Here is a 144,179-nt window from a genome sequence, read left to right on the forward strand (position 1 = left end):
CTCGATCTCTCCAATCACAGATACACACGTATTATCATTCACCAATCGTTAGATACATGCTACGGATTATGATAAAGTGAATCAATAGCAATGACATATGAGATATATCAGTTCAGCATTTTTCACATCTTAGACAGAAAAACACAGAGTTTCGAGGCATAGTTTTAGAAAGAGCAGAATAACAGTTGTATTCCAGTATTCACATTGTGAGCTTTTAGCAATGAAATACGAACCACATTATTTGAATTCCCAACGAGGGGGCCCAGTTGGCATCAGATACAATTCATGAGATGAATAGTTTTTCAAATGTATGGAGGTACTGATTTAAAAAAAAATAGAAGTTTTGCCACTACAGTTAAAATATAATCGTGGCTGATGATGTTGCTGCAGCTGTAATACAGTCATGGTGATGGTTATACGTGAGTATGACAGTATTCGTGATGAGTGCTACTCTGGAGCCCATTGGAACCACAGGACTTTATTAAAAAAAGGGGGAAAGAGCAAATGGAAGAATCGGGTGAAGTGGAGTGTTGTTAACTAGAGCTCGGAGAAAGAGTATATCTCGGGAAAGGTTTCATTATTGGAATGTGGAAGTTGTTTGAAGTTTGACGGGAGATGGGTAACGGGTGGAGGTGTATGGAAGATGGGTACAGATTCAGTGCCACAGCTGCGTACCTGGACTGGTGATCAGTGGGCTTGAAGCTGGGTGCTTGAAGTGGGTTTTCTGATAAGCCCCTTACCCTACAACCACGTGTGACACCCATGGTCGATATTCTGGTCAAATGTGACTATCACGAGACTGGCCGCGGTACGTAGGTTACGACTTGTGATGTGTCCCGCCGGACACATATTCTTGTGATGCCTTTGTATCACACGCAGTTACATGTTATTATTGGTCACGTACACACTTCAAAATATATGTCCTCAAATATCAGGGACCTATCATCACAAAATGTTTTCAAAACACAGATGTTGTGATGAGAACAGTGAGCGTTATGTTGATACGTCTGCTACCGACAGTGATATTGGTGAAATCATACGTACCTGCACAACGAAAATGCTGTTGTTGTTGTTGTTCTGGTCTTCAGTCCTGAGACTGGTCTGATGCAGCTCTCCATGCTACTCTATCCTGTGCAAGTTTCTTCATCTCCCAGTACCTACTGCAACCTACATCCTTCTGAATCTGCTTAGTGTAGTCATATCTTGGTATCCCCCTACGATTTTTACCCTCCACGCTGCCCTCCAATACCAAATTGGTGATCCCTTGATGCCTCAGAACATGTCCTACCAACCGATCCCTTCTTCTGGTCAAGTTGTGCCACAAACTTCTCTTCTCTCCAATCCTATTCAATACTTCCTCATTAGTTACGTGATCTACCCATCTAATCTTCAGCATTCTTCTGTAGCACCACATTTCGAAAGCTTCTATTCTCTTCTTGTCCAAACTATTTACCGTCCATGTTTCGCTTCCATACATGGCTACACTCCATACAAATACTTTCAGAAATGACTTCCTGACACTTAAATCTATACTCGATGTTAACAAATTTATCTTCTTCAGAAACGCTTTCCTTGCCATTGCCAGTCTACATTTTATATCCTCTCTACTACGACCATCATCAGTTATTTTGCTCCCCAAATAGCAAAACTCCTTTACTACTTTAAGTGTCTCATTTCCTAATCTAATACCCTCAACATCACCCGACTTAATTCGACTACATTCCATTATACTGGTTTGGCTTTTGTTGATGTTCCTCTTATACCCTCCTTTCAAGACACTGTCCATTCCGTTCAACTGCTCTTCCAGGTCCTTTGCTGTCTCTGACAGAATTACAATGTCATCGGCGAACCTCAAGGTATTTCTTTCTTCTCCATGGATTTTAATACCTACTCCGAATTTTTCTTTTGTTTCCTTTACTGCTTGCTCAATATACAGATTGAATAACATCGGGGAGAGGCTACAACCCTGTCTCACTCCCTTCCCAACCACTGCTTCCCTTTTATGTCCCTCGACTCTTATAACTGCCATTTGGTTTCTGTACAAATTGTAAATAGCCTTTCTCTCCCTGTATTTTACCCCTGCTACCTTCAGAATTTGAAAGAGAGTATTCCAGTCAACATTGTCAAAAGCTTTCTCTAAGTCTACAAATGCTAGAAACGTAGGTTTGCCTTTCCTTAATCTTTCTTCTAAGATAAGTCGTAAGGTCAGTATTGCCTCACGTGTTCCAGTATTTCTACGGAATCCAAACTGATCTTCCCCGAAAATGCTAGCGCTTATTAACTGAGGACGATACTGCTGATGAAGAGTAACTATGAGTACCTACGAGGTCCATGAATTTAGAAATAAATATGAAATAGTGCAAAAATCTGAAACTATGTAATGACTCCTGGCATAAAATAGGCTACCTTATGTCAGGTACGAGTAACAGAGAAACAGCCCGCCCGGATTGCCACGCGGGCTAACGCGCTGCGCGCCGCTTCCCGATCGGAAAGGCGTGCCGGTCCCCGTCACGAATCCGCCTGGCGGACTAGCCTCGAGGTCCGGTGTGCAGGCCAGTCTGTGGAAGGTTTTTAAGGTGGTTTTCCATGCGCCTTGGCGAAAGCGGGCTGCTTCCCCTTATTCCGCCTCAGTTACACTATGTTGGCGATTGCTGCTCAAACTCTGTCTCCATATATACGTACACCATAATTATTCTACCATGCAAACATTTGGGGTTACACTTGTCTGGTGTGAGACCTTCCCCGGGGGAGGGAGGGGAGGGGTGTGTCCCCTGGGGGCCGAACCGCACAATAACCCTGGGTTCAGTGTGGGGCGGCAGTGAGGTGGGTGGACGGCTGTGACCTGTTGTGGGGCTGCGAACCACCTCTAGTGATAAGATGGCCGCCGAGTAAGTGACGCCAGAAACTATTTCCAGAAAGTTAAGTGATTTGGACAGGAATATAATTTAGTTTGACACCGACAACAAATTAAATATGTGCATTAGTGTATCGTTTAGTCTTGCCGGTAAAGGTTTCACTTTTCTTTGCGTATTTTTTCAGAAAACACGAAAAGATCGTAACTTCGCGAAGTTGCGTTTAGGCTTAAATTTTGTAAACGTGTTTGCTACTTGTTTCACGGTAATTTGACTAGTTTCTCGGTAACAAATAAGTAAACTACCGTAAATAGCGTATAACTTCATTGTTTTAATACAGATTTCAGAAAAACAGCGTAACTTTATATCAGAAACTTGCTTATATACATTTGTTTATAGGCCAAATTCTCGTAACGTTTTTGGAGAATCAAACAAAGTATCTCGTTTAACTGTCCTTTTTTTCATTCCATCGAGTGAAATATCTAATAAATAGCGTATACCTTCATTGTTTTAATACAGATCTAGAAAAACAGCGGAATTTTAAATCAGGAACTTGCTTATATACATTTGTGAATAGGCTTAATTCTTGTAACGCCTTTTTTGATTTTCGGTAATTTAATTGATTTATTCTAGCTAAAGTATTATTTTTGCCATGAGTGAGAAGTGCCTGACTTGCCGTAGAATTGTTAGTTCCGGGGTTTGGTGTGATGGATGCAGTACTTTTTTTTTTTCATTGGGGGGACTGCAGTGGCGTAGGTGTCGGGAAAGTGGATCAGGCTCATCAGTGGTTATGTAGGATTTGCAGCAGAGATAGGAAGATAGTGGAACAGGAGGGGAAAATTGCTGCCCTTCAGGCTGAGCTAGATCAGGCTAGGGAAGATCTGGACAGGTTAAGGAGGGAGAAGGGCAAAGAGAGGTGGGAAGTGGCAACAGGTAACAGAAGGAACAGTCCTAGAACTAAGTCTGACAGTTTTGTGGTGAATGTCAAAAATTAGTTAGATCTGTTGCTTCAGTTAGAAACTGATGAGCCTCAAGCAGAGGTAGGTGTAGACAGGACACAGCAAACTTTCAATAGGAAATTGAAAAAGAATGTAGGAAAGTCATCGAAAAGGAAGAAAGTTTTGTTGTTAGGCAGTTCTCATGGCAGAGGTGTAGGCCAACTTCTGCAGGAGGAATTAGGACCAGAATTTTTTCAAACCAAGTGCTAGTCTGGATCAGGTGACAGAGGATTTAGGTTCACTCTGTAAAGGATTTACCAGGGAAGACACCGTGGTTATTGTGGGAGGGCCAGGGAACAGTATCGACAGAGATCCTGGGTACAGTATAGAGTGTGACCTGGTAAAGATTGCGTCGGCATCGAGACACACCAATGTTGAATTTGTATCTGTCCTGAGACGCCATGACCGGCCTCATTTGAACTCTTCTGTTGGGAGAGATAATTTGGAGTTGGAACGGCTGCTAGGGTCGGGTGTGGGGGCTCATATTGGTGTGGTTCCTGTTGATTCCTGCAGGAAATTTAAGGGGGGGAGGCACTGCCATGAATGGTAAAATACCAGTGGTTACAGGTGTTGGAGCAGCACCTTTTTTAGGATAGGTAAGACAGAAAGATGTCAAGTTCTACGAGAGGTCAGGATTGAAACAAATCTTCAGTTTAGGAAAGAAATTGAACAGCACAATTCTAGCACATTGGATCACCAATCACAGCTGCCAATTATAAATTTTTACCATCACCAGAAATGTTATCTCCACCAAGTTGTATCTCAGTCCTAGGTAATTGCATCGAAGAATTGAAGTCACCCAATCCGGTTGACATAATCTGCCTCTCTGAACACCATGTGATCACTGGTATAGGTACTAGGCCTAAGCACAATGGGAAACTCAGACAGGAGAGTACTGCAAATGTTAGAATAAGGAAAGGTTCTCATAAAAGTATAATTAAAAATAATGTAAGTATATTTATCAAAATATTGGGAGTTTAAAGAATAAAATAGATGAGCTTCTGGTTTGTTTAGAAGATTTAGAAGCTGAGGATGAAATAGATATACTATGCCTGTCTGAGCATCACATTGTTACTGATATGGATAAGGTAAATGTAAGTGGATATAAGCTCTCTGCACATGTAATTAGAGAAAATATGGAGAAAGGAGGAGTTGCCATATATGTCAAAAGTTATCATTGTGCAAAAAGTATAGAAACAAAAAAGTTTTGTGTAGAGAAACATATAGACGCATGTGCCTATGAGCTTAAATTAAATAAAGGCAAATTTATAATTGTAACTGTATATAGGTCCCCATCAGGAAATTTTCAACTATTTCTGAAAAATTTGGACTCCTTGTTGCGCTATATTACCATTTGTGGGGACTTCAATGTAAATTCTCTGAAAGAGGGTAATAGGAAAAATGATGTTGAAGTATTACTCAGTTCTTTCAATTTGACACCCGTTATTGATTTTCCTACTCGGGTGGTAAAGGAAGCAGCTCACTGATAGATAACTTCTTTATAGACCTAGATAAGTTTAACCAAATAAATGCTCAGCCTGTTGAGAATGGTCTTTCTGATCATGGTGCACAGCTAGTTACAATATATGACATAGCTCCATTCAGCAGTACTAAACAGTCCTCCAAAGCAGTATGTTCAGTCAACGATTTAACAACTGCAAATTTCAGGGAAAGCCTACAGCAGTTAGACTGGGATAAGGTATACCATGAACCTGATGCCAATTTAAAATATAATTTATTTCATGACACTTTTGTAAATGCATTTGAAAACTGCTTCCCCAAGAAAATAGTTAAATATACTCGTAAGAAACCATGTAACAAATCATGGCTTACTGAAGGTATAAAAATATCTTGTAACCAGAAAAGGGAAATGTATCTGACAGCAAGAAACAGTAGTGACGCAGAAACTATCAAACATTATAAAAACTACTGTGCTATATTAAGAAAAGTTATTAAAAAATCCAAAAGTATGTGTATCATGTCTTAAATCAGCAACTCTGATAATAAAATTAAAACAATTTGAAATATTATTAGAAGAGAAACAGGTCAACCAAGAGCACAGGAAGACAGTATTACCATCAAGTTGAATGAAAACATTACGAACAAAAAGTCAGAAGTTGAAAATATTTTTAATAATCATTTTCTAAATGTTGTGGATATAGTAGGATCCAGGTGTTCATTAGAAGATGCTAGGCTGTTAATGGAAGAGGCCACACCTATGCAATTTGATACAATTGAACTCTCACCCACTTCTCCCTCTGAAATTAGGAACATAATAAACTTGCTTAAAAGCAAAAACTCACATGGAATTGATGGAATTTCCAGCAAAATACTAAAAGCTTGTTCTCAACAGATAAGTAAGATTCTCAGCCACCTGTGTAATAGCTCTCTGGAACAGGGCATTTTCCCTGATAGACGGAAATATGCTATTGTTATACCTTTGCATAAAAAAGGGGATAGATCTGATGTCAACAATTACTGTCCAATCTCCCTTCTAACAGCTTTATCCAAAATATTTGAGAAAGTAATGTATTCAAGAGTAGCTTCACATATCTGTAAAAATGAAGTACTAACAAAATGTCAGTTTGGTTTCCAGAAAGGTTTTTCAACAGAAAATGCCATATATGCTTTCACCAATCAAATTTGAATGATCTGAATAGCCAAACACCACCCATTGGGATTTTTTGTGATCTCTCAAAAGCTTTTGATTGTGTAAATCATGAAATTATGCTAGACAAGCTCAAGTATTGTGGCATGAGTGGGACAGTGCACAAATGGTTTAATTCGTACCTAACTGGAACAGTGCAGAAAGTTGAAATAAGCAGTTCTCATAATATGCAAAGATCAGCACATTCCTCAAACTGGGGAACTATCAAGAATGGGATTCCACAAGGGTCGGTCTTGGGTCCTTTGCTGTTCTTAACATATATTAATGACTTGCCATTCTATATTCATGAAGAGGCAAAGTTAATTGTCTTTGCTGATGATACAAGTATAGTAATCACACCTGACAAACAAGAATTAACTGATGAAATTGTCAATACTGTCTTTCAGAAAATTACTAAGTGGTTCCTTGTAAATGGACTCTCACTGAATTTTGATAAGACACAGTACATACAGATCTGTACAGTAAATGGTATGACGCCATCAATAAATAAAGACCTTAATCAGAAGCATATAGCTAAAGTAGAATATTCTAAATTTTTATGTGTGTCCATTGATGAGAGATTAAATTGGAAAACATACATTGACGATCTGCTGAAACGTTTGAGTTCAGCTACTTATGCAATAAGGGTCATTGCAAATTTCGGTGATAAACATCTTAGTAAATTAGCTTACTACTCCTATTTTCACTCATTGCTTGCATATGGCGTCATATTTTGCTGTAATTCATCATTGCGGAATAAAGTATTTGTTGCAAAAAAGTGTGTAATCAGTATAATAGCTGGAGTCCACCCAAGATCATCCAGCAGACATTTATTTAAGGATCTAGGGATATTCACAGTAGCTTCTCAGTATATATACTCTCTTATGAAATTTGTTATTAACAACCAAACCCAATTCAAAAGTAGTAGCAGTGTGCATAACTACAATACTAGGAGAAAGGATGATCTTCACTATTCAAGGTTAAATCTAACTTTGGCACAGAAATGGGTGAATTATAGTGCCACTAAAGTCTTTGGTCACTTACCAAATAGTATCAAAAGTCTGACAGATAACCAACAAGTATTTAAGAAGAAATTAAAAGAATTTCTGAGTGACAACTCCTTCTCTCCATAGAGGAATTTTTAGATATAACCTAAGAAAAAAAAAGAAAAAAATTATAAAAAAATTAAAAAACAAAAAATAAAAAAGTTGTTATGTTGTTAAATTAACTTAATTATGTCATGTATTGGAAAATTTAACTCGTTCCACATCATTATGAAATATCGTATTCATGATTCATGGACCTAGTATTAATCTAATCTAATCTAATCTAATCTGAGGGCTATGGCAGGACAAAGCCTCTCCATCGTTTCTAGTCCCTGGTTCAATACACACAATACACAGTAGAGAAACAAATATATTAAACACAATATTTGATAACGTTGTGAGACACTACTATAACCAAGATTAAAACGGTATACAGAACAAATACAAACCATATGGCATATGAAGAATCGACAACTGTTGGTTTCCTGTGGATTTTAATGAAATTAAAATATATTTTGCAGTGTAATAATAATGGCGCAGGTGAAGAAAACCAAGAATTCAGCTAAAATGTTCGAGGAGGCCTGTTACAGAAACGCCCATATTTAGAAAAAGATATCTTCAGATTACAAGATGTTTGATATGCAATGATATGGTTGCCAATACAGACCAATTGAGCAAAATAAGACCTGTAACCAAGTATTTGAATCAAAAATTAAAAGGAGTGTAGACAATAAAACAGGACATTCATTATCGATGAAACTCTAATGGAATTTAAGGGATGAATGTCTCACAAACAATTCAATCCAGCAAAAAGGTCACAACAAATTGTGTGAGTTAGTTTCAAGTTATTTCCATGACTTCAAAATATATACAAGCCATGATAAGATACATTGTGGTGATAGCACCTCCAGAAGTGTTGTCAAAGTGATCTCACAGTCGGTGCTAGGGGAAACACTTTATTTCTAGATAACTGGTACTTTTCAACAAAATTGTTTATGACACTATTGCTCAACTGAAGGGGTGAGAATGATATAGTCCAAAGCCACACTTTTCTTAAAACATGTCTTTTGTGTTAGTTCAACTTATATTCAACAGGGGAAGCTCCTGTAAAAATATTTTAACTTCCACTCACTTGCTGGCAGAGCAGTTCACACATGTTGTTCTCATACATTGAGTAACTAGTCTTTTCCATGTATAGAATAACCAAAAGCCACAGTAAAATGACGCTTGCAAAGATGAGGTTATGTCGATGTGTAACTAAAAAAGATGATTCAGAGAATGAAATGGCTAGGTCTGATGAATATTATTCATCCAGTGGAAGCAGGTATTATCTCTCTGATGAATACTGATCCAAAAAGGAAATTGCAAGTCGAAAATACTTAATTTTTTAAACAATAAAAACATTGAGGCTTAGGATTGTATGGTACTAGTGTTATTGCGTAATTTTAACTATTATTTACATCCTAATTAAAATATGTATGTAAAAACATAAAAATTGTACTTCTCCTATCAATTACTGCGTTATTGGTAATAATTTTAACATTATAAGGTTATTCCTACAACAGATTAATGTTTGTTATATATGTTTTGGCCTTTCTCAGTCTGAATATTTTGTATGAATTAGGATGCTGGCCATTGTTAAAGGTCTCCAGATTTACCACCTTCTAATGCACCCAAAGGCGAAAAAGAAATATGAACTACTGGAAAAGGGCAAAAATGTAAATGTTGCAGTAATTCTGGCAGAGAGCACATATCTGATAAAACAAGGCGAAATATTGGTGCCAAAATTCTTGGTCCTCAATGTACAAGCAAAAACAAATGTTGAAGCAAATTCATGAACGTACAGAGCAGATATTCCATTCTTTTTGTGATACAGGTGAATTCAGCTGTCAAAATAAATACCTTCTGAGTAATATTAAGATGGAACACGTGCAAAGGAGGTAACTATGATTATTGACAATCAGAAATCAGATTTTATATCGTGTACTTTTCACAGATAAAATTATTATTTTGACTGATTAATATATTTTGTGTTTTTCAGGTACGCAAAGAAGAGCAAAATCGCGATTTCGCACCTAATGGTTATTTTTCTGTAGCAGCTTAAGATTAATGATTAATGGCGGCAATATTTTGGTATGCAGAGATGCATTTTTAAGTGTGTATGTGCTTCAGAACAATCTAGGAAGTCTTAAGAACTTACAGAAACGCTTGCATGATGGTCACTGCACTCCTCCAAAAGACGGAAGAGGTACTTACGGTTTGAATTAATATTGCTTCCTGGAAATCTCATAATTACGTTGTATTCTGCTTATTTATTTTGTTTGTTTTTCTTTAAGTATCAAATTCAATCAAAAATACACAAAAACTCTTTGAATTTGGCATTTAACTTTAAAATGAACTTTTCTTTGTTTCCAGGGGCAAAGAGAAACCAAACAAGGAAAATTTCGCCAAAAGCTGTTCAGACAATTCTAAACTTTACAAATAATAACTTCATAAATAATGTACACTAGTATGCCAGTCCTTACAACAGCTCACAGAACCCTAATAAAGTGTACTTCGACCATGTCATGTCGAGCTTATATCAAGAACATTATTTGAAATATTGTGAAAAAAATTGCACCACAAGTAAAAGAGATGTTTCGAGATCTTTTCAATCACAGTTTTACTATTGGTTTTAAGTTGCCTCGTTCTTACAAATGTCATGCATGTGATGAATTTTAAATTCAAATTGAAAGTGCACAATTGACCTACTCTGAAGATATGATTGGAATAAAAATTGAAAGGGATCTAAATCACGCCAAAGGACTTGCAGGACAAAATAGCATTACACAGCTTTCCAAGCTAGCTAGAGAAAACCCTGAGGAACATCGTACTATAGTCTTTGATCTACAACAAACCTTCCCAACGACGCGAGTGACATCCCGGTCTGCATTCTATAACAGGATATTAGAGACGTATAATTTAGGTATTCATGATTGTGGGTCTTAAAAGGAACACATGTTCGTGTAGAATCAAGATGATACAAACTGTGGATCTGATGAGACAGGTACCTGTCTGATAAAATTCCAAGAAACAGAACAGTCTCAAGCAACCATTCTTCACATCATTAATGATAATTGCAGAGCCCAAAGTAAAAGCTGGGTAATTGTGGCACTAGAGAGATCATTAGTGCAATCAGGGAATTTTAAGGCCGTTGAACACTGGTTTCTACAAGTTGCCAGTAAGCAATATTATGGTAGGATTGAAAAGCATGTTAAGAACAGAAACCCCATAGTGTACACCCCTGATGATTGGGTCACAGTCACTAAAAATTGAAGAAAATGACATGGTGGTGATAGATATTGGTTATACTGACTCAAATATTGTAGTCGCTATCATTCTAATTTATTTTATATGTTTATGTTCACAATTTTGTAACCTACTCTTCTTGTATTATGACACAGGCCAATGTTCAGTGTACGTCACCCAGTGATGAAATAATTTGTTTTTATAAATAATGTGTAACTTGCTTCACAAAATAACTACACACACATACAAATGAAGATACTGGAGAAATAAACTACTTGTTCTGGATACCCAGAAAATCTGATTTCTGATTTATGGATTTATTCCAACTTTGAAAGCGCTCTCCTGATAGATTTACATTTTGTGGATTTCATCATTCCCACCCCTTCAATTATAAAACAAATAATACTGACACACTGTGTGCAAACTGAAAGAACATGCCAATATATTTCTGCAAAGTAAAATTAAAGGAGGAGGAGTATGGAATGAGGAGCTGAAATCGAATACTCGCTGTGAAATGGTGGCAGTCTAAAATCCCTCCTGGTGATACTTGTAACACAATTATTACATGAGGTTGTAAGTACTTACTAGATATTTCACAAAATTAAACCAGATGGACATTACACATGTACATACGTTCTATAAGTCGTGCGCTATTGGCGGAACGTCGGGCCAATCTGGCGAACCGTGGAATGGCTCGAAGGCCGGGCGATCATGTTTGCATTTTGGGGCCAGGCTGTCGGTACTTAAATAGTAGTAAGGACAAAAAGATGTAGGATGAGCTGGTAAATGATGCGGGATGGGGAAGAGCGGCAGATCTGGAAAACGAGGCAAAGTGCCTGTCTTTCTAGGATCTAAAGGGATTAATATAACTTAGGAGAGAGGTCCAAGCAACATCGACAAAAATTAGAAGGGGGCACATGAGGGATTTACAGGTGAGGATAACAATAGAAGGATTTAAACAGTAGGCGCGGCTTCTTGTTGGGTGCAAAGAAGTGTGTACTCCATGTCAGTTTTTAGCAAGGGTTAGTCCCAAATTCTTTACCGTTTTAGTCAAAGGAGTGGGCTGCAGTCTACCCACCCCGTGGGCCGACTGTTTATTTGCTGTATACGACCAGTGATAACCTCCACGTGACGTGTTTCCCTTGATCCCTGTTGTCGTGGTAACAAAACGAGAAACTGTGTACCACTCAAATTTTATCGCTGCCACTCTCCGCTCTGTATCATGCGAGTGGCAGGAAGCGATACCCCTCATACCTGGATCGTCCCACTTGCTGTTCACCTCCCTTCTTCTCCTACCCTTATCAATAGTGTCAAACGTTAGTTTGCAGTATTGCTGCATCTGTCTCGGGCAGACCACAACAGCCACCCAAGGCGTGCAGTGTTCTGCAACACAGCAGTCTACAGTAGTGGTGGGGTGTATAGCTACATACTGTAGCATAAATCAACGTTCTGCAGCCAGCTATGTGACGGGATCTGAGCCCCTGCTGTAACACACGTTTCTTTACCTTTGTTGTTATTTCTCCCCTCCTGGCCTCAACTGACGGTCAGGAGGGGGCGGGTGGGGAGGGTTGTGCCGGCCGGTGTGGCCGAGCTGTTCTAGGCGCTAATCTGAAACCGCGCGACCGCTACGGTCTCAGGTTCGAATCCTGCCTCGGGCATGGATGTGTGTGATGTCCTTAGGTTAGTTAGGTTTAAGTAGTTCTAAGTTCTAGGGGACTGATGACCTCAGCCATAGTGCTCAGAGCCATTTTTGAGCCATTTTTGGAGGGGTCTGTCAGCGGTGAGGTCAACCTGCTCTTCAGCCAATCGACAAGAAAATTGAAATGAGATGAAAGAATAATAATGAGAAAGATGAGATGTTTATAATGAATTTAAAACTTTTCAAAGGTAAAAATAAAATGGATGTTTTTTTATACGAAACTTCATTACTCCCTTCGCTTTTACAGTAGTTAAAATAGTTGTTGCAAAAGGTAAAAAACGAAAGACGATAAGATTACATTTAAAAATACTTAAAACATTTTTAAAAACCCTGATGTTAAAAAGTACCAGTTCACTAGCACTAAGGCTGGTAGGACCTGTTCTGGGGTATGTAGTCTGTTGTTGAAGAGGAAAGGTTGGTCAAAAAAATTCAAATGGCTCAGAGCAGGGACTTAACACCTATGGTCATCAGTCCCCTAGAACTCAGAACTACTTAAACCTAACTAACCTAAGGACAGCACACAACACCCAGCCATCACGAGACAGAGAAAATCCCTAACCCCGCCGGGAATCGAACCCGGGAACCCGGGCGTGGGAAGCGAGAACGCTACCACACGACCACGAGATGCGGGCAAAGGTTGGTTGTTGAGGAGGATAGAAGGAGGTGGTGTAAGGATGCAGAACTGGTGCCAATGATGAGGCACGAGTGGCTGTTGGGATACTTGAGGGTTTGTAGTCGAGGGGTATTATCGAGCCTAAAATGTAATGAGGAAAAGGACCTACTAAAAAAAGTGTGGAAGGAGAAAAAGGAGGGCAGGGGAAATACGAGGAAGCGAGGGCGAGGGAGCCCTGACAAGGTGGAATGAGCGGAGTGAGTTTAAAGTTGGTAGGCACAGAGTTCACGATCTGGTATCCAATAACACACAGCCGAGGCATCATTTTATGGAGGCTTTTGAAGAAGAAGCTCTCGAGTCGGCAGTCTAAAATCCCTCCTGCTTTTCTCGATATGTAGACGATACATTCGTAATTTGGCCGCATAGACGACAACGCCTCCAAGACTTTATGCAGCATCTGAACTCGCTGCACCAGAATATCAAGTTCACGATGGATGTAGAAGAAAGCAACCAACTTCCATTTCTGGATGTGCTCGTCAAGCGAAGACCAGATGGCACACTAGGACACAGCGTCTACCGTAACCCAACACATACAGATTTGTACCTGCATGCCTCCAGCTGTGACGCTCCTTCACAGCGAGAGGGTGTTCTGAGTACACTGGTGCACAGAGCACGCGAAATCTCGCACTGTGGCAGCCTAGCAGCTGAATTTCAGCACTTGCAGGCCGTGTTCCGCACGAACGGTTGCAACAACTGGCAGATAGAACGCGCCTTAAGACCGTAGAAGCCGAGACCGCAGCCTTCCGAGGACGAAGACAAACCGGTTGCGAAGGCGATTATACCATATGTCGGGAACACATCGGCAAAGATCGGCAGAACACTCAGAAAATACAAAGTCAAGTGCGTGTTTCGCCTCCATCCAAAACGAAAACATTATAAGGATCAGTTAAGGACGATTTAGGACTCCGGAAACGGGGAGTTTACAGCATCCCTTGCCAGTGCGGGGAAATGTATGTAGGCCAGATCATCCGGACGGTACAGGAGAGATGTAGTGAACATAAACCCCATCTGACAACGCACAGCCGACCAAGTCCGCCATGGCAGAGCACTGCATCTCACATGGACATGACATGAACCACGATGGCACAAAAGTGTTACAGCAATCGAGCACCTTCTGGGACTGTATCCTCAAAGAGGCAGTGGAGATCCGGCTGCATGACAGACTAATAAATAAAGACAGCAGTTTCCAGGTAAGCACGGCCTGGGATCCAGCTTTGAGTGTGATTAAAACACAACGACAGTCTAGACGGAAATCCGCTCCTGTCAGGACACCTGAAGAAGAAGAAGCAGCGTTGTCACCACGACGGCAGAGTTCCATAAGCGGCCGTAGCCGCGGAAAGACTGCGGCCCATGATCTGTCGCGGGGCGCTCCCTTCCCCCACCACCCAGCCCGCCCTTCCCCCACCACCGGCCGCGGATCACTCGGAAGCGCCCAGACGGAGGCTGCGCGAGAGGGGTGGAGATTATATATAAAGTCGGCATCCATCAGAGATCAAGCAACAGTCGCTCGGTGCCAGTCGTACTGTGCAGTGATCGCGTGCGGAGCTGCAGGAGCGCATACGATACTACACCGAGCCATAGGGACCTGCTTGCGGGTTACGTCTCGAGGGTGCGTAAAGCTTTGAAACTTACGCATACCAAGGACGCAGGAGTGGCCAACTGAGTTTTTGTTAAAACACAGATTGGCGCTCAGCATCATCTGAGGGCAAAGCAACCTCAGGAAGTATTTAGAGCAGCATTGTCGTGCTTTTTGCCGCTGCGGAAATGTCTTGTGCAGGTGATGCCTTGGGGTCGAAGCGGTCTCCCGCTGTCGACAAGAGGCGCGTCTTGTTGCCGCGGGCCGCGTCTTCGGCCGTTTCGAGCGCCCCAGCTGCCGCAGAGCCATGCTCTGCCCCCCCCCCCCCAAGGTTAGGGAAAATGTGGGCCAGGACCTGGCAGCCGGCTGCGGAACCGCAGAGAAGGTTTCCGCCGCCGCCGATCAGACCTCCGCGTCCACTAGGAAAGTAGGGCCAGCAATGCAGCCGGGCCACCTAACGGTGTCAACGATGGCTGTAACTGGCACCCCCCTGGCAGCAGCCCCACTTCCCGCTCCGGACATGGCGAGAAACACAGCAAACAATGCAGTTATACACAACACACCGACAACGAAATATATAGTCAGTACTTGCAATCCTGCCCCTCCTAACCTCGTCCTACCTCCGCTCCTGCTTGCCAACGCCACCGACACACTTCCCGAATTCATTACGTCCATGAAGAATGGCAAGCAGATGCCCCGTCTGCCGATCAAAATCCTCCCCAAACCCACCCCCTCGTCTCAGTCTTCCACCCGCTCCAAATACCTTAAATCCCCCCCACTCAAGTCCACCTCATCCAACCAGCGGCGTGTAAGGAAGGACAGGAAGGAGAAGCACTCCAAAGGGAAGAAGACATCCACCACCCCCACCCCAACCACTTCCACACCCTCTGAGGAGCCAGCGCCCCCGACAGCACCTGTCGTCGCTCTGGGAGGGGACCAGGAAACACCGGCACTGGAAGGGAACCGCGTAACCGGGCAGGACTCGGATGGTTTCGTGCTGGCGAAGAAAACGTTTCGCCAGCCGAGGCTTCCACCGGCCCGGGGAGTGGAACCCACCCCAAACAGATTCCAGGCGGTTGCTGATGAGCCAGAGGCAAACACAACACAAACACAGAACCAAGTCGCCCACCACCTCCACCCGATTGTCGCAGAGTTTCCTCGTAACTACGAGGAGCTCTTCGAGTTGCTAAAGACAGAAGTCGGGGGAGGCAGTTTCCAGGCAAAACCCGCCGGTGGAGACAAAATAAAAGTCACAGTACACACACTCGAACACTACAACACAGTCAAAACACTATTCAACACAAGAAACATACCCCACTACACATTCCCAACAACAAAGACACGGAACAGGAACATAGTTATCAGAGACCTACCAAGACGAGTGTCCCCCCAGGCAATCAAAACAGACTTGACTGCCCGAGGGTACGTCGTCAAGGTGGTACAGCAAATGGGCAGCATAGACAGTAAGTGACCGCTGTACCAGGTAACACTCCCTGACATACCCCAAAACAAGAGGGAGATTAAGATGGTCCTGGCAGTGCCTGTCACCACGGAGCCGCTGCGCCGTAAAAACAAGACGGTGCAGTGCTTCAGGTGCCAGGGCCTGAACCACATAGCTGCGCACTGCACCATGCCAGTGAGATGCAGGAAGTGCGCCGAGGCCCACGACACCAGGACATGCACACTCAAGCACACGGACCCACAAATAAGGTGCGCGCTGTGCGGCAAAAACCACACAGCGGGTTACCAAGGTTGTGAGGTCCACAAAAGACACTCACAGCAGGCAAAGGGCGCAAAGGCCGCCCCCCACACACGTAAACAAAACACGACAAACCCAACCAACCACACAAGAAAACAAAATGCAACAACACACACAGACAAGGCCTGGTTAAATCCAAGACCGGACACACCCAGGGCAACATATGCAGAAGTGGTTTCTCCCCCGAGAAACCATGAAAGCGTGGCCCCGTCACCACAACACCAGTCACAGTCACAAGAACAACACCGGGAAACACACAACAACAGCGACCAGGTCCACCAGGTCAGAGGAAGCTCTAGGGAACCCCACACACAGTCCCCCCCCATGGACCAGTTGTTAGGCGTTATGGTGCAGACCATGAACCTCGTCATGGAAATGATGAAGGAATTCAGGGAAGCCCAGAAGCAGAACACACAGATCCTCGTTGCCCTTCAGGCAACAGTCCAGCAGTCGCTCCCCTCTGCGACTTCCTCAGTAGTTTCGAAACCCCATCATGGATAGACGACCAAACATCCATGGCCTGACAATGTGCGTCTTTAACGCAGACGGCATTGTTAACCAAGAGGTCGAGTTCAGAGAACTCATGAAAGAGTTCTCCATCGACATATGCATGATAGGGGAAACCCACCTAAAACCGGGAACAAAAGCGACAGTCCCCAACTATGTTAGCTATCGCAAAGACAGGCCAACCCATGGCGGAGGAGTGGCCATATACATAAAAAGAGGGATCCCCCACCACCAGGTATTCTTACCAGCTACCAATAAAATCTAAGCAGTGGCAGTGGAAGTAGCCACTGCCACTGGACCCCTAACAATCGTTGCAATCTACCGACCCCCACAAGACCAGATAGATGAGGGAGACATAGCTACTCTAGGGCAAATTGAAGGCAAACTCATAATAGGGGGCGACTTCAATGCCAAACATCCTGATTGGAATTCTAGAGTAACCTCCAGAGCAGGCGCCAGATTGCAACAACTAGCGCGCAACCACCATTTCGAAACATGGGGTCCAGTCGAGCCCACACATTTTCCAAAAAATGGAGGCAGGCCCGACGTGTTAGACATAGCTCTCACTAGGAGGATTACGGGTTTTGTGACCGCGAGGACGATCAACAGAATGTCCTCCGACCACAACCCAGTGATCCTAGAGGTAGACGTGGGAGAATGGGTAGCACTCCCACGGTACCAGACGTCTTACAAACGTACAAACTGGGAGCGATACCGAGAAACTGTCGCCTCTGATATCGCTCGCGCTCCGCCACCTACTGCCGAAACAGTAGAACAAGCGCTACAAGACCTAACAGGTACCATCCTGCAGGCAGCAGAAGAGGCAACCCCTCCACAAAGGGATGGCCCGCCGCAGCAAATACAGCTCCCGGAACACCTGCTAGCTCAAATTCGACATAAGAACAGAGTGGCAAAAGAGTGGAAGATAACCAGAAACCAGGCCACAAGGAGGGTGCTCAATCGTCTACAGAGAGAACTGAAGGTAGCGCTCAATGAGCACAGAAACCAGCAATGGCAAAACCGCCTCACAGCTCTCAAAGTAGACGATCATACACTATGGCAAGCGACCAAACAGTTTACAAAAAGACGCGCTAGGATACCGCCACTGCACGGCGAACAGGGTATGGCCTACAGCCATGCTGAAAAGGCCAACGCCCTCGCCGACACTTTCGAGAAGCAGTTCCAAGCGGCTGAACCCCAGGACAATGAGCATGAGAGAGTAGTCCGTCGTCAACTGGCCGTCTTCCTCAATGCTGAGGAGGACCCAGAAGACGAACCCACAGTTTTTGCCCCTGAAGACGTGGCAAAAGTAATTAGGTCCCTCCCCTCCAAAAAGGCGCCAGGACATGACAATGTCACCAACCAGTTGGTCAAAAACCTCCCACCCACGGCGATCGAACACCTCGCGAACGTCTTCAACGAGATTACTCGTACCCGCGAGTTCCCAGCTTGCTGGAAACACGCGGAAGTGGTCGCGATACACAAACCAGGGAAAGACCCTCTATTCCCGCAGCACTACAGGCCGATTAGCCTCTTGCCAACTCTCAGCAAGATCTATGAGCGCCTCCTGCTAAGACCCATACAAGAACATATCACCAGAGAGCAAATTCTGCCGGATTTCCAATTCGGATTCCGGCAGAACCACTCTGCCCCACAACAGATCATGAGAGTGGTTGAAGCAGCCACAGAGGGCTTCAACCACAGAGGCTACTGCGGGATAGTGCTACTAGACGTAGCCAAAGCCTTTGACTCGGTATGGCATAGAGGGCTACTCTACAAGTTGTACACTCAAGGGTTCCCCGGGAGAATAGTTAAGCAGATCAAAAGCTATCTCTCGAACAGAACTTTCTCTGTCAAAGTAGAAACAGCCACCTCCACCAAGAGGCGTATTCGTGCTGGAGTGCCACAGGGATCGGTCCTGGGGCCCGTTTTGTACAGTCTGTACACTGCGGACACTCCAACGGCCCCCCTGGTGCACACCGCTCAGTACGCTGACGATACAGCCTTCTACACAAGAAACGCGAACAAGGACCTGGTCATCCGTAGGTTACAAAGGGTTTTAGATGACACAGAAACTTGGGCCCGTCGCTGGCGAATCACCATCAATTCTGAAAAGACGCAGGCGATGCTGATTACCCGTAGGCTCGGAAGGGGCAAACCTCCTCAACGCCCCCCCCCCCTTCACCTTCACCTAAACGGAACCCGACTCCCCTGGCGCAGAACCGCCAAGTATCTTGGCGTAACCTTGGACTCTCGTCTTACGTGGAAACCCCACATAGACGAAGTCCATAGGAAGGTCTGCGCCAGAATGTCCATCCTGTACCCAATCCTCAACTCAACCAGCTCCCTTTCCTTCTCAGTAGGAGTGAACGTATACCAGGCCCTGATCCGGCCAGTCATGGAATACGCATGTCCTGTCTGGGGATACGCGGCGAAGCAGCACCTGGACACTCTCCAGAGGCTGCAGAACCGCGCCCTCAGGAGGGCACTGCGTTTACCCCTTGGATTCCCTATTGACGACGTACATGCCGCTGCGGAAATCCCACTCCTGAGAGAGCGTTTCCAAGACCTGGCAAGGGCCTTCTATGAAGGTACCTCCAGGTCGTGAAACGCCCTCATCCACTCCCTAGGTCGGTATGACATGTCCCGCGATAAACACAATCGCCCCATGACGATCTTCGACGACTAAGTCGAAGAGAAAAATCCCAATACCCATCCCCAAATCCTACTCCTACCCAAAATACTACAATTATCTCGCCAAACCTCAGGCAAGTACCAGACACACACAGAACAAACATCACATCTCACAGACATCAAAAAAGTACAGAAATAATCACACACACAAGTACACAGGGGAGTAAAAGCCGACAGGCTACAAACTCCCCCTCACACTTCCCCAAAGAGGGGAAAGTATTAGATGTAAGCAGCAGAGATCAAGCATTCCCGCTCAGGCGGCGGAGGTGAGCTGATCGCTGTATGTTAGCTCTAGCTCCCCAGCATGTATGGACGACGCGGAAAGGGAGGCAAAGCTGCTGCCCTGTTGCAGTTGCTGAGCCTCGTGCTCGGCGCATCAGAAGACGGGGAACGCAAGAAGACGGCGGAGCGGAAGGAGCAGTGCTATCGCTGCCAAAAACTTGTTCATGTTGCCAAGTACTGCCGTAATGCAGTGGCGTGCCTTCGTTGTGCGCAAGCACACGATTCGCGCCACTGCGCCAAGAAAGACGCCACACGCTGCTGCGCCAATTGTGGCGGCCCTCATGCGGCGAATTACCGCGGGTGCAGCTACATCAAGAACTGGAGTCGCGGCGACAAAGCTAGACGGAGACACAAGACCACCAAGAACTTGAATACAGCCGAGGCCGTTGCGTCTTCGCCACCCCCGCCTCTGGCGGATCCGTGGTGGCCGATGACGTGGCTGTACCACCGGCCGCAGTCAGCGAGGCGTGCGCCAGGGTTCGCGCCGCCGCCGATGAAGAAATTGCTGCCCTCAAAGCCGCAGTGGTGGAAGAGAGGGCAGCACTCTAAGCCGAACTAGCCGAGGCTCGGCTGCTGGTGCACAGTCTCCGTGATGCATTGGCCAGCCAGCCCCACACAGCACAGAAGAAGGATGCCGACACGCAGACTGCCGCCCCCGTGGAACCTGTAGTAATACAGGAAGCCACGAGGGTGGAAACACAAGACGCAGCCGCAGAGACAATCATCGCGGCGAAGAACATGGCAACCCAAGTCATCATGGAGGAGGCTCCTTGCCCCCTCTCCAAGACGCAGTTGCAGAAGGTAGTGTCCATTCACTTGGGTACTCTCAGGTCCTACAACGCCCGCCCTCCTCTCACGCCTGTCCAGTGGGAAGCTCTCCTCGTCTCAATAGAACAACAAGAACAAGAAGAAGAGAACGCAAGCCAACAACAAGGGGCGAGGACCGCCGAAGACGCCGAAGCTGCCAATTGGGAGGATGTGACACATCCTAAAGTGTCACAAGCAGACACATACTACAACAAGAAGAAGAAGAAGGACAAGAAGAGGTACCCTGACGCCAGGAGGACTTAGAAGACTCTCCTCCTTACTGCGCCCGACACCCATCACCATCATCATCAAATATCCGCTCTGTCAGTCGCTGACTGACAGTCCCAGGCGTCGACAGGGCCAGTCAAGTAAAGGCCCCTAGCCGATGCATACCTGTCAATTCACGTGACCTACCGCCTGTCTCTGACCGGCAATCATATGTACCCAAACACGCACAACCGTCCCAGTTATTCCCAAACGTCCCAGTAAACTTCAACCCATCTAGGTGGAGTAAATGTCTAACGACAACAAACTCCCCCTTAACATCCTCAAGAAGAGGAATTCAAGTGCAAAGCAGCAGAGATCAAGCAGACTCCAAGAACGCCTGAGGATGGCAAGAAGTCGGCTTGCCGAAACATCGCGCCTTTTGGACGACGCTATGCGGCTGAATATGTGAGAATTTTTCAAGATTTCTGTACGCTGGGAAAACCTCGGATCACACAACAAAGACAGTTTTGACGTTACCATTGGTAATGGAGGCAGGACTGAAGGAAAATGAAGGCACTCTCTTAGGATGTGTCGACCTAGAAAAAAAGCGTTCGACTACGTAAAATGGTGCAAGATGTTTGAAATTCGGAGAAAAGTAAGAGTAGAGGGAAAGTCGGGTAATGAGCAATATGTAGAAGAACTCCGAGGAGACAATAAGACCAAGGACGAAGTGTTAGGACTAGGAGGGGTGTAAGGCAGGGATGCAGTCTTCCGCCTGTACTTTTCACTCGCATATACACAAAAGGAGCAGTGACGGAACTAAAACAAAGGTTCAGAAGTAAGATTAAAAGTCAGAGTGAACGGATGTCAATGTTAACACTCGCCGATGAAATTCCTATCCTCATCGATAGTGAAGAATTGTGGGATCTGTAGAATGGAATGAGCAGTTTGTTGAGTCCACAACATGGGCTGAGAATATATTGGAACAGACAAATGTAATGAGAAGTAGCAGAAATGAGCACGGTGAGATACTCAACGTCAGAATTGATCATCAGGAATTAGACGAAGTTAAGGAATTCTGCTACCCTGGAAGCATAAAACCCATGATGAACAAACCAAGGAGCAAATAAAAAGCAGACACGGACAGGCAAAGAGGGAATTCCTGGCCAAGGGAAGTGTACTGATACCTAATTTGAGGAAGAAATTTCTGAGAACGTACGTTCGGAGCACAGCATTTTATGATAGTTAATCGCGGACCGTGGCAAAACCGGAACGGAAGTGGATCGAATAGTTTGATATGTGTGCTACAGAAGAATGTTGAAAATTAGATGGACTGATAAGTTACGGAATTACGAGGTTTTCCACAGAATCGGCGAAGAAATGAATGTATGGAAAACACTAACAAGAAGAAGGGATGGGATTAGGGTACAAGTGTTAAGACATCAGGGAAAAAATTTCATGGTACTAGAGGGAGCTGTAGACGGTACAAATCACAGGGAAAGACAGAGATTGGAATACTCGTACACCAAGCATTTATCTGAGGACGCTGGGTGCAAGTTTTACTCTAAAATGAAGAGGTTAAGTCAGGAGAGGAATTTGTGGTGGGCCGCATGGAAATAGTCACGAGTCACATTTCTCAAAAATGACAATGGTGAATGCGAACTTCGATTTTATATAGAGTAAATTTCCATTTGTTTTTAAGTTTTGGAGGTATCTTGCTATTAGGCTCCTTAAAACAAGTAAACGGCAGAAGTAGGCCTACTTCTCAAATTTTCGGATGAGTGCTTTTCAAATATCGTCTGTCTCCAAATTCCAAACGCGTGGAATCCATACAAAATAGATATACTAATCGATGTCAACATTATATCAATATATTATATTATTAATGTGAGTTGCGTTTTTATTTAAAGTACGTATTGTTTTAAAATTCCGGTCTCGTAAATGGCCGGGAGAGCAGTGTGCTGACCACATGCCCCTCCATGTCCGCATCCAGTGACGCCTGTGGGCTGTGGATGACACGGCGGTCGGTTGGTACCGTTGGGCCTTCATGGCCTGTTCGGGCGGAGTTTAGTTTTAGTTTAAATTTTAGTTTTGTTTTAAAATAAATGAAAAACAAATAATATTATATACAACTTTATTTTTACATGAAACTTTGTATTTAATCTACTTTTCAACATAATTTACTTCTATATTAAGGCACTTACCGTGTCGTAAGACGAGCTACTGAAATTCTGCGGCGTGATCTTTTAATCAGTGCTACACTGACGCGCTGACATCATCATCTTCCTACAGCGCTGACAGGCAAGGTGCTTCTTCAAGTGGAAGAACGTGTTATGGTCATCGGGTACTACGTGAGTGCTACACGGAGGGTGATCAAATTGTTTGCAACCATGCGACGCAGTGAAATCTTAAGTTGTGGTGATGCGATGTGCCACATGGTCAGGCATTGTCGTGCAGCAAAAAGGTCACTCTTCGGAGCATGCCATGTCTTTTGTTTGGGATTGCAAGACGGAGTTTCTTTAGAATATCACAAAACTGTCTGCATTGACTGCGGTATCCCGAGACAATAAATCGGAAGGCCAAACGTCCTACTTATCCAAAACAACAGTGCACACAACCTTACAGACTGAAATTGATTGCTGGAAATTCAGTTTTTCGGGGGATGTTGACTGTCTCCATTTATAGGACTGTTTTGATTATATTAAACAGAAACCAACGCATGTTTAGTCATCAGCGACAGTTTGGCTTAAAAACTTATTGTCTTCGACACAGTACCTCTGGAGAAAAGTCATTTCACTGGCTAAATGATTTCCTTTATGGAACTCAGTCAGCATTTGTGGAACCCAGTCTCCGCACAACATCGGATACTTAAAGCGTTTGGACACACTTTCATACACAATACTTCTTGAATTGCGAGGAGCAGTATGAGATAATGATGAAATCGTGGAGCGTCTGTCTTCTCGAACTTTTATCTCCTTTCATCAGCAGGTTTTTAGTAATGACCGACGGTCACCCACTTCGTTTCTCGTCGTGCACATTCGTGTGGCCATCTTTAATTATTCTACACGATTTACTTACTATCCATTACCGCAGTCACAACGTTTCCTCCAGCCATTTGGTTAATCCGCTGATGAATTTCGGTACCGTTTCTCTCTTGCAATTAAGAAAATAACAACAGCGTTTATTTCTCAAATTGGTTCAAATGGCTCTGAGCACTATGGGACTCAACATCTTAGGTCATAAGTCCCCTAGAACTTAGAACTACTTAAACCTAACTAACCTAAGGACACCACACACACCCATGCCCGAGGCAGGATTCGAACCTGCGACCGTAGCAGTCCCGCGGTTCCGGACTGCAGCGCCAGAACCGCTAGACCACCGCGGCTGGCGTTTATTTCTCAATGTACGGCATTTTCAGTCCAATGAGCTATTTTAAACAACATTTTTAAATAAACGTCCGTGAAATCGGCAGCTAACGTAATGGCGTTTGTGGATGGACGATATTTGTAGGACACAAAGTAGTTATAATTAAACTTTGTAGCTAACCTGTTTCTACGGGTTATTACGTTAAGATTAGGGTCGCCACCGACTCTAACCATACAACTAACCAAAGGTTTGGCCGAGTCGGAAAATAAATTTGATCACAGACCAAAAACTCATAAAAATGCTTACGTCGTGATATTGCTCATAGGAGATGCGATGTAATTAATAGTATTGTCCGTCCGTGCACTGTTCACGAGAATCAAACACTTAAAATAAAACAGAAAATGCATGAACACTGTGCACAAGATCAGCTCCCAGCAACACACCTGAAAATAAGACTTAATCTAAAGCATTTGTTTTAAAATAAAAGGGGAAACTAATCACTGGACCTGTGCGTAAGGAAACGCGTTGAATGTGCTAACTGTAAAGCTACGAGGTGAGTGGCTTAGGTGGAAAAACGTAACCTCGGAACACAAGAGAAAATTGTGGATAAAATCATTTATTCCTAATATATGGATGTGAGGCATGTACACAATTCCTGATAACATTAATTCTTAAAACGTTAAAGAAAAGCATCGATACATTCGCCATTATAATCTACACCTACTGTGGTGTCACCGCCAGACACCACACTTGCTAGGTGGTAGCTTTTAAAACGGCCGCGGTCCGCTAGTATACGACGGACCCGCGTGTCGGCACTGTCAGTAATTGCAGACCGAGCGCCACCACACGGCAGGTCTAGATAGACGTACTAGCACTCGGCCCAGTTGTACAGCCGACGTTGCTAGTCATGGTTCACTGAGAATTACGCTCTCATTTGCCGAGACGTTAGTTAGCATAGCCTTCAGCTACATTAGCTACGACCTAGCAAGGCGCCGTATTCAATTGATATTCTATTAATGTATCATTAAGAGCGATGTTCTACAAATGTGGATTAAAGTTAAGTATTCCAGAAGCTACGTACTTTTCTTTATAGCATTCATTACGTATCCTGTTTCAGACCTCACGCCAGCCTGCGTGAGTTTAAGCGCGTGCCTTTCGGCTTCCTCCCATTGTGTCTAGGCTGTCTTGTCTAGACACAACACCTACAATCATTGGTGTGAATCCTTCATACAACTGCTGTTGCCTGATAACTGATCGCAATAACTCGTGAAACGGTACACGTTTCGCAGTACACCCACGTGCCCACGTGGTTTGTGGAGACGCAATTTCTAGGTATGGTGGCCAAGTTGCAACAGTATCACATCACACAATCACGAACAGTTAACATTCTTTAAAACAAACATGAGACGGGAGAGTTAGTGATGACGGTAGCCCAACAAACTCTACTCTTCTACAACGTGGTTGGCTCCCCAAGGACGAAAGACACATAAAGCAAGGAAAATTTACGAGAAGGCAAAGCTATTAATATTTAGAAAAATAAAAGCGTATACAGGCACAGCTGAAGGCAAATAGACACTCATACAGCACCGAGTTCTCACTTCTTATCGGCACCTTTGTGTGGCGCTCTTCCGACGGGTCCAAGTCTGCTATAGAAATTTACTAAAAGAAAAATCTGCATTCCTTGCTGCGACAAGGCAAAGCAATCTTTCAGAGTTGAAAAGCGAGACCAAAAGCTAACAGCTCTCCTCTCGCCAAATAACAACGCGCCAAGTGGTCAGTCTGACTCACCCTTCTTCGACTGGAGCACAGCTGTCGACTCTTCCCGTACCGGCGGCAGACTGCCTCTCCAGCCTCTTCCACGCTCGGCGTGGCCCGGAAAACCCAAAGATGCAATTTCCGCCACCAACCTAACGCAGGTGGATTTCTCACCTCTTTACCTACTTGACCACTAAGAGAGTTGGCTGTTCTGTACAATTGCTGCTTAATCTGTATCACTATCGCAGACTTTCTGCAGCAGACTACGTCACCGTCTAGCAACGTGACACAACCACATTCATTCAGTCACACCACTATGAGAGTTATGAGAAAAGAGAAACAAGGAAAAGGAAGAGAAATGGTAGTGAAAATGGGCTACCGGGCTAATGAAAGGTGGCTACAGGACCCTTTCAACTTTCGCAAGCCGAGCCAGTGCAGACGCAAAATCACTTGCCGTATTTCTATAGTACTTTTACAGGAATGATGTTCAGACTGTGCACTGCAGGAGTTACGTTGTTAGTAGTGTTAGGATGATGACTAGCCATTAGACGCGGCTACTGGAACGACGACATAGTGTCGAAACATAAGCGTCAGTGTGCATTACAACTGCAAACAGTCAGCATGAGTCTGAACAAGGTGAGCAGGGCTTTACACGCAAAATTGTCGTATCGGTGCCGCTGCTCTTCGCGGCCGGCCGGAGCGGCCGAGCGGTTCTAGGCGCTATAGTCTGGTACCGCGCGACCACTATGGTCGCAGGTTCCAATCCTTCCTCGGGCATCGATGTATGTGATGTCCTTAGGTTAGTTAGGTTTAAGTAGTACTAAGTTCTAGGGAACTGATGACCGCAGCAGTTAAGTCCCATAGTGCTCAGAGCCATTTGAACCATTTTGCTCTTCGCAGGTATCGACGGATTAAATAAATATAGGGAGGTCCACTTTCTGTACTAGGGTTGAAGACCATGGTTCAGAAGTACGAATTAATGTCGATTTGGAACTTCCTCCTGGGAGAGGCTGATGGTCAATTGTGCCACAGATTTTTGAGCAAGTTACTGTTCTCATCGCTGAGAATTATGGATGCCATGTGCGATCTTCAAGTAGTGCAGAGCTGTGTCGTGACAGCTTAACATCCCATCATGGTGCACCGTTGCTTCAGGCAACATAGTAACACTTGTACTCAGCGGATACGGTCGTCCAGAACATCCACGATGCCCTACTCCACCTGCAACGGCAGGGGAAGGAGGTTTCTTTCTGCTGGGTGCCGGGGCACGTGGGTATTAGGGGAAACGAACTGGCGGATGTGGTTGCCAAAGATGCATGTTCCCTCCCTCACGTTGTTGAATGTGCCGTCCCCCTCCATGCTGTTACCTCCCTTTTGCGTTTTCGTGTTATGCGTCAATGGGAAGAGGAGTGGCTGGCAGTCTGTGAAAATAAGCCTCGTCTGGTCAAGGCCACCACGCGGCCATGGCGTACGTCCTACCAGTCGTGCAGGCGGGATGAGGTTCTCCTCACTCGCCTCCGCATCGGGCACAGTCCCTTAACGCACGGTTTTTTACTCCGGCGGGAGGACCCCCCAATCTGCAGTGCTTGTGGCGTCCAGATTACGGTCCGCCACATTTTACTTGACTGTCCTTTATTCTCTGACCAGAGGGCGGTGGTTTCCTTGCCACCGGATTTGCCCTCTATTTTGCAAGACGACGCAATGACTGTGGTTAAGGTCTTACGGTTTTGTGTCCTGTCCAAATTGTTGCCTCGGATTTTAGGGAGAGGATTTTAATGTGTTGCTGGGTGACTGGCTCACCCAGGCTTTAGGTAAGAGGTCCGCTAGTCACGATTACCTACTTGTTTCACTTCGATTTCTGTTCTCTTTTCCTTGTGTTTCCTTTCCTCTTTTAGTGCGTTTCTTCTCCTCTTGTTTTGCCTCTGTATGTGAGGATTTGGAACTGCGTCAGGTCTGTGTCTTTTAGCCGTTCTCTTTGTTCGGTGTCCGTCTTCGTCCCTTCACTGCATGTGTTCCTGTTTCTATGCGTTTGGGCGCTGATGACCACGCCGTTTAGCGCCCGAAAACCTCAAACCACACACACACACACACAGACACACACACGACGGGGTAGAGCCGTGGGCGGAGCTTGTGTAGTACCCATTTCTGCCGCTAGGCGAGTACAGCACGACTCATTGCCAGTTCAGTGCCGCCTGGCCTGTCGACCTGGCTTGTTCTGTTCCTCTGGAGTGATTGTTTCTGCCAGCGTCGCTTTCTCTTGTTTCGTTTTTTATGATAGCAAGTTTAAGGGAACAACGTGCAGTTCTGAAATTTTGTTTTATACTCAGTAAAAATGCTGCTGAAACTGTTTTGATGTTGAAAACAGCTTATCAAAGTGACGCTATGGGAAAAACTCAAGTTAACGGGTAGTTTGCTCAGTTTAAAAATGGCGACGTGTCGACGGATGACAAAACTCGTTCTGGACGCCCATCAGCTTTCCGAACTAAAATATGGAACAAATTCGAGAGATTGTGCTCACAGACTGTCTACAGACAATTGATCAAGTGTCAGAAACTAGTGGGTTGTCTTGGAGCTCGCTTCAGCGGATTTTAACGGAAGTTTTGGGCAGACTGGAGACTGGTTTTTACATCACGACAACGGACCTGCGCCACACTGCCATCTCTGTTACACAGTTTTTTGCTAATAACGACAAGGTTCCACTGCCCCATTCACTTTACTCCCCTGACCTGGCTCCAAGCGATTTTTTCTTATTTCTACACGTGAAAAGGGACAGGAAACGTCACTGACTTGACAACATTGAAGAAGTCAAGAAAAAAATGAGGGAGGAGCTTCCAGACATTTCTAAAGGTGATTGCAAAAAATATTTCGAAGGCATGCGTATTCAAATACAGAGATATGTAAACAGGCAGAATACATCACTGCGACCGGTAACGCCTGTATAAGACAACAACTGCCTGGCGCAGTTGTCAGATCGGTCACTGCTGCTACAATGGCAGGTTATCAAGATTTACGAGAGTTTGAACGTAGTGTAATAGTCGGCGCACGAGCGATGGGGCACAGCATCTCCGAAGAGCGATGAAGTCTGGATTTTCCCGTACGACAATATCACGAGTGTACCGTGAATATCAGGAATCCAGTAAGACATCAAATCTCCAACATCGCTGCCACCGGAAAAAGATCCTGCAAGAACGGGATCGACGACGACTGAAGACAAACGTTCAACATAACAGAAGTGCTACCCTTTCGCAAATTGCTGCAGATTTCAATGCTGGGCCATCAACAAGTGTCAGCGTGCGAACCATTCAACGAAACATCATCGATACGGGTTTTCGGAGTCAAAAGCCCTCTCATATAGCCTTGATGACTGCACGGCACAAAGATTTATGCCTCGCCTGAGCCCGTCAACACTTATATTAGATTGTTCATGACTGAAACAAGTTGCCTGGTCAGATGTCTTGTTTCAAATTGTATCGAGTGGATGGATGTGTATGAGTATGGAGACAACCTCATGAATCCATGGAACCTGCATGTCAGCAGGGGACTGTTCAAGCTGGTGGAGGCTCTGTGATGGTGTGGGCCTTGTGCAAAATTAGTTCAAATGGCTCTGAGCACTATGGGACTTAACATCTGAGATCATCAGTCCCCTAGAACTTAGAACTACTTAAACCTAACTAACCTAAGGACATCACACACATCCATGCCTGAGGCAGGATTCGAACCTGCGACCGTTGCGGTCGCGCGGTTCCAGATTGAAGCACCTAGAACCGCTCGGCCACCCCGGGCGGCAGGGCATGTGTAGTTGAGGTGATATGGGAGTCCTGATACGTCTAGATACGATTCTGACAGGTGACATGTACATAAGCATACTTTCTCACCATCTGCATCCATTCATGTCCATTTTGCATTCCAACGGACATGGGCAATTCCAGCCGGAAAATGCACGCCCCACACGTCCAGAATAGCTACAGACAGCTCCAGGAACACCCAGTTTAAAGACTTTTGCTCACCATCAATCTCCTCAGACATGAACTTTATTGAGTATATCTGGGACGCCTTGGAACACACTGTTCAGAAGATATCTCGGCGCCTCGTACTCTTACAGATTTATGGACAGCTCTGCACCATTCATGGTGTCAGTTCTCTCCAGCACTGCTTCAGTTAGTCAAGTTCATGCAATGTTGTGATGTGGCACGTCTGCAAGCTCACAGGGGTCCTACACGATATTAGGCTGGTGTACCAGATTCTTTGGTTCTTCAGTGTATTAGTTATAATGGAGAGTATTTTGAAGGAGATAAGGTTTTTTGTAAACACTATGAAAAAAAGCATGAGCGATGGGACACAGCATCTCTGAGGAGCGATGAAGTGTGTACCGTGAATATCAGGAATCGAGTAAGACATCAAATCTCCAACATCGCTGCCGCTGGAAATAGATCTTGCAAGAACGGGACCAACAACAACTGAAGACAATCATTCAAATTGTATTAAGTTAATGGATGTGTATGGGTATGGAGACAACCTCGTGAATCCATGAAACCTGCATGTCAGTAGGGGACTGTTCAAGCTCGTTGGCTGCATGGTTGGCTGTGGGGAATGATGTATTAGTATGTGCTGTATGGTTTGCTTCAGCGATGAAGCCACTCTTGTTTTCCAAAAAAAATTCGGGTTTTTTTGGGTACTCTCTCATGCAATCTCTAGTGCGGGTCCAGCTGTTATGGATACAGATGGTCGCCACACTAAGCAACGTTTCTAACCTGAAGCATAAATATGGCACGCAAATAACACGTGTTACCATCTCATGTGTTTCTTTTCTTGGTTATTCGTTATTTGTGTTCCGCATGACCTTACACACGATTCCACAACTTTTCATTTCCTAACATCACTCGTTTGTCATGGGGGCTCTCTAAAATACCGAAATTTCAATAACTACCCTATAGTTGGAGAGTAGAACGCTAACCACTTAGTTCGAACGACCATATTTCAAAGCGGCCACATATTATCGTAGCCATCTGTGGCACATTAAAAATGATGTTTAAGGCAAGTTTAATGTAGGGGAGGGAGGAACACATCTTGCCCGCCGCCCCCCACGTCAGCCGAGAACCGAGCTTTGTATTCATATCTGCAACACCTGTTTTCAGATGTGGGCAGCATTTACTGTAAAAGAATCTGCCACGCGCGGCAAGGGAGAAGAGTGTGTGGTCAGTGTGTGCCCCACCTGCCGCCCGTAAACGTAAACAAAAGCCGCAGAGTGCGGGCCGCACCGCTGGCGGCCGCGCCGCTGGCAGAGCCGCGCGGCACCGCAGCGCCGCCGGGACAAATGGCGGCCGCCGCTGATGGCGATGACGTCAGGCAGAGAGGGCGGGCTGCGGGCTGTGGCGCGGCGCGTGGCCGCGGCCGCAAATGGACGCGGCGGGGCTCGCACCTGAGCGACTCGGCGCGGCTGCGAACGAAAAGCGCACCGGGGTACACTGAAACTACTGGTACAACCAATCCGCCTTGACCTATGGCGTCATCAAAACGGCATACACAGTCATTCGTAGAAAACTTGCATGTACAGTGGCTAATGATCATGTGGTCACCGTATTCGATCGAAATCAGGATGTATAACTGCACGGAGAAAAATTTAAAAGTCGATATTTTGACATTCACGTACTAGTCCCTTAAATGATATCACACTGCCCATCATCCACCAGGACTATATATTGGTTTCCTGTCTTAATGTGGCGACGTTTTTAGCTTACAAACGTTCTGTAGCAAACAGCTGGACACTGAAATTTTATTCCAGTTTTTCTTCAAGCTGATTAAGGACAGTATGATACATACAGGGTGGCAATTATTGAGGCACATGAAAACAAAAAAGCAAATGTTATTCAGTTACAAACTACAGCTTGCACACACTTTATTCAACATATAAACTTCACTAAGATATTCGTATTTAGATTATGACATGTTTGACATGCCTGCCATCATTGCCGATAATGTAGCGCAGATCAATAGCGAAATTCTGCATGATCCGCTGAAGTGTCGGAACATCGATGCTGCCAATGACCTCCAGACTGGCTTTTTTCAGCTCAGCAATGGTTTTGGGTTTATTGCTGTACACCTTGTATTTAATATAGTCCCACAAAAAGCAATCGCATGTGTTCAGATCCAGAGAATATGGCGGCCAATCGAGGCCCATGCCAGCGGTCTCTGGATACCCCAGAGCCAGAATGCGGTCCCCAAAGTGCTCCTCCAGGACATCACTCTCCTGCTCCGTCTTGCATGAACCACATCTTGTCGAAATCGGGGTCACTTTGGATAGTGGTGATGAAATCATATTCCAAAATCTTCACATACCATTCGGTAATCACCGTGCCATCAAGGAATATCGTATCGATTATTCCATGACGACATTGCACACCACACAGTGACCTGTTGAGGGTGAAGAGACTTCTCGATCGCGAAATGTGGATTCTCAGTCCCCCAAATGCGCCAATTTGCTTATTGGTGAACCCATTGAAATGAAAGTGGGCTTCATCGCTGAACCAAACCATACAGTACATACTAATTCCCATCACGCCCCGCAGTCAACCATGCAGTTCGAACATCCTAACGCAAACCGTCCACAAGCTATGACGACTTTACTTCGTACAGTTAATTAATTGGCACCATCTACGTATTGTGTGGCATAGATACAACATAATAATTTAGAGTTCCTTCAAATATTGGGTTCAGGAAGACTGTCCATCGATGGGGAATGAACTAGCATATGCGTGAGATCATCTTTGCTTAGTATATGGTCAACAGTTGGTTCGACAAAACCATATTTTCTTCGTTTAATCTTGAGTCCACTTCACTAAGTCTGTCAACGTACGGCTCCTGGGTAGGTCCTATGACTATGTAATGTTGCCTACCTGCACTTCAGTTTGTGGACACCCCTATGTACGTTGCTGTAATCATTTTTTAAATATTACGACAGCACTACATAACAGCAAATGGTTGCCCGTCACAACAGTAGCACCTGAAAGCCATACTGATTATCATGAAACATTTTGATGCTGCATTGAAGGGTAATTGCTGGAAAGTGTCAGCTATATCTGTCTTAGAATGGAAGTGACAACATAATCAGAAGCACTTCTCCACACGGAATAAGATAGCCATCTACATTACAGTGATCATTGACAGATGCTTTAAAATCGACACGAATGTAAACTTTGTTGTTAGACGTCGCCCACTTGCTATACAGGGTGTTACAAAAAGGTACGACCAAACTTTCAGGAAACATTCCTCACACACAAATAAAGAAAAGATGTTATGTGGACATGAGTTCCGAAACGCTTAATTTCCATGTTAGAGCTCATTTAATTTCTTCAGTATGTACTGTGCTCAATGGAGCACGTTATCATGATTTCATACGGTATACTCTACCTGTCCCCCCCATGAACCATGGACCTTGCCGTTGGTGGGGAGGCTTGCGTGCCTCAGCGATACAGATAGCCGTACCGTAGGTACAACCACAACGGAGGGGTATCTGTTGAGAGGCCAGACAAACATGTGGTTCCTGAAGAGGGGCAGCAGCCTTTTCAGTAGTTGCAGGGGCAACAGTCTGGATGATTGACTGATCTGGCCTTGTAACAATAACCGAAACGGCCTTGCTGTGCTGGTACTGCGAACGGCTGAAAGCAAGGGGAAACTACGGCCGTAATTTTTCCCGAGGGCATTCAGCTTTACTGTATGATTAAATGATGATGGCGTGTTCTTGGGTAAAATATTCCGGAGGTAAAATAGTCCCCCTTTCGGATCTCTGGGCGGGGACTACTCAAGAGGATGTCGTTATCAGGAGAAAGAAAACTGGCGTTCTACGGATCGGAGCGTGGAATGTCAGATCCCTTAATTGGGCAGGTAGGTTAGAAAATTTAAAAAGGGAAATGGATAGGTTAAAGTTAGATATAGTGGGAATTAGTGAAGTTCAGTGGCAGGAGGAACAAGACTTCTGGTCCGGTGATTACAGGGTTATAAACACAAAGTCAAATAGGGGTAATGCAGGAGTAGGTTTAATAATGAATAGGAAAATAGGAATGCGGGTAAGCTACTACAAACAGCATAGTGAACGCATTATTGTGGCCAAGATAGATACGAAGCCCACACCTACTACAGTGGTACAAGTTTATATGCCAACTAGCTCTGCAGATGACGAAGAAAATGAAGAAATGTATGATGAAATAAAAGAAATTATTCAGATAGTGAAGGGAGACGAAAATTTAATAATCATGGGTGACTGGAATTCGAGTGTAGGAAAAGGGAGAGAAGGAAACGTAGTAGGTGATTATGGATTGGGGGTAAGAAATGAAAGAGGAAGCCGGCTGGTAGAATTTTGCACAGAGCACAACTTAATCATAGCTAACACTTGGTTTAAGAATCATGATAGAAGGTTGTATACCTGGAAGAATCCTGGAGATACTATAAGGTATCAGATAGGTTATATAATGGTAAGACAGAGATTTAGGAACCAGGTTTTAAATTGTAAGACATTTCCAGGGGCAGATGTGGACTCTGACCACAATCTATTGGTTGTGACATGTAGATTAAAACTGAAGAAACTGCAAAAAGGTGGGAATTTAAGGAGATGGGACCTGGATAAACTGAAAGAACTAGAGGTTGTAGAGAGTTTCAGGGAGAGCATAAAGGAACAATTGACAGGAATGGGGGAAAGAAATACAGTAGAAGAAGAATGGGTAGCTTTGAGGGATGAAGTAGTGAAGGCAGCAGAGGATCAAGTAGGTAAAAAGACGAGGGCTAGTAGAAATCCTTGGGTAACAGAAGAAATATTGAATTTAATTGATGAAAGGAGAAAATATAAAAATGCAGTAAATGAAGCAGGCAAAAAAGAATACAAACGTCTCAAAAATGAGATCGACAGGAAGTGCAGAATGGCTAAGCAGGGATGGCTAGAGGACAAATGTAAGGATGTAGAGGCTTATCTCACTAGGGGTAAGATAGATACTGCCTACATGAAAATTAAAGAGACCTTTGGAGATAAGAGAACCACTTGTATGAACATCAAGAGCTCAGATGGAAACACAGTTCTAAGCAAAGAAGGGAAAGCAGAAAGGTGGAAGGAGTATATAGAGGGTCTATACAAGGGCGATGTACTTGAGGACAATATTATGGAAATGGAAGAGGATGTAGATGAAGATGAAATCGGAGATACGATACTGCGTGAAGAGTTTGACAGAGCACTGAAAGACCTGAGTCGAAACAAGGCCCCCGGAGTAGACAACATTCCAGTAGAACTACTGACGGCCTTGGGAGAGTCAGTCCTGACAAAACTCTACCATCTGGTGAGCAAGATGTATGAAACAGGCGAAATACCCTCAGACTTCAAGAAGAATGTAATCATTCCAATCCCAAAGAAAGCAGGTGTTGACAGATGTGAAAATTACCGAACAATCAGTTTAATAAGCCACAGCTGCAAAATACTAACACGAATTCTTTACAGACGAATGGAAAAACTAGTAGAAGCCGACCTCGGGGAAGATCAGTTTGGATTCCGTAGAAATACTGGAACACGTGAGGCAATACTGACCTTACGACTTATCTTAGAAGAAAGATTAAGGAAAGGCAAACCTACGTTTCTAGCATTTGTAGACTTAGAGAAAGCTTTTGACAATGTTGATTGGAATACTCTCTTTCAAATTCTAAAGGTGGCAGGGGTAAAATACAGGGAGCGAAAGGCTATTTACAATTTGTACAGAAACCAGATGGCAGTTATAAGAGTCGAGGGGCATGAGAGGGAAGCAGCGGTTGGGAAGGGAGTGAGACAGGGTTGCAACCTCTCCCCAATGTTATTCAATCTGTATATTGAGCAAGCAGTAAAGGAAACAAAAGAAAAATTTGGAGTAGGTATTAAAATCCATGGAGAAGAAATAAAAACTTTGAGGTTCGCCGATGACATTGTATTTCTGTCTGAGACAGCAAATGACTTGGAAGAGCAGTTGAACGGAATGGATGGTGTCTTGAAGGGAGGATATAAGATGAACATCAACAAAAGCAAAACGAGGATAATGGAATGTAGTCGAATTAAGTCGGGTGATGTTGAGGGTATTAGATTAGGAAATGAGACACTTAAAGTAGTAAAGGAGTTTTGCTATTTGGGGAGCAAAATAACTGATGATGGTCGAAGTAGAGAGGACATAAAATGTAGGCTGGCAATGGCAAGGAAATCGTTTCTGAAGAAGAGAAATTTGTTAACATCGAGTATAGATTTAAGTGTCAGGAAGACATTTCTGAAAGTATTTGTATGGAGTGTAGCCATGTATGGAAGTGAAACATGGACGGTAAATAGTTTGGACAAGAAGAGAATAGAAGTTTTTGAAATGTGTTGCTACAGAAGAATGCTGAAGATTAGATGGGTAGATCACATAACTAATGAGGAAGTATTGAATAGGATTGGGGAGAAGAGGAGTTTGTGGCACAACTTGACCAGAAGAAGGGATCGGTTGGTAGGACATGTTCTGAGGCATCAAGGGATCACCAATTTAGTATTGGAAGGCAGTGTGGAGGGTAAAAATCGTAGGGGGAGACCAGGAGATGAATATACTAAGCAGATTCAGAAGGATGTAGGTTGCAGTAGGTACTGGGAGATGAAGAAGCTTGCACAGGATAGAGTAGCATGGAGAGCTGCATCAAACCAGTCTCAGGACTGAAGACAACAACAACACTCTACCTGTGCTGCTAGAACCTGTGGCTCTACAAGTACGATACAACATGTGGTTCATGCACGATGGAGCTCCTGCACATTTCAGTCGAAGTGTTCGTACGCTTCTCAACAACAGATTCGGTGACCGATGGATTGGTAGAGGCGGACCAATTCCATGGCCACCACGCTGTCCTGACCTCAACCCTCTTGACTTTCATTTATGGGGGCATTTGAAAGCTCTTGTCTACGCAACCCCGGTACCAAATGTAGAGACTCTTCGTGCTCGAATAGTGGACGGCTGTGATAGAATACGCCATTTTCCAGGGCTGCATCAGCGCATCAGGGATTCCCTGCGACGGAGGGTGGATGCATGTATCCTGGCTAACGGAGGACATTTTGAACATTTCCTGTAATAAATTGTTTGAAGTCACGCTGGTACGTTCTGTTGCTGTGTTTCCATTCCATGATTAATGTGATTTGAAGAGAAGTAATAAAATGAGCTCTAACATGCAAAGTAAGCGTTTCTGGACACATGTCCACATAACATATTTTCTTTCTTTGTGTGTGAGGAATGTTTCCTGAAAGTTTGGCCATACCTTTTTGTAACACCCTGTATATGACTGCTGTAGCAACACCCAATGCCGCTAAACGATCTAGTTCCTCTTTAATTGCTTTATCTGTAGTAAAAGGCATGGGATTAGCACAAAAGGAAGGAGGAGTAACTGTAAATATAAATGTGTACTTTAAAGGTTTGCCTCATCCGGATTAGATTCAAATAAATGATTATTTTCGTTGCATTAAGTGGCCTCATCACTGAACAAAGATTATACTAATTAAATCTTGTTTTTGAATATCAAAACCGGAAGGGCATATAGACGAAGACTTCGTACACACATTCGTTGGATCTGCAAACTCTGAATCAAACTGTGTGAGGGTACAGATATCGATACTGTTCCGTCGTATCGAATCTGCTGTTACTCATCTCTGCCGGACCAGAGCAGTGAAGTGGCACCCGCTGTCCCGAGATGCAGTGGGCGTGGTTTCGGCGGCTGCGCACGGGAAAGAGTGAGTCTAGTCGGAGAGCGCCTACTGACCATGGAGCAGCGAGAGTCAAGTGAACACTCGGGCGCCGAAACAGAGAAAGTATGCGGTTCGCCTGCGTTTTCGTACGAAATAAGAAAACAGATAACGTTTTGCGGCGACTGTACTGAAGATGAAAGCAACTAGAGAGGAGTTCGCGAAATCGTGCGAATTTTACAGAGGTGCGAATGTCCTTTAGACATCGCAGGGACATTTCTGCATGTACTCGAAACATAACAAATTCAGTTCGTCTAATACAAACTGTAATTTCAAGAAGCCTTTCTCATAATTTTTACAGTTTTACAGAACTACTTATGAGCATGAGTGGGGACAGAAGACTGATAAGGTATGTGTCACATAGTCACATAGTTACGAACTTCGTTAGTGAGATACGTGTATCTAGGGGATAAGGCAAGCCACCAATGCGGTAAAACAATCAATACTCCCGCGCCGTACTAAAATTGAAGTAGCTAAAACAATCCAGTATTCGGAACTAACATTTAACCCAATATAGTAGGTAGAGACCCTTACAGCTGTTAACTCCTGGCCTAAGCTAGACTCTAGGCTAAACCACAGATCATTCTGTCACCAGGTTTCAGAACATAGTGTAGGCGTAAAATATCATATCATTAGTACTCTCTTCTGTGACTGTTCGCGCACATAATGCGTCGCATCCCACAATATTATTACGTCACAGGTGAAAGTCAATGGGTAATATCAGGAGACTCACACCGTGCTCGCTGCACTGTCGTGAGCGGGAAGCGTAGATTGCTAAGGAATAGCGCCGCATCGTGCTCAGGTATAAATCGCGGCCCTGTATTACTAGCGTCCAGGAGTATGACGGCGATCTGGGGGGGAGGGGTCACATTCTTCCAGTGCTTTGGAGAAACCCGGCGTTGTTACTCCCTGCGTCACGGTGTAGAGATGAGTCGCGTATGACTTCACGTCACGGTTGGTAGTGATTCAGAGTACTCTGACAATACGGTAGTACTTCACGGTCATCCTTCAGTCTCACGTGTTACTCTCCATGCTCCAGTATCTTGGTGTCATATGTCAAGAGGACAATGCTCGTCCACACATGGGGTGTGTCTCTATGTATTTTCTGTGCGATGATGAGGTACTTCCATGGCCAACAGCATGCCCATGTCTGCTCTTGATATAACATGTGTGGAAGCAGCTCGTATATCAACTCCCAATGCCAATATCCAAGTTATCAAGGAGCAGTCACCACAGTGGTTGGACAGCATGCCTCTGGAGAGGATACAGCAGCTCTATAACGCTCTTCCCACCAAAATCCGTGCTTTCATCGGTGCCAGAATGGGTGCAACGTCACACTTATAAGTGGGCTAGTACTGCCAAGTTCTTGGTTAATTTTACTCGGTTTTATAATCACTAAAACAATGTCACAAACCCTCTAAACCAGTGAAGTTTCATTCCTTTTCCTCTTCCATCCCGGTTGTCTCACTTTCTTTGTCAGGCAGTGAATACTGGGCAAACAGTGCGCACCATAGGAGATCGCTGTCTGGAACCCCGGCGGTACACTCCTAAAATGTCTGCTGTCTCACAACACTGCTTGTCCGAGACTTACACGACGAAACATAAACCCATCAGGATTTTAACACAAACATCTAAATACTGGTACAGTTTCACTGGAGCGGCCATCGAAATTCAGTCCAGGGACAACCCGCTCCCCTGGGACTGCGATAATAGACTCATCAAGGCTTTTCTGTCAACAGTCTTCTGACAAGTTTGACGCGGCCCACCACCAGCTCCTCTCCTGTGCCAACCTTTTCATCTTACAGTATCGCTTGATCCCTGCGTCCTCAGGTGCTAAGCGTGCTTCTGTTTCTGTCCTCCTCTATAGCTTTTAACCTCTAGTGCCATCGAAATTATTCCCTGATGTTTCCACAGATCTCCTATGATCCTGTCTCTTCTCTTTGTCAGTGTTTTCCACATATTCCTTTCTTCTCTGATTCTGTGCAGAACCTTCTCATTCCTTACCTTATCAGTCCACCTAATTTTCAGCATTCGTCTCTAGCACCACATCTCAAATGCCTCGAGTTTCTTCTGTTTCGGTTTTCCCACAGTCCATGTTTCACTACCATACAAAGCAGTGCTTCAAAATTACATTCTCAGAAATTTCTTCCTCAAATTAAGGCCTATGTTTGATGCTAGGCGACTTCTCTCGGCCAGACATGCCCTTTTTTCCAGTGCTAGTCTGCTTTTGATGTCCCCCTTGCTCCGTCCGTCACTATTTTGCTGCCTAGGTAGCAGAATTCCTCAACTTCATCTACTTCGTGACTATCAATTCTAATGTCACGTTTTTCGCTGTTCTCATTTCTGATACTTCTCATTACTTTCGTCGTTCTTTGATTTACTCTCAGCCCATATTCTGTACTCATTACACTGTCCGTTCCGTTCAGCAAATCATGTAATTCTTCTTCACTTTCACTCAGGATAGCAATGTCATCAGAGAATCGTATCATTGACATCCTTTCACCTTCAGCTATAATTTCTCTCCTGAAGCTTTCTTTTATTTCCATCACTGCATCTTCCATGTACAGATTGAACAGTAGGAGCGAAAGATTACATTTCTCTCTTACACCCTTTTTAATCCGAGCTCTTCGTTCTTGGTCGCCCACTCTTACTATTCCCCCTTGGCTCTTGTACATGTTGTATATTACCCATCTCTCCCAATTTCCTCAGAATTTCGACCTCTTTTTCCGGGTCGACAAATCCTATGAAAGTGTCTTGATTTTTCTGTAGTCAGAACTTTCTCTCTGGTGCCTTTACCTTTCCTAACGCCGAACTAAGCGTCATGTAACACATCCTCAATTTTCTATTCCATTCTTCTGTAAATTACACCTTGTTAACAACTTGGATGCGTGAGCTGCTAACTGATTGTGTGATAACTCATGCACTTGTCAGCTCTTGCAATCTTCGGAATTGTGTAGATGTTTCTCCGAAAGTTGCCAGACTCATAGGTTCTACACGCCAACGTGAATAGTCGTTTTGTTGCCACTGCCGCCAATAATTTTAGAAATTCTGATGGAATTGTGGTGTCACCGCCAGACATCACACTTGCTAGGTGGTAGCTTTAAATTGGCCGCGGTCCATTAGTACATGTCGGACCCGCGTGTCGCCACTGTCAGTGATCGCAGACCGAGCGCCACCACACGGCAGGTCTAGAGAGACGGACTAGCACGCGCCCCAGTTGTACGACGACTTTGCTAGCGACTACACTGACGAAGCCTTTCTCTCATTTGCCGAGAGACAGTTAGAATAGCCTTCAGCTAAGTCCATGGCTACGACCTAGCAAGGCGCCATTAACCATTTCTAGAGAGAGTCTCACTTGTATCATCAAGAAAGCTGTATACAAATGATGGATTAAAGTTAAGTATTCCAGCAGCTACGTACTTTTCTTTATAGCATTCATTACGTATCCTGTTTCAGACCTAAGGAAGCCTGCGTGAATTAAGCGCGTGCCCTTTCGGCTTCCTCGCCTTGTGTCTAGACTGTCTTGTCTAGACACAACAGGAATGTTATCTATTCCGTCTTCCTTATTTGATTTAAATTCTTCCTAACCTCTTTTAAATTCCGATTCTAATACTGGATCTCTGTCTGTTCCTTCTTCTACAATGTCAGACAAACCTTCCCTCATAGAGGCCTTCAATGCACTCTTTCCACCTATCTGCTCTTCCTTCTCCATATCACAGTGGAATTCCCGTTGCACTCTTAATGCTACGACCCTTGCTTTCAATTCCACCGAAGGTTGTTTTGAGTTTCTTATATGCTGACTCAGTGCTTCCGACAATCATTTCGTTTTTGATTTCTTCACATTTTTCGTGCAGCCATTTCGCCTTAGTTTCCCTGCCTAACCTAATTATTTCTTTCCTTAGCCTCTTGTATTTCTATATTTCTAACTTTCCCTAGACATTCTTGTGCGTCTTTCTTTCATCTATCAACTGAAGTATTTCTTCTGTTATCCAATTTCGATGATTGTTCTTTTTGGAGATGTCCATTCCTACTCAACTTTCTGTCTACTGAGCTATTCCTTATTCCAGTATGTATAGGCTTAGAGAACTTCAAGCGTATCTCGTCATTCTTTAGTACTTCCGTATCCCACTCCTTTGGGTTTTGATTCTTCCAGACTAATGTCTTAAACTTCAGCCTTCTCTTCATCACTACTACATTGTAATCTGAGTCTGGGTACGCCTTACAATCGAGTATCCGATTTCGGAATCACTGTCTGACGATGATGTAATGTAACTGAAATCTTCCCATATCTCCTGGCCTTTTACAAGTATGCCCTCCCCTCTTGTGATTCTTGAACGGTATATTCGTTATTACTAGCTGAAATTTATTAAAGAATTCAATTATTCTTTCACCTCTCACGTTCCTTATCTCAAGCCCATTTTCTCCTGTAACCTATTCTTCCACTCCTTCCCATGCAACTGCATTCCGGTCTGCCGCGACTATTAGATTTTCATGTCCCTTTATGTACTGCATTACTCTTCCTCTTCATCGTCAGCTTGCGACGTCAGCATGTATACGTGAACTATAGTTGTCGGTTCTTTTTTTCTGTCGATTCTGATAAGAACAAACCTATCACTGAACTGTTCACAGTAACAACACACTCTCTGCCCTACATTCCTGTTCACAACGAATCCTACTCCCGTTATACCATTTTCTGCTAGTGTTCATATTACCCTACAGTGATCTGACCCGATATCCTTGCCTTCTTTCCATTTCACTTCACTGGCCCCCACTATATCTAGGTTTAGCCTTAAGATTTTCCTTTCCAGATTTTCTAGCTTTCCTACCACGTTCAAGCTTCTACCATTTCACGCCCCGACTCATAGAACATTATCCTTTCGTTGGTTATTCAACCTTTTTCTCATGATCACCTCCCCGTCTACAATCCCCTCCTGGAGATCCGAATGGGCAACTATTCCGCAGACTTTTGCCAACGAAGAGATTATCACGACATTTTTTCAATTACCGGCCACATTTCCTGTGGATACACGTTACGTGTCTTTAATGCAGTGGTTTCCACGGCCTTCTGCATCCTCATGCCGTTGATCATTGCTGGTTCTTCGGCCTTTATGAGTAGTTTCCCACCCTAAGGGCAAGAGAATGCCGTGCATCTCTGTCCTCGTCTCCCCCCTCTTTGACAAGGCTGTTGGTAGAATGACGGTGACGTCTTATGCCGCCAACGCTGATTAATATTATTATTATTATTATTCAAAATAAAAGTAGTGGCTTGGTTCGAATCCGGGACCGCGGTCGTTTTCATTACCAATCAAAGACACTACTCTTCTTTTTATCTCATTCTATTCGTTAATGTTTATTGCATTTGTTCAGGGCGCACGTCCCATGACGCCTGTTCTAGTTCATCGTCCATCCGTCCACCCAGTTTTTTTTTTTTAATTGCAGAGGGCAGATATCCCTCTGACCGAACACGCGGAGCTACCGTGCCGGCACCCTTCGACCTCCACGTAGAACTTCGGAGTTAAGGAGGAGACATTCATAAAACGTAAGAAGCAGTGGCAAAGATGGACGGAGTACCTACATCCGTGCTACTGAAGCCAGGGTGCACCCCTGGACGCCGCTGCCCACAGACGCCGACCCAATTCCCTCTTCGGCTGCTTATGGGACGGCTCCAGGGAGGCGATATAAGCGGCCTGTGTGCCCCAGGAGGTTAGATCGTAAGCGCACCTGACGATGACAACATGTCTGATCGCCAAAATGTTGTCCTGGCTGTATACAACAGCCTGCACTGTTCGATTGGTTCTCAGTTTTTATATCTATTAAATTTCTGCCTCCTCATGCTAGTCAGCCTTGATTCGAGCTTAAACGTCTGCTTCTATGTCATAAATGTTCAAATGTGTGTGAATTCCTAAGGGACCAAACTGCTGAGGTCATCGGTCCCTAGACTTACACACTACTTAAATTAAATTATGCTAATAACAACACACACACATCCATGCCCGAGGGAGAACTCGAACCTCCGGTGGGAGGGGCCGCACAATCCGAGACATGGCGCCTTGAACCGCGCGGCCACTCCGCGCGGGCCGGTGTGGCCGTGCGGTTCTAGGCGCTTCAGTCTGGAACCGCGTGACCGCTCCGGTCGCAGGTTCGAATCCTGCCTCGGGCATGGATGTGTGTGATGTCCTTAGGTTAGTTAGGTTTAAGTAGTTCTAAGTTCTAGGGGACTGATGACCACAGATGTTAAGTCCCATAGTGCTCAGAGCCATTTGAACCACTCCGCGCGGCTCTCTGTCATAAACTTTGATTGTTTGTGTACGGCTGTACTTGACTCAGTTTTAGAATCTCCTATGACAATACTTTATGCGCTTTCTAGCGTAGCCAGTGGTGGCCCTAGTCACTCGCTGGAATCCATCAGGCCGGTATTCTGTGCCCCGTCCTTCAGCGATTGTAATACCAGTTTGTAACTCACTACTGACGAAAATTCGATCGCGACACCATATAACAAACTTTCTGTATTCAAACAAAGATTTGTATAAGTGAATTTAATTTTTTTCTCATGTGTAAGACATATTTACGACGATAGGGCAATATTTTTTATTACTCGCTAATTCCATTGGTACAAATAGTCCTTTCGAAATTGTGTGTTCTAAGAAATCATCGAGTGTTGAAACCAGTTAGTTTCACCTCATATTTGGCTATCATTTATTCAGAATCCATAACAGGTAAAAATAATAGAAGAATAATAAGTTATCATGAGGATGAATTCGCTTGGCTACTTCCAAAATTATATCGCACATGTGAGGAGGGAGCTGTTGCATAATATTCAAAATCAGTTACATAATGGTTTTTCAAAACTAACATTCATTCAGCAGATGCTGCAGGAAAAAGATAGCATTTTACACATAGTATTGTAATCCAGTCTCATCAGCTGAATTAACATTACTAAAATATAAATCAGATTATGAAAACGTCCATAACTTTCGGAATATTACAGGCTCGCGAAATCTAAGAGCAGTTTTGAAACCAGCGAGAAAATTACTTTAACATAAGATATCTGGCACTCCTTTTCAGAGTTTTCTTTATTTTATTTTTCCATGCTGGGAGACAGATTTTAGGATATAATAGGGGTCTCAAAGCATGGTTTCTGCCTAGTTAATATATCTTTAAACAACTTTTATATGCAACAGAAAAAGTCTCTTAATACTAATGTAAATGAAAATAGAGCTAGCCTTCAGGCAAATTAATTCTGTTACATTTTATACTTCATTTTGTGATATCACATCCGTTAAAATGGTGGGGAAAGGGATGTCTGTAAGTGCATTTCGGGTAAAACCCAAGCGTCATTAATTTTCAGAATGAGCTGATATGACACGTCACATAGACATCCGATACTTCTAATTTTTGCGAATGCTATCCACATGTAGGTTGTAAGCAATGATAAAAATACCTGATGTTAATCATGAGCAACTTTTGTAGGATGTTTACCAAATACGAGGCGTGTTTTTTTTACGTGCTAGGATATCTCAATAATTTTATTTTTAAATGAAAGCCTGTACCTTAATCTACTTTTCTTCATAATTTCCATCAATATTGAGGCACTTGTCATAACGTTGAACCAGTTTTTGAATACCCTCCTCATAGACGTCTGCCGCCTGACTTGTTAACCACTGCATCACCACTGTTTTGACTTCGTCATCGTCTTGAAGACGCTGACCGCCCAGGTGTTTCTTCAAGTGCAGGAACAGATGGTAGTCACTGGACGCAATATTGGGGCTGTACGGAGGATGATCTAGAGTTTCTCATCGAAAAGATGTGATGAGATCTTTGGTCTGATTCGCCACATGCGGACGGGCATTGTCTTGCAGCAAAACGATGCCCTTGCTCAACTTCCACGGACTTTTGCTTTGATTTTGGTGTGACGTAGGCCACCCATGTTTCATCGCCTGTAACAGTTTGGCTTAAGAAATCATCACCGTCGTGATACCACTCAAGGGAAGTCAGTGCACTGTCTAAACGTTTAGTTTTGGGCACATCCGTCAACATTTTCGGTACAAAACGTTCGCACAATTTCCGGTAATTCAAGTGCTCGGTCACAATGCCATACAAAACACTACGAGAAACATTAGGACAGTCATCCCCCAAGGAGGAAATCGTAAAGCGTGTGTTTTCTCTCCCCTTATTGTCCACTTCCTGCACCAAACTTTCATTAACGACCGAAGGACGCCCACTCCGTTGTTCATCATGCACATTTGTGCGGCCATCTTTAAACGCTCTCACGCACTTTCTTACCATTCCATCACTCATAATGTTTTCTGCGTAAACTGCACCGATCTCACGACGAATATCGATCGCTTTTAGGCCTTTAGCACTAAGAAATCTTATAACAGCCCGTACTTCACAGTCGGCGGGACTCACTATTTTCGCAGGCGTCTGAAACACTCAGTACACAACGTAAACAGGGAAGAATCAGACTGTAATTGCGTCAGTGCGTAGATTAAGGTGCAGGCTTTCATGTATTGAGATATCTTAGCGCGTCTTTTATTAATTTCAAAACGGTACTTACTTAAAAAAACACGCCTCGTAAATATTGAGCTGAGAATACATGTATTAATTTCAAAAATGCGTTGGATATCGTTTATCGAATCCAAGCACAGATAACTCCATATTGTGCAGCTGTAGGTTTGTCCACCTAGTTGTCGTCCTCCGGCTAAACCAACACCGACAGCGTGATCTGGAAAACAGGCGTTGCCGCAGGTGCAGAAATGTCCTCACTGGCTTGTTCACGCACCTCCTCCTTACTCGCCCAGCCAGCTCCAAAAATGGTTCAAATGTCTCTGAGCACTATGGGACTCAACTGCTGAGGTCATTAGTCCCCTAGAACTAGTAGTCATTAGTCCCCTAGCCAACTAGTTAAGCCTAACTAACCTAAGGACATCACACTCATCCATGCCCGAGGCAGGATTCGAACCTGCGACCGTAGCGGTCTCGCGGTTCCAGACTGCAGCGCCAGAACCGCGCGGCCACGTCGGCCGGCAGCTCCAAACAGTCCCTTCGTCCAGAGTGCTTCGCAGCCAAACATATCGCCGGCAACCCTCTTTCAACGGCAACCACCAGACATCTCTCCCCGCCTGCCGCCGCAGCCTGCTCTGTTTCAACCAACCGAAGAGCGCCTCACATTGGAGAACTACAGACATACTGGCGAGTGGGGCGCGAGGTATCGACCTTCCTACGTGGCTCACAGTGGACAGAGAACCCAGTACACTGACTCCCTGCATCTCTAATTTACTTTTGTACCCCCTGGGAAAGACTGTAGTGTTACAGTGAACGGCGACTGCCCACAGCTGTGTGTCTTTGACAAGCGCTCAGAGCCGTGTCGTCCTTTCCCACATTGGGCCGGTTAAAATTGTTTGTCCTTGCACGAACAAGTTGCACATGTGTCTTCCATTCCCTCTTTGAACTGACCAATGGTTCACTCTCCCACTCATTTTCTCTAGTCTCAGCTGTCCCTTCTGGCTGAAATTTTGTCCAGTTTTCCGAAAGACTTTCAGAGTCTTTCGTAACAGTCTCGTTAATTTTGCTACTCTAACAGACACCACATGTTTTCGGGGATATGTCTGAAAGTTCTCCCATTTGGAGCAGGCATAATGTCACACAGGGACATGATGGACGATATGCAGTTCACGACCGATTTATCTGCTCTTGCACTAAAATACACATACACAGTGTTTCCCGAAATCTTAAGTTCATCAGAACATCTTATAGCCAAAAGTATTGCCCCATTTGCCTTTTACAGCTGGTACGAGGGTAATCCCAAAAGTAAGGTCTCCTATTTTTTTATAAGTACAGAACTCTGTTTGTGTGGCAGTTGGTCACACTCTTATGAAGAGTGCTTCACGCGCTGTGTGTAAACATGGGCACGCCGCGATGGGGCGCTCAGTCTTGTCTTGGCAGCCGTTGAGAAGGGAGCTCCCGTTGGATGTTACCGCCAAGTGCGAATTGCGCGCAGTTATTCGGTTTTTTTAACGCAAAAGGCACTGCGCCTGTAATTTTTTTTTCTTATCTACGTGATTATATAGGTCTTTTTTCGTTCGAGCAATCAATCATTCATGATAGGAAACACAGTCATAGCTCAGTCACTCGAAATGATTCTGAAATTTTACTTGTTAAAATGAAATCAGGCGATGATTCTTCTTCTCTGCAGGCTCGTGCTTTGCGGCAGTCTGCTAATCTGTACAAATAAAATGCCTCGTAATTTTAGGAGCGTTGTATAATCAGTCGGGAAACCTCAGATCAAGCGGATATTTGGCTTTGGTGAAGTTTGACCTTCCGAAGAAGTAATGGAGCTGTTGGATTATTAAATGCAGGTTCGTATCCAGTCTTTCGGAAGTCCCTTCTGATTAACTACGCAATATATCGATAAATATCATTAATTCCCAAATATCACATACACACCTTTTTTTGAAGGAGCAATATATATATTTCCTTTTTAATCGTACAGTTCGTATCAGTTATCTTCTGTGATAAATCTCAATAATCAAATTACAGTTCTTCCAAACCAAGCTCATGCTAATCGGCACGAAGACAATCTCGGAAGCCCCCTTCCTTTTTTTTTCTAACAACCACCAGAGAGAGTACTACAAAGAATACTTATGCGCTCATAGCATAGCTATTGTATGAACTACTTTTCGCATGGATTCTGCGAGTATGAAGATAGAAAATTAGTAAACGTCATTCAAGGGTAGAATTGTATCAGAATAATTCATCGAATATAAAGAGATATTACAATTGCCCCTCGCAGCGAGCGAAGTTAATGATAATACACTTTGCGAGCTAACAGAAAAAAATTGTTGGGTTGTTTATTCAAAAGAGGAATATTTTGAATTAATAGAATTTTACTATAGAGAGTATGGGTATCATGTTAAGACAGTAAGTTACGAGAATACCTAAGCTGTAGCTTTTACATGTACCGGGGTATACCCGCATCCCGAGTACATAACCAGGGAAGATGTAGATTGGTGTAATTACGAAAAAGGTCTACCCATTTGGAAACTGGCCTTCACAGGGAAACCCTGGAAAACCCGGAAGAATAGACCCCAGCTCAGGTATTAAAGAAGATAGGAAAGCCTAAATCCAGTAATTTTGAAATATATAGAAGCTCCATAGATTAGATCGAAGGAAAAGTGCCTCAGAGCCAAAAAAAATTTTACAATATTGCTCAAAAAAATTTTTCAAAATTCTTCTTTCGACGATGTAGCGGGCGATCTCGTTGTGAAGTCGATGGAACAGGAACACTGGGTACGGACACCGGGTAGGCGACGTACAGCGTCTGGTGGAGGCGGCACGGAGGACAGGCGATGGCTTATGGTACAGGATAGAAGCTGGTAATGTGCCGTAGAAACAGGAAGATGATCTCAGGAACATGAAACAGGTTTAAAGTGGAATAAGAAAAGGTTCTGACTGTATAAATCCCTGGAAGAGAGTGGATTAAGGCTACGAAGTCCATATTTCATCATTGAACTCAAAATCGGAGTGGATTCTTATATTCTTCCATCTGTACTAGAGAGGAACATCCATCAGTCCTGACAATTGCGATTTTTTTTTTTTGTAGTCCTCAATACCAAAGTTGTTTCGCATTACAACTGCTGATTGTCCAAAATATTGCCAAATAGACTGTGGGCATTTAAATTTTGTTGTAGCTCATATCGAATGTATTCCTCTCAAAAAAATTTTAAACCTAATCTTCGTTTTGTTATAGTGCAGGTGAAAGTAGAGCATTGAATCTGTCCAAGGTTTGCTTTCAATTACGAAATTATGGATAAAATTTAAGTTTACACCTGATGAAAAATTTTAAACATAGGCATATGACACTGACTCCACAAAAGGAATAATTTGAAAAATTTTCATTATTCTTATAATTAATTGATTTATAGATCCACTTGCAAATAAATATCATTAATGATGACTTATGTTCATTTAACAAATCATCCACTCGCAGAATGTTCTTCATCCTCTCATGAACATTTATGGAAATATATTTCAACAATTATGTCCATAATATGAAACACACAAACTGCTGTTCTTAAAATGTTAATTAATATTCTTAAATTAATTCTCCTGGTAGAGAAGGCATAATAAAAAATCTAAAAATTATAATAATTTTCTCTCGCGCAACCAGAGAGTTTCTTCAATTGTTTGCAACAATGACCTTATCGACTGTTGCTTCATTTCACAGTTCATTTATCTTGCGCGAACAGCGCACATCATACACACAGCGTATTTACCTACATATCCCACACTGTTCAAGTTTCACACGCAATTCTCACATAAGTGCCGTGTCTTGAGGAAATGTAGATGCAGTTTCATTGTATATCACTGTGGCTTCTACTCATAGTCCACACTTACAAACACTAGTAATTAACAAATTCTTCTACCTATCTTAAAAATTTTGTGCTAAACTATCACAGGAGTAATCTCCCTGTCTCTTAACCTATCACAGGAGTAATCTCACTGTCTCTTAACCTATCACAGCAGTAATCTCACTGTCTCTTAACCTATCACAGGAGTAATCTCACTGTCTCTTAACCTCTAGACAACATAAACTTCTTGATATTTATATACACATTCGACTCATAGTCAAATTCCACTCTAAATTCTTCTCCTTATTTGGTATCACAGATCTACGATCCCTCAAAAAATTTCTTAATATCATTATGCGGGAATAATCCCTTTATTCTTTTCGATTCGGGATATGCCAACAAGTATGATCCAGGATTTAGTATATTTACAATAACATATGGTCCGGTATAAATAAGATTCCATTTCTTTATGTTCTTCATCAGTTTCGAGGAATGGATGTGTCGCCTCAATAAAACCTTTTCTCCAAGATGAAACGTCTGAATCCGGTGAATCCGTTTATCATATGTCAATTTCCGTTGTATTGCCTTTTTAGTTAAATTGACAAGTGCGAGTCGAATCTTTTCCTCCCATTTTAAATTCTGGTCTTCATACTTTTCTTCCGTTGCCTCCAGGTTTTGGAACGACTAAGAGCGGAGAACAATATGGACTAGTTGATGGCTCAATCAAGTTCCATTCTAACATTCTATTTATCTCCCTTTGAACAGATTGTTTTAAACGCCAGGGGATCGAATAGTGCGTGTAACGATAAGTTTGATGTGGCTTCACTTGTAGATGACAAATATACCCTTTAATAATTCCTGGTTTCACATAAAAAATCTCTTCATATGCCTCTAACAAATAATGAAGCTGCTGCCTTTGTTCTTCGGTAAGCTGATCTGATTCACTAGCTTTTATCATTGTTGTTTGGATAAAGTCCTCCTGTTGTATCAAATCCTTTGAAAGCTCCTTCCAATGACCGTTTGTAGTGTCAGTTAATTGAATTATGGCACCGCGACAATATTTCTCATGCACCGTTTCCTTTCTATTTAAACCCAGTGCTATCTCTTCTCCATTTAATATAAATTTAACTATTCCTTCCAAAAAATCAATCTGACAATCGTACTCCTGCATACTCCCAATACCAAGAATACAGTCCACTAATAACTTCTCCACTACAAGGAACGTGCATTTTATTGCTACATTTCCCATTTTCATCTCTAATTGTGTTTGTATTTTGACATTGGGAGAGCGTGCTCCAACAGCTCCGATGATTTTGCAGTTCTGTACTGGCAAAATTGGTACCTCCTTCTTCCTAAAAATTCTTCGAAAAAGAGCGCCTGAGATGACATTGGCGGAAGCGGCGGTGTCTAATATCACATTCGTTGGAACTTCCTCTATTTCAACAAATACTTCCGATACCGGAACACTCGATCTGTCATTATGACACGTTATTAAATCCTTTATTAACTCTTCAGTCAACAGCTCACCATCATTATATCTTAACAATTGTAATTTTACTGTTTCGCCCCTAACAGATCCCCTGACCGCTCCTCCGTGGCACGATGCGGTCATGTTTAGTTTGACTGATTGTTGGTCCGATTGGTATTTGTCTCTTCAGCTACTTCAGTGATTATCGGTTGTTGTGGTGAATTCTGTCTATGTTATCTTGCTTGATTCGTGTAATTATTGTTGTTGTTGTGATGGTGTTGGTAGAACTGTCCTGTGTTGCCATACATTGGATTATATCGATTAAAATTCATACTGTTCCTAAAATAGCCCCTCGCTGCACCATTACTAAAGTTTCCATTATGGTAATAATTATTGTTTGCATTTTGTCCATTTCTAAGTCTCCTCGGAGAGTGTAGTTGGTTATGATTATTGTTACTGCTACCATTACTGCCATTCCCATTCGAGTTGCAGCTCGGATTCGCTATTATTACTCTTCTTTGATATGACATTTCTCTTGCCCTTTTATTGTCCTCCTCAATTATATCAATATGATCAAGCGTAGTCATAAATGAGTCTATATCCTTATCATTTATATATATCAGCTGATTCCTTATACTGGTGGGTAGTCTGGACTTGAGTATTCTAAGTATATACGGCAAAGGAATCGGTACATCCCAATACAAAGATTTATTAATGTATTTCTCAAAATATCTCTTTATAGATCCTCTAGAAAATGAGAAAGGCTCAGGATATAATACTTCCTGCCTAAGTCTTTCTTTTATTCCAGCAGACCAATATTTTGCTAGAAAAACCTGCTCAAATTCTTTGTAACATTTACAAGAAGATGTTTGTTCGGATGCCCACAGTGCTCCTGATCCTTGCATATATCCAGATACAAAACTAATCTTTTGCCATTCCGTCCAAGATCGTGGAAATAGACCTCTGAAACTTCGAATAAAGACATTCTTTTTGTCAGGGTTAAAGATTTGAAATTGTCTCTGTTTAATCATCTTTTCCTCAACGTTACTACGATTCCAAAAATCATCCTGTTCGTACTTTTCCCTGGGGCTATCCGTTATATCGAATCTAACTTGTGACGTTCCAGTTCTGTCTACATCGGATCTTGACGTGGACGGAATGTCACGCGCAGATTGAGAGTTTTGTTTCCTACTTCTCGCTGTTTCTAAATCCTGCTGCGAGAGATTTAGTGATCTTTCGATATTTTCTTTCCAACGCGAGAATTCTTCGCCAAGTTGTTCACGAACTTCCTTTAACCCTTTGTTGAAAAAATTCTCCTCGGAACTCTCTGAAATTGACTGTAAAGCTACTTTCACAGTTTCTTCTATGGTTTCCGAAGGAAAATTTTGCCGCTCTAATGTCATTTCTGAAAACTTTCCCGCAAGTACATTCATTCTATGTTCCACTGTCGTCTGTTTTTCCTTCACTTCGTCAAATTGCTTCTTTAGATTATCTTGGGATTCTATAACTTCTGGTACCATAGCTACGGAACACTGTATGTCCTCTTGAGCTTGTATTATCGTGTCAATTTTGACGGATACATATTCGGTTAGTTCCGCTTTTAATTTACTATTGTTTTCTTGGCATTGTTGGCGGACATGCTCAATTTGAGCAATAAGATTCTGTTCGGTCCTTTCTGCCTGTTCTTTTATTTCCTGTGTCTGGGTATTTAATCTCTGATCTAATTCGGTAAAGGTTGCTCTTAACTGATTTTGTAATTGTGTTTGATTTTCGGCTAATTGATTTTGGAGTTCATTTTGTATAACGGATAAGTCTCGTTTTACCTCCACTTGGTCTTCGGCTAATAGAGACAACTGTTGCATAATAACAACTAATGTGTCAACAACAGTCTGATCAGCTGTTGTATGCATGTTTTCTGAACCAGCGTGATTATTTATATTGCTACCGCTAGCCACAACAGTCTCAGAGTTGCTATCCGTGGCCTCTGCTTCTGCGCAAACAGCTGAAGGCTGTTGCACGTCTCGTTGATGATTCAATGACATTTTAAATGCCGCTCTAGTCAATACCATTAAATAACCGTCAATATCAGGTTCTAATCACTAAATGCAGTTTCAAATTTACCGTCGTAGACACACTTAACTTTCAAATTACTTCACAGATGGTATAAAGTTCAATGTCCAGATACGAAAATCACACAATATACAGTGCTACAATCTAACTACTATCTGGAAAAAAGTTCTTTCTAAATTGATTTCAAACTATTTAACTAAAGGATAAAAAAAATTAGATTTCTCTGGCCTTGATCTGTAGTCTCGGTGTTGTCCAATAGTTGAAATCGTTTCTTGGTACCAGCAATCTTTTACTATGGACACCGAATCTCTCTTCAGATTAGTTACCTCTCGTTCTCGTTGGGTTTCATGAAACAAAAAAATACATATATTATATAACAATCCAAGAGAGTCCTGTCACACTGTCGCCACTGTAATTTTTTCTCCTCCTATCTAAGTAATTCTGTAGCTCTCAATTCGTTCGAGCAATCAATCATTCATGATAGGAAACACAGTCATAGCTCAGTCACTCAAAATGATTCTGAAATTTTACTTGTTAAAATGAAATCCGGCGATGATTCTTCTTCTCTGCAGGCTCGTGCTTTGCGGCAGTCTGCTAATCTGTACAAATAAAATGCCTCGTAATTTTAGGAGCGTTGTATAATCAGTCGGGAAACCTCAGATCAAGCGGATATTTGGCTTTGGTGAAGTTTGACCTTCCGAAGAAGTAATGGAGCTGTTGGATTATTAAATGCAGGTTCGTATCCAGTCTTTCGGAAGTCCCTTCTGATTAACTACGCAATATATCGATAAATATCATTAATTCCCAAATATCACATACACACCTTTTTTTGAAGGAGCAATATATATATATATATTTCCTTTTTAATCGTACAGTTCGTATCAGTTATCTTCTGTGATAAATCTCAATAATCAAATTACAGTTCTTCCAAACCAAGCTCATGCTAATCGGCACGAAGACAATCTCGGAAGCCCCCTTCCTTTTTTTTTTTTTCTAACAACCACCAAAGAGAGTACTACAAAGAATACTTATGCGCTCATAGCATAGCTATTGTATGAACTACTTTTCGCATGGATTCTGCGAGTATGAAGATAGAAAATTAGTAAACGTCATTCAAGGGTAGAATTGTATCAGAATAATTCATCGAATATAAAGAGATATTACACGCCGATTGAAATCCATTGCCAATTGACGGAAGAGTATGGTGAGTCGTGCATGGATGTCAAAATGTTCGTAAGTGGATAGAAAGTTTGCAGCTGGTCGGACCGAAATTCACGACGAACAAAGGAGCGGGAGACTACCAATTTATCAGGAGACAGTGTTGAAGGTTGAGCAAAGCATGCGTGAACATCGGCGGAATTCCCTGGTTGATTTCTGCACGTTGGTTCCTGAGGTTTCCCGAAGCACCGCTCACAGAATTTTAACAGAAACATTGAACTACCGGAAGGTGTGCGCAAGATGGGTCCCACGCATGCTGACTGAGGACCAAATGCGGCAAGGAGTTGATGCCGCTGACAGGTACTGTAAAAAAACTCAAACGGGCAATTCAGAACCGGAGAAGAGGGATGTTGAGCAAGGGCGTACACATTCTTCAAGACAACTCTCGCCCACACATCGCTCGGCAAATCGTTGCTCTCCTGCAACAGTTTCAGTTGAACATAATCACCCACCCACCCTATAGTCCTGACTTGGCGCCCTGTAATATCACCTGTTCCCTATGTTAAAAGAACAATTGGCCGGAAAGCGATTCAGCTCCGACGACGAGGTGAAAGAAGAGATTCCTAACTTTCTGAATAGCATGGCGGCGACCTGGTATGACATGGGCATACAAAAACTGCCACAGCGTCTACAAAAATGCACGGACAGAAATGGTGATTATGTCGAAAAATAGCTAAATGTTCAAGCTGTAAACTGATGTAAACCATCGTACAATAAACAGGTCTAGGTACTTATAAGAAAATAGGAGACCTTACTTTTGGGATTACCCTCGAATATGACTGGTGAATTACAATTATTTTTTTTTGTTTTTTTTTGTCATCAATCTCCTGATTGGTTTCATGCAGCCCGCCACAAATACCCGCATTTGCAACCTACGTTCTCAATCATTTTCTGCTTGTTACATACAAGTTGTTTCCGTTAGAGCGTGCAAAAATTTAACACGACATACAGGATGTATGTAGTCCATCAACAAAGGAGGTGGCTTACAAATCACTCGTTCGACCTATACTTGAGTATTGCTCATCAGTGTGGGATCCGTACCAGATCAGGTTGACGGAGGAGATAGAGAAGATCCAAAGAAGAGCGGCGCGTTTCGTCACAGGGTTATGTGGTAACCGTGATAGCGTTACGGAGATGTTTAGCAAACTCAAGTGGCAGACTCTGCAAGAGAGGCGCTCTGCATCGCGGTGTAGCTCGCTCGCCAGGTTTCGAGAGGGTGCGTTTCTGGATGAGGTATCGAATACATTGCTTCCCGCTACTTATACCTTCCGAGCAGATCACGAATGTAAAATTAGAGAGATTCGAGGGCGCACGGAGGCTTTCCGACAGTCGTTCTTGCCGCGAACCATACGCGACTGGAACAGAAAAGGGAGGTAATGACAGTGACACGTAAAGTGCCCTCCGCCACACACCGTTGGGTGGCTTGCGGAGTATAAATGTAGATGTAGATGCTCCACTGAAGAATTTGAGGTAGAGAACTTGGGGTCGGAGAAGCCAGCTTAAGAAGATAATAGGAACAAAATCACGTTACAGTGTACTTTTTATTTACATTAGTTACAGTTAACTGCAAATACCATCATGGACACAATGAACATACCATTTTATTGCATCTTAGAAATTGTGCTGTAACTGATGGCCACCAACCTCAATGCAAGCATTACATCGGCGAACAGGATTCTGACGCACCCTCACAGAAATCTCTGGTGTGTTTCGAAGCGTATCACAGACAGCTACAATTCCGGCAACTAATTCCACATCCGTATCCACTGGGTTCTCAAACACACGTAGCTTTAGACATCCCCACACCTAACAATCAAGGATCCCCTCTTCCAATCCAGCGAACAGGAATTACAGCACTGTAATGGTTGCGGACATCCACACTGAAGCGACGTGTTGCACCATGATATTGTATCCACATCCTCTCACGAACAACCAAGGGTACGTACTCCAACAACTCTGCAGAAATCTTTGCACGAGCCTCAAGTACAGGTGGCCATTAAAACCTCCTAGTAACGAAGATCGTTTCCTTGCAGAAAATAAAGAATGCAGAAGTAAATAAACAACACATTACGTGCAAACTTGTACACGTGTTAGTTCTAAATAAGCTGGAACACAATAATGCTAGACAAAGCAATAGACAAGGTTACTTCCATTTCTCGTTTAGCTGGCTTCTCCGACCCCAGGTTCCACACCACAAACTGTTCAGTGGAGCATTTTCTATGTCTTAAGGAAACACCCTGCATGGCTTCCGTTCAGAGCCTGCGAACTCGCCAGGTAGCCATTGTGTCCGCCAGAATAAGTACATCGGGGGGAGAAGAAGTTCTCCAGTCTGGATGCAATCGGCCAGTCTTTTCCCAATCCTCCTGAAAGGATAATGGCCGCAAAGTATATGGATGTCTCAAAGGTCTGTGATTTTTTATGATGGCCGATGTTTCCCGATCCTGCTGCAGAGAGGTCTAAAGGTCCTGTCAGCTAACAGCATCTCACAGAAACTCTATTAGAAGGAGCAGAAGCTAGCCAACGAAAATGCTACAATCTCATTCTGCTTCTGATTAGCTGAACGGCCTGAATGTTAAGTAATTTCGTAAAGCGCTTTACAGCTCGCTAATTAGCCGAGTTAGTCGGCAGCCCTCGAGTGGTTTGAATGGCAGCATTGGGCCCTGTGGGGTGGAGTTCTTGGGAGTGAATTATTCTCACTTATTAGTATAGTCTGTTGAGAGGACAGAGGTCACATATTAGAACGTGGAGGCATGAGCTACCTGAAGGTAGCGTATGACAACAACGAGGTGGAATTAGCGAGATCCCATAGAAGGAAATAAGTTTCATTTCCCCCGTGGAAACTTGTGGTGGTTTCACATGTGTCCTTCGTCCTTTTATGATGCATAAACCGCCTATCCTTTTTTTAAATTTCTGAGTACATTTGCCCCCTTTTATACAAAAATTTCACCCAAGAAGCAATTTATAACGCAGTCTGACATTTTGCAAACATATCCAGCAGTAGCGAGAGGTTACGTTGCACAACGGAAAGAAATGTGGGGCATAAATGGTTGGGGTGAACCAATGCGGATTCCTTCATGGGAAGTCAATCATAGATCAAATATTCACCTTAAGAAGTTCCTGGAAAAATCAAACGAATACGGAGTTGGCACGCATCACCTCTTCATAGATTTCAAAGCAGCTTATGATAGCATAAATAGGGAGCAGTTATATCAAGCTCTAGATGAACTGGGAAAATCGAGAAAGTTGGTAAATCTGGTGAGAATGAGAATGAGCGAAACACATGGTAGTGTAAGAATAGGAGGAATGATGTCCAACACTTTGAGTATTAAAAATGGAGTGCGACAAGGGGATACATTGTCATGCTTTCTCTTTAATGCCGCTCTGGAGAAGGTGATGAGAAACGCAAACCTTCTGAATAGGGGAACGATCTTTTATAAATCAGTGGAGATACTGGCCTATGCGGATGACATAGATATAGTAGCAAGAACCCAAAAAGCAATGGAAGAGACATTTACAGCTCTTGAACAGGCCAGAAGGAACATGCGGTTAATTATTAATGAACAAAAAATAAAATATATGACAGCTGGAAAAGCACATAAGAGAAAATATGCCAAATGCAAGAACAGTGGGCAATTATACATTTGAGAGAGTTGAACATTTCAAGTACCTGGGTTCGACAGTTACGCAACTAAATGATACCTCCTATAAAATTAAGCAGAGATTAATACTGGCCAACAGAGCCTATTTTGCTCTAACAAGACTTCTGTCCTCAAGGCTCCTGACTCGTACCACGAAATTAACTGTGTATAAATCACTTATACGACCAGTGTTTATTTATGCCTCTGAAGCCTGACATTAACAACTAAAGATATTGAAACACTGGATGCATTTGAAAGAAAGGTACTTAGACGAATTATCGGCCCAATCGGTGAAAGAGGAAGATGGAGAAGGAGATACAACCGTGAGTTGTATGTCATAGATAAAGACCAACCCATCGGAAGGATAGTGAAATCATCCAGACTGAGGTGGGCGGGACATGTGGCTCGCATGAATGGTACAGAAGTACCAAAAAGAATATTACAATGAATGCCAGGAGGGCAGAGAGGACGTGGTCGACCAAGAGCCAGATGGGAAGATGGAGTAATCGTAAGATGGGCTATAGAAACTGGAGAGTATTGGCATAGGAGCGAGAGAAATGGAAGGAAATTGTAGAAGTGGCCAAGGCTCATCATGAGCTGTAGAGCCAAGAAAGAAGAAGAAATTTGAGATCAGAGTTACTTCTAGAAATTTGGTAATCTCATCTCTTCTTTGCGAGTAGAGCAACAGCGAAGGGCATGCCTGTCTCTCTCTGATAGCCCAACAAGTGTTCATACAAAACTTGAAGTATAGAGACATAAAACAGCACGTCGACAGTTATCTGATAAGTGGTAAGTAGTCTTGGGGACTGCACACCACTACTTACAGGGGTTGGACAAAATTAAGGAAACACCGGGAGAAATACGTGCTTGAACACAAATGCAGACACTGGACAAGCCCGCAGGCTGTGGTGTCGTATTTGTGCACGAACGTTACCTACGCAACGCCCTCGATATGTTGCAAGTGCCAGTCGTGGCCAGAACACCGTTCTGTGCAGTTGTGAGTCCATTACGTCAGAGATAAGTGAACTGAAATGTGGCCAAATTGTGGGTGATTGCAGAGTGGGCACATCCGTGACCAAGGTAGCCGAGGTTCTTGGCGTTTCAAGCCGCACCATATGGAAGATTTATACCACATACAGGCTAAGCGGAAAAACATCGTGCGCTAAGTCACAACATGGACGAAAGGTGTGTTGACTAATCGTAACGGACGTTCATTGAAGAGGATTTTGACGAAAAATAAGAGGACGACAGCTGAAAAAGTCGCTGCAGCAAGGAATTCCACCCTGACGCACACTGTCAATAACAAAACAGCAACGAAGGGAGGTCCGTAAGCAGGGATTTGCACGGAGAGCTGAAATTCCAAATCACTCATCAGTGATGCAAATGATCGTAACAGGGGAACGCTTTGCCGAAGTCATAAAACGTGGACGGTGGAGCAATGGAAGAATGCCATTTGATCGAATGAGTCTTTTTTCACGCGGTTTCCAGCCTCTACCTGAGGGTTAACGTATGAATAAGAGACATGGCGGCGTTCGGTGATGATCTAGGTGGTCATATCGCGACATTCCATAGGCCCCTCAGTTACTTTGCGAGGACGCAGTACTTTCAAGGATGATGTGACCATTTTGGCTGATCAGGTACATCCCAGGGTACAATGTTCTTCCTCTGAACACCAGAGGAAGACCTCGGTATTAGTGAGCCTTTGTGGTGTACTTTGGACAGAAGACTACGTGATCACTTTCTACCTCCGTCATCGTTCCATGAACAATGTGCACTGTTTGACAGGAGGAATAGTACAAGATTTTCTTGAAAATCGTAAATGAACTGTATTTATCCGTTCCGAGACGACAGGAAGCTGTTCCGAATGCTAAGAGTTTTCCTAGATCGTATTGGGCGTAGTAATGTATTGTAATTTTGGTATGTCCATTTTTTGTCCACCTTCTTGCCTGTAAACTACGCAAACAGTAGAAAAGGTTCCTGCTGTCTGGGGTTTGGCTTCGCACTGATTAATATTACTGATGAAGGCAGAAACCTGATTAAGGCAGTCACATTTTTGGACATGAATTTAACAAGTGGCAAGGAATTGAAAATAAATCACGGAAGCTTTAGTTAGGTTCACGATTATTAAGATTCATTCACTAGGCGTTAATGCATGGAACGTTACAATGGTTGAGTACGTGCAATACAGGGCCTCCACAAAAGAAAAATTCTAGATACATCATAAAAACCTTAAAACATTTAAATTAACGAAAGTGTCATTTAGTCAAAATGCCTATCTTGTGAATGAACTAATCAAAAACCGACGCTGTATCACGAGCATCGATAGCAAACTACATCTGCATCTACACTCTACAAATCACATTTAAGTGCCTAGCAGAGTGTTCATCGAACCACCTTCATAATTCTCTATTATTCCAATCTCGTATAGCACGCGAAAGTAACGTACACCTATATCTTTCCGTACGAGCTCTGATTTCCCTTATTTTATCATGGAGATCGTTTCTCGCTATGAAGGTCGGCGTCAACAAAATATCTGCGCATTCGGAAGAGAAAGTTGGTGATTGGAACTTCGTGAGAACATTCCTCCGCTACGAAAAACGCCTTTGTTTTAATGATATCCATCCCAAATACTATATCATTTCAGTGACATTCTCTCCCCTATTTTGCCGGCGGGAGTGGCCGAGCGGTTCTAGGCGCTACAGTCTGCAAACGCGCGACCGCTACGGTCGCAGGTTCGAATCCTGCCTCGGGCATGGATCTGTGTGATGTCCTTAGGTTAGTTAGGTTTATGTAGTTCTAAGTTCTAGGTTACTGATGACCTCAGAAGTTAAGTCGCATAGTACTCAGAGCCATTTGAACCATTTTTTTTCTCCCCTATTTCGCGATAATACAAAACCTGCTGCCCTTCTCTGAACTGTCCTATCTGGTAAGGATCCCATACCGCGCAGCAGTATTCTAAAAGAGGGCTGACAAGCTTAGTGCAGGCAGTCTCCTTAGTAGATCTGTTACATTTTCTAAGTGTCCTGCCAATAAAACGCAGTCTTTTTTTAGCCTTCCCTACAACATTTTCTGTGCGTTCCTTCCAATTTAAGTTGTTCGTAATGGTAATTCCTAGGAATTCAGTTGAATTTACAGCCTGTAGATTTGATTGATTTATCGTGTAACCGGATTCATTTTAGCACTCATGTGGATGACCTCACACTTTTCCAAATAAGGATTTTCTCACCATACACATTGTGACTTAGGAAGTCGGGATTAGCATGGAATGTCAAGGACCCTATAATGTCACTCCTTAAACACAACCACTAGCAGGTCAATAAATGAACAATTTATTCAAGACTACATTTATAAAACAGCTAACAAACAATCCACACGTGTACGTCTTAAAGACAACATCAAAAATGACAGATAGATTCCTTCTCAAGCAAGCAAATTAGAATTTCTTAATGAACTATAAATTACAATGTGAAGTAACTTTTTTGAACAATAACACTACCAGCATAATACGTTACACTTAATATAAGTCGTTGGCAAGCAAATTTCATTTTTTGTTGTTGTGAATATACATAAGAGATGTTAAATGTTTACCAAATGGGCAGTGACGGCAGACTGCCCTGGGCAAAAGGTGACTTAACTTAAAATGACGGAAGCAGCAGACCAGCCGTCCAAAACAACACCTAAATGCCGGGGCCCAGCCGGGAGTCACTTCCCATTAGGCGGCACGTCGCAGCTTCTGTGCACCGAAGCGGGACGTGGTGGCGCCGCTCCCACACATCGCAACTCGCAAAAAAAACTGGAACACAAACAGATCGCAGAAAACACGACAAACACCAAGAAAACATCAATTAATATAAGTTAAGAGATCAATAAACAACAATATATGTTAAAAAACCAGTAAGTGGCTTCAATAAAAACGACTTAAATTTTGCAGCAACATCAGTGCTGTAAAACATTTAAACTAAGACTTGTACAGAAATGCAATGCTGTAAAATAGTATCAGACTTTTACACACTCATAGTTTGCCAAACAATATTTACATATATGATTAAGGATGACAGTGTGTACGAAGATGAAATGGAAATAACTTCAATACAATATCACGTTATTCAAATGCACAACTTCACAACTAGGTTTTGTGCACTTTAATTTCGTTGCATAGGTCTGCAATGTAACTGCCAATTGTGTAAGCTTGGTATACAGAAAATTACAACTAGACTATGACATAATATCTTCAATACCTTATGAATCTGCAGACTATTACCTTTTAATAGATATATAATTTATTCAATTCCGAAGACTACAACTATTTTTAAATTTTTTTTGAAATGTGTTCTGCATGGGCGTGACCCACTGTGGCGCTGTTAAACTGCTGTCAAATGGTGTTATTATTAACGTCCGTGTTCATCAGGTACATTTTAGTGATGTGAGATAAAGTATGTGTTGTGGCTAACCTGTGATGGTTCAATATATATCGCTGGTGTGATTGTCGATTGTTTCATGTTTATTTACTCTGTCGTTATCTCGAAAATATTCGTAATTAATTCTGTTTCTTGAGTCTCTGTTTTGTTGAAGTATAATAATGAGTAAAAGTAAAGTTGCTGTTGCGACTTTCAATTATGGCAACATTGTAAGGTGCAAGGTATTTAGAAATATGGGAATGAAGATAGGTTCTAACATGGTACGAGCGATGCTTGCTTTAGACAAGGAATGCCTTCGGGCTGCAGACAGGGCTGTAAAGAGTCTAGAAATACAAGCAAGAGTAAACAGGAGGAGCAACAAGAGGAAGCTGGAGGAGGAGTTTGCAGAGGATGAAGATAATCCATCCTATGGACCTGGAATGCACTAAAAAGTTAATCCAATCTTTGTCGCTCGATTCCCAAAACTTTTATTTTCTCAAACTAATTACATGTTTTCTAAGGATCTTCCAAACATATTTGTTTCAAACTTTCAGTAAATGTTACACAGTACCTTCTGCATAATTTAACACAGCCTTTTTTCCAAAAAACTGTATATTTTTGAATATATAAATAAAAAATTGCAAAAAAATGTTGTGAATTTTCATTACAATTGAAAAAAATCATCTTTAATAACTGAACTAAAATTTTGTAAAATCCCTGTGTTAAGTTGTAGCCCATATTCCAATAAATAATCTGTAAAAAGTTCAGCTTCCTACCTCAAATACTTTGTGAGGAAAGATATAATTTATATGCATTATTTTAACATTGCAAGTAAAGGGCGTTCCGGAGCCCCTTAAAGGACGTAGTGACTGCTGGTCTCCATGCGATCGCACTCCTTGCCGGCTTCTCTTACTTCAACAACGCAAATGGTTCCACGAAACGAAGGCACCAAAACCACTTACACCTTCGATGGAGAGCGTTGTTCGAGATGGTCTCGAGGCATGGGTCTCTCTGAGAAAACAGGCGCCAAAGCAATGCGACGAGCAGCGCTCGGAGTTGACGTCAGGCAGGTGCACCACAAACTCGCGACCGCCCTGCAAGGTAGACCGGCCGCGCCGCTGCTGGCCGAGCACGTGCTATCGCCTTGTAGCGAGTCCGACGACGAACTCGCCGACCGCAAATACCCGCCGCCAGATCACAACAGGGACAAAGATAGTAGTACAGCCGGGTAATCGATAGTCGTGCCAAAGAGCTGATGTGCCAGAAAAGGCGCACCACGGCTCATACATATCTTTCCTAAATCGTTTTGAAATTTGTTTCGAGCTTCTGATGAATTTACTAGTCGAGAAAGTACTTCACTGATCAACGAAAGTTTGGAAACAAGTGAAGGCACATTTGCAGACCAGAAAGGACGCGAGACAGATATTACGCCAAGCTGCAAAATTCATGCAGCAACCAGACCACACTTCTTATACTTCGTCGCGTGAAAATGGCCGTAAGAAAGTAACCTCAAATCAGCCATCACACCAGTCGTCCGTAGCAAAAACGTGGAAGCGAGAACAGCATCAGAACCAGAGAAATTCACGAAAGTCGGCCGAGAGTCAGAAACAGAACGCTTTGTTCCTCGTTCAACGCGGCTCACGAACACACGACACGACCCGCACAGACCTGTGATTGACGCGCACCTACAGCTTCCAAAGTATTTCCTGACTGGCATGCCTTTAATCGACTAGGCAAAGACTGTGATATCTTAAGTAATCGATCATCCGGTACAGAACATCTTTGTAACACGCTTTCGATTCAGGGTTCTCCGAAGAATTACTACGAGGTGCATTCAAGTTCTAAGGCCTCCGATTTTTTTTTTTTCTACTTAACTACTCACCCGAAATCGATGAAACTGGCGTTACTTCTCGACGTAATCGCCCTGCAGACGTACACATTTTTCACAACGCTGACGCCATGATTCCATGGCAGCGGCGAAGGCTTCTTTAGGAGCCTGTTTTGACCACTGGAAAATCGCTGAGGCAATAGCAGCACGGCTGGTGAATGTGCGGCCACGGAGAGTGTCTTTCATTGTTGGAAAAAGCCAAAAGTCACTCGGAGCCAGGTCAGGTGAGTAGGGAGCATGAGGAATCACTTAAAAGTTGCTATCACGAAGGAACTGTTGCGTAACGTTAGCTCGATGTGCGGGTGCGTTGTCTTGGTGAAACAGCACACGCGCAGTCCTTCCCGGACGTTTTTGTTGCAGTGCAGGAAGGAATTTGTTCTTCAAAACATTTTCGTAGGATGCACCTGTTACCGCAGTGCCCTTTGGAACGCAATGGGTAAGGATTACGCCCTCGCTGTTCCAGAACATGAACACCATCATTTTTTCAGCACTGGCGGCTACCCGAAATTTTTTTGGTTGCGGTGAATCTGTGTGCTTCCATTGAGCTGACTGGCGCTTTGTTTCTGGATTGAAAAATGGCATCCACGTCTCATCCATTGTCACAACCGACGAAAAGAAAGTCCCATTCATGCTGTCGTTGCGCGTCAACATTGCTTGGCAACATGCCACACGGGCAGCCATGTGGTCGTCCGTCAGCATTTGTGGCACCCACCTGGATGACACTTTTCGCATTTTCAGGTCGTCATGCAGGATTGTGTGCACAGAACCCACAGAAATGCCAACTCTGGAGGCGATCTGTTCAACAGTCATTCGGCGATCCCCCAAAACAGTTCTCTCCACTTTCTCGATCATGTCGTCAGACCGGCTTGTGCGAGCCCGAGGTTGTTTCGGTTTGTTGTCACACGATGTTCTGCCTTCATTAAACTGTCGCACCCACGAACGCACTTTCGACACATCCATAACTCCATCACCACATGTCTCCTTCAACTGTCGATGAATTTCAATTGGTTTCACACCACACAAATTCAGAAAACGAATGATTGCACGCTGTTCAAGTAAGGAAAACGTCGCCATTTTAAGTATTTCAAACAGTTCTCATTCTCGCCGCTGGCGGTAAAATTCCATCTGCCGTATGGTGCTGCCATCTCTGGGACGAATTGACAATGAACGCGGCCTCATTTTAAAACAATGCGCATGTTTCCAGTCCGGAGAAAAAAAATCGGAGGCCTTAGAACTTGAATGCACCTCATTCTTTGGAAGTTGACATTTTAACAAACAACTTTCAATTTTTGTTCTGTTTAGTGTATCGAGAAGATACAATAGACCGGCTGGCGATGGTGTAGTTTCTGTTTATAGCGCACTTCCTCCAATCCAGTGAACAGATTTCACAAGTCAGTCTTTCCGGAATGGCTCGATTGCTACAGGACGGTGATTAGTGGTACAGAAGAAGTCACTACTTAAACACTGTCTCGCGGGTCAAAGCGATGCTGGCGACCCTTCTTTAGCATAATAGTGTATGCTGTAAAGTTCATAGGCATCATCTGCGCTACCCTCAAAATGATGTTTCGTAGGAAGTTTACGGAGCAGAACTCTCGTCATTCATCTTGTGCTGCAAAGGACACCAAAGTACCATTCTCACTGAGGAGATGAAGTTTGTGTTACGAAATGTGATGCTACTCACGACACGACGCAGAAGCAACCCACGCTGAGGGAGCGAGTGGCCAGCCTTTGTGGCCGAGCGGTTCTAGGCGTTTCAGTCCGGAACCGCGCTGCTGGTACGGTCGCACGTTCGAATCCTGCCTCCGGCATGGATGTTATGTTAGTTAGGTTTAAGTAGTTCTAAGTCTAGGGGGCTGATGACCTCAGATGTTATGTCCCATAGTGCTTAGAGCCATTTGAACCATTTGGAGTGTGGCAACACACACTCCTAGAAATGGAAAAAAGAACACATTGACACCGGTGTGTCAGACCCACCATACTTGCTCCGGACACTGCGAGAGGGCTGTACAAGCAATGATCACACGCACGGCACAGCGCACACACCAGGAACCGCGGTGTTTGCCGTCGAATGGCGCTAGCTGTCCAGCATTTGTGCACCGCCGCCGTCAGTGTCAGCCAGTTTGCCGTGGCATACGGAGCTCCATCGCAGTCTTTAACACTGGTAGCATGCCGCGACAGCGTGGACGTGAACCGTATGTGCAGTTGACGGACTTTGAGCGAGGGCGTATAGTGGGCATGCGGGAGGCCGGGTGGACGTACCGCCGAATTGCTCAACACGTGGGGCGTGAGGTCTCCACAGTACATCGATGTTGTCGCCAGTGGTCGGCGGAAGGTGCACGTGCCCGTCGACCTGGGACCGGACCGCAGCGACGCACGGATGCACGCCAAGACCGTAGGATCCTACGCAGTGCCGTAGGGGACCGCACCGCCACTTCCCAGCAAATTAGGGACACTGTTGCTCCTGGGGTATCGGCGGGGACCATTCGCAACCGTCTCCATGAAGCTGGGCTTCGGTCCCGCACACCGTTAGGCCGTCTTCCGCTCACGCCCCAACATCGTGCAGCCCGCCTCCAGTGGTGTCGCGACAGGCGTGAATGGAGGGACGAATTTAGACGTGTCGTCTTCAGCGATGAGAGTCGCTTCTGCCTTGGTGCCAATGATGGTTGTATGCGTGTTTGGCGCCGTGCAGGTGAGCGCCACAATCAGGACTGCATACGACCGAGGCACACAGGGCCAACACCCGGCATCATGGTGTGGGGAGCGATCTCCTACACTGGCCGTACACCACTGGTGATCGTCGAGGGGACACTGAATAGTGCACGGTACATCCAAACCGTCATCGAACCCATCGTTCTACCATTCCTAGACCGGCAAGGGAACTTGCTGTTCCAACAGGACAATGCACGTCCGCATGTATCCCGTGCCACCCAACGTGCTCTAGAAGGTGTAAGTCAACTACCCTGGCCAGCAAGATCTCCGGATCTGTCCCCCATTGAGCATGTTTGGGACTGGATGAAGCGTCGTCTCACGCGGTCTGCACGTCCAGCACGAACGCTGGTCCAACTGAGGCGCCAGGTGGAAATGGCATGGCAAGCCGTTCCACAGGACTACATCCAGCATCTCTACGATCGTCTCCATGGGAGAATAGCAGCCTGCATTGCTGCGAAAGGTGGATATACACTGTACTAGTGCCGACATTGTGCATGCTCTGTTGCCTGTGTCTATGTGCCTGTGGTTCTGTCAGTGTGATCATGTGATGTATCTGACCCCAGGAATGTGTCAATAAAGTTTCCCCTTCCTGGGACAATGAATTCACGGTGTTCTTATTTCAATTTTCAGGAGTGTAGTTGAAGCGACGCAACACCGATGGGATCCTCTGTCTTATTGCCTGGCGCACGTGGAGAGCTGAATGTGTTGTACCAAGTAGCGATAACGTTTACCTAACCCAAAAGATTGATCGATTCCAGGTATGATTAACTGGACAACATTTTATACTACGACTAAAAAATATTACCTGGTAGCGGATAGTGTAATTACTAAAAATGCTGCGAATTTATACATCGGCTTAGTGGCTCTAGAATCTCAAAATTACTAGCAGGCAGTATTTCTGAGTGTGAATTGTAGTAGCATGTTTCTAACTTGTTGTTCTGATGTAAGTCGAGTATTAATTAATAATCGATCAGTCAGATGACAGACTTTTTGATGACCAACAACAGCCCAGTTTATCCCTAATGCCCCTATCCGTTTCATTTCCGAATCACAGAAAATTTATTCGTGATTTAAGTCATTAACGAAATTTCCGACAGCAGGGACTTCATGATCTAACATAATGAGGAACCAAAATCTGGAGACCGACTTCGCTACCGCCAGTTTGGGAGGAGTTACTATCTTATTGAAAACGGCAACAATTTTTAAAAAATACTGCAGATTTAAGCTATCGTTCTTTTTCTAAGTGGAGACTTAGAAATATTGTGAGAACTATCATTCTGACAGTTGGAACTGAACTATAGTAGCAAAACTCAGGTAGCAAAAATACGCGGTTAGCTGCTATGTCTCAAGAGGTACACCCATGTACACTCATGTTCATAAATTAAGGATACTGCTGATACATGGTGAAACAGCGCTCTGGTAGACGGTTTGCGGGTTTTAATCACCTTGGGTTATGACCATACGGTGCATTTTACCTGCGGTCGTCGCACGTTGGCGCTGGCAGCAGTCCACATACGTGCATGTCAGAGTACAGTGCAGCGACTAGTGTGCAGACGTTTTCAGACATGGTAATGGTGACTTCGTGTTGAAATGACCCAAAGAACACATATTGGTGACGTTATAGGGCGACCTGGAGGCAGGTCAAACACAGCAGGTCGCAGGACGGGCCCTCCGTGTGCCACAAAGTGTGATCTCAAGATTATGGCAACGACTCCAGCAGACAGGAAACGTGTCCAGTTGCTACACTGCGGGACGTCCACAGTGTACAACACCACAAGAAAACCGATATCTCACAAGGAGTGCCCGCAGACGGCCACGGAGTACTGCAGGTAGCCTCGCTCGGGACCCTGTCGCAACCACTGGAACAATTGTCTCCAGACACACAGTCTACAGATGACTGAACAGACACGGTTTATTCGCCCGGCGACCTGCAAGGTGCATTCCACTGACCCCTGGTCACAGGAGAGCCCGTAAAGCCTGGTGTCAAGAACACAGTACATGGTCGTTGGAACAGGCACATAGACACAGGCAACAGAGCATGCACAATGTCGGCACTAGTACAGTGTATATCCACCTTTCGCAGCAATGCAGGCTGCTATTCTCCCATGGAGACGATCGTAGAGATGCTGGATGTAGTCCTGTGGAACGGCTTGCCATGCCATTTCCACCTGGCGCCTCAGTTGGACCAGCGTTCGTGCTGGACGTGCAGACCGCGTGAGACGACGCTTCATCCAGTACCAAACATGCTCAATGGGGGACAGATCCGGAGATCTTGCTGGCCAGGGTAGTTGACTTACACCTTCTAGAGCACGTTGGGTGGCACGGGATACATGCGGACGTGCATTGTCCTGTTGGAACAGCAAGTTCCCTTGCCGGTCTGGAATGGTAGAACGATGGGTTCGATGACGGTTTGGATGTACCGTGCACTATTCAGTGTCCCCTCGACGATCACCAGTGGTGTACGGCCAGTGTAGGAGATCGCTCCCCACACCATGATGCCGGGTGTTGGCCCTGTGTGCCTCGGTCGTATGCAGTCCTGATTGTGGCGCTCACCTGCACGGCGCCAAACACGCATACGACCATCATTGGCACCAAGGCAGAAGCGACTCTCATCGCTGAAGACGACACGTCTCCATTCGTCCCTCCATTCACGCCTGTCGCGACACCACTGGAGGCGGGCTGCACGATGTTGGGGCGTGAGCGGAAGACGGCCTAACGGTGTGCGGGACCGAAGCCCAGCTTCATGGAGACGGTTGCGAATGGTCCTCGCCGATACCCCAGGAGCAACAGTGTCCATAATTTGCTGGGAAGTGGCGGTGCGGTCCCCTACGGCACTGCGTAGGATCCTACGGTCTTGGCGTGCATCCGTGCGTCGCTGCGGTCCGGTCCCAGGTCGACGGGCACGTGCGCCTCCGCCGACCACTGGCGACAACATCGATGTACTGTGGAGACCTCACGCCCCACGTGTTGAGCAATTCGGCGGTACGTCCACCCGGCCTCCCGCATGCCCACTATACGCCCTCGCTCAAAGTCCGTCAACTGCACATACGGTTCACGTCCACGCTGTCGCGGCATGCTACCAGTGTTAAAGACTGCGATGGAGCTCCGTATGCCACGGCAAACTGGCTGACACTGACGGCGGCGGTGCACAAATGCTGGACAGCTAGCGCCATTCGACGGCCAACACCGCGGTTCCTGGTGTGTGCGCTGTGCCGTGCGTGTGATCATTGCTTGTACAGCCCTCTCGCAGTGTCCGGAGCAAGTATGGTGGGTCTGACACACCGGTGTCAATGTGTTTTTTTTCCATTTCCAGGAGTGTATTTACACTTTGCAGTTTCAGATTTATACTATTAAATCTCTGGAGTATGTCCTTCCAAACCGTCATCATGAATACTGTTTCTAGTCTGCTGAGTTGATTCAATAAAGCTGAAGCCTCATTTGGCACAAATGGTTTTTCAAACGTATCATTGGCAGTATGTGGGAGGGCACTGATAATGCTCTCTCAGTTTTCATATAGACTTACACACACTTCCTCTCCTGTTGACTAACGTGTTTTTGATGAAGTTTTTTCCATTTTGCTTCCTGGTCTAATGAAAGAAAGAACTTTATTCCAGCGCTGTGTAGAAGCACAGAAAAAATTATAAAGGTTTTGCACTACATTGAAAAGTGAACATGCTTTCCGACAACAACTTGCTGCACTAGTGCCGACTAAATTCAAAGAATGTGCTGCAAGAAGGCACATAATGCGCGTTCGGATTTCGTTCTTTAATGCGTGCCTGCAAACCAGTGCAGGTTCCAGATATATTGCTTACGTTGTCACATGACTGGCCTCTACAGTCAGGAATATCAATGGAATTTGTAGACAGGACTTTTATTATGGCTTCAGCTAAGTTTTCGGACTTGTGTCCCGGGTTTGGTAAAACAGCAGGTTCACATATCTCAATATGAAAGATAGTTGATCAATATGTGAAATGTCCGCAGTAGAATTTACTATTGTAGAGAAATCTTTGGCCTGTTTCATTTCAATCATGATTATCATCATCATCATCATCATCATCATCATTTAAGACTGATTATGCCTTTCAGCGTTCAGTCTGGAGCATAGCCCCCCTTATACAGTTCCTCCATGATCACCTATTCAGTGCTAACATTGGTGCCTCTTCTGATGTTAAACCTATTACTTCAAAATCATTCTTAACCGAATCCTGGTACCTTCTCCTCGGTCTGCCCCGACTCCTCCTACCCTCTACTGCTGAATCCATGAGTCTCTTGGGTAACCTTGCTTCTCCCATGCGTGTAACATGACCCCACCATCTAAGCCTGTTCGCCCTGACTGGTACATCTATAGAGTTCATTCCCAGTTTTTCTTTGATTTCCTCATTGTGGACACCCTCCTGCCATTGTTCCCATCTACTAGTACCTGCAATCATCCTAGCTACTTTCATATCCGTAACCTCAACCTTGTTGATAAGGTAACCTGAATCCACCCAACTTTCGCTCCCATACAACAAAGTTGGTCGAAAGATTGAACGGTGCACAGATAACTTAGTCTTGGTACTGACTTCCTTCTTGCAGAAGAGAGTAGATCGTAGCTGAGCGCTCACTGCATTAGCTTTGCTACACCTCGCTTCCAGTTCTTTCACTATGTTGCCATCCTGTGAGAATATGCATCCTAAGTACTTGAAACCGTCCACCTGTTCTAACTTTGTCCCTCCTATTTGGCACTCAATCCGTTTATATTTCTTTCCCACTGACATTACTTTCGTTTTGGAGATGCTAATCTTCATACCATAGTCCTTACATTTCTGATCTAGCTCTGAAATATTACTTTGCAAACTTTCAATCGAATCTGCCATCACCACTAAGTCATCCGCATATGCAAGACTGCTTATTTTGTGTTCACATATCTTAATCTCACCCAGCCAGTCTATTGTTTTCAACATATGATCCATAAATAATATGAACAACAGTGGAGACAGGTTGCAGCCTTGTCTTACCCCTGAAACTACTCTGAACCATGAACTCAATTTACCGTCAACTCTAACTGCTGCCTGACTATCCATGTAAAGACCTTTAATTGCTTGCAAAAGTTTGCCTCCTATTCCATAATCTTGTAGAACAGACAATAACTTCCTCCTAGGAACCCGGTCATATGCCTTTTCTAGATCTATAAAGCATAGATAATTTCCCTGTTCCACTCATAACACTTCTCCATTATTTGCCGTAAGCTAAAGATCAGATCCTGACAACCTCTAAGAGGCCTAAACCCACACTGATTTTCATCCAATTGGTCCTCAACTAATACTCGCACTTTCCTTTCAACAATACCTGAGAAGATTTTACCCACAACGCTGATTAAAGAGATACCTCTGCAGTTGTTACAATCTTTTCTGTTTTCATGTTTAAAGATTGGTGTGATTACTGCTTTTGTCCAGTCTGATGGAATCTGTCCCGACTCCCAGGCCATTTCAATTATCTTGTGTAGCCATTTAAGAACTAACATTCCACTATATTTGATGAGTTCCGACTTAATTTCATCCACCCCAGCCGCTTTATTGCACTGCAATCTATTGACCATTTTTTCCACTTCCTCAAATGTGATCCTATTTCCATCATCATTCCTATCCCGTTCTACCTCGAAATCTGAAACATTACTGATCGCATTTTCACCTACATTGAACAACTCTTCAAAATATTCCCTCCATCTGCCCAAGGCATCCACAGGATTCACCAGCAGTTTTCCTGACCTGTCCAAAATACTTGTCATTTCCTTCTTACCTCCCTTTCGAAGACTGCTAATTACACTCCAGAATGGTTTTCCAGCAGCTTGACCCATAGTCTCCAACCTGTTTCCAAAGTCTTCCCACGATTTCTTCTTGAATGCTGCAATTATCTGTTTGGCTTTGTTTCTTTCTTCAACATAACTTTCTCTGTCTACCTGGGTTCTGGTATGTAGCCATTTTTGATACGCCTTCTTTTTCCTTTTACAGGCTACCTTGACTGTATCATTCCACCAAGCTGTTTGCTTCATCCTACTTTTACACACTATTGTTCCAAGACATTCTTTAGCCACTTCTAGTACTGTGTCCCTGTACCTTGTCCATCCCATTTCCAATGACTATAATTGACTACATTCAACTAACTGGTACCTTTCTGAGATCGCTGTTATGTACTTGTGCCTGATTTCCTTATCCTGAAGTTTCTCCACTCTTATCCTCCTACATATGGACCTGACCTCCTGCACTTTCGGCCTCACAATCCCAATTTCACTGCAGATTAAATAATGATCAGTGTCATCAAAGAATCCCCTGAATACACTTGTGTCCCTGACAGCCTTCCTGAATTCCTGATCTGTTATTATATAGTCAATGACAGATCTGGTTCCCCTGCCTTCCCAAGTATACCGGTGAATGTTCTTATGTTTAAAAAAGGAGTTTGTGATTACTAAGCCCATACTGGCACAGAAATCCAAGAGTTGTTTCCCGTTCCTGTTGGCCTCCATATCCTCTCCAAATTTACCAATAACCTTTTCATACCCTTCTGTTCGATTTCCAGTCCTGGCGTTAAAATCACCCATGAGCAGAACACTGTCCTTGTCCTTTACTCTAACAACTACATCACTGAGTGCCTCACAAAAACTATCCATCTTATCTTGATCTGTCCCTTCACAATGCGAATATACTGACACAATCCTAATTTTCTTGCTAGACACTGTCAAATCTATCCACATCAGTCGTTCGTTTACATACCTTATTGCAACTACGCTGGGTTCCATTTCTTTCCTGATGTAAAGCCCTACACCCCATTGTGCTATTCCTGCTTTGACTCCTGACAGGTAGACCTTGTATTCTCCCTCTTCTTTCTCACCCCTTACCCGAATATCTCTAACAGCTAAAACGTCCAGCCCCATCTTACTTGCAGCCTCTGCCAGCTCTACCTTCTTCCCAGAGTAGCCCCCATTGATATTAATAGCTCCCCATCTCATTACCATTTGTTTGCCAAGTCGTATCTTAGGAGTCCGTGGTTTGTCAGTTAGAGGTGGGACTCCGTCACCTCCAAAGGTCCGAGGCATTTTGCTCTGATTGTTGCCAGCATCATATTTAAAGTACCAGGGAAGCAGGTTGCTAGCCTTACTTGCCCCGAGTCCCATTGGGTTTTACCCCTAACGGCTGAGGGACTAACCGGTGGATTTGGTAGTCTTTGCCGTATGAGCACAAAGGTGACCACGACTCAGAATATGTCCGAGATGCCCAGCCTTATTCCAAAGTAACTGGTATCCCGACTGTCGGGACCACTTACTTGGCCACTCATACGTTGCCCCTGGTTCATGAATTCTGTTTATTCGTTCAGAAAGAAGCTCTATTATTTCATCACAGATTCTTGAAGAAAGACAACATGTATGTCCCTGCCCTGGATTTCCATATCGTTCAATGTGCTCCGCGAGAAAAGGATCAAACTCGGCTATAAGTTCAAGAGACATCATAAATTGACCATTAAGTAATGAATGGAATCTTTCAACGTGTCCATGTATGGGAAGTCCACGACTTGTTAGCTTCTTCACTACAGCTAACACCCTTACACCCTTTTCACCACTCTGCGCCAGTATATTTTTTCTGTCTCAACATATGACATATGACTATCATATGGCTATCTATTGTTCCAAGTGACTTTTTTCTTGTTAAGAGTGATAACTCAGAATTTTTGTGTTTAAGTGAATACTCATGTGAGATAAAATATTAGAAATACTTTTCCAATCTGCAGTACCATTAATAGCAATCGTGGCCTTACCTCCAATCAATTTACGTGGTGCTACAGAAGTATACTAGAAAATCACGCAGAGTTTATTCGCAATTTAAAAGTTTACAGTAAAATAGATTTTTGTTCAAATAGCCGGTTTTATCGCGTGTCGATCTTCTTGAAGTAGATAAATCACCGTTACAATTTTGATTAATGTCACGTTGAATGAGAATGTCGATTATTGATTCTTTGACACACCATTCTGCAGGATCATCACTAACGAGGTTATTTCTGTTTTCAATGTCTGAATCGACACTTCGTTTTTTGTGAAACTCGAAATCAGGAACAATTTGCTTTTCTTCATTTTTAACTTTTGTTTCGTCTGTATTTACTTCTTTTGCAACAGCTGCAGTGCCAGAAATATTATCCTTGTTCTCCTTCTTGCCTTTCCTTCGATAATTGCCGAAGTGCCATCTCACTTAATTTTGCACGTTTGCTTTTTTCACTGTTATTCATGTTCAGGCAATTACAAAATTCTCAACCAACAGTCAAAACAAAAGAAAAATATTTGTAAAATGAAAGAAAGAAAGACTGTTTCCAGTTCCAGTCGTACTATATCACACATGAGAACAAAGCTTTTTACTTTAAACATGGCACACGAGCACAAAGATTTTTTCCTTTAAACATGGAGTGATGAACTGACCAACTTCGATTACTCGACGTAACTGTGCTATGAAACAACGACAATGAAGAATAATTTAATTTCATTGTCGCCAGTTTCTCTGTTGTCATTGAACAGTAGAAGCACACCCTGCGGTAGGAATTCGTCTCGTAAAGAAAACGGGACTGTCCCTTTTTTTGGCTTCTGTTTCCCGCGTCGCCGGAATTTTAGCTGGGACGCTTGACACTTCCTTTCTAATTTAAAAAGAAAATATTTTTGGCAGTTTCTTGCAGTCAGGTGTGCTGGATCGACTCCCATCCCACTTATATCATTTTAGAGGTTTATGTGGGTTGAGAAGACAGACTACAAAGTTTAAGTAGTCTTGTTGGCAGCTGATGTGCTGTATTGTCATTTGTGTGAACACTGTTGTTATGTCTACAAGCAACTGCACCTTTTGTTCCAACACAAAATAAAAATAACCTTTCCTCGAAGAAAAAAAGCTTAGTTAAGAAGTTTAACATAAAATTTGCAATGCTACATACTATTCGATTGCACAGAGTGGGAAGTTTGATATCGTGCAGGCTGTAGCACAATAAATGAGACAAACGAAAGTTGGTTTCTTCTTCTATTTTCGCCAAAAAAAGTAAATAAGTAAATAAATAAAATTTTTTAACTGTTGTGAAGTGTATTTCACACATTATTAGGCAGTCTGCTTATGTTCTTATCACATAAACATGTGGTTAAAAAATGTAAAACATACCCAGTATCAACATGTTTTGTTAAATGGGTGTCATTAAATCAAAATTCAGATATTGAAGACCACAGAGGTTTCACATTAATTGCAGTAATGGAGGGTTGACTTGATACTTCTCCGTAATTTCTACAAGAAATGTAAGTAGTCGGATACATACTGAGGCCCACACATGTTAAAGTATTTAAGAAACTGCTGATTAGATTATCACAGCTTCTCAGGGATCCCGGTATTTTCACGGGGAAAATATGGTAGGATGATTAAGAAGCCAACAACATTCTCGGAATAATAACGTTTCAAACATTGTATTATAGATTGCTGACCTGACAGCTTACTTCAAAATATTTTGAACAATCATGAAGATGATACCAGACAGAAACCCTATGTTAAATTTCCATCAGTCACCAAGTAAACTATGTATATTTCCAATCTTGTGTTGTAGAATTTCGTTCTTATGGCTTATTTAAATTAGCAAGTTGTTTAACAATATTAAAAAATTTTGTCGTTTGTAAGCGCAGTTATTTTAAAACGTGAAAGGTTAAAATGACTACAGAGCAAAAACTGCCGCCTGCCTCATGGTGGCGTCCCTAGACCCGTGCCTATTGGGCCTATATGTAAATCCGCCACTGTTTCCGACGACATACACGCCCGAGAGGTAACCAACTTATTTCCCGGCAGCCATTTATTTAACAGATAGTGCGCCCATAAAGTGGAGCCATCTCCTATTTCCTATTCGTGGGCAAAGAGCTGTGGAAGACAGTTTACAGACCATGGTCTGCATAATTTGAAATATTTTCGCTATCGAACGGTTCCTTTCGGAGTTACGGAAGAGAAACACCTTATTTACTATGAACCACTTTATCACTGATCGGTTATCAAAAATGGTTCAAATGGGTCTGAGCACTATGGGACTTAACATCTGAGGTCATCAGGCCCCTAGAACTTAGAACTACTTCAACCTAACTAACCTAAGGACAGCACACACATCCATGCCCGAGGCAGGATTCGAACCTGCGACCGTAGCGGTCGCGCGGTTCCAGACTGAAGCGCCTAGAACCGCTTGGCCACACGGGCCGGCACTGATCGGTTATCAGTGATAATAAGAAACAGGGGTACATGCCAAAGTTGACACTGCCACTGACCTTAATACGACGTCTGTTCAAAAAATTCCTGAACATCCGTAATTTCGCGCGAATGGTGTGTTGGAGCGAAATGCTGTTGGCATCCCTGCACACGCCTGTGTTTACTGTGTAACTGCCGGATGTTTCATTGTTGTGGGTCTGTTAGCTATTGTTCAGTGTTGTATTGAGTAGAGCGTTGTGTCGCACAGTTTGCGAATTTCGATATGGCAGAGTTAGACGAGCAACCCGTCGGCATTAAATTTTGCTTGAAACTCAAGGAAACCTTTTACAGAGAAACATTAAATGATCCAGGATGCCTACGGTGATGAGTTCTTAAACCGTACTCGGCGATGCGGAAGGTTCACACGGTTTAAAAATAGCCGGACGGAAGTTATAAAATTACCCCCTTTCAGGACGCCATTCGACGTCCAGCGACGACGCTCATGTCAGGAACAGCGACGACTTTGTGCGTTCCAATCAAAGACAGACTGCCCGAGAGATTGCAGAAGAATATAACATTTCAATTGGATTATGTCATAAAATCCTGACACAGCACCTTGGAATGCATCGTGTTGCCGCCAAAGTTCGTCCCACGAGTCATGAGTCAAGACCAGGAAGATCTTCGCCTCGCAATCTGCGAAGAAATTTTGGATCGCGAAAAAAGAAAATGAGATGTACCTTAAGAGAATCGTAACTGGTAATGAGACGTGTGTCTACGGTTATGATGTTTAGACCAAGTTTCAATCTTCACAGTGAGTAGGGAAAGGTTCTCCAAGACCAAAAAAAGCTCGTCAGGTCGGATCAAATGTGCAAGCCGTGCTGATACTTTTCTTTGACTCTGAAGGATTAGCTCATCATGAATTCGTGCCACAGAGACAAACTGATAATCGATGGTACTATCGGCACGTGTTGCGACGTTGGCGAGAAAATGCGGGAAGGAAACGGCCTGAAATGTGACGAGACAGTTCATGGCTCTTGCATCACGATAATGTAGCCGCATAATCATTCCTGCTGGTACGTGACTATTTCACAAGAAACGAAATCACTGTGCTGGACTTTTTTTTACTTCCAAAGATGCAAACCCCGTTGAAAGGACGAAGATTTGCAACGATAGACGAGGTAAAAGAAAACTCTCAGATGACGCTTCGAACGATCCAGCAACAGGCGTACCAAGGCTGCGTCCGGAAGTGGAAACAAAGTTGGGAGCGGTGTATCAATTGTAGAGGAGAGTATTTCGAAGGAGATGAGTAAAAGGTAAGCCTAAAAAAATTTGTGGACAAAGTTCCGAAATTTTTTAATCAGACCTCGCACATCTCGAAGTTCGTTCGTAATCGCCTTTTTATAGATTGCCTGAAAGATGCTTTAACTGCTCGTGGGCATCCACAGTATAAGAAACCGTCTAAACAGACTATGACCGTGTGTGACCCCAAACGTTTTCCATATGCGCTCACAACGAGAACCCAGCGTTGTACGACTGTCCGATTGTCAAGCCAGCGTTTAATTTCGAATACGGGAAGCATTGCGCTTTGGGAATGCTATATTAAAAACGTTACTTTGTTTCCGGCATGTATGGATGCAGATGTATAATTGTAATCGGAATATTTTATCTATAGACAATAACTCTGTCGCTGCTATTTCAATATTCTATAGAACGCTGAAGCCGATGGCCAGAATTGTACAATTCATTTTTTTTTGTCATTTTGTTATGCAGAGTGAGTTACGTAACATCCATTTAATTTCATGATCAATTCAAGACACAGAGATGAGATTTTCGTCAAATGATAGTACACAAAGAGGCGCGTAACTTTGAAACGTAACTAATACTGCAAATTCTTGCGTCGGCCGAGTCACTGTAACAACAGTTCTCTCTCTGTCTCTCTTTTTTTTCTTTTATTTATCACCAAGCGTCTGAGACATATGCTGAAGCTGGGACGCAAGGTGACTTTCATGAAAGACTTCAGGAAGAAGAAAGGTTATATTATTACTAAGATGTTTTTCCTGTTAACTCTACACGACAGAGGTAGTCATCTACTATTTCTGTAAATATAAGTGTCTGACAACTTCAAAGAGCTATCCCGTTACGTTAAAAAAGCCACAGGGTGCCCAACAAAAGGCTTCGCAATTTTAAAATTATTCAACATGTAAACCAAAGATCGATAGAAGGATTCATCAAACTGTATGAATTTATACAGACGTTTCGAAGTAGCGTCTACAAAAGCTGCGACCACATGACGCTGTACCCACTGCAGTTCCTATCGGCGTGCATAAATAATAAACTTGTCCTCAGAAAGCAATATTTGCAGTCACGACACTATTTTTTTTAAGTTTCAAAAAAATGGTTCAAATGGCTCTGAGCACTATGGGACTTAACATCTTTGGTCATCAGTCCCCTAGAACTTAGAACTACTTAAACCTAACTAACCTAAGGACATCACACAACACCCAGTCATCACGAGGCAGAGAAAATCCCTGACCCCGCCGGGAATCGAACCCGGGAACCCGGGCGCCGGAAGCGAGATCGCTACCGCACGACCACGAGCTGCGGACTTTTAAGTTTCCACCACTCGCAGTAGAGGGGTGGCGCGAAAGAAGAACGAAATTTGTCACCACATAGTGTGATGTGCAAGTCTTATTTCATTCGACGCCACATTGGGCGACTTGGGCGCAAGTGATGAGGATGAAATTATGATGAGGACAACACAACACCCAGTCCACGAGCGGAGAAAATCTCCAACCCGGTCGGGAATAGAAACCGGGCCCGCTTGCATAGGAGGTGAGTATGGTACCACACAAATAAGCAGGCGGTCACCAGATATTGTGCTTGTCCCAAAGGAAAAGATTCAGTCGAGTCACCGATCGTTCATGGTTCTGGGATGGTTCCGGCAGACAGTGCCTTTCAGCGTCCCCGTCAAGAAAGTAGTTGCAAGGAGTCAGAGCGTGTGAATGCGGACGACAATCTAAGCCTGTGCCGATAAATTTGGGATAATCCGAAGCAACAGCTCTGTTCCGGAAATATTCGTCAAGAAAGCAAAACACCTAGTCAGAGTGATGTGTTCAGACACCATGTTGCATGAACCAATCGGTGTCTGGCCTGTCCTCCAACGCTTCTGTTTTACGACTAACTGATCCATAATGGCAAGGCAGCGTCACTATTTAACAATACTCGCGTGTAAAATGTGCCGATAATGATTCTGCTGCGTAGCGCAGCCCAAAAAGCAACTTTGGCGACTATGCAGTGGTTTCGTTTCAAACAACTGGGGATTTTCGGAACCCCAAAATCGCCAGTTTTACTTATTCACGAATCCGTTTAGGTGTAGATGTGCTTCATCTGTGAACCAGATGCAGCCTGCATCAAGTGCTTCATTATCCACCATTCTTCGCCACCACTGATTCGCAACGTCAACCATATGTTACATAGGTGCAGCTATGACCTGGTGACTGGATTTTGAATAGAAACATGTGTAGAGTGTTTCTTAGTGTATTATGCGTGCTAGAACACATAAAAAAGTCTCTGCTCCATTCTTAGGACGAGTTTCCTCGCATGTTGCTGAATAAATCCAGAAAACGTGGCGACAATTTCATTAATAAATTCAGTCGGCTTTTTGGAACATTTAGTTGTTCTTGAAAACTGAGGTCTTGTTGCTGACCTCTGATAATCCAGTATCAGAAACAAACGTTGTTCAATGGAATAGATGATTTGAACACCTTCCTTCGGTACACAAATCTCGTTTGTCGTCTCAACATTGTAACTGACCCCTCTGAACTTTACTTCGAAACTTTTGTATAAATTTTCGACCTTTCACAATAAACGTACCATGCGTTTCATTCTTTTGTCGGCAGTTGTTTTCTTGTTATTTGATTTGAAAATCAGACAGTTCTCTGTGGAACACCCTGTATATCTCGGTCGATAAAAGAGTTAGGAGTAGTGACCATACAGCTCCTTATACTACATTTACCAAAATACGTAACTCATACTCCTTACGATGATAATCAAAATATCACTGATGCACTCGATAAAAATAGTCTTGGTCGTACAGTAACTATGAAATACTATGCCAGTGTTCTTTCTGTAACAATTTAATGATACAGATAGTCGTTTTACCGGTATAGTAACTCTCTGTAGATAAATATTGATGCATCTTATTTCTGTTTTCAAATAAGCGACTGCACTGAAACTTCTGGTATGATGTTAAAAACTTATTCATACTATGGTCGTTTTTATGGAGCGTCAACCAGTAACGAGGGTCGGATGAGGATTTTCATCTATAGCATTGCTCCAGAATGCCAGAGCAGCACAGATACTCATACATCACCTGTTTTTAGTAACTGAACTAGTTCCAAGGCAAGCCTTTAAATGACAATTTTCTCAACTTAGAATAGCAGTCTGTTATTTTTTTTTTTTTTTTTTTTTTTTTTTTTTGCTTCGTCTAGCAAACCTGAACACGTGATACATAATTTCTGCCAAAATTCAATTGCGGAATGCTGTAATAGAGCTCTTATCGTGGATTTACATACGGAATGTGTAAAACCAAAAGTTATTCAAGTTCCTTTTTTTCTTTAGAGCGAATCACCTAAAACTTGCACCGCAAATATAGCGGCAATGGAAAGTGCTATTGATGTGCGGTTTTCAAAGAATGGATTGGTACTCAAGGGCTCGTATCGTTAGCTAATCAACAGAGTAGCATAACACTCAGAAAGCATTTTTTGCGCAGGCATACACTTTTTAAAAAAATCGAACAATGTCCATTGACATCAACAAACTAAAAGTAATGTCAATTAGAATGTCAGTGGTGTTTGTTGCAGGATTGTAGTGCGAGCCGTTTACGAGGTATCGTATTTTGAAAAGTTCCCACACTGACACTTGTGCAATATTTTTGGTAGCGTACGCTAGAGAACAACTCAAATGCATACAATAATTATTTCGATTCTGACCAATAACGAGACAAATGACGATTACAGGTTGTGTTCAAAATGACCACCAGCAGCGGCTGCTAACATTTCAGCGGAGATGTCCGTGCAGGCTTCAATGATACGTTGTCGTATATCATCTGATGTAATAGGTATGTCCTTGTACACAAGGTCGTTCAGCTTTCCCTAAAGAAAAAAGTCTGTAGTCCTCAAATCTGCGGAGCGGACCCGCCATCCAACGATTTATAGACAATTCGTGATGACATGCTGTAGTACTTCGTGCACTACGGACTGGAGAGCCACAATGTTGGTACCAAAGGTTCCTCCTAGTCTGCAGAGGAAGGTCTTCTAGCATACGTGGAAGATGGTCTGTTAGGAACGCTGCGATACTTGTGGGCATTCAGTGTTCGTGTACGAAAAACGGGTCTATGAGCTGATGATTCAGTATCTCGCACCACACGTTTACACTCCATGTATGCTGACGTTTGGAATAAAACAACTCTTTTGTTTTACTTTCCTGTTTTGAAAGTTCTGTAATTCCAATGGTATCTAATAACTTATTTCGGTAATACATTAAATCTCATAAAATTTATTACTCCATTTGGTTACTAGTAGGTCATACTTGTCCAATATATGTTCGCAATATTTTGCATTTACAAATGAAGTCATAATTAAGAAAATTTAGGTTCGCATTGTTATCTTTCAGTATTTGATATAATATGATGTATATCCTGTGTAAAAGTCTTTTCTATTGTATTCGCCAGTTTCAGCATAAAATAAGCAAGGTTTTGTGGATAGTTACTCATAAAAATGTTAAACTTCCAATTGTTAATTTCATAAATTTACACTGTAGTTTTGATGACTTGATTGTTAACAAACGTATAAATAGAAGGAGGACACGACTCAAGAATGGTCCGTTGGAGACAATTTTGAGACGCAACCACTGTGTCGCGTGTCTGTGCAATAATGTAATTGTTGTAATACAGTACTGTGACTATGTAGCCTGTAATGTGGAGTGGGCTTCCACTAAGAAGAAATGGTGCAGCTTGTCATAAATAAACCACTATAAAAACGACTTGGTACCTGGATTTTTTCATGAAATTCACGTAACTTGATCCAGTTAGCAGATGAAATGGACCGAGGAAAGGACTACTTCAGCAGCAGCAGCAGGAAGCAGATTACTCCGAGTTACACCGAACTAAGATACGTATAAGAAATCAACTGAACTATATAAGTGTCACTGCAGATCTAATTACTAAAGTGTAATGTTTTGGAAACTGTTCTAGAAGTAAACATTTGCATTTGTCTCGAAGTAATTCTTTGAGTTGTGGAGGCCAATGTGAACAGTAAGAAACGCCCCCATGATCACACGTTTCTTGACGTCTATGGAACACAAGAATAACAACAAATTTTGAGTTTTTTCTGGTTTAAATCAAATAATCTCTTTTCGATGTTGAAAATTTGCGCCCCAGCAAAATTTCAATGTCTTTCCCACGTAACGTAACAATGGTAGCTTCGTTACGCGTTCCAACTGGCAAAGCCAATGAAGGTTGCCAGCAGACCAATAGTGCATATTTCGGCTGTTTACCTGGCCATAATCGGTAAATGTGGCTTGAGTATCCTGTCTTAGTGGCCATGCACAGAAGTTACCACAATTCTCGTAATTGTTTCCATACAGCTCTCGATGGAGAGAGATGTGATAGGGACGGAACCTATGACGGTGGAGAGTGCCTAGGACACTTGCCTGAAGCAACCGCTTCCTCGTGCGATTGCGCGTGCTAACCTGCGGATCAACTGCTGTTGCAGCAAGAACATTAATCTCCCCCCCTTCTTCTCTCGTCATTTGTTTCCTTCTGTTATGTTGTCTAGGTATTACACTACCACTTTCAAGTAACTGGTTGATAAATAACTGTCGTGGGATATCTAACCGCATACACCGTACAAGAACGAACTGCATTCTTCCTACACACTCCACACACCATGTGCATGTCGGCTTTATCTCCATTGGTAAATCTCATCGTCCACTCACGACCTACTGCCTGGACTGTCACACACTAACTGCCTGGCAAGTCGCAATGCACTCAAAGAACACTCAAGAGCACTGTAAGCAAACACGACATCTTACCTGGCAAGTAAGTATGTTCAGTGACACAAACAAGTGTCGGTGTGGGAACATTTCAAAATACGGTACCTTGTAAATGATTCGCACTAGGATCCTGCAACAAACATCACTATTATTCTAATTTAACTTACTTTTAGTCTGTTAACGTCAATAGGAATTGTTCCATTTAAAAAAGTGTATGTTTCCACGAAAATCTACTTTTTAAGTATTATTACAATCTGTTGATTGGCTAATAGCACGAGCCCATGTCTATCATTCCATTCTGTCAAAACACATGAACAGCACTTCCCATTTCTGCAATATTTACGGTGTAAGTTTTAGGTGATTCATCCTGTATATACACTACTGTCCATTAAAATTGCTACACCACGAAGATGACGTGCTACAGACGCGAAATTTAACCGACAGGAAGAAGACGCTGTGATATGCAAATGATTAGCTTTTACGAGCATTCACACAAGGTTGGCGCCGGTGGCGACCCCTACAACGTGCCGACATGAGGAAAGTTTCCAACCGATTTCTCATAAACAAACAGCAGTTTACCGGAGTTGCCTGGTGAAACGTTGTTATGATGCCTCGTGTAAGGAGGAGAAATGCGTACCATCACGTTTCCAAAAATGTTCAAATATGTGTGAAATCTTATGGGACTGTACTGCTAAGGTCATCAGTCCCTAAGCTTACACACTACTTAACCTAAAGTATCCTAAGGACAAACACACACACCCATGCCAGAGGGAGGACTCGAGCCTCCGCTGGGACCAGCCGCACAGTCCATGACTGCAGCGCCCTAGACCGCTCGGCTAATCCCGCGCGGCTTAACGTTTCTGACTTTGATAAAGGTCGGATTGTAGCCTATCGCGACTGCGGTTTATCGTATCGCGACATTGCTGCTCGCGTTGGTCGAGATCCAATGACTGTTAGCAGAATATGGAATCGATGGGTTCATGAGGGTAATACGGAACGCTGTGCTGGATCCCAACGGCCTCGTATCACTAGCAGTCGACATGACAGGCATCTTATCCCCATGACTGTAACGGATCGTGCAGCCACGTCTCGATCTCTGTCAACAGATGGGGACGTTTGCAAGACAACAACCATCTGTACGAACAGTTCGACGACGTTTGCAGCAGCATGGACTATCAGCTCGGAGACCGTGGCTGCGGTTACCCTTGACGCTGCATCACAGACAGAAGCACCTGCGATGGTGTACTCAACGATGAACCTCGGTGCACGAACGGCAAAACGTCAATTTTTTGGATGAATCCAGGTTTTGTTTAAGCATCATGATGGTCGCATCCGTGTTTGGCGACATCGCGGTGAACACACATTGGAAGGGTGTACTCTTCACCGTCACCTCTTGCTCCCATTGACGGCACTTTGAACAGTGGACGTCACATTTCAGATGTGTTACGACCCGTGGCTCTACACTTCATTCGATCCTTGCGAATCCCTACATTTCAGTAGGATAATGCACGACCAGATGTTGGAGATCCTGTACGGGCCTTTCTGGATACAGAAAATGTTCGACTGCTGCCCTGGCCAGCACATTCTCCGGATCTCTCACCAATTGAAAACGTCTGGTCAATGGTGGCCGAGCAACTGGCTCGTCACAATACGCCAGTAACTACTCTTGATGAACTGTGGTATCGTGTTGAAGCTGCATGGGCAGCAGTACCTGTACACACCATCCAAGCTCTGTTTGACTCAATGCCCAGGCGTATCAAGGCCGTTATTACGGACAGGGGTGGTTGTTCTGGGTACTGATTTCTCAGGATCTATGCACCCAAATGTAATCACATGTGAGTTCTAGTATAGTATATTTGTCCAAAGAATACCCGTTTATCATCTGCATTTCTTCTTGGTGTAGCAATTTTAATGGCCAGTTGTGTAGCAAATTAAATTTTTATTCCACGTGCATATCAACTATTACAAAGACAGAGAACCGAATTCATTGGAAAAAATGGACGCAACATCCGCTTATTGAGCTTTCTGAGAAGACTCGACATGGTTCACTATACTGAGGTACATTGTAAAGAGCCCCTCTGTAATGCTCTTTACTGTAAAACATAATAATGTATTCCTTGTTTCCTCCGCAAGTCTTCACAATCCGGCTAACAATCCATAATTTTACTCTTCAGTCGTTAGCTGCTACAAATCAATTACTCAGAAACATAGGTTAGAAAACAAACATGATGTTAGTGGCTCAGTAACTGCATACTTCTATGAGAAATCTAGAAGCCGTCGTCATTGCCCGTACGCTTTACAGCATCACACCTACCTCTGTACGCCCCTCCTACCTCAAAAATGCACGTCTTCTTCATATTGTGCTAATATCTTAATACGTGCAATGAATGATGAAGTCTTACCTCGGAAACGCTTTAATTGTACAAATAGTTCTTGCTTCCGTATTCTAGTAACAAGTAATGAATTGTGAATGGTGATATGATGAGCTATCATCGTTTTTGTCTTTCGTCTTGGAAGTTGCAGAGCTTTTCTTCGTGTTATTACAATCATATGGTATTACCGAATCCTAGCGAGTGTCACTCAACATTCTTTTCTTGGCGCGGGATATTTGCGCTATCGTCTCCCGCAGAAAATATATCACGGACCGTCGCCTGAAATTATCCCCGTAGTTAACCTGAGAAAGTTGAGCCGCGGCCCACTGTAATATCAGCTACACGGTTCGGTTCAACTTTTCACTGCATTGTTATCTCACACAGAGGCAGGGCTTTCTATTGGCTCGCTGCAGTGTATCGTTATGCGAGCCTCTCAGAAGCCAATCCGACTCACTCTATTTTTTATAATTTTTCTTCTTTTGATTAAGAAAACCTCATAAACACACATATTTTCAGTGGCCTAAATTTTTAACCTTTTCATTCTTCGTATTTGCTCTAAGTTTTATATTCCTTAACGCTGATTTTACGTGATCGCCCCATTTCACATTATTTCTTAATATTATTAGTTATACACACAACTAACAGCATCGAATGCATATTATAAACGAAATTTGTACGTATACAGTCTGACTGACATGATTTCTATAACAAGAAAGGGTTTACGTATGTATAGCCAGAGACAGAAGGTTCTCAGTGGCCGCAAGAAGTAGCTACATGCTTCGAACAGCTGGTAACAAACAACACAAAACATCACAAGCATATACTGTCCTCTTCATATTCATGCACGGGCCAGAATCGCAACAAAAAACTGTGTTAATGATGATGAAGTTTCTACAAACTCTGCAGTCAAAACGGATATCACTGATTTAAAATTTTTAACACATGGACCACAGTTATCTGACAAATGACACCGCCTTTTTGTAGTTGAATATAGGGCAAGACTAAGTGGAATGACTACATAAAACAAATAATAGGAAGAGCGGACACCAGACAGATTCGTAGGATGAGCTTTCAAGACAAATAACTTATCCACAAGAGAAATGGCTTACAAGGTGCTTGTTGAACCGATTCTTGATATTATTCATCAGTCTGTAACTTGAATTTCATTCCAATATCAAAATTGCTCTCCCAATATTCTCTGACAAATTAAGGAAACAATTGGAATTACCGAGTGTAAGATAGCCAAAGAGATTGAACTGTAGAGTGGTTTTGGTGCGGTGTGTTGTGACAATCGCTTCGATTTATTGAGTGCATAAAACCGTAAATGATTTCTTCGATTTTTCGAGCTTTTTTAAACATATTGGCGTTCGGTTTAACGAAATTTTTGAGATATTGACGTCCGATTTATCAAGAAATCAGGTAGGATTGATAGAAAAGAGAGAGAGAGACGGAGAGAGAGGGAGAGAGAGAGAGAGAAGAAGAAGAAGAAGAAGAAGAGAGAAGATCCAACGAATAGGGGTGCGGTTCGTGACGGTATCGTTTGGTCGCTGCGAGAGCGTTACGCAGATGCTCAGCAAACTCCTATTGCAGACGCTGCAAGACAGGCGTTGTGCCTCAAGGAGAGGTTTACTACTGAGCGCTTTCCGGGAAGAGTCGGACAACGTATTACTTTTATACATCTCGCGTAGGGACCACGACGAGAAAATTCCAGAGATTTGAGCTACTACAGAGATTTACCGACAATCATTCTTCTCACGCGCCTTCGCGAGTGGAACAGGGAAGGGGAATCAGTTACTGGTACCACAGGTACTCTCCACCACACACCGTTAGGTGGCTTGTGGAGTACGATGTACAGAAGACGAAAACAAAGATGTAGAAACACACAAGACATCTTCTCACCAGAAGACTGATACACAGTAATTCGTTATTGCAAGACAAACAACCTCTTTGCAGTAGCTGAAATGAATCTTAATGATTATCGTCTACAAAGCTTTGTTGAGACCCCATAACAAATCACAAGAAGATTGTTGTGGCATTCCATACGGTGGATTCGATTCGAGAGGTTAGTACCTTACACTGTACAATATGTGACCACTTTTTGCGGGCATTGTAGGGAAATCTACAGCAGTCACCAACTTGAATTTGCAAATATAAACCAGGATGCCCTATACTCAACTACCTGTCCTATCAGCAAGGAAAAGAGGACAGATCTCATGTCCCCCCTACAATATATTCCTCCTGCGAACCATGACTACTACAAACAGCTATTGACCACTCGCCAGGAACGCAACAGTCAAGTATCAGAGAACTGTGATATCTTTTATTGTAGCGGCTGGCCACACTGGAAGATAAAGTGAAATAGACACTGAATTTTTTCAGTTGACAATGTGACTAATGCCTTAAAACTACGAATTTCATTTTGATATCTATTTCAGTGACAATCTGTGTTGTGTTTTCATCAAATCTGTACACAAAATTATAATTACCACAATAATACAATGATAAATATAAATTTGTGTTACAACCAAAAATGAATGTACAATATACATTTAACTTTAGTCTCAGTTTTCTCAGTTTCTCTTCCACTGTAGTTAGTCGGTTTGGCCTCTGAATACCATTATTTATATTAAGTGGGGAAAACATAACGGGCGTTCAAGAAGAAACGAGCCAGAGTCTGGAATGTGCAAACCGGCGACACGAGGCTAATACCGTGGGTTGTGTAAAGAGGTGTGGTTCCGACCAGAGAGAGTTCACAGCCGGTCGCTAGAGGGCATGCGTGCACATCATGTGACTATACAGAGCTATGGCCCGTATCACCTGCCTGACGTTGGGAGGCGAGAACAGCTGACAGCTTTGTGAAGACATGAGGTACAATTTTTCTCAAAATGACAATTTTCTAACGATAAGGTCATTGAAACTGCTTGCAATAATTGCCATTTATTGCAATTTGAACTGCATTATAAATAAAAATGTAATACACACTAAAATTCACTTCAAGCACAAACCGAAATCATTATATTTGCTTGACAACTGCTTCTACTCAATAGAATTTTTTAAAATGTATAAGGTGTGTGTGTGTGTGTGTGTGTGTGTGTGTTAGACTATTGTTAAGTATAATCGATGTGTGTAGAAAAGAATCAGTCGTAGGAAAGACTAATGTAAAAGACTATCGTTAAAATTGTCATACTTTCCGCTGTTAACAGGCATTATGAGTGTAAACTAAGACGTTCGATATTACAGTGAGAGACCGCATTTATAATCCATTGAACAAGCAAACAATTAACCATCATCTGTGAATAACCCCAGGGAATGCTGACCGATAACATCGAAAACCACTGATATCTCGACAAGTACCAGTTACTGTCATTTTAGGGCCTTATCCATTTCGTGCCTCGAAAATGACAAGATATGGAAATATCGGACTTCCGACAAATTTATCCAGCTGCATTCTCACGTGTTATTGAAGCATACAACATGATGGGAGAAGCGTAACTTCTCCGTGGGCAATATTTTGAATGGTATAGTCTGCATAATTAAAAGGATTCAAAGTCCTAATCAAAAAGGCTAGGAAGTTCTTATTATTGTGTATGCAACCGATATGTTGACAACCGTATTTTTTAAACCACGAGTCTTTAAAACTAAGAAATATTATTACTTTGTTCCAAAGTTTATAGTGTAATTACCACCATCACTTCTATTTGAGTCTGTTTCTGAACAACCTGATTGTAAATTTACGATGATAGATCCAAGGCTTATATCCATCATCACTTCCCTGTCAAATTCTTCTTTCTTGTAAATTTACGACGATAGGTTCAAGGTTTGTATCCATCATCACTTTCCTGCCAAATTCTTCTTTCTGAAGCTTTTCAGCATACCACACGGACAGTGCGCACGCTGCAGGTTGAATGTTCTCTATTGCCTCATTGTCTATTGTCTCATGCACAAACGATTCATTGTATGTTAACTTGATATTTTGTTTTTTTATCCTACATAGCCCTAAAACCCTTTGCCCAAATTAATTCTATGGGGCTACACTGACAATGACACGGGGGTAAACCCAAAACTGTGTAACCCCATTCACTTGCAAGGAAGTCAAGTTTGTACGTTCTGTCACGTGACTTCTATAAATTAACGAGCTGCAGGAGATTGGCACGAGTCTGGTTTATACGGTGCTTAATGTTTTTATTTTTAAGCCAGAGAAAAATATCCGCTTTTCTGGTGTTCGTACTTGATGTTTTATCTATTACAGCTGAATTATAATTGGCAATGACCGACTTCAGAGCAGGGTATGACAAGAATTATGAATCACGTCACGAAGCTGACAGTGTGTTCACTTCCGAATGGTTATCACTACTGACGGATACCGGCAACAGCGTTTTCAGCGTTCTGTTGTAGCTCTTCCAGCGTGTGAAGGTTATCTGAGTATATCTGACTCTTCAGTTTTCCCCACGGGAAAAAATTGCAAGGAGTGAAGTCAGGCGAACGTGGTATTGAAGCATACAACATGATGGGAAAAGCTTAACTTCAAGTTATGCACTCGTGCCACGAGGCAGGACACAGACATTTGACAGCAACCGACTGGTTCCAGCATTTCCTGTGACGGACAGTTCTCCTGTTCATTAGCAAGGGTCAATGTCGTGCCAATCGAACAAATTTTTGCCAGACCAACTTTATTTTTCCCATCCCTTAGAGTCCGTATGGTACAGGGTTGGAAACAAATGGTAATTAGTTTTCAACAGCCAGAATTAACAAATGAGAAGCACCAGTTTGCTGTATTGTAGAACAAAAGCAAACTGGTGCTTTTCATCTATTATAATGTTGTTCTATCAAGAACCGACGGAAGATTCTGTTAATATGAGCCAGAATTAATTTTAGTACAGCTAAGTTTGTGATGTCAAACAGCGACATCTTCAATGTGTCACAGAGGTGGTAAAGCGCAGTCGACTCTTGCTAATTCGATACTCGATAAGCGTGATTTCTTGATAAATCGGACGTCAATATCTCAAAAATTTCGTTAAACCGAACGCCAATATGTTTAAAAAACCTCGAAAAATCGAAGAAATCATTTGCGGTTTTATGCACTCAATAAATCGAAGCGATTGTCACAACACACCGCACCAAAACCACTCTACAGTTCAATCTCTTTGGCTATCTTACACTAGGTAATTCCAATTGTTTCCTTAATTTGTCAGAGAATATTGAGAGAGCAATTTTGATATTGGAATGAAATTTAAGTTCTCCAAGGAATTTACGATCATGATAGGCGACATTTTCGCTCTTTTTCGATCCTTTCATTAGTGTGAGAAGAACTTCGGTTCACAGTTCGTCATTCTTTCTGATTCCGTATTACCACTGGAACTATCAAGACATCTGCACAGTGGATAATCCAACCATACCATAGCATATGACATCACGAATCTAATATTACAGATCATAAATATGAATCAGGGAGTTACCATGTGCTGGGTAAAAGCACACTGTGCAATGCCTGCCAATGAAACGGTAGATAATCAGCAGTCTGAAAAGAAGCGAGCGGACATAAACAGTTGCCAATCACGGATCTTTAATGTTATTAAATCGACACTCTGAAAAATCTGTAGCCCAGAGCGGCCAGAGACCTCCAAATAGAAAAGCAAAGATTGTGCCAAAGTAAACCCTCGCAGCAGAGCAGATACGAATACAACAAATGTTGCGCTCATCCCTTTGCAATAATTTGCTTCAGATAAGAAATGACATAAAAAAGCAAATTATTCGCCCCACAGTCGTATAATAATTTGATCTGGGCAGCAGTAATATACAGTAATGACATTATACGGATAAAATATTATTATTCTCCCTGCCAATGACTTTACAAGAAAATAAAATAGCAACAAGTGGAATGTCTCACTAGAATGATCTATAGTCCACTACTGCCAACATCTCCACGATATCCCAGACAGACAACAGACAGTACAGTACAATCTACACGGATACACACCGCATTATAGAATCTGAACGGTAAATGCGTAAATAAGCAAGAAGAGCAGTTAGTTATCACTAGACACCGGATTATATGCATTTACATGTTGCATATGCATTTGCATGTTTGGCTCCTTTTCAAGGGTTATTGCTTATTTTAACTAAAAACAAGTGACGCTGCATATCTCCGCTCTATGTTTACAGTATTTTAAAAATTTAGACGGCCGGTCTCTAGCTCGATCTAGTTTTCATGTCTCACAGATTGACCGCGACTTAAAACTGCGTGCAGTTGCTAACCAAGAGACCACTCCTTAGCGAAATCATTACAAAAGAGGAACAGGAACGGGCAGACAGAGCCAACTCTCCTGCATCCGCGTCCCCGGTCAATCCCCTCCGCAGTCTTGCCGTAACCATCGGCAAGAAGTGGCGGTGGTGGTGGTGGTTAGTGTTTAACGTCCCGTCGACAACGAGGTCATTAGAGACGGAGCGCAAGCTCGGGTGAGGGAAGGACGGGGAAGGAAATCGGCCGTGCCCTTTCAAAGGAACCATTGCCTGAAACGATTTAGGGAAATCACGGAAAACCTAAATCAGGATGGCCGGAGACGGGATTGAACCGTCGTCCTCCCGAATGCGAGTCCAGTGTGCTAACCACTGCGCCACCTCGCTCGGTCGGCAAGAAGTAAATTAAACTACGAAAGCTTTTAGTCGCAAGTCCATTGTTTCAGTTTAGCTTTCTATTTACTTTCTACACAGTTCAACGTGTTTACGACGTGTAGTGTGTAGCCGGCCGGGGCGGCCGAGTGGTTCTAGGCGCGACAGTCTGGAACCGCGCGACCGCTACGTCGCAGGTTCTTATCCTGCCTCGGGCATTGATCTATGTGATGTCCTTAGGTTAGTTAGGTTTAAGTATTTCTAAGTTCTAGGGGAATGATGACCTCAGAAGTTAAGACCCATAATGCTCAGAGCCATTTGAATCATTTCTTCTAGTGTGTAACGTGTTGTGCGCCATGCCGCCCGAAAAAAGTAACGTCGTTTCGTGGATAGCTGACTATCCTGAAACGTTTACATATGACGCAATTGTTTTACATTGTTGAGCTTGTTATAAAAACGTTTCGTGTAAAAAAAAAAGTTTCAAATAGACCAGCATGTCAAGACAACTCTTCATATCGCAGTAATACAGAAAAAAGAACCACAACAACTTCTGACAACAGCAAGCTGCAGTAGCAGGGATTTGTCCAAAGGTAATCAAAAAAATTGGTTTAACATTGGATCTAGGTAAAGCATTCCTATTCACAAACTTACAAACACTGTCCTCAAGGCTTCCTGCGCAAATATTGCTTGAATCAAATATACCAGATGAATCAACATTGCGTAGAAATTACACACCGGCAATTTACGAAAATGTTCTGGAAGAAATACGGAATGAACTCAAGGACAGCATTATCTGGAATTCAGCTGACGAAACTACAGGCACTTGTCGCCGTTACATTGCAAATTTAATTGTTGGTGCTTTAAAAAAATAGCCTTTTTTCTTCCTATTCAGCGGCCTGCTAAGAACTTGAGAAAGTAAATCACTCTACGATCGCCAAATTTGTGAATGAGGGTATTAGAAAGATATTTCCAGAATCTTCTGCAGATGAAATTGTGTTTGTGTTTATTTCAGATGCTCCTCCCTATATGATGAAAGCAGGAAAAGTCTGCAAGTATTTTATCCCAATTTGATTCATGTGACGTGCTTTGCTCATGGAGTACATCGCCTTGCTGAAGAAGTGTGTTCCACGTTTGTGAACGCAAATAAACTGATTTCATCCACAAAGAAAGTGTTTCTAAAGGCTCCTGCTCTCATCAAGACCTACAAAGAAAACTACCAAATGTGCCTTTAGTTCTCGAACCAGTGGTAACTCGCTGGGGTACGTGGGTCGAAGTTGTCTTGTTTTATAATGAACATTTCGAGATCATTAGAGGGGTAGTGAACGACTTCGATAGTGCAGAGGCTTTGGCAGTTTGCCAGTGCAAGGAAGCTTTTAATGATTCCGGTATTAAAAAAGACATTGCTGTGATTAGCACTCATTTTTCCCATGTACCTGCAAGTATTAAAAAGCTTGAAACTCAAGGCTTGGCGTTGAATGAATCTCTTCACGTAATGAATAAAGCTATTCTAGTGAACTCCTCATTGAAGGAGGTACTATCAGGAAAACTTAAAGAAAAGTTTGAAAATATTTTAAACAATTATCCAGGCTTTGAACTCTTGTGCGAAATTGATAGTTTTATTAATTGGATGGGTGAACTTTTACCAGAAACAATAAGTGCCAACATAGCTGGCTAAAATGGCTCTGAGCACTATGCGACTTAACTTCTGAGGTCATCAATCGCCTAGAACTTAGAACTAATTAAACCTAACTAACCTAAGGACATCACAACATCCATGCCCGAGGCAGGATTCGAACCTGCGACCGTAGCGGTCGCTCGGCTCCAGAATGTATCGCCTAGAACCGCATGGCCACTCCGGCCGGCGCCAACATAGCAACCAAATTCAAACACTTCCCAGTTACCTCAGTTGATGTAGCACGGTCCATTCCTGCTTATTAAAATGTTTCGAGTGATCGAAGACACAATCTTACTACCGAACATTTGGAACAGTACTTGGTCGTTTATGTTTACAATAGTAGAAAAATGTAAAATAAATTGCAAATTATGCTTTGGTCCAATAGTATTAATTAAAAGTTAATGCCGCTCAAAAAAATTCGTGATTGTATGTTGTTTTTTAAATAAAATATTACGGAGTGTTGTACTGTACCCCTTAGTGCGCGACATATCTCGAAGTTGGTCCTATACATATCGATTGTTTCGCTGCGACACACACACATCGCATCCGCTTGTTATCGACAACAATAGCAAAGAAGGAACAATTCTTGAAACACGATCTGCGTCCCCATTTTGCAAATTTTTAGAAAATAATCCCGGAAAGGCCCCCTTCGTAACCTGTACCAGAAAGTATTCAGAAAATGATTGTTTTATTAATTGGATGGGTGAACTTTTACCAGAAACAATAAGTGCCAACATAGCTGGCTAAAATGGCTCTGAGCACTATGCGACTTAACTTCTGAGGTCATCAGTCGCCTAGAACTTAGAACTAATTAAACCTAACTAACCTAAGGACATCACAACATCCATGCCCGAGGCAGGATTCGAACCTGCGACCGTAGCGGTCGCTCGGCTCCAGAATGTATCGCCTAGAACCGCATGGCCACTCCGGCCGGCGCCAACATAGCAACCAAATTCAAACACTTCCCAGTTACCTCAGTTGATGTAGCACGGTCCATTCCTGCTTATTAAAACTTGGTCGTTTATGTTTACAATAGTAGAAAAATGTAAAATAATTTGCAAATTATGCTTTGGTCCAATAGTATTAATTAAAAGTTAATGCCACTCAAAAAAATTCGTGATTGTATGTTGTTTTTTAAATAAAATATTACGGAGTGTTGTAATGTACCCCTTAGTGCGCGACATATCTCGAAGTTGGTCCTATACATATCGATTGTTTCGCTGCGACACACTCACATCGCATCCGCTTGTTATCGACAACAATAGCAAAGAAGGAACAATTCTTGAAACACGATCTGCGTCCCCATTTTGCAAATTTTTAGAAAATAATCCCGGAAAGGTCCCCTTCGTAACCTGTACCAGAAAGTATTCAGAAAATGATATCAGCGATCTAAATGTACCGATTTTTCGCGTGGCTGGCGCCCTTCCTTGTAAATGATATGCACAGGTTCGACTTTGAGATATAATGCACGCAGTTTTTATTATTTGATCTTGCATATTTCGACACTTTTCATGCATTTTCAAGCATTTTTCATGCACCTTTGCACGCAGATTTTAAGATTTCTATGATGCATGTAATCCGGTCGCTAGTTATCACTAACGTAGAGTGATCTCACAGTGGCCGCGGCATGTTTTCGAAATCAAAGCAGTACTGGTACACGCAGGTAGCACCATGACCAGGCCATGCAAATACACTTGTGGAGCAACAAAATTTCTCATGGCTCCGCTGTGCTTCATTACAACAATAGCTATGCCAGACCAAATTCACTGATGCCACCGTAGAGCACCGCACTGTATTTTAGGCGGTCAGAAACGTGACAGCTAACAACACCCGCACAACTGAAATTATGGCACACACACAAGCTCGCATTACTTTGTGCCCTGCACTGTGTCGTCGTACCGAAACTCTGCACCACTCTTCCCCCCTCTCTTTGAGCTGATGTCTTCTTCTTGACACCGAAAGACCCCGTCTGCTACCATAGCTCGACACTGTCAACATTACAGACGCACACGGCCTGCACTGACCATTGCATTTCACTGCTGTTGTTTTTAAGGGGCTCCGGAACGCCCTATACTTGCAATATTAAAATAACGCTTATAAATTACATCTTTCCTCACAAAGTATTTGAGGCAGGAAGTTGACTTTTTACAGATTATTTATTGGAATATGGGCTACAACTTAACACAGGGATTTTACAAAATTTTAGTTCAGTTATTAAAGATGATTTTTTTTTTCAATTGTAATGAAAATTCACAAATTTTTTTGGCAATTTTTTATTTATATATTCAAAAATATACAGTTTTTTGGAAAAAGGCTGTGTTAAATTATGCAGAAGGTACTGTGTAACATTTACCGAAAGTTTGAAACAAATATGTTTGGAAGATCCTTAGGAAACATGTAATTAGTATGAGAAAATAAAAGTTTTGGGAATCGAGCGACAAAGATTGGATTAACTTTTTAGTGCATTCCAGGTCCATAGCATGGATTATCTTCATCCTCTGCAAACTCCTCCTCCAGCTTCCTCTTGTTCCTCCTCCTGTTTACTCTTGTTTGTATTTCTAGACTCTTTACAGCCCTGTCTGCAGCCCGAAGGCGTTCCTTGTCTAAAGCAAGCATCGCTCGTACCATGTTAGAATGTTATTATTTACAGTAATAACACATACTTTTGGCTTTCCAACATCTCTCCTTTTCTTAAAAGCCTTCAGAGGTTTTCTAATAACTTTACTTTTACTCATTATTATACTTCAACAAAACAGAGACTCAAGAAACAGAATTAATTACGAATATTTTCGAGATAACGACAGAGTAAATAAACATGAAACAATCGACAATCACACCACCGATATATATTGAACCATCACCGGTTAGCCACAACACATACTTTATCTCACATCACTAAAATGTACCTGATGAACACGGACGTTAATAATAACACCATTTGACAGCAGTTTAACAGCGCCACAGTGGGTCACGCCCATGTAGAACACATTTCAAAAAAAATTTAAAAATAGTTGTAGTCTTCGGAATTGAATAAATTATATATCTATTAAAAGGTAATAGTCTGCAGATTCAGAAAACGCAAAAAAGTAAAAATTGAACTTTTCATGATTTTGAGCCTTTCCGGAGCCCCTTAAAGCTGCTCTCAGTTCCACGACACTCTAATTCGCCACGGTATGGTTTTCTCGGTAACCGTCAAAGCACTCCAAGAAATTTCGACACAGCAACGCTAGTGCAAAACAAGTCCAGTCAGCGAACCGTACAAGGACCCGGCGCTGCCACGCGGCTCATCCGCTGCCACCCACAGTGACCTCTGGCGGTGACTGACGTTGACGCCTCCATTTCAGTTGCAAGTTCCGACAGCCAACCACTGCATCACACCGCCCCAGCACGGCTCTGTGCGTCGCTGCCTCTGCCCTCTAGCCACCACATAAACGCGGTCTGGTGAGAGTACAGCGCCAGACTCACATAGGCACGGCAGGCTGGGCAACAGGGGAGAGAGTGTGAAGCAAAATACCCATTCAATGGCAGAATACCGAGCTATGTGGCGCAGTGGTTATCACAATGGACTCACTTCTGGAGGAAGACGGTTCAAACTCGTGTCCGGCCATCCTCATTTAGTTTTTTCCGTGCTTTCTCGAAATCGTTTAAGGAAAATTTTGTAGGGAGCACATTGTGCTCATGTGGAAGCGATGCATGTAATACAATAAACTGGTAGCCAAGATCGCAGGAATTGTTTTTATTCCACGATTACCTGTTTCGGCGAATTTAAAGCCGCCATCATCGGATCTAGGGAGAACACAAAACACTGTAAAAGTGGGCTTGGATTTCACTTATATAACATGTATACATATAAATGGAAAAACTAGTAGAAGCCGACGTCGGGGAAGATCAGTTTGGATTCCGTAGAAATACTGGAACACGTGAGGCAATACTGGCCTGACGACTTATCTTAGAAGAAAGATTAAGGAAAGGCAAACCTACGTTTCTAGCATTTGTAGACTTAGAGAAAGCTTTTGACAATGTTGACTGGAATACTCTCTTTCAAATTCTAAAGCTGGCAGGGGTAAAATACAGTGAGCGAAAGGCTATTTACAATTTGTACAGAAACCAGATGGCAGTTATAAGAGTCGAGGGACAGGAAAGGGAAGCAGTGGTTGGGAAGGGAGTGAGACAGGGTTGTACCCTCTCCCCGATGTTATTTAATCTGTATATTGAGCAAGCAGTAAAGGAAACAAAAGCAAAATTCGGAGTAGGTATTAAAATCCATGGAGAAGAAATAAAAACATTGAGGTTCGCCGATGACATTGTAATTCTGTCAGAGACAGCAAAGGACTTGAAAGAGCAGTTAAACGGAATGGACAGTGTCTTGAAGGGAGGATATAAGATGAACATCAACAAAAGCAAAACGAGGATAATGGAATGTAGTCGAATTAATTCGGGTGATGTTGAGGGTATTAGATTAGGAAATGAGACACTTAAAGTAGTAAAGGAGTTTTGCTATTTGGGGAGCAAAATAACTGATGATGGTCGAAGTAGAGAGGATATAAAATGTAGACTGGCAATGGCAAGGAAAGCGTTTCTGAAGAAGAGAAATTTGTAAATTTGTTAACATCGAGTATAGATTTAAGCGTCAGGAAGTCATTTCTGAAAGTATTTGTATGGAGTGTAGCCATGTATGGAAGTGATACATGGACGGTAAATAGTTTGGACAAGAAGAAAATAGAAGCTTTCGAAATGTGGTGCTACAGAAGAATGCTGAAGATTAGATGGGTAGATCACATAACAAATGAGGAGGTACTGAATAGGATTGGGGAGAAGAGGAGTTTGTGGTACAACTTGACCAGAAGAAGGGATCGCTTGGTAGGACATGTTCTGAGGCATCAAGGGATCACCAATTTAGTATTGGAGGGTAGCGAGGAGGGTAAAAATCATAGGGGGAGACCAAGCGATGAATACACTAAGCAAATTCAGAAGGATGTAGGTTGCAGTAGGTACTGGGAGATGAAGAAGCTTGCACAAGATAGAGTAGCATGGACAGCTGCATCAAACCAGTCTCAGGACTGAAGACCACAACAACAACAACAACATATAAATTTAGTTACATACCTTAGGAGACATACAGGTTACAACATCACGGCAAACAATGATGATCTAATAGTTGCCTATAACACGCAGGCCTTACAAAATTGTCGTAAGTAGCACATAGGCGTCCAAGAGAGATGACATTATAAACGTTAAGTGCCTCCATCACATACAAGCACAAGCTAGGTACTACCGGAACGCCAGCTGTGTTCTTACACTACAGGCCGCGTCGCAAGATGGCGCTAGCGGAAGAGGCGCCAATGAATGTCACAGCTAGCGTCGTAACAGGCTCTGCGTGTGTGATAACACTACGTCACTAGGGCTTGTACATAATTCTAGAGATTACTGTATCACGTAAACATATACAAAACTTATGAAAGCTGCAGACCTACACAACTGCACATCTGCCTGGTCACATATACGACATATCGAAAAGCAATTGCAAATTTCATGGGAACTGCGAAATTATAAAAATGTACATCTGTCTGGTCCTACATGTAATAAGATACAATCATACATATATATTTTATGGGATCTGCTGGGTTATACACAGAACATCAGTCTGGTAATATATAAAATATACCGAAAGTATATACAAATTTTAAGAACATTACAGGGTTACACAGTGCATACCCGTCTGGTCATATATAAAAATACCAATAAAACTGTTGTGTACATAGTTCCGCGTAGTCAGCGCGTACACAACTTCCCCACTAGAGCGCGCCCCTCTAAGCACAACAGCGCAGGCGCAGCGCTCGTCCGTCTCCGCACTACGAGATGGCGCTATCTTACAGACGGACCAAATTCTGCTTCCGCCGATCCGCGTATTAATATGTAACGCAGCCAATGAGATCGCTGCTAACGTAGAACCTTTGCTCCTCGCGGATCACACTCGCGCAGTGATACCTGAACGCTCGAAGCATTATAACGAGTGTACAGACCTCCGATTAGTCAGTCTCCATTAGTCTGCATTAGTCTGTAGTCAAGTTTCAGTCTGCGCCTAATAAGATTATCATATTCTTGTACATAGCCATGAAGAGAAATGCATAGACACTTTGTCAAGTATCAGAGATATGTGAGAATAAGATTAACGTACCAAGACCAAAGGAACTTCAGATTGTCAATTGTAAACAGCATCCAGAATCAAGTTACGTAATGTCTATGATTTTTATTATTTTAATAAATGTGTGTGAAAATTAATCAAGTTCTGTTTAATGTTGGTCACCGTCAATCTGCTACTCTAAGCGTGCAAGTGGCATTTCTATCGTCTGACCTAACGGCAGAAGATAAACACACCACGATAAGACCACGAGACATATTGCTGACACTCGCCTACTTCGTTAGAGCGACAAGTCAAATAATCTGATGGTGTGTGTAACGAAGGTCTTACAGTACGCACACCACAAAAACACACCTTGCGTATGAGCGCAGATTTTTCCGGTCATATTAAATGCACATCTGCCTGGTTACACACAAAACATACCGAAAAGAAATGCAAATTTTCTGGGACTGCAGAGTTACACAAGTGTACATCTGTCTGGTCATATATGGCCTAAGGTATGTAACTAAATTTATATGTACAGGGTTATTACAAATGATTGAAGCGATTTCGCAGCTCTACAATAACTTTATTATTTGAGATATTTTCACAATGCTTTGCACACACATACAAAAACTCAAAAAGTTTTTTTAGGCATTCACAAATGTTCGATATGTGTCCCTTTAGTGATTCGGCAGACATCATGCCGATAGTCAAGTTCCTCCCACACTCGGCGCAGCATGTCCCCATCAATGAGTTCGAAAGCATCGTTGATGCGAGCTCGCAGTTCTGGCACGTTTCTTGGTAGAGGAGGTTTAAACACTGAATCTTTCACATAACCCCACAGAAAGAAATCGCATGGGGTTAAGTTGGGAGAGCGTGGAGGCGACGATATGAATTGCTGATCATGATCTAAACCACGACCGATCCATCGGTTTTCCAATCTCCTGTTTAAGAAATGCCGAACATCGTGATGGAAGTGCGGTGGAGCACCATCCTGTTGAAAGATGAAGTCGGCGCTGTCGGTCTCCAGTTGTGGCATGAGCCAATTTTCCAGCATGTCCAGATACACGTGTCCTGTAACGTTTTTTTCGCAGAAGAAAAAGGGGCCGTAAACTTTAAACCGTGAGATTGCACAAAACACGATAACTTTTGGTGAGTTGCGAATTTGCTGCACGAATGCGTGAGGATTCTCTACCGCCGAGATTCGCACATTGTGTCTGTTCACTTCACCATTAAGAAAAAATGTTGCTTCATCACTGAAAACAAGTTTCGCACTGAACGCATCCTCTTCCATGAGCTGTTGCAACCGCACCGAAAATCCAAAGCGTTTGACTTTGTCATCCGGTGTCAGGGCTTGTAGCAATTGTAAACGGTAAGGCTTCTGCTTTAGCCTTTTCCGTAAGATTTTCCAAACCGTCGGCTGTGGTACGTTTAGCTCCCTGCTTGCTTTATTCGTCGACTTCCGCGGGCTACGCGTGAAACTTGCCCGCACGCGTTCAACCGTTTCTTCGCTCACTGCAGGCCGACCCGTTGATTTCCCCTTACAGAGGCATCCAGAAGCTTTAAACTGCGCATACCATCGCCGAATGGAGTTAGCAGTTGGTGGATCTTTGTTGAACTTCGTCCTGAAGTGTCGTTGCACTGTTATGACTGACTGATGTGAGTGCATTTCAAGAACGACATACGCTTTCTCGGCTCCTGTCGCCATTTTGTCTCACTGTACTCTCGAGCGCTTTGGCGGCAGAAACCTGAAGTGCGGCTTCAGCCGAACAAAACTTTGTGAGTTTTTCTACGTATCTGTAGTGTGTCGTGACCATATGTCAATCAATGGAGCTACAGTGAATTTATGAAATCGCTTCAATCAGTTGTAATAGCCCTGTATACTTTCTATATAAGCGGAATACAAGCCCACTTTTACAGTATTTTCTGTCCTCCCTAGATCAGATGATAGCGGCTTTAGTTTCGCCGAAACCGATAATCATGGGATAAAAAGAATTCCTGCGATCTTGGTTACCAGTTTATTGTTTAAGGAAAATGCCGGGATGGTTTCTCTGAAAGGCAACGGCCGACTTCCTTCTCCATCCATCTCCTAATCCTTGTCGACGGGACGTTAAACACTAGCCTCCACGGCAGAATGCTCCGGCTATTTCTTGGCGTGTTTTTCAGGCCAGAAAGTAAGTCATCAGAGGTGCGAGCCTTCACTTGTACGTTTTGTTTGCTGCACGTCTTTCAATTGAATATTTTTATATATAAAAGCTTATATTAAGAGAGTGAGCTGAACAAGGTTTTCCTGCACGTAACTTACCTACAAGGCGGGTTATTTACACGGTCTTGAAACCGGGACAAGAGCTTAGCACAAATTCGTGCAGTCATAAAATCCATCCAGTGTTCAATTACGCTGGTTAGCCATAACAAATGGTTCAAATGGCTCTGAGCACTATGGGACTCAACTGCTGAGGTCATTAGTCCCCTAGAACTTAGAACTAGTTAAACCTAACTAACCTAAGGACATCACACACATCCATGCCCGAGGCAGGATTCGAACCTGCGACCGTAGCGGTCTCGCGGTTCCAGACTGCAGCGCCAGAACCGCGCGGCCACTTCGGCCGGCCTTACCCATAACATTTTCGCTTCGTCTCTTTTCTATTTGTTTTGTTTTATTATTATTATTCGCGTAACAACTAATGTATGAGACAAACTATGTTACTACGAAAAGAGACCCGAAATACCTTTTAGTGATGCTGTGCTATGCCTTTCTTTCGATCATTAATTTTCAACAAAACCGAATATATTGTGTTCTTATTGTTCTGGATCTGGCTTTCTATTAAAGGAACATTTTTTCGTTACTGTAACTCGCCATAAAGTTCAACCTATCTTCCTTACTTTATAGTTATTGAAAGGGTTAATGAAAATTACTTCGTTATCAATACTGATGTTACAGTACGCAATGATTGTTCAACATCATAATTTTGCAGTGGATTTTTGTTAACAGTAAAACAACAATAAGTACCACGACTAACACGAGAACATGAGACTATTATCGGAGAAAAAAGATGTTTTTACTATAAGGTTGCCAGACCAGAACTACGCACAGCAAGACTTCTTTTATGTGATGAAAGTAAATTATCTTTTTGCACTGTTAGTAATATATTGTCAGCAGCCCGCGTCAACCTGTAAAACACATCATAAAATCTGCTGCTCTGCTCTGCAACTTCGAAAGCTGAAAGAAATAATTTTTACTTCACTATTACCTGCCCGCTTCTTTGCGGTATGATAGATTTTATTTAATGAAATTTGAATGCGCCGCGGCAACGGCTCCTTCGTTCGTAGCGCAGTTCTGCACCACGAATAATATTTAAGTAACTGAAAATGTCTTAAGGCGATGGGATAAAATACCAGGAAAGCTTATCAGAAATCATAATGCAAGGTTTCACTAAGTAACTCTATTCAAAACATTTAAATATATTAATTATTACACACCTTTACAATGAGTACGTAATGGCGTAAATCTCTCGATCTTGACAAAAGAATGCTACCCTAGCGTACACTATCACGTCACAGGTTATCCTACTCCGGTAACTCCAAGAAGACGACAGAGAAATTAATGTTCGTTCTGTATTATTTATACTAGTCACATATTCTCATCTTTGTTTGATATTTAATAAGTATCGTCTGTGGCGGTTTCAGTACTCGCCGACACAGATATTATCTCAAATAAATAAAAAAAACAGTACATAATTTTATACAAGAACAAAACATGACACACAATGTTTTCTCTTTATTACATAATATGACTTTTGCTAAAAGACCTGAGCACTATGGGTCTCAACTGCTGAGGTCATTAGTCCCCTAGAACTTAGAACTAGTTAAACCTAACTAACCTAAGGACATCACACACATCCATGCCCGAGGCAGGATTCGAACCTGCGACCGTAGCGGTCTCGCGGTTCCAGACTGCAGCGCCAGAACCGCGCGGCCACTTCGGCCGGCCTTAGCCATAACATTCTGACTACTGATCTACTATCGATATAAACCCATACCGGCGATAGCAGCGTCACATGACGAGGAATGACTGCCAGTCAGATACACGAACACTGCATGTAGTATTAGTATGCGTGCTGTCCGTGCGTAGAATGGGGAAGCCGCGTGATCAATCTGAGTTTCACCGAGGGCAGATTGTCACGGCATGGAGGCTCGCCACGAGCAGTTCGGAAACTGCACGACTTTTCGGGTGTTCAAAGAGTGCTGTGGTGAGTATCTTCAGCACGTGGCGAAACCGTTGTGAAACGATGTCCTTTGTGGTGTTGGAGGGCCACCCCTCATTACAGTTGTCGGACGTCGTAAGCTGCTCAGACTGGTCAAAACAGTACTGGCGGCGAAATGCAGAGGAACTTTTTTTAATTTATTAACAAAAAATATTAAGTTTTTCTGCAGAAAATATTTTTTGTGAACTTCCTAATGAGGAAATATTAATGAATGTAGTACCAGAGGTGGCTTTTCATGTTATGCAGAGTCTCTGAATATTTCATTCATTTATCTATGATAGTTTCTGATATAATAGGGCATATGTACTGAAAATTTTAGTTTGCGGGAAACTGACTTTAAAGAAACAACTTTTGAAATTTGTTACTTACAGTTAATTAAAACTGTCGTGCTTCATGTGATGGCCCTTCTTTGGCCTCTAGCAGGTCTTCCAGCTTCTTTTTCACCTTCCTGGATGTTTTTCTTGCTCTCTTGGCCATATTAGATGCAGACCTGTCTGCATCGGCTATCCTCATTTTATCGCAGTGTTGCAGCCCAGTGATCATATTTTCAGCAGGATTAATTCCCAGCTTTTGCAGTACCCAACACTTTCCAATATTACCACAATTGAATGCAATAACAGCATCATGAACTCCTTGTTTCATTGTATGCATGCCTACAAATACAGTTTTAGGAAGTCGGTTCCAAATTATGCTGTTGAAACATTCATTTGGGTTATGTGTCTGCCCATGCTGAGATTTCCTTAGAAAGTCAGGATGAGCCAAGTCTCTGAAAATAGGTTTAATTGCTGTAACAACAGCAGCAGGAAGGAATGCTGGTGAGAATAAGATTCTCCACTTGCCTGAGCCCTATTGTTTGCACCTCGAATTTTCTCCTGATGGACGCAATCCATGATATGGCTTATCATCAGTACAGGACTTATGGAAGAATATGTCGCAAACATCTCTCTTCATTTTGAAACTTCCTGGCAGATTAAAACTGTGTGCCCGACCGAGACTCGAACTCGGGACCTTTGCCTTTCGCGGGCAAGTGCTCTACCATCTGAGCTACCGAAGCACGACTCACGCTCGGTACTCACAGCTTTACTTCTGCCAGTATCCGTATCCTACCTTCCAAACTTTACAGAAGCTCCCCTGCGAAACTTGCAGAACTAGCACTCCTGAAAGAAAGGATACTGCGGAGACATGGCTTAGCCACAGCCTGGGGGATGTTTCCAGAATGAGATTTTCACTCTGCAGCGGAGTGTGCGCTGATATGAAACATCTTGGCAGATTAAAACTGTGTGCCCGACCGAGACTCGAACTCGGGACCTTTGCCTTTCGCGGGCAAGTGCTCTACCATCTGAGCTACTGAAGCACGACTCACGCCCGGTACTCACAGCTTTACTTCTGCCAGTACCTCGTCTCCTACCTTCCAAACTTTACAGAAGCTCCCCTGCGAAACTTGCCCGCGAAAGGCAAAGGTCCCGAGTTCGAGTCTCGGTCGGGCACACAGTTTTAATCTGCCAGGAAGTTTCATATCAGCGACCACTCCGCTGCAGAGTGAAAATCTCATTCTCTCTTCATTTTCTTTATTTCTCCTAATTGTCTGCCCATAGTATACAAGTTTTCTATTTCAGTTTTAGTTAACCGACCATGCCCGTTCAACACTTTTCCATCTTCTAATTTTTTTTTCCCCTATCATATCAACAGTCAGATTTCTCAGCCTTGTTCCCAAACGTTTTTGAACATGGCCTACATATTCTATTTTGCTAATAATGGTATCTCCATATGGCTTTGAGTTGACAGTGGGTGGGTTGATAGTGGGTGACAGAAAAGTGGGCGTGGCACATAAACACACATGGTAGGAAAATGCTCGAAAAAAAATTTTTCAGCAAAATCCTTTTCAGAGTAATTAAACAAAACCTTAATCTATCGAAATATGACGAAAACCAAAAATCGATTTTTTTCGACCTGAACCACGGTGTGGTCTCCTTAATGCTCAGCAGAGTGCAAATTAGTCTGAATAAATAGTGCACCGGACACTGCTGACAACGGGCCTCCGCAGCCGACGATCCATGCATGTGCCAGTGTTAACACCACGACATCGGCAGCTACGACTGAAATGGGCACGTGGCCATCGGCACTAGACGTTCACGCAGTAGCAGAGCTTTGCATAGCCCGACGAATCTCGATACCTCCTCCATCTGGCCGATGGAAGGGCGCGAATCCGTTGACTTCCAGGGGAACAGCTCTCCGGACGGAGACAGGCTGACAGTGGCTCCATTATGCTCGGGGGAACATTCACTTGGGCAGCCATAGGTTCAGTGGAACTCGTAAAAGGCATCATGATGGCCAAGGAGTATCGCAGACCGGTTGCAGACCACGCGCACCCCTTCATGGCGATCGTGTTTCCCGACGGCAGTGGCACTTTTCAACAAGACAATGCTCAAGGCCAGGAGTGTGATGGACGCGCGCGCGCAGACGTGGTACTAGCTCCCTCCAGCGACCTACCAAGCCCGCATTGCTTCCAAGCCACGATGTGTTATCAGTGCCTAAGGTGCACATACCAGCTATTAGGTGTTCATAGCGTTCTGGGTGATCTGTGTATATAGTACATTATTACACTGACGCGGAAAGGATCGCAGCACCAAGAACAAGCTGTGCGACATAAACGAAAGTTGATGGGCGTGTTTCTTCTTCTGAAACATGATGTCTATTCAAATTTCGCGCCAGTCGCATTGCACGTGACACCTAATCGTGGAGACATTTTTTTTGTTTTGTTTTTTGTTTTTTTTTTTTTGTTTTTTGCTGTGGGTGGTACGACTGGACCTGTCATTGCTGAATAAATATCTTTTAAGCCATATCTTTTACAAATTATTTGCTCCCTCATCATAGAGAATAGCATCATACAGAACAGCTTTTCTGTCTTACAGCTCCTGTAAGCTACAGTCTGCTGTAACTGGATTCTCAAGTTCGTGTGGTCCACGAAATTACTGGCCCCTTAAATCGATTGCTGGGTATTAATAAATTCTAGTGGAAGGTTTTGGCCAACCAGTAAAATTTAGCACGCAACGGATAACGCAATATTTCTTTTTTGAACGACTACTAGGAAAATATATATGGCTTTCATTTTTTTAATTTCGTCACCCAGGATTCGACAGAGCTACTGATTTTGAACTATTCTCTATAATGAGAGAGCAAATAATTACGAAAAGATAGGGCTTAAAAGATATTTATTCAGCATCAATGGCGTTTAAACTACTGGACTTATTTCTGTTGAAATGAACATGATCACAATTGGTCTCTCCAGTAAACATCGTTTAGTTCCGCCACTTAATTATGGAATGGGAGACAGGAGCGCACACCTGGCTTTCCACAAACACACTATTACACCGAAACCAATGCTTATTATATTAAATTGCTATTGGGCACGCAAAAAAAGTTGAGCAAAGACGCTACAAGTGAACTAGGTCAGGGTGGGAGAGAATTTCAGAAGTCTTTGTCTAGTCAAAGGGGATTAAATCGAAGGGCATTAAAATCAGATCCTTTGCTAAATGTACAGGCTTAAACCGTGTATATTCCGTAATAAACAACAGTGCCAACAAATCAAATAGTTATGGAGGAACACACGTAACATTATCACTTCACACGTGGCCAAGTTTCAGTGGGCAACAAAAATCCAGAAAAATACGGAAACACAAGAGTATTCTTTCGCTGTTTATACTCGCGCAGCATCGTATGGTTATCCATTGTTTACAATACATTTCAGGCCGAAACTACACAGAGTCAATTTGGCGGTTACTCCAAACTACCACGTGGCGCGAAAACAAGTCCACAATGTAACACATAGAAAATAAATAAAAATTCCTCAAAATATTACTGAAAATGTAAGAGCAGGTTAACACACATTTAATGAGTGGATTTCCGTTAAGCGGAGAGCAATAATAATGACCGTGAGCTTAAGGCCTATGGTGCTGGCGTGACCAAAGACCAAATGTAAAGTTCAACTGAAATGTGAATAAACTGTGAAAATAAACTCTCTTATGGGGGGTTTAGTGGTTATCTTGCATCCGATTTGAACAACTGGACTTCATTACTGAACAGATTTCACACAATCTAATACCTTTGTTACTTTAGCAAATCGAGAGCTGCGTCTCCCTGCCTGTTCAGTGCCGGGTCCCAGAAGGAAAGGAAGACCGGACACCTCGCCTAACCGAACTTCGTTCAAGAGGTGGTGGGGGGAAGACTCGCCAACCTAACAGAGCCGAACCGCGAGACTTCGCGAGCTCTTTGACCTGACTTGCCCACCATCTTTGCTAAACTTGCTCACGTTTAGGGGGTTGGTACTATACTACCACAGAATCATTCTACACATGCACAGCTACGACCTTTCACCAAGCTTTCTGCTACATCATTAACTATCTCAATCACACAAACCAGGTCGCATAAAGGAATGGCAACTAGGAAATGTGGCACACGTAATATGAATGAATGACTGAATAAATAAATAAACACTTGCCAGAATGAGATTTTCACTCTGCAGCGGAGTGTGCGCTGATATGAAACTTCCTGGCAGATTAAAACTGTGTGCCCGACCGAGACTCGAACTCGGGACCTTTGCCTTTCGCGGGCAAGTGCTCTACCATCTGAGCTACAGAAGCACGACTCACGCCCGGTCCTCACAGCTTTGCTTCTGCCAGTATCTCGTCTCCTACCTTCCAAACTTTACAGAAGCTCTCCTGCGAACCTTGCAGAACTAGCACTTCTGAAAGAAAGGATATTGCGGAGAACTTCTGTAAAGTTTGGAAGGTAGGAGACGAGATACCGGCAGAAGTAAAGCTGTGAGGACCGGGCGTGAGTCGTGCTTCGGTAGCTCAGATGGTAGAGCACTTGCCCGCGAAAGGCAAAGGTCCCGAGTTCGAGTCTCGGTCGGGCACACAGTTTTAATCTGCCAGGAAGTTTCAAATAAACACTTGGTTCATTCTCTTCTGTATGTTACCCTAGTAATTAACTTCTCCTGAATAAAAAAAAAATCACTCGCAATAGTTCTAATGTGCCAGGATTTATTCAAGAAAATATGGAACGGGACAACAAGTTCCGTTTCAGCATAACGGTGACACAAACAGCGCCACTATGAGAACGCATATCACGTTTGCTAATTTAAATACACACTGTAATGGTCGTAAGCCTTAGCTACCTTTGTGATTGGTCGTACTGTGTTGATGTTGGTCACGAATCCCTTTAAGACGACGACAACGCCGTTATCAACAGCTCAGTGTATGAGCTATGTCATATAGTAGGGCTACGATAAACTGGACGTTCCTTCCGCGATAATGCATAACCGTCCCTGTACTGACCGACCAAGTGCAGTAGGCATGGATCTGGATCCCACAAATTGAGATACGGCATCTGAAAATAAAATACTTGCACTTGCACATTTGCATCCTTGCATTCAACATTCTAGCGGTTACGCCAGCTATTAATGTACCGGCATTTCACATTTGCAATGGCTTATCTGACGCTTACATTAACCTGTAATCGTGCAATGTTAATCACTTAAATACGTTCCATAGACAAATGTATTTCAGAAGTTTCATTACCCTAGATTAATTATTTTTTGCTGCTGCCATTTTTTCCCGTCAGTGTATTTAGCTGCACGAAGTAAGATATACCTTTCCTTCACTATGACTTTATAGATTGTAAGTAGGCTGTTTATGTTTTCTTATTGGCAACGTTACGTAGCGCTCTGTATGAAAATCTCTGGCTGTGCTGTGTGCAGTCTGTGGCTAGTTTGCATTGTTGTCTGCCATTGTAGTGTTGGGCAGCGGCAGCTGGATGTGAACAGCGCGTAGCGTTGCGCAGTTGGAGGTGCCAGCAGTGGTGGATGTGGTGAGAGAGATGGCGGAGTTTTGAAATTTGTAAAAATGGATGTCATGAACTGCTGTATATATTATGACTTTTGATGAATATTAAGGTAAATACATTGTTTGTTCTCTATTAAAATCTTTCATTTGCTAACTATGCCTACTAGTAGTTAGTGCCTTCCGTAGTTTGAATCTTTTATTTAGCTGGCAGTAGTGGCGCTCGCTGTTTTGCAGTAGCTTGAGTAACGAAGATTTTTGTGAGGTAAGTGATTTGTGAAAGGTATAGGTTAATGTTAGTCAGGGCCATTCTTTTGTAGGGATTTTTGAAAGTCAGATTGCGTTGCGCTAAAAATATTGTATGTCAGTTTAAGCACAGTCCTGTATAAATTGTTCAAAGGGGACGTTTCAAGATTATAATCAAATAGCGTAATAATATAATTTCCTAGGTCTCAACTCTATGTAGAAGAGGCTATTTTTATTCAGGACACGTTCCAAAATGCAGGTATGCACGTCATTCGAATTTAATAGAAGGAGAAAAATTGTGTGGAGAAAAAGGGATAATGCATAAACAAAAAATATATATGAAGGGCTTATTTCAATAGTGGTACAAGTCCATTACCTCCACTTTTCTGTCTATAATGCTTCTGAAATTAATGAGCCAGAAAACAGAAACCAAGGTTCATCTCTAGCAAGAAGCCATATGCTTGAATATTTCTGGTACCTCAACTGCAGATTTTTCAGCGCTCATTTAACTTTAGGACTCTGTATCTCAGAATAAACAAAAATGGACTTGTACCACTATTGAAATAAGACCTTCATTTAGTGTCATAGCCTAAAGTATAATCTTTGTCCTTCTTGCTATAAAGATAATAGAGACAGTATTCTCTTCTTCCTCTTCCTTTGCGAGAGCGATTCGATGAACACCTCTGTATTCAGGTCCATTGTTAAAGTACTAATATTTCATTCAATCGGTTTCAGAATATATATTGTTATTGTTAAATGATAGTAAACGTTATCATTTGTAAGATAAGCGCTCCCTGTGTCAAATTCTTTCAGATTTCAGCTTTTACCTCTGCGGAGAAGAAAAGCAATCTTGACGCGCGGCCGCGGCTAATGGCCGTAATAAGCGCATTTCAATTTACAGATTTTCTTCCACGGAAACACGTTGCAGAAGAGCGCCGCAACGTTAATTTATTTCATTTCAGCTAAAGTGCAGCCCTGACAGAAAGCAGTGTATCTCAAGTAGGTACATAACAGTAACTTAATCTTAGCTGAACTAACCACCCTATTTGCTTAAGAAGCGTGCAAATAATTTCAATTACAACCGTGCTTGAGGCATGTTAAGGAAGTTTATCAATACGAGGGCAGTTCAATAAGTAATGTAACACATTTTTTTCTGAAACAGGGGTTGTTTTATTCAGCATTGAAATACACCAGGTTATTCCCCAATCTTTTAGCTACACAACACTATTTTTCAACGTAATCTCCATTCAATGCTACGGCCTTACGCCACCTTGAAATGAGGGCCTGTATGCCTGCACGGTACCATTCCACTGGTCGATGTCGGAGCCAACGTCGTACTGCATCAATAACTTCTTCATCATCAGCGTAGTGCCTCCCACGGATTGCGTCTTTCATTGGGCCAAACATATGGAAATCCGACGGTGCGAGATCGGGGCTGTAGGGTGCATGAGGAAGAACAGTCCACTGAAGTTTTGTGAGCTCCTCTCGGGTGCGAAGACTTGTGTGAGGTCTTGCGTTGTCATGAAGAAGGAGAAGTTCGTTCAGATTTTTGTGCCTACGAACACGCTGAAGTCGTTTCTTCAATTTCTGAAGAGTAGCACAATACACTTCAGAGTTGATCGTTTGACCATGGGGAAGGACATCGAACAGAATAACCCCTTCAGCGTCCCAGAAGACTGTAACCATGACTTTACCAGCTGAGGGTATGGCTTTAAACTTTTTCTTGGTAGGGGAGTGGGTGTGGCGCCACTCCATTGATTGCCGTTTTGTTTCAGGTTCGAAGTGATGAACCCATGTTTCATCGCCTGTAACAATCTTTGACAAGAAATTGTCACCCTCAGCCAAATGACGAGCAAGCAATTCCGCACAGATGGTTCTCCTTTGCTCTTTATGGTGTTCGGTTAGACAACGAGGGACCCAGCGGGAACAAACCTTTGAATATCCCAACTGGTGAACAATTGTGACAGCACTACCAACAGAGATGTCAAGTTGAGCACTGAGTTGTTTGATGGTGATCCGTCGATCATCTCGAACGAGTGTGTTTGCACGCTCCGCCATTGCAGGAGTCACAGTTGTGCACGGCCGGCCCGCACGCGGGAGATCAGACAGTCTTGCTTGACCTTGCGGCGATGATGACACACGCTTTGCCCAACGACTGACGGTGCTTTTGTCCACTGCCAGATCACCGTAGACATACTGCAAGCGCCTATGAATATCTGAGATGCCCTGGTTTTCCGCCAAAAGAAACTCGATCACTGCCCGTTGTTTGCAACGCACATCCGTTACAGACGCCATTTTAACAGCTCCGTACAGCGCTGCCACCTGTCGGAAGTCAATGAAACTATACGAGACGAAGCGGGAATGTTTGAAAATATTCCACAAGCAATTTCCGGTTTTTTCAACCAAAATTGGCCGAGAAAAAAAATGTGTTGCATTACTTATTGAACTGCCCTCGTAATAATAACAACGTTTGCGTAAGGAATACCTCTGCACGAGCGGCCCGAAGATCCCTTCTACTGAATAGACCTCAAACAATTACCAATCAAAGCATTAATAACGAAAGTTAAATAAATTAAAACGCCTTCGAAAAATTGAAAAATTTGACGCCTAGTACCGCGGGGCTACATAGTAGATGTATTTGCATTATTAGTCTATTAATCTATTGCATTATTATTGTGTTCAGTGTTATTGTATATTGTATGTTGCACTTCTATTCGGAATTAATTGTGTGTCTGTATGTATGTTGCATGTAATTGGTTCAAGACAACACTGCGGTCAAGAAATAGAGAAATCCTTAGCCGGCCCAGAAGTAAATTCAGGTACGACAAAGGTTTACGCTTCCATACGAATCCTAGTGAGACGTGGAGTGTACAGAAAGTATATGGTACAGTGTAGTGTAGGTGTAGAAGTGAATAAAACTAAAACATCTACACACTCACCCTGTTCACACAGTAGAAATTTTTACACGGTAGTTAAAATTGTTTTCTGTGCAAACTCCATCGTGATTTATTTGTAGCTTGTGCGTGAAGCTACCATGGGTGAGTCACATGAGAATCTTGACCCACAAACTAGTCAAGATCTATATGTAGGTGATAATGTTAATGAAACCAATGTAGACATTGTACCAGAGGAAGTAGACTCCGAAGATCGGGAGGTACAGTTCGGAAAGATGAAGTAGATGCTCTGTTCAATAATTTACGAAAAGACGGTAGACACGGGGACTAAGACTCTAAAAAGAGACTTTGAACCTCAGCATATTAGGCAACATAGTGTTCCTGCATGTTCACCCATACCTGATCCGTTCGCAGAATTGCTACGCAAGATGTTAAGTCCCATAGTGCTCAGAGCCATTTTGCTACGCAAACTGCAAGAACGTGACCAGGAAAGGGAAGAAGAAGAAAGTTTACACGAACTCGAAAGAGAAAAGCGTGAAAAAGAAAGAGAAGAAAAGATTATTGCCGAAATAAAACATTTTAGAAGTGAGTACAAGGATTTACCAAAACCAGTACAAAAATTGTCCGAACAGTTAAAAAGCTTTGAACAAAGATCACAAGTCGGCTAAGGATTAAGTAAATTATTTAAATGAAGGCTTTCAGAATGTTGTTATTGACGTAGATAAATCTGTTGAGAAAGTTTTCTGAGGAAACTCAGAAACATGAACAGATACGTGATGCATGGCTGGAACACAAAGAAAATTAAAAACCCTAGCGCATTGACAGTCAAATTAAAATAAGTGCGCAGCGTTTTGATAGGCCTTTCGCAAGCGCTAGCGGCAGCTATAATCTCAACGCGGTGCCTGGCAGCAATACACACGAACAGTTGCGTGGCAACGCGATATGCTACTACCCAAAATAATAGTTCAACAAGAACTCAAAATGTCAATCGACTTAAGGATACTGCATCTCGTGATATACATGGGAACGCCAGTCACAAACTAGTCACCAAGCTAGGTCAGTATCCAATAATGAAAACTATCCGGCTATTAGCAGAGAGGCAGAGCCTCAAGGTAAATGGAAGAGAGTTTGATCAAACACAAACACTTCTTGCCGTTTACGGGAGAATAGAAATCTATACACCCAGTTGTGTTCATCAAAGGATTTAGAGACATTCTACCCAGGACGTGGAATGAGAAACAAAACTTTAGATTCATCCCATCTCACATACAAGCTCTTGTGAGACGAATAGTCAATTTGAAAAGGCGTTTGTTGCAAAGTACTGGTCGTTCAGCATTCAAGAAAGATTGCTAAACCAGTTTACAGTCCTGACTGGTACAATGCAAAACAAGGCTCTTTGAGAGCATAGTTTGACAGATACATAAACAAAACAAGATATTGGGACGAGCCAATTTCGGATCCAGACAAAATTAGGCTATTGAAACCAAAACTACCTGCACACATTCGTGAGCAATTAGTCAACTTGACAGAAAGAGACCTGAATCAGTTCCTTTCGGTCACAGACTCAACTGGTTTAATACAAGGAGACGTAAAAAATGGGGGCGACCACTCAAAGGGTGGCTCGTCTCCACAAAAGAAGGACAAACGAAACCATTCACCATCAAACTACGGTAATGGTAATAGTAATGTTAGTGGATGTCGGAAGAATGAACATAACTGCAATGGAAACAGACAAATGATGGTAATGGTAATCACATATACAACCGTAAGTGGGGGCACGAAGACAGAAATAATTCGAGCCCGAACAGAAACAATAAGTGGAAAAATACTATACAAAATAACTATTCATACAATGTAGGCTTTTACGGCTGGCGTTGTCTTCAGTTGAAGCTTCGGATGATAAAAAACAACTCTGCAAAACGGAAGCTTATCCACCCAGATTTTATGGACTCCCAAAGGTACATAAACCACAGGTCCCGTTGAGACCGATTGTGAGTGCCATAGGATCTCCAACACTAGAGGTGGCCAGATATCTAGCCTGCTTGCTGCAACCACACATATGCAGAACCGACAGTTACATTAAAAACTCGGCCCATTTTATTGAAAAACTGAGGGAGATTGACGTCAGCCCAAGTGATATTCTTGTGTGCTTCGATGTAGTGTCATTGTTTACCATGGTGCCTGTAAACGAAGCTATTTCATACATAGCAGATATTTTTACGACTGACATAGTGGGTTTATTTAAACACTGCCTGACGACAACTTATTTCCAGTATAACAACGGGTTTTACGAACAGATCGACGGGATGGCGAAGGGAAGCCCTCTCAGCCCAGCTGTTGCCAGTTTGTTTATGAAGATCTTCGAACAACGAGCGCTGCAGACTGCCAGTAAAAAGCCTGCTAAATGGTACCGCTATGTTGATGACACATTTGTAGTGTGGACTCATGGTGAAGAAGAGTTGGATATCTTCTTGGTGCACCTGAACGGCATTAACCCGAAGATACAATTTACGATGGAGAAAGAGAGCAACGGTCGACTCAATTTCCTGGATGTGTCCGTAATTAAACGGGTGGTTGGGACTGTGGGCCACAAGGTATATAGAAAGAACTCTCACACGGATCGATACCTCCACAAGGAATCAAACCATCATCCTAGGCAAAAATAGATGTGTCATGAAAACCTTGGCGGACAGAGCCAACAAAATCTGCGAGGCGGCTTACTTACAAGATGAACTGAATCACCTACGGTCAGCCTTCGTGAAAAACGGATATACCAGCAAGGAAATTGACCGAGCCCTCCATCAAAGAAGAAAAGAAGCCAGAAGTCCAGAGCAACAACGGTCACCTACTGGAAAAGTTTTCCTACCGTTCATTAATGAGGTCACGGACTGTATCGAGAAAGTGCTGGCCAAGTATGGGATCGAAAGAATCTTCAGACCCACCAAGAAGATTAAGGAATATTTAAGAACTGCAAAAGACGCCGACATCTCCTAGCAACACCTGGGGTACACAAAATTCCATGCAGTTGTGGACAAGTATATATTGGAACAACGAAAAGAAGTGTAAACACCCGCTTGGCCGAACATAAAAGAAACTGTCGCTTAGGACACATCGAAAAATCGGCCGTAGCTGAGCATGTTTTTCGAGATGGGAATTAGGAAATTAAATTTAATGAGACAAGCGTTCTAGCACGAACATCCCATTATCATGCGCGCATGTATAGAGAAGCAATAGAAATTCACAAACACCGTAACAATTTCAGTAGAAAAGAGGAAGTTTTAAAGTTCGACAAAATATGGATGACGACGTTGCGCTAGCAGAATGACAATCGATTACTCTTAATCGAGAATGATGACGCCTTCCAAAGATAGGCATACCGTCGGCATCACGTGACGAATGGTGGTGCCCTCTATGCGCTCTATAAATGCGAGGGTACCTGCAGCCTCAGTGGCAGTAGCCGACGACCGCAGAAGATGTCTCCCGCAGATGGAGACGAAACGTCAGCTGGAAATTTTATACATCGACCACGGCCTCTCAGCCCGGAAGTTTCAACTGAAGAAAAATAACTATTCTTGACAGTGGGATAACAACCAAGGCCATCAGAATAGTAATAATAGTCAGAACATGCCTATTAACCAAGAACAGGGGAATACTACTAGTCAATTAAACCCACAAGCTCAGACATGGTCTAGCTCAAACCAAAAAGTACGTATAGTTGGAGGACAGACCATTGCCAGCCAAGTACGTCTGCAACTTTAAACTAAATACGGCCGCAAGCCGCTTGCCGGGTAGTGAGAGCATTACTGATGTCAAGCATAGAAACATTGTATCTGTATTAGGATGCAGTGATGGCAATAGTATGCCTGATGAATTAATGAACGGACGCCGTTCATGTTCAAAGTCTGAGAAAGAGAGGGTGCAAACTGTGATCGTAGGTGGGATCAGTAGCACTACGGTAAACATTATGGTTCAAATGGTTCAAATGGCTCTGAGTACTATGCGACTTAACTTCTGAGGTCATCAGTCGCCTAGAACTTAGAACTAATTAAACCTAACTAACCTAAGGACATCACACACATCCATGCCCGAGGCAGGATTCGAACCTGCGACCGTAGCGGTCACGCGGTTCCAGACTGAAGCGCCTTTAACCGCACGGGCACACCGGCCGGCGGTAAACATTATTGTTGCCACGGGTGCGACTGTTTGTTTAGTGAGCGAAGAACTCTTCAAGAGAATATCTCGTGCACAAAAACTGCCAACATTACCGCTAAAGAAATGCAAAGTGTCAGGTACTATTGGCGCTCAGGCACAGGTCATAAAGCAGCAGGTACAGGTAATAGTACACGTGGAGGGAGATGTAATACAATGCGCCTTCTTCATGGCCCGAGCTCTGTCGGTACCTTGTGTACTTGGCTGTGAATTTCTACAGAACTGAGAGGCATAACCGAAAACTTAACATTATGAACCAGGGCAGGTGTGTTTCATGGAGATGTTAAGAACAAAAGAAGTGCCTGGCAGGTACTGCCAACGCATTATAGTTATGTGCTGAAGGTTAAGTGCGTTACACATCCGAGACACACAGCTGAGCTAAGGGGTCTATTACTCAGATAACGAGGAAAGAACAGTACGTCAGATACAAGAGAGGATTTATTCGAAAATTCGAGAATCTGATTACCTCACCAATGAACAGCAAACACAACTAGCAGACTTGCTGCCTAATTGTGCTGCAGTGTTCTCTGACACACCAGGAATAGTAAAAAGGTGTCAATATAAGATAGTATACCCACACACTACATACTGCCATGCGAATTACTTTGGCCCTTGGTTCAAAAAAGATTCTGTCAATAGAGAAATCTGTAAGATGATAGAATGGGGAATAATAGAGCCTTCACTATCACCTTACAGTAATCTTCTCGTAGCTGTTGCGAAGGCTGGAAACAACACCCGCTTGGTACTGGATGCCCGAGAGAACAACAGAATTATTATTCCGATCAGAACTCGACCTGAGAACCTTGAGGTGTGAACCCAATAGTTCTACGGAATGAAATATCTCACCTTGATAGATACGAAACCATCGTACTGGCAAATAACGCTCACTGAGTATTCTAGAAAGTACACTGCTTTCATATTCGATGGTAGAAGCTATAAATTCAGAGTACTACGGTTTGGCTTAAGTGTGAGTGAAAGTGTCTTTACTACTGCCTTAGGTGCAGTACTATGCACCGAGTTACTCGACAAGGCAACCTTGTATGTTGATATTTTGCTTCTAGCAACAGCGACGTAGGAGGAACAAGTAGAAATTCTAGATGTAAACATCAACGTCGGAGGACAGACAGTTCCAAAGAGACTCTTTTTACATATGTTGCAAACAATAATATGTGTGTAGCAAGAATAATGGAGTGTGATCCATCCCTTCGAAACTTATCTGCAGGTCGTTTTTTCCTGTACGAACCGCGCCCAAAAGGGGGAAGCTATTTGAAACGGCCTAATTTATAAAATCGCACTATATACACTTTTTAGAAAATGCATAACCTTAGATTTGAAAATGTAACACAATTTGACCCTAACGCACACTGAAAGCAAAGAGACATTAATTAGTGAACGAAATGTCAAACGAGTCAATGTAAACAGTATTTATGTGAGTAAAAAAATGAAACAAATCGAAAAACGCTGTAGAAGTATCCTTAGCAACGGTGTGTGTACTAACGACCCTTCTAGACGGCTTTGTGTTGTTTTTCCTTAATGTTATAAGAAAAGTAATTAATTAATTAATTGTATTGAGAAAAAGGAATAATGTATAAACAAAGAATATATATGATGTCCTAGCCTAGAGTATAATCTTTGTCCTTCTTAGTATAAACGTAGTAAAGATAGTATTCTCTCTCTCTCTTCCTTTGTGACCGCCATTCGATGAACAACTCTGTATTTAGGTCCGTTGGTAAAGTACTAACATTTCATTCAATGGGTTTAAGAAAATATATTATTATTATTAAATGATAGTACATGATTTCATTTGTAAAACTAGCGCTACCGAGAAGAAAAGCAATCTCGACGCGCTTCCGTGGCTAACGGCAGCAATACGCGCATTTCAATTCAGAGATGTTCTTTCACAGCATCACGTTACAGAGGAGCGTCGCAGCATTAATTTATTTCATTTCAGCTAAAGTGCAGCCCTGGCAGAAAGCAGTGTATCTCAAGTCCGTGCATATCAGTAATTCAATCTTAGCTGGTCTGACTACCTCACTTGATTACAAAGTGTGCAAATAATTTTAGTTACAACCGTGCTTGAGGCATATTAAGAAAGTTTATTAATAATTATAACGGTTGTGTCTGAGATTTTCTAAGCCTTGAGATTATCTTGAAAGAGCTAGCAGGATTATTTGTGGATTTATAGAATACGATTGAATACGGAAGCTCCGATAACTGTATTTATCACATAATGAATACCTCAGCACGAGTGGCTAAAATCTGCCTTCTACTGAATAGGTCTCAACCAACTCACAATCAAAGCATTAATAACCAAATTCAAATAAATTATAATCCCTTTAAACATTAAATAATAACAAAAGAATTGGTGAAGCAAGGAGCATAAGGAAAACACTGATAACAAGAAGGGATAGGATGGCATGACATTTGTTAAGACATCAGAAAATAACTTGTGTGATACTAGAGAGAGAGAGACAGAGGGTAAAAATTGTATAGAAAGACAGAGTTTGGAATACAGTCAACAGACAGTTGAGGACGTAGGCTGCAAGTTCTACTCTGAGCTCTGTGATGAATTTGGCACAGGAGAAAAATCCATCAAAGCAGGCAAGAAAGATATATCTCAAGTATTGCATGAGAACTTGCGACACCAAACGGCTGTTTGTTATAACGATATGTCCGAAATGGATGAATGGATGGAGATGTTGGTATGAACGCACGGCGGCAAGCTCTTTAGCGCCCAATACGTCAGAAGTGGTGTACTAATCACTAAAAATAGTTTTCGAAGATAACCTGTACATAAGTAAAAATAGTCACCAGTGACATGTAATTTAGAAAAATAATGGCCTCTAGCCAATCATATCAACAATTGCTCTCGTCAAAGAATTTGGGTGCACATGCGTTGTGCGTGAAACATTTTCTTCGTTTCGCCACAGATGGCGCTCCAATCGAACAAATAGAAATAGGTACACAATCGCAGTTTACGACATGCTGCTCAGTGGCCCTTGAATGTCCAATGGCCTGTGGGACCCCAGCTCCATGTTGCGAGGGTAGGACAGGCCAGTAATTCATAACTTCTAATTGGAAATCCCATTCTCAGTGTTTTATTTCTCCGACATATTGAACAGAAGACTACTCTACGTGCCACCGTGACCATGTGGAGAACTATGACGTATCGTAACAGGGAGTACACTTAATCTCGAGATCATGTATCGTGCAGAGCTAGAACAGGTAGCGGCTCTAAACATTACAATGACTGCCCAGTGTTTATTGCGTCCTCATCTGCCTATAATTTGGAGAACAGACGTGCTAGTGGATGATCAACGTTGCAACCATAGGAGAAAAAAAACTGAAATGATCCTGATTTATCGAGAATGTAGGATAAACATTGAGGCTGCTGATGCCTTGCATGCCGAACGTTTTCCAGAGAGAGTTCGCTCTCGTTCGTTCTTTTACAAAGTTGTGAACGCCTTTATGTCTGATGGCAATGTATAGATCGGCAAAACGAAACGAAACAAACGTGTTACAGGAGACGCTAATGAAATAGCTGCATTAGTGGAGTGCACCACGAACCACGGGTAAGTGCCTGGCAATTACACCGCGATCCCGGTATGTCCATACGTCGTATTGTCACAATACTGCATCATCATACGTACCATCCATACCACGTGTCACTGGCTCAAGAACTTCGTGATGCCTATTTCCATAAGTGGGTAGTGTTTTGTGAATGGGCAATTCAGAAAATGCAAAAGACCTCATGTTCCTTGCCTAGGTACTATTTTCCGATGAGTCTACGTTCACAAACCGTGGTAGCGTCAACCAGCACTGGTTACGACAAGTTGACCATCAATGTCCTTGGACGGTAAACGTATGGTGTTCCTTATTTTTCCGTATTTTATCGACGGGACGTTGAATGGACGAAAATATGAACGTTTTTGGAACAGAGACTACTGGTGTTACTGCAGCATGTTGCCATGGACGTTCGACAACGTATGTGGTTTCAGCATGACGGTTGCTCAGCATATTAAGCAGCTGAAGCACGGCAGGTATTAGACCGTGTCTACATAGGACAGTGGATCAGTAGAGGTTGCGCTACTGTAAGATATGCGCGCAAATGGATAAAAACTTCTGAACTGTCTACTCAAGCCCAGGGTGTTAAACAGACATTCTATATAGATATTAATCTGGCCCTGTAAGGGAGCTAATATTAGCTGCAGATCATAACAAATTAATTAGAAATGGTGCTGTCACGTAACTAGAATGCATGAATTAATAAAAGTGAAAGTTTGGGATGTATTCTAGAAAGACAAAACAGCTGTTCTCTTTTTCATTCTACGTATAATTTATCAACTGTGCTAACAGGGGCCAAGTGATACACAACAATCATGTTCAGTTACTTTCAATAACAAAATATTTAACTCTTGGACGTATTGAATTGGCAATTATTAAACCATTGTCTCTACAAATAGAAATGTTATCACGGGCAAGAATGATCAAAAATCGTCATCTATTAAATTTACTTCTACGATATCGTAGCTGGTCAATGGACTAAGTTGGTGGAGAATAAATTTACCTTTTAAGCCAATGAAAAATCTCTCATGTACTCAATGTGAGGGTAGGTTAGTATCCTAGCTTTTGATACTCAATGGTCAAAGTGTACGCAGGTTGGAGTGAGCAGAATCTCGACTCAAGATTTACTGTGGCCCAATATGTGATGGTACTTTACCAATCGGGATCTGCAACGGTGTAGTCTCCATGCTGGATCTGAAACGCTAATTCCCTACTCTGACCTTGACTGAATTCAATCAGTCTCAACTTTCCTGCGCTCCTTAGAACGTTAACGGTTCCCTAGTCGAAATAATGGCTATTGTACACTTGCTAAGGGTTGGAGCGACATGCACAATTTCATTGCCCACAAAAATTCCCACTATCTGTCACCACAATACGTGACCCATATCGTCCACACTTCGCAGATGCAAAGCTCTCAACGCCCTCGCTATTTTCCACACACTTGTGCGGTCTGCCGTGAGATGACAGAGATCCAGCTATTTTTTAGTTATCAAAATGCTTTCATATAATGGCGATCTCACTACCATGTCGCGTTTGCGTCGCCCGGTATGGTTTCAGCCAACTGCCATCTAGTTAGCGGAGAATTTTTATTTTTCTTGCCGGGTCGCCACAAGCCCTGTTAAGGACGTGCAGCCACTTACCCTCAGTCCTGGCCATATTTGCGTTAAAAGGAATAATGTATTGTTCTGGCCTTATCCCTTTCTGCACTGAAGCTCGGCGTTCTCTTGTTGTTTTCCAGTGCCATTAACCACCTGTTTGGTTCGTCTCCAAAATGCGTTTCGCTTTAACTTATATATGCATGCCTCTGTCCTTATATTGTTAGAGCTGTTTTGTTAGTTTTCGGTACATGAGATTACTGCAGTTGCTTTTTGTTGATAATATAATTTTCTGAGGGTCACATAGTGTATCGTACTGTCGTTATGGACCAAGTTCATGTAAGGTCTATAAAATCTGGGTGCCTTACACATGCCATCCGTTTCAAATTAATTTTGTGTGGCTGTGATCAGTCTTAAGGCATTGCTCATTGAAGTACGAAATTATAAGCTCAATTAATTTTAATCATTTTCGAGCTACTGGTCTATCTTATGATAGATGATTTCTTTTGAATATTCTAATTTTTTTAATTTGAAATGTATTGCTTTACACGGCACTTTCTATTTAAATTACCATTATATGACTTTAGAGTCCTTTAGAGCAGTTTTTTGATTAGTCACAAAAACATTTTTCTCTCCATTACTTGTGGTTAACTTTTATTAAAATGGTTCATCCACCCTTTAGATTGTCACTTCACAATAACGTCAGGCATTCCACAATTTCTCAAACATTCCTGATATTGAGGATTATGAAAGATGAGTGAAGTTAAGGAAGCGTTTGTTTCTCTCAACAAGTAAATACTACACAAAAATTACAATTTATCCTCATAAAGTCACATATATTTATATATGTAACATAGTTAATATTTTTGCTTAAGACAAACTTTATATTCATTGACATTAATAATTATTAAAAACACATGTTCCAAAATATACACAAATTATTATTTATTTTGTACAGACATTTACAAATTACACATGAAATGCAAAATATAAAACATGGTACGTTTATGAATATACTTTAACAATTTTCAAATTGAATTACAAGATACAAATGAAACACATAAAGTGCAAATTCGCAGTGGTACAGGTGCAACTGAATATTTACAGGAATCTCAACTCCTTGCTGAAGTTATTATCTTTTCCACTCTTTAAAATGTTACAATGACCCTGTCACACACATCACTTTCTTTATTCATGCACTTTACACTTTGAACTTTGGGCTGGGTTTGTTTCCTAATGCTTCTGTCGATCAGTTGTGGTTGATGCTACTAGACAGTGGTAGACTGCATGATGTTGGTGAAGATTGTCGACATTTACAGTTTTGAGTGTTCAATCACAAATTCCATTACATGGTCAGTTCCTGCATAGTATTGACGACTAACTGCTCGTCCAAGGCAGTGCCATGATGTGATAACATATGTGTCCTTGTCCTTTATTGGCGTCCTTGCTATCGAGGTTGATGAGTGTAGCCCCTCGATGATAGGTGATTGCTGCAGATTGATGTTTGATGTCCTCATTATGCGTACCAACCTATGGTTGGTTTGATGGTTAGAATTAAATAACTGCCACAGTTTTGTTGAATATTGCTTTCTGTGGATTCTGCCAAATCTCATACTGGTTTAAGGTAAAGTATTTAGAAAGGAATCTTGCTGTCTTCTGCCCTCATCTTGGGACCCTTTCTTCTCTTCGTTTCTTGCTGAATCTTCATGTCTTCTTTCTTAGAACTTGCAGGCGTAGGGATAGGATATGTTATTCAGTGAAAGTTATTTGAAGGACTACCAATTATACTGTTATGAGATATGATCAAGTTTGAACATATAACTTCCGAAGTGATATGTCTGTTTTCAGTTATCAGCTTCTCCATTTAGTATTTGAGAGAAATATTCTGAGTTTATTTTTCCAGGTGGTTGTACTATGGAGCTGTTTCTGAGAATTTGCTATTGTTAGTTACTTCTATTGTGTGTCACCTCCGATCATGGAGTCGTTTCCCTTGCCTCGCAGGTGTGCATCCTTTGTCCTTTGCTGTTGCTGGTTTTCCCTGTCCTCTTGCTGTTGAGGTGAGGTGTCTGACAATATTCAACTTACACCTGGCTCAGTCTCTGCACTAATGTGAAGCCTGAGTCAGTAAATTCCTTCCTTCGGTCTCCAATTTTTCGCCAGTGCTATATTGTGCAATCGTATAACCTCTCACACTCAGACCTATAGCTTCCCACTGACTTTCCGCTTCTGTCATCAGCTTGTCTTCCTTCCCCAGACGACTGTAGTAATGTGGCACTTCATGTGTTCTCTATTTCACCTACCACTACTTACAAGATTCTTTGTCTAAATTTGCAATGAATTTTATATGGAATTATTACATGAAAAATACAATTAATATTTATATATGTGTGTCTCAGTACTTTACACAAAATTTATCATTTACATCTCAAGTTATTTTATTTTATAATGATTCCTTTACTTCATGAATGAGCACAGATTGATTATATGTAGATTAGTTAGTTAGTACATCATGCCATTAGTTTTCTTTTATTTTTTGACCTGCTTTAACAATTTAAATGATTAGTGTTACTGTACTTGTTTTTAGAATAATTACGTTTTTGTCGCTCGTCCTGTCTGCCTCTTGAGATCTGCTGTTACCTGAAACATATCTCCTTTTTTTGTGTTATCTGTGATCCATTTATATTAATGTCTTCATGGCTAACTGCTGTCTGACCACTGCAAGAATTATCATTCATTATAAGCCTTAAGGTGACTGATGTGATGTACACCTATATTTTTTCCTGTTCTTGGGTTCACCAATTCTACTGCATTTGCATGAACCACTTCATTAATTAACATGGGACCCTTATAAATGGGATAAAATTTGTGACAAACCTGTTTTCATTTATTAGATAATAAGTGAGTTCTAACAAGAACCAATTGTCTCTCAGTGAATACCTTTGTGGATGCATCTCTGTCTACTCTGAGCTTCCTTTTTGCAGCTGCTCATTCGATTTTTCGAGTACTAATTTTAGTATCTGCTGGTGTGATGGTCTTCTGGATGGGGGAACTGTACCACTTCTTTTACCCTATCCACTGGTTTTTATTCTTGAGTACTGTGACTGGCGGTAAGTGTGTAGTACTGTGTGGCATTTCATTAATGATAGTTTGTAACTGATGTAAATTTGCATCCCTTGTGGTATGTCGTGAACTACAGTACAACCGACACCACGTCCCAATATCCTTCGTTGTTCATTCTGCACTATTGGCGCTTGGTTTGTATCTAAATATGAAGATGGGTTTAATTTCATGTCTTTTTAAAGTTGTCAACCGAGGTTTAGATCTATATTGGGGCACATTATCTGAAATCAACCTTTCTACATACCCTTCCTGCTTTAGGAAATCACATTACTGATCGTAAAACCAGTTGCATGTTTCAAAGGATCCAAAGTGACATACTTCGAAGTTAACTCTAAAACTACAAGTATAAACGTGTTCCCATTCCTTGTCCTTGGTAATTGTCCCATCAAATCTGTTGCTGCTAGATGTTTTAGTTTTTTCGGGATTATGGGTGATAATGGTGGTCTAGTCTGAAATGTAAAGTGTTTGGCTCGATGGCAATCCTTACATTTTTTGAGTGTTTGCCGAATACGTCTTTCCATATTGGGGAAATGTGCTATCTCTCTAAGTTTCATAAAATATTTCTTCGCCCCAAAGTGCCCATTACTTAAGTGAGTGTACCATATATACTTGTTAACGAGTTCATCAGGAACACATACTGTCCATAAACTTGAACTTGCGTCTCGTCTGTAGTACAGCACATCATTCTACAGCAAAAAATGCTGATGAATATCAACCGAGCTCTTGTCTTTCCACATATGTTTGACCCTTAACATTTCTGGATCTTTGTTCTGTTCGTTTGAAATGTTTGAGAAAGCTGTTGTTATATAGTTTTCAAATGGAACTCCTCTTATATAACTTATACCAATTTGGTCTTCATCTGCACTGAACTTCACGTTACTTGGGGTTGTACCATGTGGACACCGAGAAAGAAAATCCGCTGATGTATTTGCCAGTCCTGGGATATGTTTTACACAGAAATCATACTCTTGCAACATTAAAATCCACCTTGCTAGCCTGCCATGTGTCAAGTTTGCTGTGAGTAAAAATTCAAGAGCTTCATGATCTGTATATACAATAGTTTTCCTCCCGAATAGAAAATATCTAAACTTTCGGAAACCCCAGACTACCGCTAAAGCTTTCAGCTCTGTAATGGAATAATTTCTCTCGCTTTTTGATAAGACCCAACTCTCAAATGCAGTGCGTTATCTGTCCATCTTGTTCGTAGTATTGAAATAATACTACGCCTAACCCAGTCTTGGCGATGTCTGTTTCCATACAAAAATCTTGCGTAAGATCTGGGAGTGACAGTATCGGTGCTTCCGCTAACGCCTTTTCCAACTTCTGAAATTCTTGTTCTGCAGTATCATCCCATATCCATGGAGTGTTATCACCAGTTAAACTGAATAGTCGGGATGTAGCCAGAGTGTCTATACAGATGAACCTTTAAAAAAATGTTACTAATCCCAGGAAGCCTCTGAGTGTCTTCCTATTATATGATGTTTCAAAATTTCTTATTGCCTATAATTTTTCTGGGTTCGGTTTTATTCCCTGTGCAGATAGTACATGTCCTAGGAAGTTTATGTGTTGTGTTTCAAATTTGGATTTTTCCAAATTTGCTGATACTCCATGTTCTTTAAGTGTTTTCAGTAAAGCATCCAAAATTTCGTTATGTTTCTCCCACGATGACTCTGCTATGAGGATTTCATCCACATAACATGTCAATCGCACCTGTAACTCCGTAGGTAAAATACTCCCTAGACCTCGAATAGAAGCTGCGGATGAAACGTTCAGTCCGAAGGGGAATATTTTAAACGGATAACACCTTCCAAAAGCAGTAAATTTTCTGCATTCTGGAGCTAATTCAATTTGCCGAAAGCTACTTCGTATATCGAGTGAGGAGAATACTTTTACATTATGAAATTTTTGGAGCAAATCTTCTAGTCTCTCGGGACGATCTGTTTCTGGAACTATGATTGTGTTAATTTGTCTTTAATCTAACACCAAACGTATCATTCCATCCTTCTTTTCCACAACACGTAACGGGCTGTTATAAGTTAATGGTACCTGCTCAATAACACCATCTTGTTCCATCTTATTTAACTCCAAGAATACAGCACGTCGGTAATTCAATGGGATTTATATGGAACTACTCTAAAAGGCTTATGGTACTTAAGTTCGAATCTGTATTGTAGATCTTAAATTGCTCCTGGTTTCGCTTCAAATACAATCGCATGCTTGCGTAATATTCCATCTAATTCCAACCTTTACTGATCTGTTAACCACTCTAGACTTCATGTTTTTTTTCTCGATCTCTGTGTAAATATCTTCGAGTATTCCCAAATCCATAGGCCTTGATTCGTTCTTCCTTAGACATCGCGGGTTATCCTGACAAGCAATATCTCAATCTACTTGCATTTGTATATGTGTATAATTTCCACACATTTCTTCATGTCTCAAGTTTTCCTTGAATTTTTAGGTGATTCCTCCTAAACTGACACTTCCTCAGCCCATACCCAACACAGCTTTATGTTGATTGAGGAAGTCAGCTCCGATAATCATATCGACTGATATCTTTGGTATTATGACAAAACTCGTTTCTATTACTTAACCCTGGCAGTAAAATGCAAGTCTTGTCTGCCTTATGACATTCGACGAACGTCCCATAATTGGTCCGTGTACTTTGACCTTCCGTGCTTTTAACACTAATAAATCACTGTCACTATTGCAACGATTGAATAACGGCTCTGATATCGCTGTTAATACACTCCCACTATTTACTATTGCGTTAACGACAATACCCTTGACTGGTACACGAAGTATAGGAATTATCTGTGGAGTACTCTCGCCTTCGACTTCCTCCATTAATATGTCCTCAATTACTTCGTAATTTAACCGATGTTTGTGTGTTTGTTCCGTCACAGCTGGATGTTTATGGGCATCCATAGTTGCGTCATTTTCCATCAACATTTGATGGTCTTCATCGAGAGGTTGGGGCGAAATATTTCCCTTCTTTAAATTTTCCAGCTTTAGTTTCGCTGCTTCTAACTCAGCTTCTACCGTATCCAATGTAATTTTTAAATCCTGATTTTCACACCTTGCTACTTCCTTTAAGTTTGTATCCTCGTCACACATCCTAGTGATCGTGTTTAATTTGGATTTTAGAGCCTGGCAAGTATTTTTTAAGTGTGACAGTACTTCACACTTCGATTCTGGGGATTTGTCAGATTCTACATCAATTATGTCTGTACTCGCACCCTGATTCAACTCGTTATCATATTTGTTCTCTGCCGCTGAGAGTTGCAGATTCAAATTTTCACCTGTGTCGTTATTTATTACGATGCTGTTTCCTGTGTTTGGTGTGATGATTACATAGTCTCGATAATACTGCCCAACTGTGTCCTCATATGTGCCAAAATTGTATACCTTTGAATCTGACATATCAGACTGTTCACGTACTTTATTATCTGGTTCGTTTTCCGATCCAGACGAATTATTTGCCTTATTTCCTCTCCATTATCGACTTTTTCTTCCCGAGTTTGTTCGATTCCCTCTATCCACAACGCCTCAGACTCTTTCAGCTTTTCTTCCAAAGTTTTGTGGAAGTATTTTAGTATATCTCGTAGCGTGTCGAACTTTTGATCAGGAATACTTATCCGTAGGACCATCTTTCTTCTATCTTTTTTCTATGACCTATATTAGCCGTATTTTGTGGGTTAATCCTATCGTCTTGATCAATCGTGGCGTTATTCTCATCGTCAGTGTCAATCCACTCCATCTCGTCCCAACACTTCAGCTGTGACTCCCTCCCTATTCGTAGTATCTGTACTGATACCTTTGATGATCTTTCTGTCGTTCCTGTTCCCAATTCCGATTCTTGTACATCACACCTTAACCTATTTATTGCTGCGGTCGCCTTGTCATTCGTTTCTGTAGAAAGTGTACTATCTGCTTGAGTTCCTAACGTCAGTCAATCCTCACGCTTCCCAGGATTCAGTGGTCGTAATTCAACCTCCATCTGTGGTTCATTTCTCCGGTAATTACCCGAAGTATTTGCCTGTGGCTGCGTTCTCGCAGTACCTCCCCATCTGCTTTCTCTCCATGGACCTGGCGATCGCTGATTAAAATCAGTCTGTCGCTTATCCCGAGTTCTCCAGTTTCCATTCCTATCTATTTTCCGCCTGTTCCAACCATTTTTAAAACCATGTCCATTACGCTGTGGTCTAGTGTTTCCACTACTCCCATTTCCGTAGTTATTCCCGTTTCGTCCAGAATTCAATCCCAATACCGACCTACCATAGCTACCATTATTATTATTCACTTTACTATTACGTGTTCTTTCAAAATTATTGTGCCCTGAATCGCGACGTCTTTGAGCGTCGTTTTCTTACATGAATTCTACTTCTCTCAAAACACCTTTGAAAGTTTCTACATTATCGCCCCCACGTCCTATCAAGGCTTGTTGATACGTCACTAGCAGTTTCGTTTTACATATTTGGTTCAAAATGGTTCAAATGGCTCTGAGCACTATGGGACTCAACATCTTAGGTCATAAGTCCCCTAGAACTTAGAACTAATTAAACCTAACTAACCTAAGGACACCACACACACCCATGCCCGAGGCAGGATTCGAACCTGCGACCGTAGCAGTCCCGCGGTTCCGGACTGCAGCGCCAGAACCGCTAGACCACCGCGGCCGGCTTTACATATTTGAATCAGTTCTCCGTCGCTATATGGGTTATCTAAGTATTGGTCCCTTTTAGCCATATTCTCAAATAATTTGACTGCTCTTTTCTAAAGCGAACTTTGAATGAGACATTTTGTAATAATTCATATGTTATTCTCATCTGAGCCTAAGGTGACCAATATCTTGCTATAAATGCAGCTCTAAACGAATCATACGAATCGCAAGTTTCCGCTATCTTCTGCACAGTTTCAGCAACACTTCCCTCTATATGTGCACAAATGAAATCTAACTTATGTTTTAATGGCCAATGTGTCGTTATTCCTACTTTAAATTGTTCAATAAATGAGTCGGGATGGAGAATGTTTGCGTCTTCCTTATAGTGCTGCGCACAGTAAGAAAGTGGTTATCATCAAAACCTCTCGCTTCTCTCTGTGATGTATCTTCTGGGTTTTGAAGACTGGAATTCTGTCCTAGTTTTGCATCAGATATACGCAAACGTGTGTAACTTGGTTCATTCTGTGTCATTTGTGCCATAGAATCACTTGCATATGTCACTGAGCAGTATGCGAGCATAACGCCTGCTACCGGCTCTGTATCTTGATGTGTAAGCAACTCTGGATCGTTAGACGCCGTACTGTAACCCGTCGATATTTGTTCTACAGGTTGTGGAGTTGCATAACGTGTCTCAATGGTTTGACCACCGTTGTGTCACGCTTTGTACTTGACGTACTGAACCTTGCTGCAAACTACACTCTTGTATTCTCGATTGACCTGTTATTCTTTCTTGAACAAGTGGTCGCAGTCGACAGTGTTCCCAACGATTGCCGTGATGTTGTGTCATGCGCTGGTTTGGACTAATTTCCCGTTCTCGGTTTGCGGTTTCGGACTGATAACCCCGTGTGCCTTTCCGTCTTACGTCACAAGTAATTTCGCGTACCCTTTCTGTCGTATTACCGACAACTGTTGATTTTGCAGTATTCATAGTAGTATCTACCGACACTAAAGTAGATTCTGTTGTCGTCTGCGACTTCCCACTAACGCTTTCTACGTCACCTCGACTGTCGATCGAACGTAAAACTTTCGATCTCAGCCGTTCAAATTGATGTTTGTTTTTCTCCTGCATTTTTAAAATACGAGCATCGAGTTCCTTTACGCTGCTTTTGTCGTTCTTTTGTGAGACGTCGTCTCAGCAAACATGTTTCGCTTTCGTCGTCGCCTTGATGGCAAAAACTTCGACCTGTTTTTTAACCTTCTTAACACTTTGTTGCGTAACTTCACGTAATGTAATCATGTCTGTTTGGACAGTGCCAAAGTCTGTTCTCAGTTGTTTGTGCCCTGTAACGAGCGTTTGAAGCGTAATTTTTTGCTTCCTTAGCTTCAGTTCGTATTTGATCTAATTGGCCTTGAATATTATCACGCGTTTTTTTTTTTTATTTCCTTGTTAGTTTCTATCAGCCCCAATGTTATGCGCCCATCTAGCTCTTTTTACCCTTGTGCTATACACCCTTCTAATTCTTTTTGCCCTTGTGATATGCACCCTTCTATACGTCTTTCTGATTCCTGAGATTGATGTAATAAACGCTGCAACATTCCAAATACACTACTGGCTATTAAAATTGCTACACCAAGAAGAAACGCAGCTGATAAACGGCTATTCATTGAACAAATATATTATACTATAACGGACATGTGATTACATTTTCACGCAATTTGGTTGCATAGATCCTGAGAAGTCAGTACCCAGAAAAACCACCTCTGGCCGTAATAACGGCCTTGATACGCCTGGGTATTGACTCAAACAGAGCTTGGATGGCGTGCACAGGTACAGATGCCCATGCAGCTTCAACAATATACCGCAGTTCATCAAGAGTAGTGACTGGTATATTGTCACGAGCCAGTTACTCGACCACCATTGACCAGACGTTTTCAATTGGTGAGAGATCTGGAGAATGTGCTGGCCAGGGCAGCAGTCGAACATTTTCTGTATCCAGAAAGGCCCGTACAGGACCTGCAACATGCGGTCTGCATTATCCTGCTGAAATGTAGGGTTTCGCACGGATCGAATGAAGGGTAGAGCCACGGGTCGTAACACAGCTGAAATGTAGCGTCCACTGTTCAAAGTGCCGTCAATGCGAACAAGAGGTGACCGAGACGTGTAACCACTGGCACCCCATACCATCACGTCGGGTGATACGCCAGTATGGCGATGACGAATACGCGCTTCCAATGTCCGTTCACCGCGATGTCGCCAAACCACGGATGCGACCATATTGATGCTGTAAACAGAACCTGGATTCATCCGAAAAAATGACGTTTTGACATTATTGCACCCAGGTTCGTCGTTGAGTACAAGATTGCAGGTGCTCCTGTCTGTGATGCAGCGTCAAGGGTAACCGCAGCCATGGCCTCCGACCTGATAGTCCATGCTGGTGCAAACGTCGTCGAACTGTTCGTGCAGATGGTGGTTGTCTTGCTAACGTCCCCATCTGTTGACTCAGGGATCCAGACGTGGCTGCACGATCCGTTACAGCCATGCGGATAAGATGCCTCGTGTCATCTCGACTGTTAGTGAAACGAGGACGTTGGGATCCAGCACGGCGTTCCGTATTACCCTCCTGAACCCACCGATTCCATAATCTGCTAACAGTCATTGGATCTCGACCAACGCGAGCAACAATGTCGCGATACGATAAACCGCAATCGTGATAGGCTAAAATCCGACCATTATCAAAGTCGGAAAAGTGACGGTAAACATATCTCCTCCTTACATGAGTGATCGCAACAACGTTTCACCAGGCAACGCCGGTCAACTGTTGTTTCATCATCATCATCATCATTTAAGACTGTTTATGCCTTTCAGCGTTCAGTCTGGAGCAATGCCCCCTTATTAAATTCCTCCATGATCTCCTATTCAGTGCTAACATTGGTGCCTTTTCTGATGTTAAACCTATTACTTCAAAATCATTCTCATCCGAATCCAGGTACCTTCTCCTCGGTCTGCCCCGACTCCTCCTACCCTCTACTGCTGAACCCATGAGTCTCTTGGGTAACCTAGCTTCTCCCATGCGTGTAACATGACCCCACCATCTAAGCCTGTTCGCCCTGACTGCTACATCTATAGAGTTCATTCCCAGTTTTTCTTTGATTTCCTCATTGTGGACACCCTCCTGCCATTGTTCCCATCTACTAGCACCTGCAATCATCCTAGCTACTTTCATATCTGTAACCTCAACCTTGTTCATAAGGTAACCTGAATCCTCCCAGCTTTCGCTCCCATACAACAAAGTTGGTCGAAAGATTGAACGGTGCACAGATAACTTAGTCTTGGTACTGACTTCCTTCTTGCAGAAGAAAGTAGATCGTAGCTGAGCGCTCGCTGCATTAGCTTTGCTACACCTCGCTTCCAGTTCTTTCACTATGTTGGCATCCTGTGAGAATATGCATCCCAAGTACTTGAAACAGTCCACCTGTTCTAACTTTGTTGCTCCTATTTGGCACTCAGTCCGTTTATATTTCTTTCCCACTGACATTACTTTCGTTTTGGAGATGCTAATCTTCATACCATAGTCCTTACATTTCTGATCCAGCTCTGAAATATTACTTCGCAAACTTTCAATCGAATCTGCCATCACAACTAGGTCATCCGCATATGCAAGACTGCTTATTTTGTGTTCACATATCTTAATCTCACCCAGCCAGTCTATTGTTTTCAACATATGATCCATAAATAATATGAACAACAGTGGAGAGAGGTTGCAGCCTTGTCTTACCCCTGAAACTACTCCGAACCATGAGCTCAATTTACCGTCAACTCTAACTGCTGCCTGACGATCCATGTACAGACCTTGTATGAGAGCTTGTGTATGAGAAATCGGTTGGAAACTTTCCTCGTGTCAGCACATTGTAGGTGTCGCCACCGACCGCCAACTTCGTGTGAATACTCTTTAAAGCTAATCGTTTGCATATCACAGCGTCTTCTTCCTGTCGGGTAAATTTCGCGTCTGTAGCACGTGATCTTCGTGGTGTAGCAATTTTAATGGTCAGTAGTGCATGTTGTCTTTTTCATCTACACCATTTTCGCGTGTTGCCATCTGATGTACCCGTTCCCTATCTTGTTTTTCGTGAACTGTTTCCTTCATCTCTGAACATAGTGTAGGAGCACTAACAGTCGTTCTTTCATGCAATTGCAAGCCTGATTGACTGAATGATTGAGTTTGGTTCAATAAGCTGTAAATCACTATCTACAGACTCATATTCTGATTCATTAGCAACCCCGTTCTCATGTCCATTCTTTGGACCATATTGTACATCATGTGTTGCATTTTCGTCTCATTCGGTATTTCTACGTATTCTGTCTCGTGTTGTTCACACTGATCTACCTGCTGCATGTCCAACTCGATCCTATCAAGATCTTCCATGACTTATGTTTGTCTTAATCTATTATTTTCTGCCATTTTGAGCGTTCCTCTGAGCGTTGCTGTTTGCGAATTTTGCGAATCTGACTACGCGTTAACATCTGATTGTAAGACTTCATTCTACCACAAAATATCATCCATGGTCCCATATTCAATCCGTTTTCTCGTCGTTTATAGCCTTGCAGTGGTAATTCAGGAATTAACCATGAAAACAAAAATATAAATAGATCACAGATAATACAAAAAATATAGATATGTTTCAGGTAACGGCAGATCTTAAGAGGCAGACAGGACAAGTGACAAAAACGTAATTATTCAAAAAATAAGTACAATCATACTTATCATTTAAATCGTTCAAGAAAACTAATGGCATCATTTACTAACTAACTAACATATCATCAATCCATGCTCATTCATGAAGTATAGGAACCGTTAGAAAATAAAATAACTTGAGATGTAAATGATAAATTTTGTGTAAACTACTGAGGCACACATATATAAATATTAATTGTATTATTCATGTAATTATTCGATGTAAAATTCATTGTAAATTTAGACAAAGAAATTTGTAAGTAGTGGTAGGTGAACAGAGAACACTCGCAGAGCCACGTTACTACCATCGTGTGGGGAAGGAAGACAAGCTGATGATAGAAGCGGAAGGTCGATAGGAATCTATGGATCTGAGTGTGAGAGCTTAAACGATTGCACAATATAGCACAGGCGAAAAATCGGAGACTGAAGGAAGGAATTTACTGACTCAGGCATCACATTAGTGCAGAAACTGAGCCAGGTTTATGTTGAAGAATATTGTCCCACGCTTCACCTCAACAGGAAGAGGGCAGAGAAAACCAGCAACAGCAAAGGACAAAGGACACACACCAGCGAGGAAAGCGATAAGACCCCATTAGAAGCGGCGACACACAATAGAAGCAACTAACAATAGCAAACCGTGGGAAACAGCTCTGTAGTACAACCACCTGGGAAAATAACCTCAGAATATTTCTCTCAAATACCAAATGGAGAAGCTGATAACTGAAAACAGACATATCACTTCGGATGTTATATGTTCAAACTTGATCATATCTCATAACAGTATAATTGGTAATCCTTCAAATAACTTTCACTGAACAACATGTCCTATCCCTATTCCTGCAAGTTCCAAGAGAGAAAACATGAAGATACAGCAAGAAACGAAGAGAAGAAAGGGTCACAAGATGAGGGCAGAAGACAGCAAAATTCCTTTCTAAATCCTATACCTTAAACCAGTATGAGATTTGGCAGAATCCACAGAAAGCAATATTTAACAAATCCATGGTAGTCATTTAATTCTAACCATCAAACCAATGAATGGCAGTCAAACCGTCAAGCAGAGTATGCATAATGGGGACATCAAACATCAAACTGGAGCAATCATTGAGGGGCTACACTCATCAATCTCGATAGCAACGATGCCAATAAAGGAGAAGGCCACATCTACATCTACATCCATACTCTGCAAGCCACCTGACAGAGTATGGCGGAGGGTACCTTGAGTACCTCTATCGGTTCTCCCTTCTGTTCCAGTCTCGTATTGTTCGTGAAAGAAAGATTGTCGGTATGCCACTGTGTAGGCTCCAATCTCTCTGATTTTATCCTCATGGTATCTTTGCGAGATATATTGTAGGAGGGAATAATATACTACTTGACTCCTCGGTGAAGGTATGTTCTCGAAACTTCAAGAAATGCCTGTACCGAGCTACTGAGCCTCTCTCTTGCAGAGTCCTCCACTGGAGTTTACCTATCATCTCCGTAACGCTTTCGCGATTACTAAATGATCCTGTAACGAAGTGCACTGCTCTCCATTGGAACTTCTCTATCAACCTTATCTGGTATGGATCCCACACCAGTGAGCAGTGTTCAAGCAGTGGGCGAACAAGTGTACTGTAATGTACTTCTTTTGCTTTCGGTTGCATTTCCTTGGGATTCTTCCAATGAATCTCAGTCTGGCATCTGTTTTACCGACGATTAATTTTATATGGTCATTCCATTTTAAATCACTCCTAATGCCTACTCCCAGATAATTTATGGAATTAACTGCTGCCACTTGCTGACCTGCTATGTTTTAGCTAAATGATAAAGGATCTTTCTTTCTATGTATTTGCAGCACATTACACTTGTTTACATTGAGGTTCAATTGCCATTCCCTGCACCATGTGTCAGTTCGTTGCAGATCTTCCTGCATTTCAGTACAATTTTCCATTGTTACAACCTCTCGATATACTACACCATATCCGCAAAAAGCATCAGTGAACTTCCGCTGTTATCCACAAAGTCATTTATATATATTGTGAATAGCAACGGTCCTACGACACTCCCCTGTGGCACACCTGAAATCACTCTTACTTCGGAAGACTTCTCTCCATTGAGGACGACATGCTGTGTTCTGTTATCTACGAACTCTTCAGTCCAATCACACAATTGGTCAGATAGTCCATATGCTCTTACTTTGTCCATTAAACGACTGTGGGGAACTGTATGAAACGCCTTGTGGAAGTGAAGAAACACGGCATCTACCTGGGATCCCGTGTCTATGGCCCTCTGAGTCTCGTGGACGAACAGCGCGAGCTGGGTTTCACACGATCGTCTTTTTCGAAACCCATGCTGATTCCTACAGAGTAGATTTCTAGTCTCCAGAAAAGTCATTATACTCGAACATAATACGTGTTCCAAAATTGTACAAGTCATCGACGTTAGAGATATAGGTCTATAGTCCTGCACATCTGTTCGACGTCTATGTTATCACAAATTGCATTGCCTTGGAAGAGCAGTTTGTCGTCAAAACAGTGGAACATGGAACTGACCATGTAATGACATTCGTGATCGAACACACAGAGCTGTAAATATGGACAATCTTCAGCAACATCGCGCAGAGTCTACAACTGACTAGTAGCATCAAGCACCACTGATCGACAGCAGCATCGGGAAGCAAACCCAGCCCAAAGTTTAAAGTGTAAAGTGCACGAAGAAAGAAAGTGATGCATGTGACAAGGTCATTGTAATATTTTAAAGAGTGGAAAAGACAATCACTTCAGCAAGGAGTTGAGATGCCTGTAAATATTCAGTCTCACCTGTACCACTGCGAATTTGTGCTTTATGTGTTTCATTTTTAGTTTGCAATTCAATTTGTAAATTGTGCACGCAAATGGATAATGCACATGAACTGTCTTCTGAAGCCCAGGGTGTTAAGCAGAGATTCTATAGAAATAAGAATCTGGCCCTGTAAGGCAGCTAATATTAGGTGCAATCATCACAAATTAATTAGAAATGGTGCTGTCATGTAACTAGAATGCATGAATTAATAAAAGTGAAAGTTTGGGATCTATTCTAGAAAGAGAAAACAGCTGTTCCCTCTTTCATTCTACAAAATTACGTGTTGAGATTGATCACAGCAGCACAAAATTGATTCGGAAGGGACGGCATGTGTAAGGCGTCCGGATTTTACGGACCTTACATGAGCTTGGTCAATAACGACAGTACGATACAGTATGAGATCCTCAGAAAACTAGATTATCAACAAAAAGCAATTGCAGTAATCGCATGTAATGTCGAAGCTGGCAGTACCACTTTCGAACATTTACTCCAATTGGAAATTCTTTTAAAGATTTTTAAATTACAAAGAAAGTTTTCCATGATACATTTCATTCTATTGCTGTAATCTGTAACACCTGAGAGTATAATTACAGTATCCTCAAGGGGGTACACGCTTACTTTGTGTACCATGTGTTTGGCAAGCACAAGGAGCCCTGGCTAATATGGTATTTGCTTATACAACTTTACTCATCGGTACCATATTTCTATAACACATAATTACACAGCTATCTGATTATTTAACTGAGAGAGACAAACATTTTTTTTACTACATCAGTGACAGATGTTTACGCAATTACACAGTTGGATAACTTCACACTTATGAAATTGTATTTTGTCTGTACTTTGTGAACTCTTCATATTTTTTCAGAACCATTGTGATACTATGAGAGCTTTGAATGATATATTTGGTATGAGATGATGATTTTTAAAGTATGTTTGAGGTAGATGACACTACTGAAATGAGCAGAGAATTTTTTTTACGTTTTGACATTATTGCAGAAAGCTATGACGTTTTTGAGATTTGACTGAGGTGTTGTGATGTTATTATTTCGACGATGATGTGCATTGTGCTGTTGAGGTATGTTTATAATCCATAATCTGATGCTATATGAGGAATTTGATTATGCTACATATTTATAATGATGAAATATTGAAGAAGTGTTGACGAATATGTATATGTGTAATAAGGTAAGGACTAATGAGTAGAGGTTAAGGACTCTGATTTGTGGAAAAGGATGTTGGAAACCAAGAATCGTACTTTAAGAATTATGAAATGTGTGTAAATGCGTGAATGTATCACAATGCCAACGAAAATTTATAGGATTTTGTTTCTACACATTTGTAACTCAAATTCTCGACCTGTGAAATTTTTTATGAGACTGTCAGTGTAGCGCAAACAGCTGTCATACATATTTCGGTAAGAAAGGCAAGTGACCTTGACGTAATGTATTGTGGGTGTCCAGCTGAGAGATAGTCGCCTGAAAAAAGAAAGCCATTAGGTGGAGAACAAAAGAGGCCATTATCCTCACTATTGACATTTCTATGTAAATATGACACGCTCTAACTTGAAAACATATGATTACACTGTGAAGCTCTTAATTTATGATATTTACTGAAATGCCTAATGAAATGATGAGAAATATTTTAACTCTATTGTCTTGCTAGTTGAGAGATTTTTTTACTGCCTTAGGATACGCCATATTACTCCAACTGGAAGAGTGGAGTAGCCTGAGTCACCAGCTGCTGTCACAGTAGCTCATCGAGTAGTCCCCTGTTCGAAATGTCGAAGGAATGAAACATTGCCAATGGGGTTTGCAATCAGAATTTATGAACTACCGACCTGTCCTATCCTCGCAGCATGGAGGTGGCGACCACGCGCCATTGGGTATTCAAGGCCGACTGAGTAGCATGTCGTAAGTTGTGATTGCGTACACATTTCTGTTCGTCCGACTATAGCACCATCTGTGGCGAAACGAGGAAAATGCTTCAGAAAAAACGTATGTAGAATCGTAAACTGCAATAAAAAACGGAGGTTCCCATTTAAGATTTCAAAGTTACCACCGGTATCTACGCACGGGGTGCAGTGGTGGGTCGAGTGTGGTATCATTGGATGTTCCTCTCCGAGATAACCGAGTTGGAATTATAACATTTTTATCCGATGTGTAATCTTCTAGATATTTCAGTGTCTTTACTTAAAATGAACAGCATGAGTAAGCGATCCATTTGGTCTCTTAACTACTAACATGGGCGTTACCCACTCGCTAAACGATACTGGGAATATTACTCCAGTATTCTGCAAACTATCTAATTCGGCTTTAACTTGATCGCACAAGCCGAAAGGCACTGAATGTGCTTTACAAATCTTTCGCATTGCTGATTCCTTTCAGGAAATGTGGTCTTCTAACTCTGTTACACGGTCTACTGTGAGTCCAAATAGTTGCTTATACTGCACATGTAATGTGTCAAGATCTGTAAATGGTATCATGGCTGAAATTAGATTCTCTTGGTCTTGAATTTGGAATACAAAAATGATGAAAACCTTGTGGCATTTATGCCACATTGCGCTCCGCTTTTATTCCTACATTACATTGTAGACTGCAGTGTATATAGCAGAGCTGCATCAGTAGCTGGTAGTTGGTAGCTGACTTCACACCACGCGACGCCATATTGTCACGTTGTGTGGGAATACGGAACTTTCGAGAGGCTTCCTTGTGCCGGAGCAGTGGGAAGTAACTGTTCAGATGGGGCGCCTAGACGGTTATCGCTCACAATTTGCTTTTGCAGATTACTATTAAATTTTAACTTCCAACCATAACGGTGGTCTTGCTTGTAGAAAGAACACCCATTTAATAATCTTGACAACTTTAATACGAAGGTCGTTCAATAAATAACGCCCCACATTTAAAAGAAAAAAAGCCATTAATATACATGGACAAACGTCCTGGTTGGTGCTTTTTTTCATGTTTTCCGTGGGGGCCGGTGAAGTTTCGAACCGCTCTGGCAGATGGCAGAGCCGTAGTACAGCGTGTAAGTAGGCTGTTGGTAACGCCACGTAGCGCTCTGTATAAAAATCACTGGCTGTGCCGTGTGCAGTCTGTGGCTCATTGGCATTGTTGGAATATTCGCCATTGTAGTGTTGGGCAGCTGGATGTTAACAGCGCGTAGCGTTGCGCAGTTGTAGGTGAGCTGCCAGCAGTGGTGGATGTGGGGTGAGAAATGGCGGAGTTTTGAGAGCGGATGATATGGACGTGTGTCCATCAGAGACAGTAAATTTGTAAGACTGGATGTCATGAACTGCTATATATATTAATACTTTTCAATACTATTAAGGTAAATACATTGTTTGTTCTCCATCAAAATCCTTCATTTGCTACCTATGCCTATCAGTAGTTTGAATCTTTTATTTAGCTGGCAGTAGTGGCGCTCGCTGTATTGCAGTAGTTCGAGTAACGAAGATTTTTGTGAGGTAAGTGATTTGTGAAAGGTATAGGCTAATGTTGGGGATTATTGAAAGTCAGATTGCGTTGCGCTAAAAATATTGTGTGTCAGTTTAGTGTTGATCAGAATAGGTAAAGAGCGAAATGTCTGAGTACGTTAAGTTCTGCTCAGCTGTTTGAAAATCAAATTATGTAAGAGGTTTGTCAGCACAGTAATTCATTAATTTTTCTAAGGGTACGCTTCAAGCGTCAAAATGGCGTCTACATACGGCTTGCGTTACAAGCAGTGTGCTGTTATTGAATTCTCGTGGGCAGAAAAAGAAACCGTGTTGAACATCCATAAACGTTTGTGTGGAGTGTATGGTGATGCTGCAGTTGATAGGAGTACAGTTGGGCGATGGGTAGAGATAGTTACAGCTTCAGGAAATGCAGAAGCAGAGCTCCATTATTCGTGCCGAACGGCGCATCACTACTCGACAATTGGCTCTACAGTTGTCGGTCAGCGTTGGAAGTGCGTCTGCAATGATCGAGACTCTCGGATATTCAAACAAGTGCTCATGATGGGTTCCACGAATGCTCACAGCGGACAACAGCATTCAAAGAAAGGCCATTTCATCTGAATTGGAGGAGCGTTTTGAGACCGACGGAGAGGCCTTTCGGTCAAGGATCGTTACGGCAGGCGAAAGCTGGGAGCACCACTTTGCTCCGGAAACGAAAAGGCAGTCCATGGATTGGCATCACCCTCATTCACCACAAAATAAGAAATTCAAGACTACCCCTTCTGTCGGAAAAGTCATGGTGGCAGTCTTCTGGCATTGTGATAGCGTCATTCTAGTGGGTGTGATGCCAAGAAGATCAACTGTCAATTCAGAGGCATACGTGATGACTGAATAAACTCAAGAACTTTTTCCGACGTGTTCGATCGGACAAGAATCCAGCAGAAATTTTTCCATCGCTCGGTGGAGCACAGGAAAATTAATGACGGTGTTGGACGGTGTATTAAGGAATGATAGAAGCAGTGTGCAATCTTGCTACGTACTAGGAGCTTTAAATATGGCATCCAGCGAAGAGGGATAGAATAGTACTAGTAGTGTTACAAGTGGTTATAG

The sequence above is a fragment of the Schistocerca cancellata genome, chromosome 7 (assembly GCF_023864275.1).
Source record: "Schistocerca cancellata isolate TAMUIC-IGC-003103 chromosome 7, iqSchCanc2.1, whole genome shotgun sequence".
NCBI classification, from domain to species: Eukaryota; Metazoa; Arthropoda; class Insecta; order Orthoptera; family Acrididae; genus Schistocerca; species Schistocerca cancellata.